Raw genomic sequence first — 144,179 nt, forward strand, 5'->3', positions numbered from 1 at the left:
ATATACGCTATCAGAGAAAACAACAAAGTTCGAGGGCGGTGCCAAAGAACAGATAAATTAGGAAAACTTGACGTTGGTGCTTTTATTGCATTTGTAGTAGACCCTGGTAGTTATTCCAGAATCCATCCGTTACTCCGTCGGTCCGGAGCCAGACACCACACACCCACACCTCATACATTTGAAGGCTAATTTTGGAGCCGTTTCTTCCAGTTTTCCGTAGAGGAAATAATCAAAAGCTGGTGTTCTGTAGATGTAGTGCTGTGTTTTCCGCATTGTTCAAGCCTGAGCAGTGTATCCTACTATTAAGTGTAGTCCTGATGCACGATCAATATACTGAGTTAAAAGCACTTTGAAGATTACATTTTCACTTGGAAGGAGTTTCGATCTTTTTCGGCTAAGAAAAGAGTGAGAGAGAGAGAGAGACCGGATCGTAAAATACTTTATCTTTCGTAAAATATATACTGTCTTATCCGTTATGGAGTTTCGCGAACTTGCGCGTGCGGTTATTCTATTGTACTCCACGTCACGTGAACCGCGCCACCGTTCGTAGACTGTGACTTATAGCCGTGTGGGTACCGACTAAACACATATTTTATCATTATCAAACCTGGCATTTGAATCGATCTCAAAGAATGCTGAAACTCTACGCTGGAAATCTTTACACTGTGTTCTGGTCTCTTTTATCAGGGAGCCTGTTCTATTTTGGAAACTAAATAACGCCCGATTAGCCGATCATCTAAAATACTTCCCAGGTTATGTCGTAATACAATACACGGGCATCATTTTTCATGCGCAGCAAATAACATTTGTCATTTAAGAGTAAGCCATATATGCATATGTGCGTCAAGGTTGTGATATTATAACTATGATGATATGAATTTAAATCGTCAAAACATTATACTGAAATGGAAGGTGTAAGGTAGTGTAGTTTGAAGGACGACCCTTTTTACACCTTCAGTGACTTTGAAGTTTTTTCTCCCTGAATTATATATAAACTGACACTTATGTTAACACTATAAAACAATAGAAATAGACTTGGCTGTTATGTTTTGGCAAACCTCACTGAGAACAACCCAATCACTGCATAGGACTATCAAACCACTCTGTTGGAAAGTGGATCACACGAAAACGGCGTGCCTGGATAAGGACTTTCAAACACTGCCCAGCCACATCAGGAGACAAAGAATTTTACATCGAAAACCAAGGCGAAGACTTGCACTTCAATCTATACAAAGTACTTAGATATGAATTATCGTTTTTTCTCTGGGAGAGATTTAGAGCGAGACTGTGTTAGATAGTTCCAACATGGAACTCTCCTCATGTCTATAACAAACAATGACTCACCTATTTCGTCGATGTCACCAGAGATCATAAAGGATATGCTGATAAGGACGATACAGAAGGCAAGAAGAAAAACTGAAATGGCGGCCACCACGCGCGATGCACGTTTCCGCTCTTTCTCTTTTCGAGCCTCACATTCCTTCTTCTTCTCCTCGGGAGTTTGAACAACTGGTCGGGGCAACGCCTCCAAGTATATAATCTGGCTTGAAAGAACTTCGATCTGATCGTGCTCGTCACCATCTTGTTCAGTCACGTGATTTTCATTTGGCATTACCTGATCATCTTGGAAACCGGAAATGTCTTTAAATTTTTCTTTACCACGCATCTCATCACATCTTCATCTCCTGAAAAAAGACAAAATTAACTTTAAGCAGAATTCGTCGCCATTCTACTTGGGCACTTACAATCAGCGGCATTTTGACGGGAAAGCTTGTATAATGACTGGTGGCTGCCTCATAGAATTAACAAAAAATACGCGAGATCTGTTGCATGCCATCCATAGCTATCGGTGGAAAATGTCAAAACCAATGATACATCTACGTCAACACAAAAGCAAGGATACATCTACGTCAACACAAAACCAAGGATACATCTACGTCAGCACAACACAACACCAAGGATACATCTACGTCAGCACAACACAACACCAAGGATACATCTACGTCAGCACAAAACCAAGGATACATCTACGTCAACACAACACAAAACCAAGGATACATCTACGTCAACACAAAAGCAAGGATACATCTACGTCAACACAACACAACACCAAGGATACATCTACGTCAGCACAAAACCAAGGATACATCTACGTCAACACAACACAAAACCAAGGATACATCTACGTCAGCACAAAACCAAGGATACATCTACGTCAACACAATACAAAACCAAGGATACATCTACGTCAACACAATACAAAAGCAAGGATACATCGACGTCAACACAAAAGCAAGGATACATCTACGTCAACACAATACAAAACCAAGGATACATCTACGTCAACACAATACAAAACCAAGGATACATCTACGTCAACACAATACAAAAGCAAGGATACATCTACGTCAACACAATACAAAACCAAGGTTACATCTACGTCAACACAATACAAAACCAAGGATACATCTACGTCAACACAACACAAAACCAAGGATACATCTACGTCAACACAATACAAAAGCAAGGATACATCTACGTCAACACAATACAAAACCAAGGATACATCTACGTCAACACAATACAAAACCAAGGATACATCTACGTCAGCACAAAACCAAGGTTACATCTACGTCAACACAATACAAAACCAAGGATACATCTACGTCAACACAACACAACACCAAGGATACATCTACGTCAGCACAAAACCAAGGATACATCTACGTCAACACAACACAACACCAAGGATACATCTACGTCAGCACAAAACCAAGGATACATCTACGTCAACACAAAACCAAGGATACATCTACGTCAATACAAAACCAAGGATACATCTACGTCAGCACAAAACCAAGGATACATCTACGTCAACACAATACAAAACCAAGGATACATCTACGTCAACACAATACAAAAGCAAGGATACATCTACGTAGGCACAAAACCAGGGATATATCTACGTCAACACAACACAAAACCAAGGATACATCTACGTCAACACAAAACCAAGGATACATCTACGTCAACACAACACAACACCAAGGATACATCTACGTCAACACAACACAACACCAAGGATACATCTACGTCAGCACAAAACCAAGGATACATCTACGTCAACACAACACCAAGGATACATCTACGTCAACACAAAACCAAGGATACATCTACGTCAACACAAAACCAAGGATACATCTACGTCAACACAATACAAAAGCAAGGATACATCTACGTCAACACAATACAAAACCAAGGATACATCTACGTCAACACAATACAAAACCAAGGATACATCTACGTCAACACAAAACCAAGGATACATCTACGTCAACACAAAACCAAGGTTACATCTACGTCAACACAATACAAAAGCAAGGATACATCTACGTCAGCACAAAACCAAGGTTACATCTACGTCAACACAATACAAAAGCAAGGATACATCTACGTCAGCACAAAACCAAGGTTACATCTACGTCAACACAATACAAAACCAAGGATACATCTACGTCAACACAATACAAAAGCAAGGTTACATCTACGTCAACACAAAACCAAGGATACATCTACGTCAACACAAAACCAAGAATACATCTACGTCAACACAAAACCAAGGATACATCTACGTCAACACAAAACCAAAGATACATCTACGTCAACACAATACAAAAGCAAGGATACATCTACGTCAACACAATACAAAACCAAGGATACATCTACGTCAACACAACACAAAACCAAGGATACATCTACGTCAACACAACATAAAACCAAGGATACATCTACGTCAACACAAAACCAAGGATACATCTACGTCAACACAAAACCAAGGATACATCTACGTCAACACAAAACCAAGGATACATCTATGTTAACACAAAACCAAGGATACATATACGTCAATACAAAAGCAAGGTTACATCTACGTCAGCACAAAACCAAGGATACATCTACGTCAGCACAAAAGCAAGGATACATCTATCTCAACACAAAACCATGAGAAACTCAACAGACGTCAAGACATGCTCGTTTCAAAAATTCTATATGAAATGCAAATCATTTAAGATACTATATGCATGCTACACCAAGTAAAGGATTTAGTTTTTCCCATTGTATCACACACAAATTGCCTCATACATGTACATATCTCTGGAACAGTGGCGAGTTCAACTGAACTATTGTACCGTAAGCAAATAGATGGCGCCATTTTAGTGTCGTTGACAACGTTATCAACGACAAAACGGTTCCAATAGCAAAAAAATTAATTAATTAGATTTGGTAAATAATTGCATTTTGCCAGAAGATATCTACGCGTCTCTTCATATTCTAAACTATGTTCATGTAATAATAAGGAATTTAAACTAACACCAATGACAGGGCCATATACTTTTGTGCAAGCCTAAATATTGACAAATGCAAACAATGAGCTAAGTTATCTTCTTTTAGAGACTATGTAACGCAGTGTATTTATAAACATATATTCGATGTATTTACATAGTACATCCAAACCAAGCCTTTGTGTTACACTGTATACGTCCATTAGACATCAAAAGTGGACGTTCTTGTCATATCTGTAGCGGTCTACAGATATTCTATACAATTCTATCCATTTTCTATCAGCAATTCCGACTACATTCGAAAGACAATTAATAATATACCCTGATGATTTATTTGGTCGGTACATGTATTGCCTTTATCAGGATCTCGTCATACATCACACAGTGGTCGCCTACATTGTCGTGCACGTACCGACTCCAAAATAGTTTTATGTATAAAAAAGATATTTCTGTGTAAAAAGATAGATGTTGGAATGACTCTATACTGTGGAATCGTATCCGTAAATAAAATAGGAGTTGTAGACGACATGGCAAGCTCATCTATAATGAATTTCCCGACACCATCAATTACACTAAGCAGCACCACTCGTAGTGTTTGCTAAGGCGTGGGGGATAAACCTGATCCTCGAGTATTGCAAGCTTTATCAATAAAAAAGGGAACTGTTTATAAAATGTTAGAGTTGTGTATTTTTTCATTGAGCTATAATCTTAATTGGAATGCTTTTCACGTTTACTTTATTTCGTTGTATTTGCTCTTAATGCAAAGCAACTGATACACACTAGGTTTTAGAAGTGCTTTCAATTGAAATCCTGGAACTTGTACCTCAAACAAGAAGAAAGCAAAGTGAGAAGCCGAAATCAATGTCTGTTTCAGTACAGGGCACCATATGTAACTTGATTTATTAGTTAAGACTAACAGGTCATACGTCACTCGGAACGCAGGTACTTAAACCGGAATTAGCAAAGTTTAATGTAAGCAGATGTCGTGATGTAACGTTCTAGACGTCAACACTTCCAGGTTAACCCAAATACTAATCTTATATACACCTACTGTCGCACCGTATCTATCGTCACACTATATACACCTACTGTCACACCGTATCTATCGTCACACTCTATACACCTACTGTCACACCGTATCTATCGTCACACTATATAAACCTACTGTCACACTGTATACACCTACTGTCACACCGTATCTATCGTCACACTGTATACACCTACCGTCACACCGTATCTATCGTCACACTCTATACACCTACTGTCACACTCTATACACCTACTGTCACATCGTCTCTATCGTCACACTCTATACACCTACTGTTTCACCGCATCTGTCGTCACACTATATACCACTACTGTCACACCGTATCTATCGTCACACTATATATACATACTGTCACACCGTATCTATCGTCACACTCTATACACCTACTGTCACACCGTATCTATCGTCACGCTATATACACCTACTCTCACAACGTATCTATCGTCACGCTCTATACACCTACTGTCACACCGTATCTATCGTCACACAATATACCACTACTGTCACACCGTATCTATCGTCACACTATATACGTATCTATCGTCACACTATATACCCCTACTGTCACAACGTATCTATGGTCACACTCTATACACCTACTGTCACACCGTATCTATCGTCACACTATATACACCTATCTCGTCATAAATATACACCGTATCTATCGTCACACTATATATAGTTATTGTCACATCGTATCTATCGTCACACTATATACACAACTGCTGTCACACCGTATCTATCGTCACACTATATACAGCTATTGTCACACCGTATCTATCGTCACACTATATACACACCTACTGTCACACCGTATCTATCGTCACGCTATATACACACAATATACTGTCACACCACCGTATCTATCGTCACACCGTATCTATCGTCACACAATGTACCACTACTGTCACACCGTATCTATCGTCACACTCTATACACCTACTGTCACACCGTATCTATCGTCACACAATATACCACTACTGTCACACCGTATCTATCGTCACACTCTATACACCTACTGTCGCACCGTATCTATCGTCCCACTATATACACATACTGTCACGCCGTATCTATCGTCACACTCTATACACCTACTGTCACACCGTATCTATCGTCACACAATATACCACTACTGTCACACCGTATCTATCGTCACACTCTATACACCTACTGTCACACCGTATCTATCGTCACACAATGTACCACTACTGTCACACCGTATCTATCGTCACACAATATACCACTACTGTCACACCGTATCTATCGTCACACTATATACAGCTACTCTCACATCGTATCTATCGTCACACTATATAAAGCTACTGTCACACCGTATCTATCGTCACACTCTATACACCCACTGTCACATCGCATCTATCGTCACACTATATAAACCTACTGTCACACTTTATACACCTACTGTCACACCGTATCTAACGTCACACTATATAATCTTCTGCCACCCTATATCTATCGTCACATAAATATACACCTACTGTCGCACTCTATACACTATCGTGACACTCTATACACCTACTGTCACATCGTATCTATCGTCACACTATATACACCTACTCTCACAACGTATCTATCGTCACACTCTATACACCTACTGTCACACCGTATCTATCGTCACACTATATAAAGCTACTGTCACACCGTATCTATCGTCACACTCTATACACCCACTGTCACATCGCATCTATCGTCACACTATATAAACCTACTGTCACACTTTATACACCTACTGTCACACCGTATCTAACGTCACACTATATACACCTACTCTCACAACGTATCTATCGTCAAACTATATACACATACTGTCACACCGTATCTATCGTCACACTATATACAGTATCTATCGTCAAACTCTACACCTACTGTCACACCGTATCTATCGTCACACTGTATACACCTACCGTCACACCGTATCTATCGTCACACTCTATACACCTACTGTCACACCGTATCTATCGTCACACTCTATACACCTACTGTCACACCGTATCTATCGTCACACAATATACCACTACTGTCACACCGTATCTATCGTCACACTATATACAGCTACTCTCACATCGTATCTATCGTCACACTCTATACACACCTACTGTCACACACACTATATACTATCGTCACACGTATCTATCGTCACACTATATAATAGTACTGTCACACCGTATCTATCTTCACACTATATACAGGTATTGTCACACCGTATCTATCGTCACACTATATACACACCTACTGTCACACCGTATCTATCGTCACGCTATATACTACTACTGTAACACCGTATCTATCGTCACACTATATACAGCTACTGTCACACCGTATCTATCGTCACACTATATAATAGTATTGTCACACCGTATCTATCGTCACACTATATACACACCTACTGTCACACCATATCTATCTTTACGCTATATACAACTACTGTCACACCGTATCTATCGTCACACTATATAATAGTACTGTCACACCATATCTATCGTCACACTATATACTACTACTGTCACACCGTATTTATCGTCACACTATATACTGCTACTGTCACACCGTATCTATCGTCACACTATATACACACCTACTGTCACACCATATCTATCTTTACGCTATATACAACTACTGTCACACCGTATCTATCGTCACACTATATAATAGTACTGTCACACCATATCTATCGTCACACTATATACTACTACTGTCACACCGTATTTATCGTCACACTATATACTGCTACTGTCACACCGTATCTATCGTCACACTATATACACACCTACTGTCACACCATATCTATCTTCACGCTATATACTACTACTGTCACACCGTATTTATCGTCACACTATATATATGTATTGTCACACCGTATCTATCGTCACACTATATACACACCTACTGTCACACCATATCTATCTTCACGCTATATACTACTACTGTCACACCGTATTTATCGTCACACTATATACAGCTATTGTCACACCGTATCTATCGTCACACTATATACACACCTACTGTCACACCATATCTATCTTCACGCTATATACTACTACTGTCACACCGTATCTATCGTCACACAATATACCACTACTGTCACCGTGCGCTTTGTGTTTCCAATAAAAGTGATATCAAGGACTGCCCCGAGTTGTTGTGTTTATATCATGCTTTGGGCCTCTCGCATGGTCATTAAGGTATCAAGTGGCTTTTTAAAGGTGATTCCAGCTCCCAACAAAGCGAAAGTTTGTATAGGTTTTCATGCGGTCTCAGTAAGTTTAACCTGTATAGGGCTTTATACTGTCCCTATAGGTTTAGTCATGTATGCTTTGTGGTGAATCTAAAATGTACATTGTGAGTTGATCGCGCAGATTTTCAACTCTAAATGATGCTATCAGTAGTTATGTGTATCTACCTGACTATTTATCATATGATAGTCTTACAACACGTATACAACTATTTAATTCGCGAGAAAAAACTCGCCATATGCAGGGTTCAGTTAGCTTTTTAATTTAACCCACAACGAAAACTGTTTTGAGATCCCCTATATGTACAGACAAGTAAGACAGAATTAAAGAGTAGTCTACACAATATATCAGTTATGAGTTATTGTCTACCAAATTGATTTTGAATAATTCTACACCCCGTGTGTTCCTGAGGGGAAGCTGGATGTTTTGGTGACTGTTGGACTACTAGCTACATAATAAACGTTATCTACTTTTAATCTTAATTTGTCCGGACATCAAGTATATCAATTTAAACATCTGCACGAGCATCTATATACTGTTCGTGGCTGGTGACGTCAGTGTGAGATAGATTTGGTATTATTCCAACGACGTTTTATTTCCGACCTGCACTTCGGTCCAAACACTACCTTTGTGAAAAGGTCAGCGCAGTTTTTTTATATATCAGACTGATTCGTATGCATTTTGCTCCTTTGGTTTTCAACAACAACATTTTCCTTAAGTTTTGGTTATTATTTGTAAACACTTGATGGCAGGAGTATATATAAAAACAAGTTATCTTTATATACGGCAGGTCAATTTCATCCTTATTCTTGCACAATTATCACAACAAATCACTTCCAGTACAAGCACACACGTCCATATATGTGTATGATAGAGACACAGGAATTTGACACGAACTCACGAATATCAAAAAGCATAATTCATAAAACTCATCTTCTTGAGAGTTTCAATCCTTGTCACTATAATACATATGTATGTACACATGTATATGGACCGTGGGCTAGGAATTCGCACCAAGTCTCTGTGATTTATTTCGCTTGGACAGTGTACAATAATGCTCAAAGACCCAAATCAAATGCTTTCCTAATTTAAATTTATATTCATATATGTGTATCATATTCAGTTACACGACTTTCGTTTGATCTTTAAAATGATGAGCAGGGTTCACCAAACACCAAGGATATCTGATGCGCAGGGCTCACCAAACACCAAGGATTTCTGATGCGCAGGGCTCACCAAACACCAAGGATTTCTGATGCGCAGGTTTCAGCAAACACCAAGGATTTCTGATACGCAGGTTTCAGCAAATACCAAGGATTTCTGATCGCAGGGTTCACCATACACAAAGGATTTCTGACGAGCAGAGCTCACCAAACACCAAGGATTTCTGATGAGCAGGGCTCACCAAACACCAAGGATTTCTGATGCGCAGAGATCACCAAACACCAGGGATTTCCGATGCGCAGGGTTCACAAAACACCAAGTATTTCTGATGCGCAGAGCTCACCAAACACCAAGGATTTCTGATGCGCAGGTTTCAGCAAACACCAAGGATTTCAGATGCGCAGGTTTCAGCAAACACCAAGGATTTCAGATGAGCAGGGTTCATCAAACACCAAGGATTTCTGATGCGCAGGGCTTACCAAACACCCAGGATTTCTGATGTACATGGCTCACCAAACACCAAGGATTTCTGATGTACATGGCTCACCAAACACCAAGTATTTCTGATGCGCAGGGTTCACCAAACACCAAGGATTTCTGATGCGCAGGGTTCACCAAACACCAAGTATTTCTGATGCGCAGGGCTCACCAAACACCAAGGATTTCTGATGCGCAGAGCTCACCAAACACCAAGGATTTCTGATGCGCAGGTTTCAGCAAACACCAAGGATTTCAGATGCGCAGGTTTCAGCAAACACCAAGGATTTCAGATGAGCAGGGTTCATCAAACACCAAGGATTTCTGATGCGCAGGGCTTACCAAACACCCAGGATTTCTGATGTACATGGCTCACCAAACACCAAGGATTTCTGATGTACATGGCTCACCAAACACCAAGTATTTCTGATGCGCAGGGTTCACCAAACACCAAGGATTTCTGATGCGCAGGGTTCACCAAACACCAAGGATTACTGATGCGCAGGTTTCAGCAAACACCAAGTATTTCTGATGCGCAGGGCTCACCAAACACCAAGTATTTCTGATGCGCAGGGCTCACCAAACACCAAGGATTTCTGATGCGCAGGGTTCACCAAACACCAAGGATTCCATTGGTTTATTTATTTCACTTCTCCTTTCACGGACAAAGTTCTTGAACGTGTTCTGACGACCGATTAACACCTGTAATACTTGGTGATGAATTATGTTTAGCGACTCGTGTACCTTACCAAAGTAATTGAAAAACAATTAATTTAACAGTTCTCACAAATATAACAAAGACAATACTGACATGGAAACAGAATCTTAATTCAAGCGAATTTCGACGAAACTAAGGTAAAAGAACAAAGAAAAAATACAAAACACAGAGACTTTTGAAAGAGAACAGGGAGAAAAGGACACGTGCTACGGGAAAGTAAGCGTCTTCTGTTTCGTCGACGACATCCGACATGTCAATATTGTTCAATCCAAGTAAGAAATGTCATGTTCCCTATTATAGACAAGGTATACAACAACGGAACCACAAAATCACAAAGAAATACTAACGAGTATCAAACATCTTCAGCTTCATATTGTACAAAGAAATGAAATACTTCCTGATGAGATCGTTACAACGACCGTAAAAATCCCTATAATCTTTACCAACCTTCATCACTCAAAACCCTGTGCCGAGGTCTTGCACAAAATTCGTGATACTGGGAACAGGCCCTTGGATATCGAACTAACTGCGACATGTAAACATCATACATTGAGAAGGCAGGGTGTTGCCATCCAGAAACGTATAACTCACAATAGGGAAACTGCAATTATCCCGTTCATCAAACAACTTGGTGGAAAGCTGTTAGTTACGTGTAGGAAAATATATATGTTGTTTTCAATACAAGAGAAGACTAGTCATTGTGATCACAGCACTACGTAATAAATTTTATTTTGTTTTCCATTTTCGATTGTGTTCATCCTATAAGCTTTGCGTTAGTGAGTTCAAGCTCAAGGAGGTCTGAACCACCAGTGGATCCACAAGTGATTTAACGACCAAGAATATTATCATATCAAATTCACGAAAAGTCATTAAACGACCAAGAATATTATCATATCAAATTCACAAAAAGTCATTTAACGACCAAGAATATTATATCAAATTCACAAAAAGTCATTTAACGACCAAGAATATTATATCAAATTCACAAAAAGTCATTTAACGACCAAGAATATTATCATATCAAATTCACAAAAAGTCATTTAACGACCAAGAATATTATCATATCAAATTCACAAAAAGTCATTTAACGACCAAGAATATTATCATATCAAATTCACAAAAAGTCATTTAACGACCAAAAATATTCTCATATCAAATTCATGGCTTTTCAATGATAGTGAAAAGGAGCCCAATTATTAAAGATGTTTTACTCCAAATATATCGTTCCTTCATTATAATAAAAAAAATAGTTTTCATACAAAATAGAAACAAAGACAAGCGAAATGAGATTTTAGTTGAGTTGTTGATGTAACGATATCTGTCAATTAGTACAATGTAGGTGTGGTCACTTTGGAGGATTTTTTTATGATTTCATGGCGCCATCAGACTGTAGAATAAACTATAACTTGTTACCAGATCATAAAGTGCAATACAACATACACAATACACATGAGTTATAGGAAGCGGACCTGAACCGATACGTCCCTGAGAGGTTGTTATAGGCAGATTTACATCCATGCCTGTCTTGATAACGCCAGGTTATGATCAGCAAATGTTTGTTTAACATCTGCCAGTATTTCCACATCTGTTTTGTAGGCAGTGTAGTCCTAGTTATGATACGTTTGATAATAGTAACTGGGTTTTGTTTGGGATACCCTCCCACGGTTAATACAGAGCAACAGTGTAACACTAACGTAATTTTTTCATCTTGTTTGATAACGTTTGAGCCATTACATTGAACTGCACTCAGCTGACAATTCTAGACAATCATAGCATAACATTAACAGAAATGAACAACGTAACAAATTAGGGAGACATTTATATAAATTCATATCAGCCGTGTCTTAGTGAAGTCTGACCATCTGAATCGCTAGCTCTCCACCTCTGGGTCTCGGGTTCGAAAACGTAATAGTGGTTTTTTCTCGGGGACTTGGCGAACACGGCAAGGTCTTTAAGGACTCTGATTGTTAATAGGACGTAAATAAATAATTAACCGAACAAACAAGCAAACCCTTGACATGGCCTTATTCTTTACCCTTAGCTTGTCGAGATATAGCAGAGTTTTTAAAAAACAAAATTCATCATTACGCTAGTGTAAAATGTGACCGGTTTGGGTGTCCTTCTGGGGTCTTCGGCAGAATACTTCAGTGAGACAACACTATAAATAGGGAGGCCGTCCTTCAATAACCATAAATGTTACCTGACAGCCTGCCTGTATTCAACAGGATGTTTCTAGAAATAAAATTTCTGATGGCAGTGAATTTGGTTGGGATATTCGCTTTGGAAAAAAAAACTTAGTACATGTTTGCAGTAAGTATTTACTTAACGTACATAGAAAAACGATAAGGTTCAGTAAATGTATTGACACATACAGTACGTTTTAAGTCTGCCATTATTTGAGAACGTTCCAGCGATTGGACAACATAGTATCAAATAAAACGGAGCGCTACCATTTCACTGAAGGACATTAGTCATTTGATCGATAGATAGGCTACAATTATCTTACACAACTTATTGTTGACCTTTGACCTGATGCTGGGGGTCAGAAAGGTACTCTGAAAAGATTCTTCAGTGGAATTCATATGAGGATAAAATTAAGTTGATGACTTAAAATACGATCTCTGATTTGTCATTAAAACAAAGTCTCGCGTTATTGGTGGTGACATGAAATACAGTCTCTAATTTGTCTATGATAGACACGTAGCTCCCTTATTGGCCCCTGAAATAAGGTACAGTATATTATTGGTAGATGATAGACACGTAGCCCCCTTATTGGCCCCTGATATAAGGTACAGTCTATTATTGGTAGATGATAGACACGTAGCCCCCTTATTGGCCCCTGATATAAGGTACAGTCTATTATTGGTAGATGATAGACACGTAGCCCCCTTATTGGCCCCTGTTATAAACTGATATAAATTGAGGTTACACAACGAGTGGATATTGTTGGTAGCGTTTCAGTCAATCAATTTGTTATCATTCTACAGTTACAAAACATCAGCTTTAGTGAGCGTTTGTTTTCATTTTTGAAAGAATTACTAGCGCCAGTGAAAGAAAAACAATATAAAATGTACCAACCACGAGTTTGTGTGACCAGTTTTATACCTCAATAAAACAATATACCGAGGATGAACTACTTTACGGCATTAGTTGGGATATAATGATATGATCTGTAGTGAAACGCTACCGATCGATATACAAAGCCGACAATTCCTGAGATATTAGGAAAGGTTTTAATTCATATTATGTTCATGTTATAAATTAATTTATCCTCAAAGGAATAAACTGATTTTACAAAACAATCACACACTATTTATTGTTCGTTTAAGTTCCCTGCGAATGGTGTAAGTGCCCTTTCGGTCAAGGTTAACTTCTCAACCAATCAAAAGACCTCAACGTCATAAGTCCCTTATTAGCTGATGATACTGTCTCTTTATTGGTCGGTGATTTTTCATGCTATTTTGCTTGATAGTATATAATTGAGTCGTTTGCTGGTCGAAACACAATCAATAAAAAAAATGATACATTTCTAAAATCATTTAATGAAAGCCGAACCATACACTGTATTACTTAACATGACGTAATGGACAAGTCAATCGCCAATGCTTGCTATCTACAGCGTCATTTATTTTCCTCGTACGTAATCTAGACTGTCCCATTGTTTGGCAGAAGCTAACTTAACGGCTCCCGAAGGTAGGGCGTAAAAATCACACCTGCCTCCCTCATCGTTAAGATCGCATGATGAAAATGCCACTATGTGTCCAATCTTTAAACTAACCATTTTCTTAATAGTCACTGCCTCACCTTTGGCCTTTGAGTTGAGCATCCGTCAAACTGAGAAAGACTGTGGGTATTGTCCGCAAGTCGTGAAATACCAGCCATTTAAATGGTAATGTCTACGCCTTGCTTGCCGCTCAGCATGGTGAGTGATGTACAAGAACTAGTTACCACATGGTAAGCATAATGAGACCACTTGTGGAATCATTCCATCATGTCCAGGGTGTTTGGCATTTCAGTGGGATGGCACTATAAATGGGTCATTTATTCATGAACGTCGTCTTTAAAATGTCCGGCTGTTGCGGATCAATACGGGTGTTACACAGTCCTTGCCACAGATAACTAACTCTCGTGGTTGTTTCGACATACAAGTAACTCAATATATAAACAAACTTACCTACAGTAGATATATAATTTGGTTTATGACCCAGTGAATCATCGTCTGTTCTTTATGCAATATGTACCCTCTGTAAATCTTCTTTCATTGACATGGTTGTATATTGCCAATAAATAAAATAGGTGTCACGGCTGGTCATGTGTCAAAATGGCAGTCTATTCAGAATATTCGTCAAGACTTGAAGAACTCATTTAAAAAGGTTTTCTTCGACATAACTAAAACACCCAAAATGATGAAACAATTTCCTTGAGGTGAAAATCTTGGAGATCCCTGATTTCACTGAAACAAAAAATAAAAACGTGCATACGTTGTTAAAAATATTGCTTCTTCCTGTTAAAACTGCTCCTTCTGTTTCATTAGTACGACCTTGGTTTTGATGTAATACGTCACTTCCTGCTTAACGGAGCCATCCATCAGTCACAAACCAAGCAGAAATGTAAATCGATTTTCAATGAAATTCCACGAATCAAGGGGTAAGTTAAAGGCAACTAAAATCAATTAAGCTACATTATGTCGACACCAGCAACATTAACATGTTGAAAGTGTAGTTGAGAGTGTTTTATTGGGAGAATCTTTTTAATCTATCCAATTTCTGGTGAATCTGCCTAATATAATTTGATTGTACCCAGTCCTTTCAGATGTTTGTCAAATCTGTTTTTTCCGCAACCCATGTTCAAACACAACTCTTAAACAATTAAATGATCTGTTTCCTACGATTCCGTATTCCATAATCTTTGCAATAATCGTAAAAATGCCGGAAATCTCTGTAATTTTAACTCTCTGGAAACTGAGGTTTAGACACTTTGCAAAACAATACGGGCATCGACGAGCAAACTAAAGACACGATTCAAACGGTGAAAAAAGTCCCAGCTTCATTTTTGTCTATCAATTACACACATTTAACGTGTGTATGTTTCAGCTTAATTCTAATCAAATACGTTCTGAGATTTTTTTTTTACATCATGAACAAAAAAAAAAAAAAAAAAAAGAAAGAAAAAGAAAAAAAATCGCTAACAACAACTGGACAAAGTTGATGGTAAACTCAGCAATTCATACTGTCGATTATTTATAGCATATAAGCCAAACAGTTCAAATTTTACCTGGATATTTTCCTATGTTATCAATACGGTGCTTGATTCCAGGCGAATCCCTGTTGGCCTCAGTATAGATACAGCAAATGTTAATAAACGTCAGCGCGTCCTCAAACTGGTACCACAATTTAAATCCAAATCTCCAGTTTCAGTTTCAAACTTATTTCGTAGAGTTAACCAAAACAAAAACAAAAAACAACTTAATGCACATCTGTATTGTCTTTCATTTTCAGCAAGCTATCTTTATGGCACCAATACATGTAGGCCACAGCAGTGTGCGCTAGGTCCCAAATTTAGTTTGTATAGTTTTCAGATAGATTGCTCCGCTCAGTCTCTAAGCTACCAGTAGAAGCAGATAGCACGCGGGCCTGTTCGATAGACGCGTCATCAGTATGAAGGATGGTGCTGATAGAGAAACAACTCTGCCGTTATGTGACCCCACGCCGAACTAAATTGACAGACCGAAAACTAGAATAAGTGGAGATCGATCAACACCTGACAGAAATAGCCCCCTGACACATGTCCGTGTTCACCTATCTCGGTAAAGAGACGACATATCTGATGCTGTAGATACCATACACAGTTTGGAACATTTAAGGCTGTCTTGTCAACACCATATCTCCATTCTGAAGAATTTTACATATGGAATCTATTAAATCTATCCACCACATATTTCTAACATTTCTAACCCTATGTCACTGGTTCAGGATGCTTTGTGACATCTTCAAGACCATTATTCGTCCCCAGTGCCGATGGTGCGTCCGAGATTCTCCCTGACTTTGTTTCGCGTCGACATCCCCTAGACGGGATCATTCTTCGGCGAGGAATATCCCACTTGACCTATCATCATCTGGGTATTTTTTCTGGTTGGAAGATTTGTCGATCTAAAGTATCCCCATTTAACTCAGACACTGCTCCTTATTCCGGCGTGGGATCTCACAGGATACAATTACAATGTAGAAACTTTCCCCACGGACGGCCGGTTTTATACCGGTCACCTTGATGGTAATCCTGTTAACAATAAATACGGTATGAAGACCTTTCAACAGCTGTATTTACATTGAAGATACTATTTTGAAATACTGTCGAATCGAATTCTTCTGTAATTTCCCCGAAAGCTTGTTTACTGAAAAAAGCTCCCTGAAAATCATAATCTTCTGAATAAATTAACTTAAATCTATAAAGTATGGTATCTGAGGGGAAGTGACGTAATATAGCGCTAGTAAAATAGCAAACTGCACATATGATCCACCTTGGACAGCTGGTTCACCGAAACTTTTTTCGTAGTACAGTCTGTGACCTCTCGATAGGTTAAGAAATAGTTCTAAAAAAAAATAGGAAAAAAAAAATATTAAACAAAAAACAAAACAAACAAAAAATGTCAATCATAATCATAATCCAAATTCAATAAAACTAAGAAAATGAACCAAAGACAGGTTTACATGGATACTTGTGAAAAAGTACAAGGAGAGTGTGACCAGGTGTTTTTGAAATCCAGGTCGATCCAAGAATGTTTATGTCACGTTCTCAAATGACCACAAGGTAAACAACATTGTGTATTCAAGCATACATTTGTAATCGCCGCAAGGCCAAAAACGTAGAGAAAATAGTGGACGGAACACATTCGTACTAAAATACGGAAGAAAGTGATACTGAGGTAGCCCACAGAAAGTCAACGCCAACCCCCGTGACAATTAATAACCATGTCTTTAGTTCAATATAGCATAAAATTGACAAATATCGACGTATCGATATTTTAATTAAAAAATACATAATTGTTTATTTTTACGACTGGTGGAGATTACGGAGATATCTGAAATACAGATAAGATGCATTGAGAAATCTTTTGTACCGATAAGATGTAATCTAACGAGATGGGCCCTTATTTTTGAGGTATACTGTTAATTTTCTTAATTTTCTTGGGGGTTTATTTTACGTGGGTACTCTCAATCCATGAATTTATATGTTCATGCAGGAAATGATAAGCAACTTATCTCAAAACTAAGGGACTTTTCCACCAAAATCTTACATAAATGAAAATATCTTTTTTATAGAAAACCACAAAAATAGAGTCCGACGAAAATATATGATTTTGTAGTAGATCCTATTGTGGGAATGATTTATAAACTTAAAGCAGCTAATCATTGTATGTGGAAAACGTCTGGCTGTCTCCAGTATCTTACGTAATATAAAAATATAAAATATTTGTACTCAGAAAAGCAGCAGGATTGTAATGCTGACTCATGTTTCAAATGGAGAGGTGAACAATATATTCTGTGTCTTGAATTAGAAATAATGACCCGCTATAACCGTATCTGATGCGTAGATTTAACCCATTTTGTGTTTTATGCAGCCTCCGTCACACAGTATGTACAGCAGATTTCCGTGCTAAAATAACATATATCATTTCGAAAGATGATTGTCTCCGGGAATTCTCCGCGAAATTGAGAAACTCCGAACTCAATTTCCTGTTGCTAGTGAAGCAAACCCAACACTGACGATTAAGTCTTTATCAATCAAATACTCCTATAAAGTTCGCCTGATTGACGGAAGATTATTTGAGAATAACTATGATATATTCATATAGAGCGAAACTGATATTCTTTTGAATTTTTAAACTTAACGATGCATTCTAACAAAATGTATGATAACCGATGTTTATTACTACTATACTATAAGTTAGAACGAAGATCGGAGTCAATTTAGCAGTAACATTATGTCAAATAAAATTGGGGAGGTTACATTAATAGCAAGTCCAGCTTACATCAATAAAGTGAGTTAATCGCGATGTTCAATATATCTGAGTGAGTTTAGAACGAATGAGTGAGTGTGAGTTCAAAAGGAAGACAAGACTGATAGTGAGCACAACTGAGTTGAACAGGATAACTGAGTTTTAAAGGGAAAGCAATTTAGACAAACGAGTTAGCAGGAAGCCTGATAATGATTGAACTTATAGAGCTACAGTATACACTAAGAGTTAGGCAGGAGATACAAAATTACACGAATGAGATTAAAAGGAGGGTTATTAAAATGAGCGAGTTAGCAGGAAGTCTAGTAATTATGATTAACTCATAGAGAGTCATACATCTTAACGAACAAGTTCAGATTTATCAACTTAACAAGTGTTGAACTAAGTTATCATGGGGTTAAATTTCTTTAACTACTGCATTTAGAAAAGTGTTTAAGTTACTGAACAATTGTTCTGTTTACAAATACACGAGAAACAATGTGTCAACTAAGAAACCACGAAGAAAACTTTAACTGATTAAGAAATCATGTTCAAATGTTCAACTGTCTAAGCATTCCGATGTTTCATTGTGACGTCATGCACACATATCTATGCCCTTACTGTGTGGTATACAGATAAATATAAAATCTCAGTTCCTTAATATGAAAACACTTTAATGATACATAGATGTATATGTTTTGTCGAATCCGTGAGGAATTAATGGTGTTTGTACTCCGAACTCGTGTTAATTTGATTAAAAACGTGGGCGAGATGATTTGTGTCTGCTGATTTGTTAATTGCCATGGAGGATTTTCCAGACATCATTCTGATATACCTTTACACATCCCTTTCTTTACTATATATCAGAACTGTCAGACACTGCTAAGCTCAGGCGTACATCTGTATGCTAGATTCATGTAAGTTCATGGGATCGTGATGGTTAATATTTGTATCGTAAATATTATGTTTGTATCGTGTATGTTATGTGTTTGTATCGTGTTTGATAGTGTTTGTATCGTGAATGTTATGTGTTTGCATCGTGTTCAAGTTGTTTGTATCGTGTATGTTATGTGTTTGTATCGTGTAAGTTATGTGTTTGTATCGGGTATGTTATGTGTTTGTATCGTGTAAGTTATGTGTTTGTATCGGGTATGCTATGTGTTTGTATCGTGTAAGTTATGTGTTTGCATCGTGTATGTTATGTGTTTGCATCGTGTATGTTATGTGTTTGTATCGTGTATGTTATGTGTTTGTATCGTGTAAGTTATGTGTTTGTATCGGGTATGTTATGTGTTTGTATCGTGTAAGTTATGTGTTTGTATCATGTATGTTATGTGTTTGCATCGTTTAAGTTATGTGTTTGTATCCTGTATGTTATGTGTTTGCATCGTGTATGTTATGTGTTTGTATCGTGTATGTTATGTGTTTGCATCGTGTATGTTATGTGTTTGTATCGTGTATGTTATGTGTTTGCATCGTGTATGTTATGTGTTTGTATCGTGTTAAAGTTGTTTGTATCGTGTATGTTATGTGTTTGTATCGTGTATGTTATGTATTTGTATCGTGTATTTTATGTGTTTGTATCGTGTATGTTATGTGTTTGCATCCTGTATGTTATGTGTTTGTATCCTGTATGTTTTGTGTTTGTATCCTGTATGTTATGTGTTTGTATCCTGTATGTTATGTGTTTGCATCGTGTATGTTTTGTGTTTGTATCGTGTATGTTATGTGTTTGTATCGTGTAAGTTATGTGTTTGTATCCTGTATGTTTTGTGTTTGTATCCTGTATGTTATGTGTTTGCATCGAATATATTATGTATTTGTATCGTGTATTTTATGTGTTTGTATCGTGTATGTTATGTCTTTGTATCGTGTATGTTATGTGTTTGTATCCTGTATGCTATGTTTGTATCGTGTATGTTATATGTTTGTATCGTGTATGATATATGTTTGTATCGTGTTAAAGTTGTTTGTATCGTGTATGTTATGTGTTTTTATCGTGTATGATATATGTTTGTATCGTGTATGTTAGTTGTTTGTGTCGTGTAAGTTATGTCTTTGTATAGTGTTAAGGTTGTTTGTGTCGTGTATGTTATATGTTTGTATGTGTTGATATATGTTTGTATCGTGTTAAAGTTGTTTGTGTCGTGTATGTTATGTGTTTTTATCGTGTATGATATATGTTTGTATCGTGTTAAAGTTGTTTGTGTCGTGTAAGTTATGTCTTTGTATAGTGTTAAGGTTGTTTGTGTCGTGTATGTATTGTGTTGAGTTTGTATGTGTACTGATAATATCCTATGTATATCATGCATGTGTCGGTAATATCGTGTATGTATCGTTAATATCATGCATGTATAGTATGTTTATTTTGTATGTACCGTATGTTTATCGTGTATGTATAGTATGTTTATTTTGTATGTACCGTATGTTTATCGTGTATGTATAGTATGTTTATTTTGTTGTATTGCGGTGGCGTCGTCGTCCGTACGAAAGCTTTCCGAACTTTTTTCGGTAATGCTCTGAGTTATCAAAATGAAATTTGGCATATGGCATATGTTGCATGGGTACAGATTAAGTTCGATTTCCGGCTGTCTGTGACCCTTTTTGGCAGAGTTATGCCCCTTTCAACTTAGAAAATTTCTCAGGAATATTGCTTTGCACTTTTTTCCCTTTATGCTTCAAGTTACAGAAATGAAATTTGGTATTACAACTTTATGGTTGATCGTTGCACATCCAGTTCAGTTTCTGGGTGACCGTGACACTTTATGCAGGCGACACATACAGTTCAGAGGAACTCTTGTATGTATCGTATGTTTTACTTGTATGTATCGTAGGTTTATCGTGTATGTATCGTAGGTTTATCGTGTATGTATCGTAGGTTTATCGTGTATGTCATTGATAAACACTATATTTTGAGGCCGTTAGAAAGATGTGCCAGATTCTCACTTGTCCAGATATGTTCTCTATTTCTGAGGTGAGTTATATATATTCTGACCTCGTCACTGCGCCGGAAGCTGTAGACTAGGCACAGTACTTTACACATAAATAAGTAATCGGCTGTATCTTAAGTTGTCGGCGCTGACAACAACGAGAAGAAAAGTAATAGGAGGGCTGTGAGCGATCAAATTTAATTATTGACATTTATCTCCAGGTCAAAACGAAATGTTTTGAAAAAAAGCTTATGGTGAATATCCATACAGTAGGATACAATATCGGTAGCATGCAGTTTGTTTCTTTGTCAAAAATCACACACACAAACACAAAAGATATTTATGCAGAGAAAATTCCAAAAATAAGTCAAAGTATCAATAATAAAAGAGCGAAAAACACCACGTTACACACAAGTTTATCATTTATCCAAATTTATACTACGAAGACTTACTCTGACGATATAGGAACAATGTAAATGACATACGCTGTTTAAATAATGAAAACACTTGTTTGTAATGATTATCGTTAGGAAAGAAATGTTTTACTGCAAATTGATGCAATCACACAAGAGAATGTGAACTTCACAATTAATCTAGAAGTACTGTATTGTATTTCATCATAGACGTAAAATCACATTCGCTTTTGAAGTACAATGATAACCCCATGCTATATATTTAGGAGCAGCAGGAAATGGTTTCGGCTGTATATGTGAAATCTTTATATCGCCAACATTTTGGCGTCATATCCCTTCAAAATTGTTTCAGATAATTTCGACAATATTAAATATGAAAATTGATTTTGAATTTTTTAAATCCTCATCACAAGTAAATAGGCATCATGTGATGCTAGCATTTTCACGGTTTCTACAGGTCATGGTATAGCCAATATTTGGTTAACATGAGGAACTTTAGTGAGTAGGTGATACAGAAGTCGATATAACAATCCAAAAATGTCGCTGATAACATTTCAAATTAGTTTTCCCAGTTCAGAAGCTGTTATGTAAAGCAAGGGAAAGTTCTCCCCTACACTTTGTTAGAGCAATGCTCGTTTGGCATTACATCACCAGCAATGAAACAGAAATAAAGACGATGCGAGGATTTTAGAGTGCCACGTTTCTAAACCGACTAATGCTTGTTACTATCTGTAGCGGAGTCTCACCTCATGCAAATTAATCTATACCACTCCCCGGTTAACCAGTGTTAATCTCGGCGTACCTTCTACAACTTAGATCTGTGCTCTACATGAGCTCGTGAGCACGCGAGATAGAATCGGTATTGAATGCTTTGTTTTTGCAGTAACTTTGTATTACACAATGTTTGGCATTAAGAATTCACTGTGTAAACGACAGTTCTTGTCTTTTTTTGTTAAGACGTATAACGTCACAGATTCCCGTCTGAAATAACTAAATTACTAGGACTAGTTCGTAATTAGCCTTGACATTGCAAATGTACGATGTAAAAATACCTTAGCTAGGTACCAGTCTAACCGTTTCCAGAATAAAAATGTCTGACAGATTCCTTCAAATCTAATTCGTATTATTGCTTATCTAAAGTCTCTTTTTTGACAATGCGAACATGACATATCAGCGACGGCTTTGTCATGTGTTGGCATATAACGATAAAATATAGAGAAGAACCCGTGTGTGTGGTGTGAGTGTGTGTGGTGTGAGTGTGTGTGGTATGAGTGGGTGTGGTGTGAGTGTGTGTGGTGTGAGTGTGTGTGGTGTGAGTGTGTGTGGTGTGAGTGTGTGTGGTGTGAGTGGGTGTGGTGTGAGTGTGTGTGGTGTGAGTGGGTGTGGTGGGTGTGAGTGTGTGTGGTGTGAGTGGGTGTGGTGTGAGTGGGTGTGGTGTGAGTGGGTGTGGTGTGAGTGGGTGTGGTGTGAGTGGGTGTGGTGTGAGTGTGTGTGGTGTGAGTGTGTGGTGTGAGTGTGTGTGGTGTGAGTGTGTGTGGTGTGAGTGGGTGTGGTGTGAGTGGGTGTGGTGTGAGTGGGTGTGGTGTGAGTGGGTGTGGTGTGAGTGTGTGTGGTGTGAGTGGGTGTGGTGTGAGTGGGTGTGGTGTGAGTGGGTGTGGTGTTAGTGGGTGAGGGATATTTAGAGTTGAGAACAAGAATATTTAGTGTTACGTAATAGCTACATGATATTTTTATACATATACATGAACAAAATATCAGCCTGTCTCATAAATAGATGATTTGATATGTAAATATTCAAATTTTCAAAACTCTTTCATTTCCACAAAACCGATTTATACTGATTGTTACAGTCATTGTTTATCCTACGATCACCGTGATATAGTGGCATAAACCAGTGGCATGAAAACAATTTATACTGATCGTTACAGTCATTGTTTGTCCTACGATCACCGTGATATAGCGGCATAAACCAGTGGCATAAAACCTGTGGCATAAAAATCATTTATACTGATCGTTACAGTCATTGTTTGTCCTACGATCACCGTGATATAGCGGCATAAACCAGTGGCATAAAACCTGTGGCATAAAAATCATTTATACTGATCGTTACAGTCATTGTTTGTCCTACGATCACCGTGATATAGCGGCATAAACCAGTGGCATAAAACCTGTGGCATAAAAATAATTTATACTGATCGTTACACTCATTGTTTGTCCTACGATCACCGTAATATAGCGGCATAAACCAGTGGCATAAAACCTGTGGCATAAAAATAATTTATACTGATCGTTACACTCATTGTTTGTCCTACGATCACCGTGATATAGCGGCATAAACCAGTGGCATAAAACCAGTGGCATGAAAACAATTTATACTGATCGTTACAGTCATTGTTTGTCCTACGATCACCGTGATATAGCGGCATAAACCAGTGGCATAAAACCTGTGGCATAAAAATAATTTATACTGATCGTTACACTCATTGTTTGTCCTACGATCACCGTGATATAGCGGCATAAACCAGTGGCATAAAACCTGTGGCATAAAAATCATTTGTACTGATCGTTACACTCATTGTTTGTCCTACGATCACCGTAATATAGTTTCATTTTTGTTTTTTACCATCGTAATTCTTTGTTGTAGTGTAACACCTTGATCACAGAGATACATATTTTACAGAGTGATATCCGCTGGTTTAGCTGACCACAGACTGGACATTGACGAACACCGACTGAGACCAATTTCCAGTTGGAGACCGTTAATTTGACAATTAATCGATGTTAAAATAATCACAGGTTTAAATATAGTCATTATTTCTATATTAAGCTATTCAATACGCAGCGCTATTTCGGATACTACGGAGCCGTTTCCGGAATGCCTTTATTCCATAACTTACCCTTTTCCAGTTACGGTACTTAAGGATCACGGTAAGTTTTAAATCCGTTTAACAGCATTGTGTCTAAATGTTTTATGAATGGTCCTTGTCCACGCTTGAGAAAATCGTTATCTTCTATTTGTCAAACCATGTCCATGAAACATGTCTCGTTTATCCAGGAGACCATCCTTTCGTCCATTTCCAAAATACATATAACTGACAAGTGCTTCTGGTTTAAATTACTCCACCAAGTATGAAAGATCAGTTATGATTTTGATAGTGGTTACTTTAAAGATCTGTATACGCCTGTTTTACACAGTATATGTTGAAGCACATTAAAAACATGTACTGGTTGGCGATAGTCCAGATCAGGCATGAACCCATTTGTTCGGCAGTTCCATTCCAGACAAAAATGTCGTGGCTTGTACATCTACTGGCGTACAGATGAAATGATTCCGCTGTGACAGACTGATAAACGGACTGAATGATTCGTTTAAGACAGACTGACATACGGACTGAATGATTCGTTTAAGACTGACTGACATACGGACTGAATGATTCGTTTAAGACTGACTGACATACGGACAGAATAATTTGTTTGTAACAGACCGACATACGGACAGAATGATTCAATAGTGACAAACCGACTGACGGACGGAATTATTTCACTGTGACAAAATGACATACGGGCGGAATGATTTTACTTCTACGGAGCGACAAACGGACGGAATTATTCCATTTGGACAGACCGATGAACGGAAGTTCTATTCTTTTCGTCTTTAATTTCAGATATCTGGAAAATGACCGCTACTAAAACGATATAGTACTCCGAAAATAAATTAAACTGTCGAGTGATAAAATACAATATTGGGTACTGAAGTACAGCTGACCTTAGTCGAATGTCACGAACAAGCTATCTGTTTATCAACCATGTGCGTGATGCATTTTCAGCGCCTTCACTAATACGATATTGGTTATATTGTCAGGTTTGCGTGAGTGACTTCACTAAAATGCTCACATGAAAGATAGCTTGAACAATATAACGTTATGTTAACACATAAACATCAGTAACTAAAAATTAAAAAATCTGTTTTTATTTTGGCTATCATACAGCAATGAATTCCGGTATAAAACAAACAACACCAAATATACTGTTCCTATATATATACTACATGTGAATATGTACTACAATATGAATTGACTCAGTCGAAAAATATGTGCAACATATCCGAAAACTGATTATATGAATTAAAATTGAAAACATTAGATGAAATAAATGGTTACCTTTTCACATCAAGTTCTAAAAACTATTAAGTTGGCCCCTTTGCTAGATTCTGCCAAAGCTTTCTAGTAATTACATTGTACATTTACTTGGCTTTGTTTTACAGCATTACTTGTCGTCATTGAAGGACAAAAGAGACCCTAGCTTCTCTATCTTTAGACCGAAGGGTTCTGACAATGTCTTGGTCAAGGTCGATAGTCAGACTTTCTACCTATATAAAACGCCCAATTTTACCGACCCCAACACGGGTCAGCATTCGCTCTGAATGGAATGTCAACAGTTTCCTTACAAGGGTTTTTTCCCATAGGGATCACATTACTATGTTATATCGTTTCCTTGTAGTGTCAGTTCCAACAGGTAGGTTTACCTGTAAAAATTTGTACTGATATTACTTATATAATTTATTTTATATTTTGAAAGTTGTGTCACTTTCCGTAAAATATGAATATTAAAAGATAAATTTTGTAAATATCATGTGATTATCAGATTTCAAATAATTGTTTGTTAATAATTTTCCATTTGGAATTAATATGGTAAGATTTTAACTATTTTACGTAGGTATCACAGGTATGCATAAAATATATCTTAAATCAATTCTATTCTTTTTGGATATATGAAATACAGAGAAACATATTACACCATTCACATATCATGTCATATATAAAATGTTGTCGCATATATCCTTATATACGTCATTTCACATTATATCATGGAGGACAGGTATTGTCAAAAATCAATAAATTAATAATTATTTTAAAGTTCTAATATGGTTGGAATTCTTTAAACTCATTGCATTTATATTTACATAACGATATCTGTATATTTGTTTTTAGGTGACTGGCATTAGTTTTAAACTTTCAACGTGATCCTTTTTTTAAATCTCTTTACAAAAGGTCCTTGTATAGAGAAAATATATTACATTAAACAAAAAATAGAATGTTTATAGACGATAAGTCGTGCATCTTGTTCTAATAAGACTTTGGTAAACTTACATAGATTCCTTAAAGTTTTGACTTTGTTAGAATTTATTACCTGTGCAATCTTAATCATGTTTACAACAGTAAATATTTGTAACTTTCAGAGGTAAAATGAACACTAGAACTTACTTGTATCACAATGAGGACAATTCTGTGCTACCGTTTGGGAAATGTTGGTGTTCAGAGAGAACATCTCCAGTATTCAGAGAACACTCCAGCATTCAAAGAACACCCCAGTATTCAGAGAACACCTCCAGTATTCAGAGAAAACTTTCAGTATTCAGAGAACACTCCAGTATTCAGAGAACACCTCCAGCATTCAGAGAACACTCCAGTATTCAGAGAACACCTTCAGCATTCAGAGAACACCTCCAGCATTCAGAGAACACCTCCAGTATTCAGAGAACACTCCAGCATTCAGAGAACACTTCAGCATTCAAAGAACACCTCAAGCATTCAGGGAACACCCCCAGTATTCAGAGAACACTCCAGTATTCAGAGAAAACTTTCAGTATTCAGAGAACACTCCAGTATTCAGAGAACACCTCCAGCATTCAGAGAACACTCCAGTATTCAATGAAAACTTTCAGTATTCAGAGAACACTCCAGCATTCAAAGAACACTCCAGTATTCAGAGAACACCTCCAGTATTCAGAGAACATCTACAGTATTCAGAGAACACTTCATCATTAAGAGAACACTCCAGTATCCAGAGAACACCTCCAGCATTCAGAAAACACCTCCAGTATTCAGAGAACACCTCCAGTATTCAGAGAACATCTCCAGTATTCAGAGAACACTCCAGCATTCAGAGAACACTCCAGTATTCAGAGAACACTCCAGCATTCAGAGAACACTCCAGCATTCAGAGAACACTCCAGCATTCAGAGAACATCTCCAGTATTCAGAGAACACCTCCAGCATTCAGAGAACACCTCCAGTATTCAGACAATGTTTTATATACAACATAGTTTACAATAGCGAGATAAAATATACATCGATGAAAAAATCAATATTGTTTCTACTAAGTTACATATGTCTAAAACAACCAAGTTTTTCCTTTTATTTTTCCAAACAACTTATTTCATATAAAATTTTACTAAATAAATCTTGGAAATTTTAATTTTTGAGATCCTCGGCCAATAAAGACTAAAACTTCGAGATAGGATTCATAAATCTTGCATAAAATAATAATAAAAAAGAAACGCTAGAAATTGTCATAGACCATGTTGACGGGTTCTTCACCTATTTTGGCCTGCTATTAAAGGCAATGCCTGCAGTACATTGACACTCTGTATGAAATCAAAGTACAAAAGAAAACATCATTAATATGAGATGAAAGCGCTGAGTATACTGTTGTTCATAATAATGTTGTATAACGTTGAGTTGAATTTTTGGAAAACATTACTTATTGTTATCAATAGTAAGCGTCCACAGAACCACAGTGGGTTTTTAAGGAAATTTCATAATTGTTTACCTCTAAAAATATTAAATTGAATTCTTAAGAATGTTTTACATGATTAACGCCTGTGACCTTGAAAGTGGGTAAAGGTCATTTATATTATCAAACTCGACTGACCATTATGTTAGCATGCTATAAATGTGAAATATCAGGCCCTCGGGCTTTACAGAACTCAAGAAGATTCTAAACGTTTGGTAGTTCAAATCGCACTTAACGAAAACTTTGACACCTCAAGGAAAACGGAATTTTAATTTCTCCAAAAAGTTTAAATAATAACAGACGATTGTAAGTGTCAAGAGAAGGAAAATGACCTAATTTTGTCACTGCTGTTTGGAAATGGCAAAATGTCATTTAATGACTTTAACATAATTGACCCCTGTGACTTTGAACCTTTTCAAGCCTTGTTAGGCCTTTTCCAAGGGACCTGTCAGTCATGCTGCAGACGCCAGACAACGGATGATGCGCAACAGCATTAGCTTATCATATATATCTTGGCCTTTCAATCCTTTTACTCAGTGAGTTATTTACCTTTTAAACATAGCGAGTCAATTTCTTATCATTTTGAATTTTAAATGAGTCATTTTCTATAAGTTCTATGTTGAAATTTAAGTCAACATATATGACCTTGCCTCTGCATGTCAGGACGGTTCTTATACTAATGGTTTACCAATTTATTGTGAAGTAATCAAAAGTACATTAACAAAGGGCCAAGTGAAATATTTATATTGAAGTATATGAATCAAGTACAAAACAAGAGGTCAATTTGCCTCAACGGTCATCTGACTGCCCAAGTCAAAAAGTTAGTGGTAGGACCTACTTGTGTCTTGATTAACTAAACTGTTTGACAAACTCACACAAATACAACACTTGCTCAGAACCATTTCATAATAAGAAGTTTCGTCTCAATCACACAAAAAACACTTTAGAAGTTCAACACTTGCTTTACAAGACGGCAGCCATCTCGGATTTACAATTGACCCGAAAAAATAACTGCACTTAACCAAATCAGGACCATATCAGGATCATTTGAAGCAAATTGCAGCTAAATCGCCCCAAACATAACTTTACAAGAAGTTTACAATATGTGTTTTCAAGATGGCCACCAGATTTTGGATTGATTACCGATATTGAAGCACTGTATATCAAACACACAAACAAAAATGGGTAAGAGAAACCGGGTGTTAAAAAATATGGCCCTGTCGCCGCAAGTCGGGCCTACAATTTATGAAGTACCAATATGTTGAAAAATATGAAAAGCACAAATATATTATGAAAAGTTCAAACAAAAAGGTTTAGTGAAATATTGATGAAAAGTCAGAATATGTATCTAAGGTTCCACACGTCAGGCCAACAAGCTTTGATTTACCAATATATTGAAATATATCAAAAAACAAATATGTCACGTGAAATACACATAGATAATTAAATATGTGGCCCCGCTGGCACAAGTCACACCTACAATCTATGATTTACCAATCTATATCTTGAAGCATATCAAAGTACAAACAGTAAGGTAAGTGAAATATTGATGAAAAGTTAAAATATTTAGCCCCGTCGCCGTAAGTCGGGCCTACAATTTATTATTTACCATGGTATATATTAAATTACATCAAAGTACCAACGGAAAGTGTAAGTTAAATATTGATGAAAAGATAACATTTCACACAAAAAACACTTGCTTTAAAATATGGCAGCCATCTTGGATTTGCAAATGACTCGAAAAATAACTGCACAACCAAATCAGGACCACATCAGGATCATTTGAAGCAAATTGCAGCTAAATCGCCCCAAACATAACTTGACAAGAAGTTTACAATATGTGTTTCCAAGATGATCACCAGATTTTGTATGATTACCGATATTAAAGTAGTGTATCAAATTACAAACAAAGATTGGTAAGAGAAGCCGGGTGTTAAAATATTTGACCCCCTCGCTGCAAGTCGGGCCTACAATTTATGAAGTACCAATATGTTGAAAAATATGAAAAGCACAAATATATGTATTGGAAAGTACAAACAAAAAGGTTTAGTGAAATATTGATGAAAAGTCAGAATATTTCCAAACTTGAGAAGAAGTTTCGTATATGTTGATACCCTACATTGAAGTTTTGACCTTTGACCCTTAACGAAAAGCGGAAGTTGGTCTTTTTTGGACGTTTTGCTTAAACCAATAAAAAAAGAAGTCTCTACAGAAATTTGTTAACCGAAACACGTAACTGTTTTCCTCTTACAACGTAAGAAAACACCATTTATTGACATTGATATAATTGATCCCTGTGACCTTTAAAGTGGGTCAAGGTCATCCATATTAACAAGAATTTATGGACAATTATATTAACTTAATATGTATCAGATATCAAGTCTATGGGTACTTCCATACTTGAGAAGAAGTTTCGTATACATTGGTACCCTGCATTGAAGTTTTAAATTTGACCCCTAAGGAAAACCAGAAGTTGGTCTTTATGAAAGTTTTGCTTGTATCCGCAGAAGGTTGTTGACCAAATCACGTAACTCTTAAAGAGTAAGAAAACGACACTTAATTATATTAATATAATTGACCAACCGTGACTTAGAAAGTGGGTGAAGGTCATTCATATTGATAAACTTTATAGACAATCACCTTAGCAATATATGTTAGAACTATCGAACCTCAAGGCCTTTCCAAACTTGAGAACAAGTTTCTTGTAGTTTGGTACCCTGAATTGTACTTTTGAACTTTGACCCCTACTAAAAACCGGGAGTAGACGTTTTACACAAAACATTCCCATAAAAAGTGCCATCTATTTTCAATTCTACATAACATATCCAAAGATGATTTAAACATGTCACGTCATTATTGAGATATTGACGCTAGGGTAAAAATCAAATATGGCGTTTGGCGGCCATTTTGTTTCTTTTACAAAGTTGAAAATCATGTCAGAATTTAGAGGGCATGTTACCAAACCTATTCCATTTAAATCAAACAAAATTTCATCGTAGGATCTTGGAGTAATTTAAGTTCAAACTTTTTGTCTGAACTTGCATTGAACTATGGGAATTTTAGAAAAATGAAGTAAAACGTCAAAGAAAGACATCACAGAAGAAATGTAGACACTAAAATGATCGGATTGACATTCTGCATTGAACTGTGGAAAAAATCGAAAATAATTAATAATAACATTTTTTTTTCTATTTTAGGTTACCTTGACATAGACATTGACATTCAACTTACACATGACACATATCATAAAAAAGAAAGGGCCAAAAAAAATGACCTTTCAAATAATTATAAACGCTTTTCTGGGTTAACAAACTCAAGTGTCTTTTTATTTGTGTTGTCCTCCTCGCAGCCATAGTATTTCAACGCGTTCATGTCTTCAGACAGTCACCTCCGGTGGTATGACATACTGACAAGAGGGACTGAAATACAATAATGTAAATTTCTTTATAACTTTTATAGCCACAAAGACAAAGCAGTAGAAAACAGAAGCATACACAATAAAACACCGACAACACATGTAAAGGCAGACAAAACGGCACAGAGCAAATCAGGACAAAGACATAGCAGCACTACAGTTGACAGTGTTTAGAGACACACACCCTCCCTCACACACCCTCTCGCATACAAATAGAGAGAAATTTCAAGACGGATAAATATAAACCAAAATTTATTGAGACAGGGAAGCAAACTGATACTAATTGTATTTTTTATTCGTAAACAGTCCCAGATAGTCCAACATCCTGTTTGGTTCCTCTGCCCCTCCGTAACAACCTAATAAGTTCCATCAAATACTCTTCTAAAAAGGACATGTTGACAACCGAAACAAAATATAAGATTGTAAGTGGAAGGAGATTAATTCTGATAACTGACCTGTGATGTCCAGCGACATGTTGGGTGGTGGTTGGTATATATACAGAACTGGAGGGATAGGCTGATGCTTCGATAGTCAAAATCCTATATCTCCTATTACCAAAAACTGCGTGTACAACATCTGCATATATCTCTGTAATAAAATCAAGATAAAACTTTGGTTTTATTTAGCGTCAATAGTTGCAATGTATCCCTTACTGTTAGTTTTATTCTCCTTGTAATTTTTTCAGGAGTCTTAAAATCTTTTATTCATATTTTGCACTAATTTTATTGAATATGGGTTTGGATATGGATTATGTTCACCTATTTTTTTCTGCTAGACTTACTCTTCGATAGCTATTTTTATAATCTAACAAACTATTTTGTTGTTTTTAGGAAAATTTTGCAAAGGGTAAATTTCGTTTATAAAAAATGTGAAACAATTAAATGATAGTACAGTAAGCAGATGAGGGGGAATAACTCCATCATCAGCTATTGTAGGAAAAGTCGAAAACACCAACAACTAAGTATAATCATAATCCAAACACAAATTCAATAAAACTAGGGGAAAATATGAACAAAAGAAAAAATGATAGAATAATAAGACCGTGTATTCCGGTAGAGTAAGCGTTTTCTGCTTCATTGGCGACACGGAACATGTAAATCTTAGTCAACCAAAGTAAGCAATGTCACATTCTCAAATGAGAATAAACATTGGAACCAACAAGCAAGTGAATGAGCATCAAACACGTCCTGCTCGATATTGCACAAAGAAAGTTGGAATTGTTAAATGTCGTTAATTGATTATTTAATATAAACCTTATATCATATACAAAGTTGCTGATGAAATACGAAATAAGATGACTCATTAGATAGTGATTTTTATACACAAGCCACATCCAAACTAATAAAATAGGTCAAAGTTACAGATATATTTAATAAATTGTCTTTTTCAAATCAAATACTTTTAAACCTTATAAACACTTCAATTAACCAACCCCAAAATATTCCAGCTTCTACTTGTGATCAGATATGGACCAGATATAGAACTATTATAACAATCTAGTAATATAACGAGCAAACTGGCGAGACGTTTTGGTCTCAGTGGTATTCGTTTGTCTTACGTTTGAGCTTTCGTCTCCTTTTCTCGATGGTCCTTTTTTTCACTGTCCAAGTTTGACCCTTAAATAAAAAGAATATAAGTAAACTGATGTAGCTGACACAGGATGTAGGTATTTTGTTTTGTATACATAAACATAAAGGCTAATAAATACTTATAAATACTACCAAGAAAGCAAGTTAGCAACAATAGCATAATCTATTAAAATCATAATAAAATGGCTTAAACTTGTTTTCCTTTTTTTGAGCGAAGTCTAACATTGAATTCCAAACTTGAAGACTATTTCCTAGTTATTTCGAGGCAAGTTGACCATTATACTGACCAATTAGTAAAGTTAAATATTTGTTTTTAGTTTATGGTTTTTCGTGAAGTATAATACGTGATGTTTTGATTATGGTATACCGACCTCCATATCTATGTGTTTAATATCCCTTGCGCTTTTCAGCCGACAGGCTATGGCAAGTCCTATTGCCACGATACACGCCATGATACATAGAGTAAGGTAAACAATGCTCTGGGCGCTTAATTCTATTCCATCACGCCTATAAAGGGAAAGATAACACACGTGAAATTGTAGGATTTTACAGGCAAATTTTTATCAATTTTAACTGACCTGGCCCCACTTGTATAAAACATCTCAAGTCGAGATTTTCCTCAGCTGATATCTCCTTGAAAATATCTTGTATGAAAATTCCTCAAGGAATTTCAGGACATCCTAGCCGATGACTTCCTCCTGTTCCTTGAGAATATTTTATACAAGCCGTTTTTGAGGAGATATCAGCTGAAGAAAATCTCGACTTGAGGAAATCTCAAGTTGAGATGTTTTATACAAGTGGGGCCTGGCATGTAAATGTAATAATGTAATGTCTATTGCGAGTTTTTATTAGTAGTAGCATGGTATCTGCTCCATTAAATTTTTCGAGTACCGGCGATTATGTTAGAAAAGCTCCAAATATAGCAAATCAAGGTCAGGAAACAACGAGAAAATGATACCCATGATTAAGAATTTCACGATAACTAACTGATTCGTTCAGTATCTCAAAATGTCGTACTCATCAAGAGAATTTTTAAAAATTGTATTGATAAACAGATTAAATCTTAAAGGTGTTTCATGATTTAATACATATATTTGATAAATGGGAGAAAAGGATAAAAGATAAACAATATTGACTTGAACTTACATAATAAAAAATGCATAAATACAGAATCCAGCCAGAAAGCACAACAATACAATAAGTATGGAATAGGATACTTCTCCTTGGTGACAGAAGTGACGGATTTCCTCACTTTTTCCAGCCTTCTGTGTGCATTGGTTTCCATGTCCTTTCACCATGACAGATGGTTTTTTGGATTGTTGAAAATCTCCTGTCATTTTTCACATTTATTAATAATCTTGGCTTAATTTGTATTGTATATAGATATATGTACACACATGTGTAGTCGATTTGATATCAACGCGCAACAAAGTCAACAGCCATGCACGGATTTATGTTCATAAACCATTTGCAAATACTTAATAAATTACAGTTTGAAGGGACGCTAGGGGTTGCTTACTCAAAGAACCAATTTGTAAGTACATCTCATAATAGTTAAACTTGCGTTTAAGTGTGTCTTAACAAATATACAGTAAATCTTAATCGAGGTCGAGTAGATATGATGTAACGGTCACGTTTTACTCTCCACTGTATGATGTAATCATGCTAGTTTGACCAAGAGGGATGAAAACTTCCTTAACATCATAACTTCATAAACAACAGACATTAAGAAGAAGCGTTCCCTTCATATAAGTGTAATGCGATAGGTAATGCACTCATATCCAGTAGAACGCAGATGTCTGTCGCTCTGGTAACGGATTATCGTCGAGATGACGATGTATAGGATTGGCACCCAACACAGACTATATGTTTTATAAATATGTCCCATTAATATCGTTCATCTGGTTAATATGGTGATTCACTGTTTCACACACATTGTTTCCGTTGACAAAATCTTGCATTTCGATATAGGCTTTGATAACACAAATTTCACGAATCATCCGAGAGTTGTATGATCAGGTCCTTCTGTCGAACTTAAGGTGCACACTCATGTCCGCTCAAACCTTTCTTATCTCGTTACGTGTATATATATATATATATATAGGACGTAAGCTTCCCTGAACCTGATTGGTTAGGAATTACTATCTAAATGTGAACACACGTCTTGCTGTTTCTAATGTGACTTTACGTATTTTTATCTAAGTAACGTTTTTAATGTTTTAAACCTAGCTGTATGCTTTAGGGATCTATGCCTTATTTATCTATTATTTATCATCCATCTTATTTTTGCGTCTTTCCCCCAGTCCTAGTAGGTACTCTGTCCTATTTTCACTTTTTCTTAGACTAGACAAACCTCGATTGATAAAAAGTAGAATAATATGTTAAGATGGTGTGCATAGTGGATGGATAATGAAGTCGCTAGATTAGGAGAAGATGAAAATACTAAATAATCCAGATTTATTTGTATATGTCCATCGACCTCTACGTTGTCAAAAGAATTTTCATTCTCTTTCTAAAACTATAGACGGACTAAACAACCAAGTCTGCAGTGTGTATGAACACAAACATGCGTATCAATCTTCTTTCGATTTACGCTTTATCAACACAATGCGTCATCGCCTAAACTTGGACACACACACGGGCTTAGCCATATTTATTTCTGTAACAAAATCTCTACACGTCAATCAAGAAATTTAAAACCACAGTGAAAAATGACTCAGCAGGTAGATAACAAGTCACAATATATGAGCCTATATATCTGTTCACGTCCTTTCCAGGAATCGCACCCTTTTAACGGTCGTTGTATGATCTTTTTCGTTGTGCGAAATGAAGGCGTGTTTGATGCTCGTTAGTTTGCCTGTTGGTTTCGTTTTATACGTTGTTCTCATTTGAAAACGTCACATAACTTACTTGAATGAGCAAGATTTACATAATGGTTGTCGTCGATGAAGCAGAAGATGCATTTCCTTTATCTTTGTACTTTTTATTGTATTTCCGTTTACATAGATCTTGTATTCGTACTTCCCCAGAGTAATAGAAATAGGGTTTGAATAATGAGAGATGTTTCGGGTGTATTGTTAGAAAATGATGTTTGTGGTAAACACTAAGAGCTAAGAAAACAATAGCTGTATTTTATTCTTAAAGGATAACTAAGATTCTCCAAGTATATGTCAAAATGTGTGAAAATTTTGTACGCCATTCTCGGTCTGGAGACCTAATACACCATGTCCCCAGACTACAAGAGACAGTTAATATGTCAGGATCGAAATTATTAATGAGCTTGAACTTTCCTTTAAAAATGTTTTACCAAATCATTTATTGAAATAAAAACAATGTTAAAAATACCAATCTTACTTCAACTATTTCAGTTTTTATTTTTCAATCAAACATTGAACACAAGTCTCATAATAACACTTTTTGATGCTTATTCTGTCAAAGGTATAAAATGGATGATATATTTACATATATGAATATCTGTACATATGTTTTAATATCAAAATTGTCACTACGGCACCTTTTAATTAACGACACGTGACCTGTTGTTTTACACACTGTGTCACAGTGCAATGACCTATATGAATAAATCCGTTTTGATGAGTACAGTGAAGAAATTTTGATTCTTTATAAAGGTACAGGTAATATCCCTATACACAGTTAGCCTATTTAAAGACGTTATTTCTCGGAAGGAACCAGTGATCAGTGATCGACAAATTCCGATTTATATCATTTTAAGAATTTCTATAGCCGTAAATTACAGATATTTTTTCACTTGTTTTGTCTTTGTATTGTATTGAAAAAAGAACAAAATTTTTTTTAAAATCCGGAAAGATGATTATTCAGATACTTTGTTCTGTAGAAATCTAATTATTACGTAGTCCCTAAAGAATTCCGGATTTGTTTTTGCGTTTGTGACAGAATGTTCAGAATCGTCTGCGTACTTGTTAACCTGTACCTTAGTTTCTGAAAAGAATGTTTCCTTAAGTAAAGAAGTCGACACTGATAGCTCGTGAGAAAATATTGAAAATGAAAGACTGTATAAAAGAATGAAAGAGTAATCGAAGTCTTTAAAAGATAAATAAAATACAAATTCTCAAAATTGTTATTTTATTACATTCTTATTAGCAAACATGTACAATGATATTATAAGATGGACGATAACGCAGTCATTGTAGTGATGAAAATATGTAACATTTTCTACTTGTCTGGATTTAGATAACGCATAAAAATACAAGCGTGATATATAATGTAGATACACATGTATCATCATGGGAAAATGACAATGTAAAATTTGACAATGGACGTTGACCTGGAAATGCTCACTCATCGATATTCACTACACTTCAGTCTGGTATAACACATTCGGTAGTTCATTACCGTGCTAAGATCTAAGTCAACAAACATGCAGTGGAATCTGGCAATGAAATTATTTTGTCCGTAATCATATGTTACAGTGAAAGTTGAGGTTATTTTTTCGATTTTTAATGGGCTGCGGTTGAAATCTACGGAACACATTTCTATCATTAATTTCATAAATACAATATTTCTTGATGTACAGAGACGATACTGAGTGATTCAAATAGAAAAAAAACTTCTAAATAACTTTCTGTATGGGCGTTATGACAATGAATTTGTCATATTTTAAAACAAATAAATAAAAACATACATACGTGCTCTTCGAATGCATGTCTAACTTTCTTTAATAACATTTATACCGTGTCACAAATTTGAAACTCTCCTATGATCTTACGATCGTTATTTTCTATTCAAGAGAAATAATAATTTAATGATGAGATAACATGGTTTTCACAACAACTGGAAAACGCTGGGAAATGGTTACTGGCAAAGAATTAAGGTTCAGTACCTTATATTGATAGTTTAATTTGAAAAAATGTTTACCATAATTCAATATTAACCATTGATTTATATAAACACAGTTAACCTTGGTTCAAATGTCTAATAAACCATTTTAAACAAAACTTAATACAGCATTCATATTAACCACACGGATTCATGTAACAGATGTTATTGAACAATCATTCTTTTAATTACATTGACAGACATGCAAGTCTGTTTTTTTTTTAATCTTTTTCTCTTTCCAATCTTTATTTCTGTGTATTTGTATTTTTTGATCGTGTGTATGTGTGTTGGTGTACATGTATGTGTGGTAAAAGTATGCGAGTGTGTATGAATGTATGTAAACAAAATGCATTTATAATTGATGATGATGATAATGATGATGATGATGATGATGATGATGATGATGATGATGATGATGATGATGATGACGATTAATGGATGATAATTATCATGATGATGATGATGATGATGATGATGATGATGATGATGATGATGATGATGATGATGATGATGATGATGATTAATGGATGATAATTATCATGATCATGGTAGTGATGATGATGATGATGATGATGATGATGATGATGATGATGATGATGATGATGATGATGATGATTAATGGATGATAATTATCATGATCATGGTAGTGATGATGATGATGATGATGATGATGATGATGATAGATTGATTGATGATGGTAATGATGATAATGGATTGATTGATTGATTCATGATGATGATGATGATGATGATGATGATGATGATGATGATGATGATGATGATGATGATGATGATGATGATGATGATGATGAATGGATGATAATTATCATGATCATGGTAGTGATGATGATGATGATGATGATGATGATGATGATGATGATGATGATTACTGTGGTGATGATGATGATGATGATGTGTGTAAAGAAGTGTGTATGGTTCTGTTTATTTGTCAATACATGTTGTAAAAAAAGTCTGCCTTCAGAAAAGAGTAATCAAAATAGGTTCCTCTCAAACAAGATACAGATATATGATGATGATGATGATTCAACATAATGATGATTTGATGATGATGATGATGACGTTTTATGTTTTAATCAAAAGGTCAAAACTATCAATGTTCCCAATGGTGGTAGAGAACGATGAAACATCCTTTATTTTCACATTTTGTTGATCGTTAATTAAGAACTGCGAGGCAGGTCCACAGGCATTGGCTTTAGCTGAACTGGAAGGGGTGTAACTACTACAATGAACTATATTTGGAAATTGAAAGATGATAATTTTCAAATACCACTCTTTGATAAATATCCCATTTGGACAAATAGACAGTGTAGCAGATAAAATGATAAAGTAACGTTTTAAATTTACCCATGTTGTGCCTCTGAATGATCTTCTTCGTGTCCACGTCGATATTTGCTTGTCTTATTCTCGAGTGCTCTGTGAGATCTAATCTTCACAATCTTCTGGATGATGGCGATGTGGCCTGTGGTTGAGGATGGTTCTAGTTGTTGTCGACAAAGTGGACACTTTGCTCTTCTATCGTTCGCTAGATGTGTACCGATACATTTCTGATGGAACGCTGTAAAATTTTTCATAGTGTATTGTAGTGTATCGTCAGAAACAACGAATTGTTCAACTTTTTTCAATTTCTGATATTTTTTGTGTCGAATTGTCTTAAACAGTTTAATGCAGATGTCCCATTCAAGAGTTTTTCGAATTACATACAAAGGAAATGAGACGGAACAGCACCTCAGTACAGTTCATTACAACTTACTGTGTTTACAAGGAAGTTCAACGATTAGCCTAGTTGGTGCATCTTTATCTTCTAAACAAATGACACACTCAGAACCTAGATTTAAACAAGAAAATAAGATAATTTGTTAACAGTTTCTATTACGGAAATTAACAACTAATCGCATATTGCTAAGATGATAGTTGTTCAAGTAATGATTTTACCAAATATAAATTCACTTTTATCACTACATAAATGATTATTCCACTATTTAAATATTACCCTATAAAGATTACACTAAAATCCATACCTGGTAATATACTATGTAGGATGTATAGAACATATCATAGCAAGTGTATATCGATATTCCTAAATAAATAAACAAGGTAACGAATTTTAATGTCAGATTTATTTGGTAAAAGTACTGTTCTATACTATGAAGGGAATAGTAACAAGTGTATATTACGTTATGCCTAAAGAGCCTTTAAATGCATTGAAAACCTAAACAAAACATACCCGTCGTTTGACATACAGCTCGAAATCGGCTGTCGATGTCGCTACAGCAAAACCCATAGTTCTGAAATATGAATAGCATTAGTTTTTATGCAAAACAGCTATAGAAAGTTTATCCTTGACACGCCTTCAAAAGTTTCCTGTAAATCGTTTTTGTATATGTTATTTCTTTATTCATATACTTTTATTTCATTAAACTTGTTTATTAAATTCCATGCACTTAACTATTGAATAAATAGTTGTGGCTGATTGTTAGTATGCTATTTCGTAACATTTTCGTCCATAGTGTACTACATAAAACATTTTAATGAAATCACCATATATATGGTTATAGATAGATATAAGATGGAAAACATGGAAAAGATGTTGTATGCTATGTTGTCAGTGCCGTATTTGTTTGTAATTACGGTGTTTGATCACCAATTCCGTTGAAGTTTGACGTCTTTGTTGCTCGTTCGGTATACCTAGTGGTTTGGTATTGCTCTTTGTTCTCATTTACGCACTTTATTCTCCATACGTGGACAGGCCAAGATTTACATGGCATGTATAGTCGATGATGCAGAAGACTCTTACCCTTCCGAAAAATCAACGACAGCACCAGACATATTATTGAGCATCGAGCACATCTAACTTCAAATCCAACAAGAAACAATATATTTTTCAATGCAATTTTGACAACGAACTTCTATTTATCCATGCACTCACCCTCTTTTTGCTGAATGTCCAGGTGCATAGATAAAAGATCGTAGTGATGATGATGACGACGATGAGAAAGCCACCGACGAAGGCAGCTATCCAGGTACCGTTGCCTTCCGAATTTATATTCGGTAATGTTTGATTCGTTTTGATCGGAATAATCATTGTAAAGTGAATGTAAACCGTCCGGAACAAAACACAGTGTTGTTGAGTTGTATTAATAGCTACCTATTATGGCTATTTATATAACAGTGAGTCATCCCTTTTTAGGTTTTTCAGTTGTAATTGTGCAAACGATCTAAAAATAGGCAATTGCACCCGTATCTAAATATAACCTTCAATCATTGCTCTTTGTAATGTGAACTGTAATTAGGTGGCACAGTTTACAAAATGGTGATTCATATTCAATTTAGAGATAAGACTTCCAAATTAGAAAATAACATAAAGCTGTTATTTTCTAAAATAACATCATTTCAAAAAAGTCATTTTCTGATTTGTCGTTTGCAGGAAGATACACAAGTAGACAGAACCTCAAATTGTGAACCTGATACATGTTATGGTTGCATATGGACTTGAAATCGCGCCAAATAAAATACACTAAAGTCAGATAATGAATTAATGTATCAACCAGCTGTTTCGTCCATCTTGGTGAAGCAAAATGCCTAGATTTCGAAATCTAAAAGGTGCCTTTTTAAACAACCAAACATGATCGAAAGAAATGTCAAAATCTAGACGGAAAGCTTAAAAACGCCTAATATTGCCAATAACGTCGCTCGGTGGTAAGATCTTCCAACAGACTACTGGCATGCTGATAGGAACAAACTGTCAATCTCTTGGCTGACTTGTTTGTTTGTTGTTTATTGCTTTGTTTCATTTTTTTGTTTTATTTCTTTTTCGGTTTTCCCCCTTTTTGTCTTTGTTTCGCTTTTTCAAATTTTCATTTACTCGAAGAACTTTTCTAAACAGTTCAAAGGATCTTGAGATGCCATTTTAAAATATATTATTTTATTTACATTACAAAAAAATTGTTGACCATGTCTATCGTGTTGTAAAGAACAATTGCCATCACGGACACGACACAGACTCCTGCACAACAGACCCTTATCACGATATTTTCTTATCATAAAATCCTTTAGAATAGCCTTTCTTCCAACTCTATGATAAACGTATCAGTTTAGTTATCCTTGCGAATTGTATATTTCTAGATGGTTCCCCAAAAACTTACAACAAACGATTTCGAGAGATGCAAGTTGATGGAAAAAGTTGATGTCACGTTTTGTTTAATGATGAAAACGGCAGAAGTTTCATTTATCAATTTAATATAGCTCGATACGTTGCTACTGAGAGAAAAAATAAACTCAAATTTTTTTTTATATAATTTTTATTTTTCTATGAACAAAAGGATAACGTAAAATGAAAATTGACTTCCTTCCTTTATAACAGATAAGCAATATTACAATTACTAAATTAAAAAAAAATGTTTCAAGAATTAAAACCAACTCTCAGGTCAATGAAAAATCTGAACAAAATGATAATATGAAAAATAAACAAAAATTCTTATGACATATATATTTCTACATAACCTATGGTGACAGAGTCAGCTATTCACAGGTAAACGGTATCACTATTTCATGGTTTAAAATGTACTTACATTTCGTAAGAAAAGTTAACAAATCCTCCCCGAACATTGAAAGTGATTTCCATTATCTTTCCCTCTATTGATTGTCCGATAAAAAACAATAAATGACAGAAACTCACGCCGTAACTATTTCTATTTTTATCAATGTCCCATTGCTTCAGAAATAATGTCCACCCAAAATGGATATTTTCACTTCTTTTCTTTGTTTCAGCTTTTTTCTTTTCTTTTTTTTTTTTTCTTTTCTTTTTCTTTCTTTTTTTGTTCTTGTCTTAATCATTTCTTGTATTGATAAGTGAATGAATCATATGGTGACATCATTTTACTCCAAATTGGAAAATTGAGATTGATACCACTGTTAATAGCTGAGCAAAATGTTGTTTAAGATTAATACCGGCTATATTGTTGTGCATCAGCATAACAACAGGAAACCTACATATGGTTTATTAGAACCCGGTTTTTTTTATGAGAAAAGGTGATGAAAACAAAAGTGAACAAAATCGAAAACAAGACGAACTTAAAATTCTGGAAAATATGCATTTCCACACTGTCAATGAAAATGAGTCTGATTTTCGAGTTTCGAGTTTTTAGGATATCATGCATGAAATAAAAATTAACACACATTTGATGGAAAGAAGCATTTAGTAATAAGTTTCGGACAAAGCATATCATTAAAATAACTTTGCTATTTAATCTTGTTCTTCAAATGTACAAATAAATGACCATTGGTGAAACAGCAGACTACATATTAGATATATTTATAAAAATTCTGTTTCAAGACAATGATATCAACTATTACATAGCGTAACAACTGTCTGTAATTGGATGGAAAAATGGTATTTCTCCTTAACGCATAGCATGTCACGTCACCATGGCAACACGCATGGTCCATGTAAATTGTCAGACATATACCAAGTAGAACTTTCTCCTGTCACCATAGCACCAGGAAGTCGAACACGTCTGAGAATTAATTCGTACGGTTATTAAGTATGGTATTCGCCTTGATGAACTACACCACCTCTGGGTTTCTCATTAATGTTCATCCTTGACCCTGACATTTATGTCCGTAGTAATCATGATGATGAATGCTTGCTTTCTTTTAATTCTTCAGCAATGATTACTTGTAATGAGTTCTGAAGCACCACCTAGTTAGTTTTTACCTCAGACAATCGATTCGACAAGAATTGTGCGACCACTACACTTGGGTATATCTGGAAATGAAGATAATTATGAGTATTATTCAAAGTTTTTTTACTCATGTAACCGTTTTGATATTATTACATTTATAATGGAGTTTTAAAACTATTTGTACTCTACAGCACTCAGAATTTTCGAGATTTTTCGAGAGCTTCACTTGGATATAGGAGACATTAATATGAAAGAGAGAAAGGAAATAAAGAGAATATACAAAGAAAAGGAAACCGAAAATACCTGGAGGATTTTCTTATTGGAATCAATAGATTACAAGTCTTTTATTCTTGCCGCAAATAAAACTTTAATTTGTGCTAGTCGCTTACCTGTGTATTCTGAAACCATTTTCCCTTTCTCCTCTGCTTGCTGATATTTGCTTGCTTTAGTTTCAATTGTTCTCTCGTTTCTCATCCTCACAACCGTCATGATGTTGGCGATGAATCGATCAGTAGTAGAGAATTGTCCTGGTTGTCGTCGACACTGTGGACATTTGGCCCTCTTGTCCATCTCGAGACATTTACTGATACAATCCTTATGATACACTACAATACCAAAATAAATAGCCTTTTGTGAATGACTCAACAGATATTCTGTTTAAGCTATCTCTTACTGTAACGATAAAAATGTTTGCCAGCAATGCTTTCTGTTGCAATATGCATACCGGTAATTATTTTATTGAAAGTCACTATACATAGGTGTTATTGTCGAACATGTTTAGTTGTCAAGAATTTGACAATTTGTCGATCTTGTTACAAAACCAGCAAAAAAGGGCCCCAGAATATAGAACAAAGTAACATAGTAAAATAATCAAATAGTTAATATCTTACATTGGTAACAAGTTATTTCGATGACAAAATAATCATATAGTTAATGTCCTACAGTGTTAACAAGTTATTTCGATGACAAAATAAGAAATCAATTAAAAACTTACCGTGTTTACAAGTTAATTCGACGACTGGCCTGATCATCATGTTATTCTCCTCTAAACAAATTGCACAATCAGAGCCTTACGGAAAATGAAACAAATACCAATTGATAATATTAATGCTATCTGTAATACACAATTAAACATGATAAGCATAAACTAGGGAAAGGATATCAGAAATAAGATTAACATTTGCAAAATTATGTAATTCAATCACAATGTTATTTGATATTCAACAGGTATATAACATCAGTATATTGATAACACGATACATGTTATCCGTTGTGTAGAGAAGAGGTCTTTGAAATCATCGGCGATGTATATTGCTCTGAAGAAGAAAATTAGCCCACTGAAGAATTTATTACTCTTCCGTGCTTACCCATCTTTTGACGGACAACTCTAAGTCGACTGTTAACCTTGTTATCATTATTCTGAAAAATAAATATATGCATTTTCTATATACATGTATTACAGTATTGTGTGTTCAAAACCCAAAACAATCAAGTTTGTCATTCACGTGTGAATATCTGAGGTATAACGTGTAAGAAACAATATCGCTGATCTAAAACACTTGACACGTTTATAACATGCATAAGATAAATTTATAATTTGTGATGTCCATAAAGTACATTTTGTGATTCACAGCAACCACAGCCATTTCACGACTACGTAAAATGCTTTTAGTCAGCACATTCAGCAAATTCGTAGACCAAGGCATATATTTTTACATTCATGAAAACCGGATGATCATTCTCTACGAACTATACTAAAATAATAATAGTTATAAAATCAAAAACAAAACTGACTTCTATTTTAGCAACAACAGATGGTCAGACTTTTGGCTTCTTTTGATGTGCCCATTTACACATGCTTCATGTGTATCAAATATAGACATGTGCAGCACATAAGAACATACATTATTGCATGGAAACTAAAGTAATTGTAAATCTATGTTTAGTAACACATCACATGATAATAGTATAGTCTCTTGCATGGAACCACTCCAACAAAAACAACATGGGTAACAAAATTGGGCAAAAATGTCACATATAATGACATAAGAAGTGACCGTAATTCTATTTTTAGTAAAATCATTAATGATTGTCAAATATGGTCACAATAGGCCAATACGAACAGAACTTTTGGACGGATACTAAAGTGTCACTGCTTCTAACCTGAAGAACAAGCACATGATTCCTTCCAAACAAGGATCATATGTACCAAGTTTCGTTTTCAAATTCCTCCGTTTACTTACCCCTTTATTTCTTCGTCTCCGACACTGTGAATGACAGGCTATGGTAACGATGATGATGACGACAAATATTCCAATGACAAGAAAAGTGAAAATTATATCGTTGCTAAAGAAGTTTGCCCCCTTTGACCTGGAAAGACAATGATTGATAATTGTACTACTTTAACGGATATTGACTTTTATGACGTCTACTCTAATGGTGGTCCACAACTGTGAAAAAGACGTTTCTGATATACTTAAACATTACATTTGAGAATATTAATAACTTTTTAAATAAGCTATTCTGTTTGATGTAATGAACAAATTTATCTACGAAAATTCACAGAAACGCTGTTATATCCTTTGAGGTTCGCAACTATATAGCTGCACATCAACTTCAAGTGAACAAAATGTCGATTCTCTAATTTTTTCAGTACATGCAAGAGTAAAGAATATATGGCGGGGTGAGGAAAGACAAAAGTGGTCATTTTTTCTTTACGTAGGTGACCTCTTTCATTTCTAATAATTGTAAATGCAACATATGTTTTGTCAATACTAAATTGTGTATAGAAAGGAATTCTGATTATAAATCGAGACAAAGGCGGAAATAGAATCGCGGATAAATAGTCAGAGCCCTTCAGAATAGAATGTTAAAAGTATCCAGATAAACGTTCCTATGCTCCTTGATTGTAAGCACGTGACGCCGTATCCTTCTGGTAAAATTCTATTTAAACATCATAGAAAATACACAGCATGTCTTCACCTACCGTCAACTTTTAAATACCCATATAATGTACATTACATGTTACATACATCTTGTGTATAATTATATAGTATCTCTCACATGCATGTGAATATTCGTAAAGGGTACGATTTTCATTATACAGGATATCTCAGTACAATTGAAACATCAAAAAAGATTAATTTCAATTTACTACAACACTGACTTAAGTCTGGTGAAAAGTAATACTTACAGTTTTACGATAGTACTTAAGATAAATAGAGCCAATACCATGGACTCCGTCAATATGCACATTCTAAAAGTAGTCAGGTATTTGCAGTGTAAAGAAAACATGTTTTCCCTTCAGGATCAATTCGATAAACTAGGAGTTTAATATATTCAACACATACACTTTTACGGAAAAACCCAACAGTGCTGGCAGTAAGCCATCTTTACTTTCGTTTTAAAATCTAAAATCTGAAAATAACTAACTGTCATCACATGTCAAGGAAACGATACTTTCAATAACAATGAGGGGTTTTATTTGAGAAAAGGCTATTTAAAGTGCTTATATAAAAGTAAGGAGGATTTCGGAAAAATACTGCGATAGGGCTATCTTAAACTGGTTATTTATATTTAACTTAAAATAAATGCAGGTAATATGCAATAAAGTGGGCTTGGGTACTACTTACACCAAAAATGATGAAAAGGATGGAGATTTGTAACACATGTGTACTTGACTTATGAAGAAAACGACGAGTTTGCACGATTTTCGTTTGCTTCATTTAAAACTACGAAACGATTTTCATACCGATCAGATATGAAATAAATGCCTCAATCTTTGGTGCTTACGGGATTGTATCCAAGGTTATCGAAAGATGCAGGTTGAATACGATTATGAGACAGATGCAGCAGAAAACGTTTGTCCTTCCGGGACACCAGGTCTTACTCTACATAAACATCTTTATTTTGTTCATACTTGTCTAAGTTATGTTAAACAGACAAACTTACGAGGCCTCCGCTACTTTATTATACTTCTAGATAATAGATTTGTTTATTTTGATAACAAATACTTTCTTCACATTTTCATTTGATTACTTTATTTTTGTTGTCATATTGAAAGATGTGCTTGGTTAAATTGAAGAAAAAAAAACAACACACAAACTCTTGTAACTTATATACCACTTTGAAAAAAAATAGATGTATTTAACAAACCAAACAAAAACAAAAAAAACCCAATTAATTGTATATTAAATTAGAAATTATGATGTGGCATGTCTGCTGACTATTACATATACTTATCTTTACAATCTTAATTCAGTTTATTAAACAGTTAACCCATGCCACATGGAATTTTGGTCCAAGTCTTCCAATATCTGACTATGATGGTGTACATATATGCTGTAATGTACTTGTACAAACTTGTGTGTTTGTTTAAATGTGTGTGACGTGTTTAAGTTGTTGTTACCATGATTTACTTTCCCTTAGCCTTTTTCATCCTTTTGATAAGAAGTTATAAAAGCTGTCTTTCATTCGATTCAACTGTCTATGTCTGTCGGCCATTTTTACTTTTTGATATTGAATTGCAATGTTTAATACACAAGTACAAAACAATGTCAACCTACACATGAAATTCGAGACCGTTTCAATCAATGCTTCTCTAGAAATATTAATAACAAACAAAGACGGAATCATAATGGGCCAAGGAATGTTTGAAAAACTCAACAGTTGATGCTTGAACGGAAAGTATTGGAGTGGTAAATTTAGATCTGTATTTAAATCAGATTGATGTTTGTCTCAATATATATTTTTAGTAATTTTTACCAGTTCCTATTAGAAAAAGTAAAGGAAATCGTTGTCAGTACATGCTTCAAACTCATTTTTGTTGTATTTGTGGGGAGAAAAACTATCTTATTTTTTACAAGTAAGTAAGTAAGTCGAACAAATTTGGCATTTCGTCATTTTTATTGATGTTAACCCAACCAAGATACACACAAACATTTTTGAAACGTATAAACTTTGTCTATTTTGTTACATTACTCAGACATTCGAGGTATAGAGGTATGGGCCATTTTATTCATGGCACACATATCTTGCACAACCCATTGTCTTTTATTGTATTAAAATGGTATATAACCAAGGTTTAAACATATCTTCAACCGACATCTTTCTTTTTAGTTGACTAATTACACAAATTATAAATAGCCTATATCATTTGAAAATAATAACAACACGCAGAATCTTATCTTAATTTCGATCGATATCCTGTTGTTACTGGACATAGATATGATAAAATCATTATTCTGTAATGGCAATTGTAAATTGAATAACATTTTCTCAACCTTTAAATTTTTATTTTTTAAAAAGATTAATTTAGTTCAACAAAAGTACTCATACTTTATCATATAAAAAGAGTAGCGGACATATTGAGCACATTTATACAAACTCTGTTTCACACAAACGATTTGACCAATGACATTACATCACAATATTACATAACGTAACGATTGTCTGTGATGTCCTTACTTTCGCCCACATCACATCAACAAGTCTGGCACCTGTAGATTGTAACAAGTTAACATATAGCAAGTTGATGATATTTTTTCTAATCTTCTTAACTTTCTCGCGTTGCTAAAACACAAGGAATTTAAACATGTCTAGAAATATTTGGTAGTCACCATGACGAAGAAGACCAGTGGTGTTCATATCATTTAAAGCCATGAACATCAAAATTATGTCAGTGAAAATCATCATTGACAAACGAAGATCAGGAAACTTTTTGTTTGAAGGCTTCAGCAAATAATATAAGTGGAAAATGTTCTCCAGTATTACGTAGGTTTAGCTTTACGCCCTCAAACAATCGCCTCGGGAGGAATCGTTGGAGGAGTGTAACCGCTGTACTCTGTTATATCTGAAAATAAAGACATCAATTATCAAATATTTATTTCTAATTAACAAAAAAATGTACTGACTTCATGCACATCTACACAGCACCCGCGTCGTTTCATCGAAGTTAAGGAGAAGTCTGGACAAGGTCCGTCTAACCACTGGTCTTATTTGATTTAGCATGACAATCAAATGGCGTGATATATTTTTTGAAAATAGTACAATTGTAATATAAGCATTCTTTAAATCATTGAAATATCGACATAATTGGACAAAATATTAATGTTGAGCAATCGCAAGCCTCCATTTACTTTCCATAGCAACCGTTCTGTAAAAATTTGATATGTCAAATATTGAATGTTTTGATAAGATACAACACTTGACCAAGTTTCATTGAAATTGATGAAAGGAATTATAAGATGTATACCATGATACAAACATCCGGTTACCATATAGCAACCATATTTTCTGCTGATAAACAAACCTGAATGCACATTTACAAATGTCCGTAACATTCCAGTGTAGTTTCATTGCAATAGGTTTAAAGATTATAAAACTATTTTCACTTTTTTGCCTCAGGTAACACAAAAATAGGATTTTAAGGGTTTTCGAGGATTTCAATTATTAGCTGTTGAATAGCCATATGTGAGTCAATACTTTAATATGCAATGCTTTTATTTTTGCTACAATCTAACCTGTGAATTCTGGAGCCATTTTTTCATCCTCCTTGGCTTGGTAATGTTTGCTTGCCTTAGCCTCCAGTGTTCTCTCCTTTCTCTTCGTCATAAGCGTCTGGATGATTGCGATGAATCGTTCAGTAGTTGAGAAATGTCCTGGCTGTCGTCGACACTGTGGACATTTGGCTCTCTTGTCCATCTCGAGACATTTACTGATACAAGCCTGATGATACGCTGTAATATCGCCATAAATAATATTTTGTTAATTATTGTTTCAGCAGATATATTTCTTAAAAGTCATCGATAGGCAACCCCTTGTTTCTGTTGTATGTTTAAGTGTATTGCAACGATAAAAATGTTTGCTAACCAAAATTAATAATTAATAATTAAAATTGCATATCAACAATGATTAAATAGAATATTTCTATACGTAACTTTTGTTTTTTGTAGAGCATCGATCTATCAATGATTTATTTCTTTACATGAATTATCTGTATCACTTAAGCTTATTGAATTAACGATGTGTAGACTATTTGACATACTGCGTGAAATTACACATATAAAATATACACTGTTATATGTAAGTCAATAACTGTAGAACAATGCTTACGAATCATTACACAAAACTTGTCAATCCTGTTAACCATACTTTTAATAATCAAGTGTAAGTACCCCGTACAGGATGAACAATAAAGTATTAACCTACATGTAAATAATCACATAATTCATATATCAATGTGGTTACAAGTCGATTCGACGACAAAATAATCGAATAATTAATATGTGACTGTGATAAGTTGTTTAAAAAACTAAATAATCAACTTATTAATATTTTACTGTGATTATAAGTTATTTCCACGACAAAATAATTAAATTATAACTTACTGTGTTTACATGTTATTTCGACAACTGGCTTAATCATCATATTTTTCTCCTCTAAACAAATTGCACAATCGGAGCCTGTTAAGACATAAACATAGAGTTATGTTAATATTGTTACCTATTATATACACAATGAACATAGATAAATCAATACGGAAAGGATGTCAGAAATAACATTTCACAACATGTCACATTTTGTTTAAAATGAATATTTGCGAAATAACATATTTCGATTACAAGATCATTTGATATTCAATAAGTTGATAAACATAAAAAAATTGATAACAATATATAAGTTATCCTTAATTTAAAACTTAAAAATCATCGGTAATGATTAAGGTCATGAACAGTGAAATGAGAAAAAGATTGAAGAAGTAAGTAGCCTGTCAAAGTTGTTTTTTCTTCCTGCTGCGCTTACCCATTTTTCTGCTGACAACTTTAAGTCGGCTGTTCACATTACAATCACAGCAAAAGCAGATGCTACGTAAGGTTGCTTTATTCTGAAAACAAAAACCTACAGATATCATGATACAGTATCGTGTGTTCAACAACCTAAACAAATGTCATTCACTTTAAACAAGTTCGAATTACATCATCGCAGTTTTAAAACACTTGACCTATTTATCACATGTGTAAAATAGATTTACTTCAAATATCTATGATGACCCTAAAACTAAATGATATAATGCCAGCAATCATAGTAATTCTTCATAATACATGTTTTTTATTCTATTTAAAATTTCAACAAGCATTTTTCAAATTCTCAGACTAACGCCAATATTTAAGCAAAGTTTCATCTGAATCTAATTAGCAGTCTCTGAGGGGATTTTCATCACCATCAGATCGTCTGATCTTTGACCCGTTTAGCAATCTGGTGTGCCCTCTATCTACTCATGCTACATGTCTATCAAAATGGACATTAATAGCACATATATTATTGCAAGGATAGTAAATCTAGCAAATAATGTAAATCAAGGTCTAGTGACATCTCACATGACTTCCGAAGTCTAGTATCATATGACCGCTTCAAATAATCATCATGTTAACAAATTTAGGAATGAGTGTCCCAAAAGACAAACTAAGCCATGGTTTTAATTCTGTTTTATTAGCAGAAAGCATGAACGTCAAAATGATCGAGTTTCTGGTTGACAACATTTTTATATGCAGGTTAATGAAAATTATGATGAAAAAAGTCATCAGTCACATTGCATGATTTCGTTGTGTGCTATAACCTGGTAGTTCCAATGTCGCTTACCTTTTTCTCACTTAGAGAGTGACAGTACTTACTTATCCTTCCGAAACACATAATATCCCTATCTTTTTGGAATCTCTGTGTAAATATTCTAGTTTTATAGAATTTTTGTTTAAATTATAATTCCAGTAACAGGTCGATACTTTTTGTTATCGCTCTCACATTCCCCCATGAACGTACCTCTTTATTACTTCGTATCTTCCGATAATGTAGATGACAGACAGTGGTGATGATGATGCCGACGATACATACTCCAATAACAATAGAAATGAAGAGAATATCTCCGTTTGAGAAGTCTGCCCCCTTGGACCTGGAAATAAAGCATAAGCGATATTTCTAAGACATCAATGGATACTGATTTTTTGTCATAATAATAAACTATCGATCCCACCGGCTTGAATGATTTATTTTTATTGTTCATGAATGCAAGCATACGGAAGCGTATTCCGGCCACGTTGTATTTTATTTTATCTCGAAATTTCGAGATAGCAACGTGAAATTTTGAGATAGCTGTTTTGCGAGTTCCGGCTTGAGCTACGACATGATTGCGCTTCATAACCAAATTTGGAATGGTTTGTGTTTAATATGTGCGTTTACTACTCTCGGAGTTAAAAATGTCGTTCTCCGTATTGTAAATGTCCCTTTTTCCGTAATTTCACCCAGTGAATGTGTTTCGCCACTTGAATATGTTTTCATCGTTTCCGCGTTTAAGTTCTGCATTTGAATTATACAGGCGAGTGTTGTTAATAGAAACTATTTCGTGTCTTTAATTTGATTCTCTGTTATTACTTCATGTTGGCTTTCGATGTCATCTGCCATGTTAATTATCAATGCTAAGTTATCATTACGTGTTTGTACCTGTATCGCTATCTGTATTACCAGAGCCAATGTCATGAGGCTCCTGTGGGATCGTTCCTTGAACACAAGAAAATGCGATGAAGTTGTCTTCTAGTAATGTGTCTTCTGCACTATAACAGCCCCTGTTTGTTTGTTTAATAAGATATCTTATACGCACTAAACCACCGTGTGACTTTCTGTAAATACTACTTACACTTTACCTTATCAAAGCTGCTTACTGTGTCAGTCAATGCAACATCGATCTCATTATTCGAGTTTTGTTTTGTTTGTTTGGTTGGTTTTTGAAGACTTCAATAAAATCTCACTTTCGTCTTCATTTCCATCTCCCCGCAAGCCTCTTTTGCTTGTTTGGCTATCGGTAACAACACATTGTTTTTATGAAATCTTGAAACACACCACACCAATCCTAATTTTACTGTATCTGAACACAGGGATCCCTCCCACATAGAAAATGTTACACTAAAAAGTCGTCAGTCATTAAAAAAGGTCATGTTGATCAGGGGTGTACAATCCTTCCTATTTGGTGATAACTCGTTGCATTCCGGTTTGATTACGGACTATCAACATGTGAAATATATTTGTCACTTGTTATTAGTGGATAATAGTACCTGATATCTGACATTCACTATCTAAAGTCAACACGTCCTCTTTATTATTCTCTTTATTTCCTCCTTTAAGAAGATTTCACAAAAAGAACAACATTAATTTAGTGAAAGAGAACGCTGAATTTGCATACAAATCAAAATTATTACCAAGATATTATAACATTAGGATTATTATAGTAATTAAGTCGTTCCAAAATCACATCGGAACATTGAAGTACATCATTTTTGCAATAGTGATTGTTATAACATAAGCATAATAATGATTAAATAGTTACAAAATACCAAAGTAACATATAAGATGTATCATAATTACATTACTCATATATATATATATTGCACTTAATGATAACCGTCAACTTGTTAACATCCATATTCTGTTTATAAGTCGTTGAAAGAGATTGTAGTCTAATATAAACTACCTAAACATTGTACATGATAATTGAACTGTCATACTACTGCAGTGTTTCTAATATGCATATAGTTCAAGGCGGCCTGCACCCCTTGTGTACGATTAACAACATATAAGATATTTCAATGTAAGTCAGTCACAAAAATAAATTTGATATAGACACTAGCACGACATTGCTAAAATGTTATACTTACAATTGTATTATAGTGTATAAGGTAAATACAGTGAACGTCATAGACTCAGTAAGTATCCACATCCTGAAAGCAGTCTGGTCTTCACATCGAAAGTAATGTATATCTTCTCTCCCGGTTGAATTCGCCATACTGTGAGTGTGATATACCCAATGTTTACACTTGAAATACCAGCAATTTATTACTACCTCCTAAGGAATAAAAGCATACTCATACGAACCAATTGATGTTTGTAGGGAAATCCTGTGTTGGCAGTGTGAGTCATCTTTTACTTTCGTTTCTCAATATGTTTGTATCACTGAAAATATTACTGAAATACCTTCATGTCATTGTACATTATTTATGAACGTAAGACAAACAAGGAATATGAAAAAATACTGTGTTAGGGATATTTTGGACAGGTTATTTATATTTAACTCAAATGGATTTTGTTAGTATGTCTGAAAATCTAAAAATAGCTTCATGTCATTATACTTATTTCAGAAAATGTTATTTAAATCACTGATGTAAGACCAACTGTGGAAAAATACTGTGATAGCGCTGTCTTGACAAGTTTATCGATATCTAACTCAAATAGATTTAGGTAATATGCGGTAAAGTGGATTTAATAATAATGATGAATTAATAGACGTACTTATTCTATTTATAGAACGTGAATCCGTCATTATATTTCCACGTATGTCTTTGCGTTTTATTTAAAAGTACGAAACAATATGGCACTTGCTTTTACATGATTTTTAAAACGTTATATCCCTACTTATAACTGATAAGATATCCAATAAAACAACTATCCTTAGGTGTTTATGGTTGATTCAATGTTAAAGGGTGTGTAACCAGTATCATATATATCGTGCAGGTTGTCTAGATTCACAACAAATGAATTTGAAAGAGGCTTGTTAATGAAGAGTATGGGGATTTTTTTAAGGTCGTCATAATGATTACATTTTTTAATATTCCACTTCCTGTCGTATGAAGTTGTAGGTGTTTGTTACTTTTTGCCTTTGGACTTTCGTGTATCATACTAAGTCCATCAAACCCTAGTGCATCGTGTCAAGTATACAAAACCCTATCGTTCTAAGTCCACCAAACCTTAGTGTATCATATGTCCATCAAACCTTAGTGTTTTATATATCCATCAAACCTTAGTGTATCATATGTCCACCAAACCTTAGTGTATCATATGTCCATCAAACCTTAGTGTTTTATATATCCATCAAACCTTAGTGTTTTATATATCCATCAAACCTTAGTGTTTTATATGTCCATCAAACCTTAGTGTTTTATATATCCATCAAACCTTAGTGTTTTATATATCCATCAAACCTTAGTGTATCATATATCCATCAAACCATAGTGTATCATATGTCCACCAAACCTTAGTGTATCATATGTCCATCAAACCTTAGTGTATCATATGTCCATCAAACCTTAGTGTATCATATGTCCATCAAACCTTAGTGTATCATATGTCCATCAAACCTTAGTGTATCATATGTCCATCAAACCTTAGTGTATCATATGTCCATCAAACCTTAGTGTATCATATATCCATCAAACCTTAGTGTTTTATATATCCATCAAACCTTAGTGTATCATATGTCCATCAAACCTTAGTGTATCATATGTCCATCAAACCTTATTGTATCATATGTCCATCAAACCTTAGTGTTTTATATAACCATCAAACCTTAGTGTTTTATATATCCATCAAACCTTAGTGTATCATATGTCCATCAAACCTTAGTGTATCATATGTCCATCAAACCTTAGTGTTTTATATATCCATCAAACCTTAGTGTTTTATATATCCATCAAACCTTAGTGTTTTATATATCCATCAAACCTTAGTGTATCATATATATCCATCAAACCTTAGTGTTTTATATATCCATCAAACCTTAGTGTTTTATATATCCATCAAACCTTAGTGTTTTATATATCCATCAAACCTTAGTGTATCATATATCCACCAAACCTTAGTGTATCATATGTCCATCAAACCTTAGTGTATCATATATCCATCAAATCTTAGTGTATCATATATCCACCAAACCTTAGTGTTTTATATATCCATCAAACCTTATTGTATCATATGTCCATCAAACCTTAGTGTATCATATGTCCATCAAACCTTAGTGTATCATATGTCCACCAAACCTTAGTGTATCATATGTCCATCAAACCTTAGTGTATCATATGTCCATCAAACCTTAGTGTATCATATGTCCATCAAACCTTAGTGTTTTATATATCCATCAAACCTTAGTGTTTCATATGTCCATCAAACCTTTGTGTATCATATGTCCATCAAACCTTAGTGTATCATATGTCCATCAAACCTTAGTGTTTTATATATCCATCAAACCTTAGTGTATCATATGTCCATCAAACCTTAGTGTATCATATGTCCATCAAACCTTATTGTATCATATGTCCATCAAACCTTAGTGTTTTATATATCCATCAAACCTTAGTGTATCATATGTCCATCAAACCTTAGTGTATCATATGTCCATCAAACCTTAGTGTATCATATGTCCACCAAACCTTAGTGTATCATATGTCCATCAAACCTTAGTGTATCATATATCCATCAAACCTTAGTGTACCATATGTCCATCAAACCTTAGTGTATCATATGTCCACCAAACCTTAGTGTTTTATATATCCATCAAACCTTAGTGTATCATATGTCCATCAAACCTTAGTGTATCATATGTCCATCAAACCTTAGTGTATCATATGTCCACCAAACCTTAATTGTATCATTTGTCTATCAAATCTTAGTGTATCATATGTCCACCAAACCTTAGTGTATCATATGTCCATCAAACCTTAGTGTATCATATGTCCATCAAACCTTAGTGTTTTATATATCCATCAGACCTTAGTGTATCATATGTCCATCAAACCTTAGTGTTTCATATGTCCATCAAACCTTAGTGTATCATATGTCCATCAAACCTTATTGTATCATATGTCCATCAAACCTTAGTGTATCATATGTCCATCAAACCTTAGTGTATCATATGTCCATCAAACCTTATTGTATCATATGTCCATCAAACCTTAGTGTTTTATATATCCATCAAACCTTAGTGTATCATATGTCCACCAAACCTTAGTGTATCATATGTCCATCAAACCTTAGTGTATCATATGTCCATCAAACCTTAGTGTTTTATATATCCATCAAACCTTAGTGTATCATATGTCCATCAAACCTTAGTGTATCATATGTCCATCAAACCTTAGTGTATCATATGTCCATCAAACCTTAGTGTATCATATGTCCATCAAACCTTAGTGTATCATATGTCCATCAAACCTTAGTGTATCATATGTCCATCAAACCTTAGTGTTTTATATATCCATCAAACCTTAGTGTATCATATGTCCATCAAACCTTAGTGTTTTATATATCCATCAAACCTTAGTGTATCATATGTCCACCAAACCTTAATTGTATCATTTGTCCATCAAACCTTATTGTATCATATGTCCATCAAACCTTATTGTATCATATGTCCATCAAACCTTAGTGTATCATATGTCCACCAAACCTTAGTGTATCATATGTCCACCAAACCTTAGTGTTTCATATGTTCACCAAACCCTTGTGACATATTTAAGTCTATCAAACCCTTTGTTAGTTATATGGAAAGTTCCTCACATATTTTTGTCTTTCCTCCAGTTCATCACGTCTTAATGTGTCTTGTCAACTCTCATGTTAACCCAAACTATAGGAAATAGGTAAAACTATACAGGAAATATTAGTGTCATTTGGTTCATCATACACTAATACCAAGTATACAGTTTTCCTGTTATTCTATGTTTCACGAAATCCTATGATCCCATTTATATTCCACGAAACCCAATGGTTTCAAGTCTAGCTCACCAATTCCTAATTCTTCATATCTTCAGTTTTTGTCTTGTATTAACAGTTCATCAAGACTTATTTTCTGAGAAGAATTAAAAAAAAACACAAGTACCGATGTTTCACCAAAGTTTCACCGAATTTGAGTCTTAAGGTTCTGTTGACATTTCGTTAATATTTTGTCGTAAGATGTTGCATTTTATGTTGCCAAAATTTAGTGTTGTCTTATTTGATGCCCGGACAGGAATTATTTCCGCTTTATAAACCACACAAAGTGTTAAACTTTACAACAGAAAGAAAACAGAAAAACATCAATGTTTGACATTGTTTTATTTATTTTCTGTGAACATACAACAGTAATATAAAATGGAACATGATTTATTAAAAAATAAGCAATATCACAATTATTACATTGTACAAAATTTATGAAACGATGAAAGATGAAAAACATTCAGGTCATAATGAAACGTGAATTAAATAGGAAATCTGTATACATTAAGACAACATTGAGGAAAATTGATAGGAAAAATAACACGAAAATAAACGTTCATGTTATATACATATATATAATACCTGTGGTAACGGGAATGCCTCCTTACAGATCAAGTAAACTCTAAGGAGTATTTCCTTACCTTACTATTTAAACTACTAATTACCTGGAAACAGAAATCGACTTTGAAACAGAAGGTAAGGCTGCCAAAACATAATATTTTGATTAAAAGTAATTTATCGTGCTGCAAAATCCCTCCTTACCAACAATTTCACTAATATGGCATTGTTTCGGATTTAAAGTCCCCACAGCAGCCAAGTATATTTGAAGACAGTGACGGTGGAACGGGGAGGAAAGGACCGAAATAGAAACAAAAAAACGTGTCCAGTGTTGAAATTTGGTTAGCAAGATATTGGCAATCTTTGTATGGAAGCAGTAGCGAGAGAAAATAAAACCTAAAGGAAAGAGGCTGATATTATTGCGGCGTTTGAAAAGTGGTACCGCGGTACCAACGCTGTCGCCTTTCGTATGGGTTACCTGTTCAACCGAAGTGGTTTTCCCAGGTACTCAGGTTACCTCCCTTTACGCGTTATATACTATCAGATATAGTTTGTTTTCGCAAATAACTGTGATATACACTTCGTCATTTTTTTAAATTATGAGCAGTAGCTGTGATTCGAGGACGAATCTCCCGTTATTATTTACAGCAAAATACATGATATCAACAAAATCCTTAAAAGAAATAAATAATACGTATTTTAATACGTTATTTGTTATAGTATTCCAGCACGCGAATATTAATTTAGAAAACGAAACAAAGGTAATCTCCTGTAGAATGTTTAAGTAACAGTGAACTTTAAAGGGTGACATAAAGGGTATTTTCATTGACATAAATATCAATGTATATACTTTATCCGTTCAGACTAAGGTTTAAGGCCACGTATTTCTATAATACCTTCATTTCTATTAACCACAAGACTTCCAAAACATACATATACATTAACAACACATACGTCTCTCATCACACAAGTTTACACAGAAAGACTGACGGGGAAGTGAAATTTTGGTTTAATCATCATTTAAATTGCGGACCAAACAATTTACCAAAGATATATGTTTTGCCATTTAGGATAAGACATCATTCCCAGAGAAATCTTGGCGTCACTTTATTATCGCTATTGGTTGGATCAGTGTCTCTTCATTCACTGTTAACAACCTGTTGTATTGACACGTGAGGTAAAGCATTCGGTGACACAATTTTGCAAGGGAAACTGATATACGGGGGACCTACATATGAACTTTCCGAACAATCCATAAACAACTTAGCAAGAAATAGAGATAACAAACTACAATCGATAGTAACAAAGAAAGCCCCCTGTCTTTTATTATTTAACTTATTTGTCCGTTTTCCTGGTCTGCCCGCATTAAATTTGAGATATTGAGGTATCCTGTAATGATAAATTTAGCAGGCATAATTATTGTACTGGAGAACTACGTATGGAATTTGAAAACGATACATTAAGTAATTCCAAATATAGTGATAACAATCTATAAATAGCCAAATTAAAGACGACCAATGTCGGCCATGTTGATTTCTATTTTGTTTAAATACGACCTTGCAAACTACGAGTGAATTTAAGAATGATTGGTCATGTTATTCTCATCAAATTGTAGTAAAAAAAAGGTCATAGTGCAAATTGGTCGCCTACAAAATGTAACATACAGAAGTTCATAACAGTGTCAAACTACACATGGAATTTGAGACTGATCCATTCAGTACTTATCAAGAAATAGTTACACCAATCATGGACGGGCGGACGACGGAGGAAGGACAATTGGAACAAATCACCATTTTATTATATTTGGCTTAAAATATATTGGCAGTAATTTTTATCTAATTTCTATTTTTATTTTTATGTTTAAAATTATAATGTAAATGTGGGGAGAAATGCAATTTCATCTTTTAAAATAGTGTAAAAAAAATAGCATTTTCGTTTCTTTAACTGATGACCATAAAACCAAAACTACACACAAGTATTTTTGGAATATATCAATTTCTTTCATACTTTAACAATTACACACGGGTAGACACATTCTCAAGACACAACTTTCATTCGAATTAAAGTAACAACTCACCTTTCGAAAATAAACATTTTAAATTACAAACGGATTGATATCTCAATACATTTATCTGAATGCATGTTAGCGAGTTCTTTGATTTCTCAATAAAAGTTCTCTTATATATGTTTCGATCAAAATGAATGAACGGTATCTACAAATCAACATCTCATTCTCATTTACCTATTCTCTTGACATCCACATATTGCACAACCCATTGTCTTGTATACAAAGGGTATATAACCCAGGTTCCAACATATCCGACATAAAATTGTTTTAAATCTATCAGAGATAGTGACAATATGAGACATTTCTTTCACTATCTTGATTTTTTCCCCACACTTGTTCGATGAATACCATTTTGAGTAAAATAACAACCATCTGATGCTTCTTCCTAATTTCGATGATATATATGTTGTTACAATATAAAGGCATGATTCTGAAATGGTAAGTTTCAAATGAGTATTAACATATTTTTAACTTGCAAAGTGATATGTGTATGACAAATGCATTTATATGTAATCAGAATATCTAACCGTTTAATCTAATACAGCAAAGAAACTTCACCATTGATGAAACAGCAGACTACATATTAAGCATATTTATACAAATTCTGTTCCAATCCAATGATTCCACTATTACATAGTGGATTAAACTGTCTGTGATCGGATGACTGTTCTTTATAACTCACGCTTACATCACGTGACCAGGGCAACACCACCGTATATTCCTGTATATTTGCAGACATGTAACACATAGATGTTTTTTTCAGATCTATTTACGGTTTCTCGTGCCGCTTTAACACCAGGAAGTCAAACACGTCTAGAAATTATAGGCAGTCACCATGAAGAACAAGACCATTTCTGTTATCATCAATAAAGGATATGAAAGTATGAAAAATAATTCCGTGATAATCAACGTTGGCCCTGGCAATGATGGGCAGGAAACCTCTTTGTTTTAAGTCCTCAGCGAATACTAGAAGTATAAATGTTCTCAAGCACCAGGTCGTTTAGCTTTACGCCCTCAAACAATCGCCTCGGGAGGAATCGGTGGAGGAGTGTAACCGCTGCATTCGGGTAAATCTGAAAATGAACATATCAATGAAATTTTGACATATTAATCTGTAAAGAAATACGTTGGATTTCTAAAACTGTTTTGACTCTACAACCTAGGGAATCATAAAGACAGAATTGGAGAATAATTTCGAAGGTTTCACTTACTACGTGTTATATATCCATTTGTGAAGCAATCGTTTATAATACATGCAGTTATATTTAACGCTAACCTGTGTATCCTGGAGCCATTTTTTCTTCTTCCTCTGCTTGCCGATATCTGCTTGCCTTAGCCTCGAGTGTTCTCTCCTTTCTCTTCGTCATAAGCGTCTGGATGATTGCGATGAATCGTTCAGTAGTTGAGAATTGTCCTGGCTGTCGTCGACACTGTGGACATTTGGCTCTCTTGTCCATTTCGAGACATTTACTGATACAAGCCTGATGATATGCTGCAACAACACCATAAACGTGTGTTTGTAAAAGACCGTTAAAGCAGAGGTTAACTTGTGAAAGCCATCCTGCATACTCGTCCTTAAAAATCAGATCACCCATTCAAGTAAAATAAACGGTTGTTATAATGTTGTTCAACATTTCTTTAGCTTGCAAAATTTACTCATCACGAGCTAAATTACACGTACAAGATATGAAATGACGATTGGAAAACAATTATATTAATATCATTGAAATACTATACATTTCTGTTTGCAATAGCAGATAAACATTTATATTACGTAGATATATTTTGTTGTTCAGGACTATTTTTTGTGTATAATCAATGAACAATTTTATGGTTTTCTTTTTCACAAATCTACTACTCAATCTAAAGCATTTTACCGTTTCCTCACAAGGATATAATAGTACTATATATCATTACATATCAAACTACAACGGCCAAGAATACAGTTAAAACAGAATAACCAAATGAATAATATATTGATGTTTTTACAAGTTATTTCGACGACAAAATAATTAAATAATAACTTACTGTGTTTACATGTTATTTCGACAACTGGCTTAATCATCATGTTTTTCTCCTCTAGGCAAATTGCACAATCGGAGCCTGTTGACAAATAAACAAAAATGTTATTGAAAAACTTTAGGATAGAGTTAAAATATATAGGAGAGACATCTGGACTTTTACGATTTTACAGTGCTTCTGCGAAAATACTAGAATAGTTTAGGACAAACAATGTATTTCGGTAGATAGGATTACTGGAAACAGGAGATATTTTGTTGTGCCTTAACACCGAGAGGCTATAGGAAATTCAACATCCGGGAATTCAGATACCTGGCATGTGTCACATATGTATTACATTAACCAGTTTGTTTATATCAAAGTGTATAACATTGTAAATGGATTACTCATGATAAGTCAACTCGTACCTGGTGAGATTCCCTTAACAAATCGATATATACCTTGTAAAAAGTTGTGAACAGCAAAGTATGAAGGCTTATTAGGGAAGTTATCAAGGAATGTACATGTTTTTCTCTCTATACATACCCATTTTTTGGCTGACAACTTTGAACCGACTGTTCACATTATTATCGTAGCAACAGCAGATGCCAAGCAGACTGGCTTGATTCTGAAAAAAAATAACCGCAAATTAGATTACAGAATGACAAGTGTAACAAAATGAAAGAATTAACTGTGTCATTCACTCTTTAATATCCGTTTAATATGAATGAATGACATTACTTTTACTGCTGGCCATACGATAAAATATTGTCAACATTTTAATCCGTATTGCCAACACTTCATATATCTTGTGATCTATATATTGAAAATATGGGATCGAAACGTTTTACCGAGTAATTTCCCTTCTTGTATATATTTATTTTAAAATACTTCTACACTTTGTACCTACCCCTTTGCTGCTTCGTCTCCGACACGCTAGATGGCAAACGATAGTGATGATAATGGCGACGACGCATGCTCCAATCACGACAGCTATGAAGATTATATCTCCTTTTGAGAATTCTGCTCCCTGGGACCTTCAAAGAGAAAAATATAATAATTGATTAGACAACTTTCACAAATATTTATCCCCCAGATCATTATTGAATGTGCATCCATGTAACTGGTTTCATGTTTACCAAAACTCTCCAACTGTCAACCGAGAGTAGAGCCGCGTGTTAAATAAGTTTTGCATTAACACAATCATGTGAGTAAATTCATTGGCGACATTATATGATTCTACATACACAATTCACTGTATAGGAATTTCTTTTCTTCAGTTTAATCTCTATGTACACTTAGATCATTTTACATCATCGTAATGTAGAAAATATCATTTTTTGTATTTTGAGAGAAAAAACTTTAAAATGGACACAATTTATATTTATCAACTCTTTTCTTGTCATTTCTTTCGACAAAAGTCGAAAACTAGTTTGAACCATCCACATCAGATTGCTTTTGTAGTTGTGTTTTCAAGACCAGTAGTAGTGCATGTTGTATTTCTTAGTTCATGTTCAAGGTTTTATGATATGTAAGCGATGACACTGTATGTGATCATACATAAGTGATGAAATTGTATGTGATGATATATAAATGATGAAATTGTATGTGATAATTGGAATTAGTTTTTACTAATATTCACATCTAATAATTTAATGTTGAACGGATTATTTAAATTTTTGATGAACGCTTAGGTTTTACAGTGTACACTGTTTATGTCTAAATGGAGTGGTCTTATAATTGTTCACTACTATATGATAACCATTAACGTCCCTTTGTAAACATAGAAAACCTTATCATTCAGTTTACATAAATTTTCCATTTCCCTTCAGTTCACACCATCAACATCCACACTCCTCATCAAAACTAAGCCATACTTGTTTGCAACATTTTCTAGGTTTTTAACATTTACACAAACTTAACGTGTAAGCTACATAACGCTATAATAGTATTCATACTTCCATAACAATATGATTCCATAGTTGAATGATTGCGGTCTGTGCTCGTTAATGAGAAATAATTTACATATAAAATATTAAGATGGCCGACATACATCATGAAACACTTTCGATAAAGTTGACTGATATTGCGGAAATGTTAAACTTACAACTGGATTATGAAGTACACAGTAAACACGGCCAATACCAAAGACTCGGTCAGTAGATTGTAATTCGGGTCTTCACAATGTAAACAAAACATAGCCTCACTTCACCTTGAAATCGACAAACTAAATGTGATATATCCAACACATAAACAGCCGAACAGCTGACAGCCTCAATAGGCATATATTATATATTGTTCGGGAAATTCAAGTTGGCTTCGGGCCATCGTTACTTTCGGTTCACAGCACATTTGTATTACACGCAGTCTAAAAATAACGCGTATGTCATTGCATAAGAATATGTAATTTCACATATGTTGATGTAGGTAAAATGAGGATCATTGAAGAAAAACTGGACTGATGTTGATGTAAATGCCAGCTTGAACATTGTTTCAGTAAATCAATCATGCTTACAGTGTTTTGTTTGTTGATCACGGCAAACATTGTAGAGGAATCATTCTACATGTAATGTTGGTTGTTATTTGATTTGATCAGAAGAATCAAATGCTTGACACTTGTAGCCATATATAAAAGTACATTCAATTAAGACTACGTCTATGACGAATAAATACGCTGGTGCGGTAAAACCTGATATTTCTTACAAATACAATTATATTTAAAAGTGTTCGACAAATCTCCGCAAAAAGTTTTTTTTTTAATCTGACATATCAGTCAAACAAATAGATATCATTATTGTATTTCACCCCAAAGAATGTCCTAGTTTTGTAACACCCCAACCATAAAAACTAGTTTTAAAATAGTTTATTCTATAGAAATAAAATCAACGTTCCTCAACGACAGATACTTGTATATTCTTATTAATACACTCAAAAGATCAAGACAAGAATTACGCTTCCGTAGAAAAGAAATATATTTTTACTACAGTTTGACCGAACGCACTGCCAAGCTTGCGCGTATACAAGGGCACAGTCCGTCAATGCTGCCATTTCACCTGTAGGAGTTACACCTACGGGGTAGGTGTCGAGTATCTGTTAATAAGCATAGCCATTCTATTATGTTAGATAATCAGTGTTGTGGTTGATGACTTTCAGGATGAAAGTCTATAGATCAGCTCATGTTACATCTTTACAAATACTGACATATATCTTCCAGATAATTCAAATTAAACCGAACTCACGTTTCTCTATCATGATAAATTCCAAGACTTAAATACATTAATTTGAAGTCATCTCCACATTGATAATAACTATGTCGTGTATGCCAGCTTTAAAGCATTTGGTATCTATATAAACTGACAGCAGAATTGAAGGGATACATACAAATTATTTGCATCGTGATAGCACACACATGTCAAATATCAATTTTCAAAATAAGGAATATTGAGACTTACAGGACAGAGCGGATAATGGTATGACACACAAGCAACACGAAGACGCAGCTTACAGTGTTAAAACCATATAACACTGACTTGGCATCCATCTGTCCGTCCGGACGGGAGAACCCTATACTACATGTAATTGAACTTGACATAAGTAACGTGGTCGACGACCTGAAGACTTTGGACATTTAAACACTGCATGAGCTCTTCACGTGTTCAAAATTGCCTGTAGTACTAATTTTGAGATTACCTGGCAGTTTAAATGTCATTTTGAATAGAAGGTTTGCTTGCTTGTATGTGTAATTATATTATAACTGTACTTTATGTGTATCAACAGGGCAATCACGCATTGTTTGACGACTTAATATCATTTAACAAAGAGTAAGACAAAGATCAAACCAATACCTGTTATAACTATTTCATGAGTTCGTGTCCGTACCACTCGTTATATCAAACAATCTCAATCAAACCGAGATAAAAGTCTCTCTAGCAGCATTGTATGTTGGTGTTCCATTTTTTCCATTTAAAATATATGAAAAAGACATATGGTTTTGTTTAGAACTTCAGTCGCTATTTTCAATTCCAAACTATAGAGAAACAAATACTCAAAACAGATAAACCTCGGATACTAGCCGTAAATACTCACAACAGATAAACCTCGGATACTAGCCGCAAATACTCACAACAGATAAACCTCGGATACTGGCCGTAAATAACGGTTGAACTACGGTAAAAAGGCGATGTTTTCCTTTCCAAGTTTGCATACATATCCTAAAAACTCTGAAATGAATTTTGCAACAACCAAAACTCCTTTGTGTTATCACAAGAGGTCCAAGGTTCTTAACGGTCACCTGAGTTATAATGCTTCTTGTAACACGTCATAGCAATGATTTTGTCATAAAAAGTAGGAACTTTAACTGCATTGATCACATAATGCATATGTAAACTGATGTCCTGGGCTAAAGCTTCTAACCAAGTTTGAATAAAAAAAAATTTACACTAAAAAATCTTCCATCTATGAAAAGTAGAACATCTTTGAAATTTCAGTCAATTTGACCCATATTTGGAATCGCCTATCTCCCTCTGGAGATAAAACTAGGTCAATATGTGCATCTCATCAAATTGATAAACTTAAACTGATAATTCTAGCCAAGTTTGAAGTATTTCTAAAAGAAAATAAACTAATGATGTTCAAAAATGTATTTTTCCTATGAAAACGATAGTAAACTTTATCCCCTCCCCATAGGAAAGTGTGAGACACCGGGGTCATGACATCTACAATTTTGGTTAGACACCTGAATGCCTTTCCGTCCATGAAGAGTATTTGATTCCATCATACCTGGGATTTGAGAAGAGGATTTTTGAAGTTTCAGTCAACTTGACACTTTTAGGTGCCGCCCCTCAGGCCCCTGGGGACTATATAATTTACAACTTGGTGCGCCTTTAGCCATGGAAAATATATGTAAAATTTCATTTCATGGTTCAGGTGTTGTCCAGAAGAAGTCGAAAATGTTAAAGTTTACGACGCACGACGAACAACGCACGACGCAGGACAAAAGAGCATCGCAATAGGTCACCCCGAGATTTTGTCTCAGGTGACCTAAATATTCAGGTAAATAAATGAAATAGGCGTATTCTATATCCAAGAATTCCTATCTCAACGTAGAGAAAAAATCTTTTCTGGGCTCTAGGATATGTAGGATGCCTCATCAAGATTTTGGCAGCTAGGTGGTTGTAAACATGCACAAAATACACGTGTATTGCTATCCTGTACCGTAACAAAAACAACAAAAATTTGATGTGTGCTCGTGATCTTAATAAAGTAAACCAATGAATATACAGAATTAATACAAAACATCAAAACCAATAACTATATGCTGAATATTTACAAAATTTCCTAAACGATTACCTAGAAGTGTATATCTCCCTCCAGATTCCTAAGAGTAGAAGACAAATAAAGCTAACCAGTAATATCAGTGCTGGTACCAACATGTTGAGGAGCAGTTAGGATCACCCCGGCATTACAATCTCTCTCTCTCAAACAATCACGTGCTATTATTTTCCAAATACAAAATTAATATTGGAATTCCAACAAGGAAGTTGAGTGGTTCCATAAATAGGAAACGTAAAGCTATTTCTGATGTCTTTCATATGCAGATCATTGAAACCGATACCCGTTGCCACTTCTACATACAGGTCAAAAACGAATGCATAAAAAATCACATTCCCTAAGTTTATGATAGTGAAATTGGCATAAAGACTAAAATTAACATTTTAAACGGCTACTAAGTAAAATCATTAAACATGGCAAATGTAAATACACAAGCGTACATCATTCATCAAGTTTGAACAAATATTTTCAAAAGTGAAATTTAAGCAGACCAAGAGAGCGAGACCAATTACTTACCACCTGAATATTGTATAGGCAACAGACAGGAGAAAAGATGTCGACAGGATAACTAAATGGAGTAAACAGTGGTCAGAGTACCTTTCTGTTGCCATTCTAGTCCAGTCTTAAAGTGCATTGACAAGGAAAATGAACAAATTGACATGTAATCCATGAATCCGAACTCCTTTGAATAATCTGACAACCCAGCTGTGCTGAGCTTGTGACGACACCTATCCAGACACACGTACCTCCGCCTGGAGTTGTTCGGATCTGCCGGCATACGCATAGCTCCACTTCTCAGCCAGCAGTTATATCCACCTACCAGCTATGTGTATGGAAAAAGCTAACATCTATCAGATTCATGTTACTCCATCAGGAATGATGAATTTGGATATTAACCAGGTATTATTAGAAATTTCTAACAAACGTTGCTATAGTTATAAATGGTTTCGTTTTATCACACCTATATATCTCGCTAACACCGTTTAATCAAATAACGTGTTGCTAACCAAACTTTGAATTCCATTGACATTCGACACGGTAACTAACGACCAACCATAACACAAGCCGGGATCCCTTGTTATTTAAATATCTGTTTTACATACGGGCAACGGTGACGTCATGTTAGGTCGTGGTCACCCGTGTGTGCAATAAAACAGCTGATATAAGGTTGGCTGTAGCAATGAGTTGTAATAAGGACACTAGGATTCAATAACACTGAAGTTGGCAGGGTTTTTTGTTTAATATATAAAGGAAATCACAAGAAAAGTAACCTGACAAAAGTACTCAACACAAAGGATGAAATATTCTTTGTAATATAGTTTTCACATGTCTGCAGATTATAGAAACCACTATACCGCCGGTAAACAAACTATGTGGTAACACACAAGTAACAGTCAACATATATCATACACTGCATAACTACATCGCATATGTCGATGATTAGTGCGCGTGTTCATCAATGTCGGCACCGAGGTCAGGTAAAGATATAAAGGATTTAGACAGGTTGATATAATTATTAGGAAATAACGAGTACTTCGAAAATACAGATTATACCAAATGATCACAGATTAGAAACGTCCCTCCCTCTCGTGTGATTTTCAAACTGGTTACCTGTGGTTAGAATTCAGTTGGGACAATGTTAGGCCACGGAGTCGAGCTTTACAGCATAAGGTCATAGGAACACCGGTACAGTCGACTCCATCTATACCACTATCAACTCTCACTCACCGCTTTTCCCTTTTTGTTCAGTTTCATATATCTGCCGTCAAATGAAAGACTGACAGGCAGTAAGTTAGCGATTGTTAAGTCTCTTAAGTAAATCAATAAATAAGTAAATGACGTCATCTGTACAATTGTTCTTGTCCAAACATAGGTATTCCTGTTTATATTGCATGCCATCAATAACCTTAATTTCAAGTTTAATGCTGAGTAACGAGTGTTGATCACGGGTGCGTGTATTAATGACCACGTGACCTCAGTATAATGATACAGATAAAGTATCACTTTGTTGTCTGAATCGATCACTTCTCCTTTTGGATCATTATGATAAAGTAGGTAGAGAAGATTATCACACTGTAACATCGTGTTTAGGTAAATCATAACACGGTTAGACCACTGTAACATCGTGTTTAGGTAAATAATAATGCGGTTAGACCACTGTAACATCGTGTTTAGGTAAATCATAACACGGTTAGACCACTGTAACATCGTGTTTAGGTAAATCATAACACGGTTAGACCACTGTAACATCGTGTTTAGGTAAATAATAATGCGGTTAGACCACTGTAACATCGTGTTTAGGTAAATCATAACACGGTTACACCACTGTATCGTCGTGTTTAGGTAAATAATAATGCGGTTAGACCACTGTATCGTCGTGTTTAGGTAAATCATAACACGGTTACACCATTAACCGTTTCTCGGCCTCGTCCACAGCTGTTTTAGCTCCTCAACAATATCTGTTTGGATCATTATCAGAATGCGTGGATCCTCCTTATTTTGGTAGGATCATTCATGTTTTATTTTAATGGTCAATTATATGTTTGAATCATTATACATATGTTCCATCAACGCCTTTTTTCTTGACGATTACGAATAATATCATCCGTATGCCTAACAAATAACAAATGTGATTATTCGAATCGCTGCAGAAGGATAGTTTTTAAATCGAAAGTAATACAACCCACGGATTACTCACCATTTCATAACACGATAGCCCACGATCATGCATGCCAGCATGCTCATCGTAAACACGAATAGAACTCCGTAGCGGAAGGACAGACTATGAGCCATATTGGTAAGACTACACAGGTTCCAACATTGAGATATATAATTACCTGAACGACTTTAGCAGCGACATTGTCAATACCTACTGACCGCCCCGGCAGTTAACAAATAGATTTGATTCACGAATTAGATCAGCAAACTGGTTCAAATTATTATAAATACAGAGTAAGCATGATCAGACTTGAACTGGCAAGTTACCATTAGTTAATGTCCAAGTGGATACTGTTGTGTTTGAAACGAGCACCTTATGTCATTAATTTACAGTATATACCCTTAGACAAAACGCTTTAGTCACTCGGAGGTCTTACAGAAGCAGTCTGTGATAACATGGTTAGTGGTGTGTATAGAAACCATAGTATATATACACACGGTGTAAATTTCCAGAAAGATGACAAAACACAGACAAATAGGGCCAAATATCTACCATACCATTGTCTCACAGCGTCAATAATCTGTTGATATTAACAGAAAAAAAATTACAATTAAAGAGAAATTAAAAGACTTCATTGTCTAATCAAGTTTCAAATCTGTAGTCTTCGTCATAAATATTTAAATTACTTTGTGTTAATAACATACCGGGTCGGCCACAATACATTAAGTCAAAGTAGAATATTAACATCTGTACATCAATGTGCATCAACGTCTACTAGTTTAAAAATGACGTCTGGATGTTTGTTTGCTGCGTGAACGATCAGTACATTTCTTCAAAAATACCGTTAAACTGTTGTTAAATCCCTATCACTGAAACAAGAGATCCCGGAGGGATCTCGGCACCCACCGTTGTTTTATCATTACTTGTTCTCTGAAAGTTGGATCTTCTCCCTTCTGTTCTCTTCTATGTTTTTACTCTTAATAAGACCTTTCAGCATTCCTTTACTGAAATAGCGATAACGAACTCTTAACGTTTGATCTCGGATCAACACCAACTGTATAGCTAACGAACTCTAACGTTTGATCTCGGATCAACGCCAACTGTATAGCTAACGAACTCTAACGTTTGATCTCGGATCAACACCAACTGTATAGATAACGAACCCTAACGTTTGATCTCGGATCAACGCCAACTGTATAGCTGACGAACTCTAACGTTTGATCTCGGATCAACGCCAACTGTATAGCTAACGAACCCTAACGTTTGATCTCGGATCAACGCCAACTGTATAGCTAACGAACTCTAACGTTTGATCTCGGATCAACGCCAACTGTATAGCTAACGAACTCTAACGTTTGATCTCGGATCAACGCCAACTGTATAGCTAACGAACTCTAACGTTTGATCTCGGATCAACGCCAACTGTATAGCTAACGAACTCTAACGTTTGATCTCGGATCAACGCCAACTGTATAGCTAACGAACTCTAACGTTTGATCTCGAATCAACACCAACTGTATAGCTAACGATCTCTAACGTTTGATCTCGGATCAACGCCAACTTTATAGCTAACGAACCCTGACGTTTGATCTCGGATCAACACCAACTGTATAGCTAACGAACTCTAACGTTTGATCTCGAATCAACACCAACTGTATAGCTAACGAACTCTAACGTTTGATCTCGAATCAACACCAACTGTATAGCTAACGAACCCTAACGTTTGATCTCGGATCAACACCAACTGTATAGCTAACGAACTCTAACGTTTGATCTCGGATCAACGCCAACTGTATAGCTAACGAACCCTAACGTTTGATCTCGGATCAACACCAACTGTATAGCTAACAAACTCTAACGTTTGATCTCGGATCAACACCAACTGTATAGCTAACGAACTCTAACGTTTGATCTCGGATCAACGCCAACTGTATAGCTAACGAACCCTAACGTTTGATCTCGGATCAACACCAACTGTATAGCTAACGAACTCTAACGTTTGATCTCGAATCAACACCAACTGTATAGCTAACGATCTCTAACGTTTGATCTCGGATAGCTAACGAACTCTAACGTTTGATCTCGGATCAACGCCAACTATATAGCTAACGAACCCTGACGTTTGATCTCGGATCAACACCAACTGTATAGCTAACGAACTCTGACGTTTGATCTCGGATCAACACCAACTGTATAGCTAACGAACCCTAACGTTTGATCTCGGATCAACACCAACTGTATAGCTAACGAACTCTAACGTTTGATCTCGGATCAACGCCAACTGTATAGCTAACGAACCCTAACGTTTGATCTCGGATCAACACCAACTGTATAGCTAACGAACTCTAACGTTTGATCTCGGATCAACGCCAACTATATAGTAATCATACTAAGCTAAGCTAAGCTAAAGTACCCTAACTTTGAACAATTATTTTCGGAAGTATATCACGAACTGGCGATGTCAGGTTTAGAATTTAAATTATTTCCGGGAATTAGCATAAAGTATATCCCAATGAACGTCGAATTCGGATTGCGGTACTCTACAATTAGATTAATTGGTGTAATGCGAAGTATAACTAACTTTATTGCCGCTAAATCTAGATATCAGCTGATGGTATTTAAGTACTTGTTTTCGTTTCATAGACAGCTAACTGTATATATTTCGATCTTAGACGTTTTCTACTTACACAGTATTTTTGTTTTACAGAACAATAACATATGTGTATGTCAAGCAACAACTCTTCAGATTGAAATGAAGAAAATATATGTATTAGTATACAAAATGTAGGTCTACCCATTGAAAACACGCGAAAAATCACGTACAACAAACAGCCGTGTGCTATAGCATCTATCATAGGTATTATATGCATAAAGACCGAGATCGTTGTTTGAATAATACATTTTCTCGTCTATAAAACAATCATAAAGATGTGAGATAACAGACAACAAAGACACTACAGAATACTGACAGTATACAAGGTAACCAGAATACCGACGGTATACAAGGTAACCAGAATACCGACGGTATACCATCTGACATCAATATTAACTTTACACGTTAAAGACGCCATATTGATGGTCTTTTTCTACACCGCATGTGCAAAGTACATTAAGATAAAGTTCGACGCCCCTCAGACATTCACAAATATGCGACCTACTGTACCTCGCGATCATTTGAATATGAATATGTCTCCCCTGATTCCCAGTGCAATGACAGCCGATCATGTCGTCATATTGAGTAGCACGGATATTGACGTGCTTAAATTCTTTGATTTTCCGAGAATATAAAACTGTAGACTGCAGCTTCAATTTACCTTATTATCAACTTCGAAACGTTTCATTCAGGGCAGTATAACCAAGATATCTTAGATACATTTTTGACTTCGAATTCAGCATTGTACTAAAATGTCCCCTTTGTTTTGATACTTGAACAAAAAGATAATTCATATTAACTATTCAATGTTTACAAATAGATAGCTGCTTAGAAAGACCTACATTTATAAAAGTTTACATATCAGTAAGTGCACAGCGGCCATTGCGGTATTATTGCATGATATGTGATTTATTTTTGTCGGTACTTTTCATCAATTACGACATAAAAGATACATTTTTTACAAATCATAGTGTGATGGTAAACTACAATATGATACATTTAATTTTGAAGTTTTTGTATCCTTTTTACACTTATCACACTTACTGCCGTGCGTCAATGATTTGTTAACGGTTGTTAACCGCTGGATATAATGTCTCTCTCATTGAGGCGTATGGTGTAAGTATTGCTACATAGAACTGAATCAGAAATATTAAATAAAATGCTTATCGTAATAAAAGAACACGAATCATTGCAGTAAATAACAGTATAAAACCTATGATCACGAGGTAACACCATAAAGGTCGACAGTAGTCCAGACCGATTTGTACGATACTCCGGGCAGACATTGATTGTATTGTCCTTTACCGCAATCCGATCTGAGGATTTCAAGAGCCGATGTCCAGTAGACGATATTTTAACTTTAGTATGCTACCTTATGATGGATACCTTCACTCATGATAGGTAAGTAGAAGATATTATATATAAGGTATGCCTTCAGTCGTGATTGTTCAATAGACGATATTCTGAATACAGTCGTGAATTGCGCTGATAAAAACTAAAATATGACCCGGAATTTATTTAGTATTACTCATATTTATATGGCAATATACATAAACGACCCGGTATTTAGCATTACTCATACTTATATGGCAATATACAGAAACGACCCGGCATTTAGTATTACTCATATTTATATGGCAATATACAGAAACGACCCGGCATTTAGTATTACTCATATTTATATGGCAACATACATAAACGACCCGGCATTTAGCATTACTCATACTTATATGGCAATATACAGAAACGACCCGGCATTTAGCATTACTCATACTTATATGGCAATATACAGGAACGACCCGGCATTTAGTATTACTCATATTTATATGGCAATATACATAAACGACCCGGCATTTAGCATTACTCATACTTATATGGCAATATACAGAAACGACCCGGTATTTAGCATTACTCATACTTATATGGCAATATACAGAAACGACCTGGTATTTAGTATTACTCATATTTATATGGCAATATACAGAAACGACCCGGCATTTAGCATTACTCATACTTATACACAATAACAGTTAAAGACATAATAATGCAATGTACATGTTATATATACGGCTGTTATAACACAAAGTATTCAGATATTATATAAAACTTAACTTACGTCGGAAAAAAACCTGGCGGACAGCTGATTACACTTAACACTACAAACGTATAATAGAAAGACAATCATTATTTGAATTGTGCCGGTTTTTGAGACGACAGAGGGTTCCGGAAAGGTATTTTAATACACTTTTACGTCCATTTACATACAGAGGACAGATTAAAACAAAAAGGAAATCGTCTTCTACTTAACATAATTTACAATGAATGCAAACCCTGTGTTTCCCTGGAATATTTCGTATCTACTTCCTTCTAAACGCAGCTAATGAGAAGATAATCAATGGCGAAATTTAGATAGAAGTCGAAGATAATTATCTGGAGTAGACTGGGTTAAATAGTGTTGTAAAGTAAACGAGTCTAACAAGATAACATCCTGTTGAGTTTTCATCATACTTATTCTGTAATTGAATAAATTTTCGGCAAAGCTTTGTTGGGAAAATGTAAAAAAAAAACAAACAATTTTTTCGATATCAATGATTTGACCAAACATCCCTAGAACCAGTTGACAGAAAGAAGTTTTTAAACTGTCATCACCAGTTAGTTTCTGTGATTACATTTAATAAAATCTTAATACACTGACGTCAATATACAATCATTAGTTTTCATTAAATTCAACTAATATTCATGTTTTCGACACAAATATGTAGAGGCAAACGACTTGGTTCAGAAGATATGAAATACAAGGTTTACCGTTTTCTACATTCAAGATTTCTTAGTATATTCTGTACATGTATCTAATGTGTTGGATATTTTCCTTTCCTTCTTTCTTATCTCACGATTTCAGTCACCAGTGGTAATATTTTTATTAAAAAAACATACTGTCAATCACTTGAGCTCTAAATGCCCTACCAGGAGAGTTCAGTGACTACATTACTGCATATACAATATAATATGACCCAATTAAATTAAAACTCCTGCCTGCAGACAGAAAATAAGTAGGTTATATTACAGCTGACATTAATTGTCAGGTAGGCGAAACTCAAGAAACTGTCACGCAGATATAAATATACCTGCCAAGTCAACCGAAACTGAAAGAGACTTGTACAAATCTCTTTTAGAAGATATTAACCTATTCGTGTTGTATGCACCTTTTACAAAGTTAATTATAGACTATAACTTAATGGATTGCTACATGTGTATATAATTCACATGCATTATAGTGAATTGACAGTGATGCAGAAAGATATAAACACCTCTACTAGGGGTGTAGTGTATACCACAGCTTGTAAACTCGTGTCGACGCTTACAATAATAAGTTCGGTGTCTGGATACTTGCCAAAGCCTGCAAGATTCTTCACTCAATGATATTAAACAATAACATCAAATGAAGTTCACGTTATCAGACGATCTACAGAACGAAAAAGAACGTAACGAAAAAACTGCTATCGCAAAAAGTGATTGTCTAATCTAAGGAGACGCGCATGGTTTCCTTGAAATCTTTTCTGTCATCAACATTTAAAACGTATCACAAGTTTCTCAAAGGTTTGTTGCAATCAAAACAAAACAATGTTTAACAGCGAAATATCGAACAAGTGCTATGAGCCTTGAACGAGATCTCATTAGCTTATGTATTTATATATCGATACTTACTTTCGGTACACACACAGCACGAGGACCATCAACAATAAGAAACTTTCAGTTGTTATTAAGTAACACTGAGTACATTCCCGGCCCCTGGACTCGTGCCCAAGCCTCTCCCCCGGGGACAGAGACACACTGTTCATTTCTGTTACCTGTATCTGCCCAGTCGCCGTCGCATTAACACGACAGTAACAAACATAGTTATAATGTATCGATGCGTGCAAAACTCCGTGTAACGGAGCATGCCCCTGCATTAAACGGATGTGATCATATGATTTGTAAATACGGCATCTGTTGTCAGGTTATTTGATATAGATCTTATGCAGACATTTATGTTCTATTTTATACTCCATTTTATTCCAATTTCAAAATATTCATGTTGTAAAAGACAGACACGTGACATGTAAATTATTACATGACTAGGCATGTTCCATTCACTGGTACTATACAAAGCAATCTGTAGATACCCTCAAAAGTTATCAGAAGTAAACTTGAATACAAAAGCCCTGTCATTACGACACGTACCCGTGAAAACTATACCCACATGTAAATATAAACGAAACTCAAAATCAACAACACTAGGGCAAATTATGAGTAAAATGAGAAAAACAAGACCGGATATTCCGCAAGAGTAAGCGCCTTTTGCTTCATCGACAACACCCGACATGCAAACCTTGGTCAATCCAAGTAAGGAATGTCATGTTTTCAAACGAGAACGAAGTATGAAACATCCAGCTTCATATTGCACAAAGAAATAGACTATTTCTGAATGGAATCACAAACGACAGTAAAATTCCCCAATAATTTTTATTGAGTTTGACCATCAGTTGATGATTTCTTGCACGAAAATCGTAAAAAAAAGGAACAGGTCCTTAAATATCGAATCAACTGCGATTTGTATTCACCATAAGTTAGAGATGCAGGGTTGATGCTGTCCAGAAATGGAAAAATTCAAAATAAGGAAATTACAATCATCACGCTTATACAGCTTGATAGAAAGCTGTCGATGTTGGTTTCGTTTTAGGAAAAGATCGAGATAAGCGGCTCATATAGAAGAGTCTGTCGTGTCCTGGATTTCCAGTTCTTGTAGGTATATGAAAAAGTAACGACGTATGTTGTCAATACATTTCTTGTTAGATCAAGACAATGACAGCATCAATATATCTGAACATGAAATCAAATGGCTCGGCAAGGTCTTTGTGACCTGTTTTGATAAGCTCTTCGAAAAATTCAGTCTCGTATGAAAAGCAAAGTCAGCCAAAGTGAGGCAGGCACAGTTTGTTCCGATAGGTATGTTTAAAGTCTGCTGGAAGGTCTTCCCACCAAATTCAAAGATGTTGTCAACCAGAAACTCGATCATTTAACTACAGCTGATTCTAAAGGTCTAAATTGTGAAGCCTAGGAGGTGATTGAGGAAAATCCATGGTGATCGAAAGGAAGTTAACTATATCATAGTGACGATTTCTGCAAAGGATTTCTTAAATCTAGTTAGAAAATAAGACGTTCTATATATATGTATGCTGATAAATAACAAAAGACTGTAGAGATTTTAGTTACATACACAATACCTATGTACAGCATGTGTAGTGACACCGATAGCCTATTATAAACATGAGTTCTCAAAGTTTTTGAGAATTACAAAAAACTTAACCAGTCACGCACAAGACAGTTCAGTAACACGCCTTCAATGACATATATACAATATTACCGTACATAGATAATACAACAGTCATACAAAAGTCACAAAAGGTCAAATAAAGGTCAAACAAAGATCATAAAAAGATAAAAAAAAGAATTCAAACAAATGTCGTGCAATGGTCACATAAATATCATACAAAATATTCAACAAAGGCCAAACGCGAGTTATAAAAGATAAAAAAAAAATGTTCTACAGGTAAAAAATCCTCAAGTACAAGTCATACAAAGGTCAAATGAAGGTCAAAATGAATAAAGATAAAAGTATTACATACAAAAGGAAGACACGTGTATGTGAATCTACATACATAATTGTAAATTCGTATTAAACCAATTATTAGAAATTAGATGTCTGGATCAAAACAGGCAGCACGCCAATACACACACGCTATGAATTTGTTAGATACCTAACAACAGTTTAAGGTCCTATACGGTCTAATTATCATGTTTGTTTGTCTACGTGCTGACGATGTAGCTACACTTGTCCATCACATTATTTCACCTTTTTGTGTTTTAATGTTACCACAAGTTATCACAGTAAAATCCTAAACCATTACAATAAGGCACAGATAACATACATAATGAATTTCACCCAAATATCTTGGCCGACCTAATGTATATAATAGGGAGTCATTGATACAAGTACTGTTGGTGATTTATATTTAAGTTGGTAAAAGGCTTGTTAACAGGGCAATCTGTTGCAATAAATATGTTTTATTGTTTTATAAATAGTCTAGAAAAAGCTAAAATATACAGCCAAGGTGTTCATCTACTTCAGAATTCTTTCTAATCGATTTCAAACACGACAGACATTAAATCCAATATTTCCATTAATACAGATAAAACATTTGGTAGCAAACATACTATTAATATTGTATCAATTATGTCACTGGATACAGCAAAATAAACTTTTTCATACAGAACACTTCTATCTAGGGACCATACCTCACCCTTCCACTTAATTACAAATGGTATCTAATCGCAAGGAGAAAAATAATGACATAACGATATCAGGTGAACAGAATAATTACCTTTGATTGCATTTGTAGTGATAACCTTGACTGATGATTTGACCTTACATTCAATAAACTATATCCAGAAAAAAACTTCTCACACACACACACGCACGCACGCACACGCACACGCACGCGCGCGCACACACACACACACACACACACACACACACACACACACACACACCACCACCACCACCACCACCACACACACACACACATATATATATATACCATTCTACAAGTTAAATAATATATTAATTACGTGTGGTGTGATGTATCTGTTCACCAAATTGATACAGGATCATCGTTTAGTGACATGTAACGTTATCTTATAATCACCACAAAATTATCGTGTCTGATCAATTATGTCATTACTTACAACCAAACCTGAAAAATTACAAATATGAAATTTTTCAAATGGTTATTTATAGATCCTAGTCAGAGTTCTGGTTTTCCCACTTCCTTTTCTGTTGTCACGTGGTATTTGTTTGTAAACATGGAAAATTCCACCCCAAAGTGTGTCTTGCGAGGTCACACTGTGACCTAGATAGACTGTGTCTAACAGTCAAGCATTAAACAATGGTCAGCTAGGCACGTAAGACGTATGACAAGCTTCAGAAATGTAAATCGCAGTCATGTTTATCAACATAATAGTCGATTATTGAAAATTATCTACAGTAACAGTCATACTAGCCTACAAATCAAAAATTGGCTCGGAGCCAACACTTGTTTTTGTAGGACAGGAAATTATTTTATAATGCATATCTTTCTTTCAACTTATAATTTAACGACAAAACTATGTACTCACACTTTTGCAGCAATGTACAAGATAAATACAGTCATGACAAGAAGCTCCATAAAACCCCAGAATGCAAACGTAAACCGATCCAAGCGATAGTCTTGGGATCTGTTCAGGTCCATTTTCGATCGTGTGGTTTGCATATTCGGGCAATGTTTACAAACAAACACAGTTGCAACCGGCTATTGCATCGGCCTCTTTTATGTGTTGGTGAGCATTCTGACAAAGTACGGTCTGGCAGATGTAATAAACTGCATTCTTAATTCCGAACACATTCCCGAATAAAAAGCAGGCGTCTGTTGTGTTAATTGCTCGTGATTGATTCGAAGTCGTGGAATATTACTACGCGATATTTATAGAAACACTTAACAAGGTGTCTTACTTCTATAATTAGTACATTTTTTTCAGTTTGGAATACACGAGTCTCACTTCTAGACTATACCCTGCTTGACACTATCTTCGATTAAAAGATATTAGAACTCGTTTTTATATTGTGTCACATAACAGTAAAATATCTACAGATATTGAACTTCGCGTAAAGTTGGTCACTTGCGTGCACGAGAAAGCAAATGATAGAATAACTTACAAATGTGTAGCAGTAGTAAGTTACAAAGTCAGCACATCTATAGTTTTCAGAATAGATCTGACCATATATTATCAACACATGAACACCTTGATGGAGTAAACACATAACACTTACATCTGCAAGTGAGCACTGTACACATACAATGTATGTGTAGCAAATCTATTAATAGCCTCTGCCTACAGGATTATCTACAATAACAAAAAAATTTCCGACATCTGAATCAACGCTATTCCTTTCTTACAACTATGCTGGTTATGCGTGCTTTATGCGGTATAACCGACGACTTAAATATTGAAAGGGACCTACCTTTTGGAACCAACGTAAAGGATCATGCCCCAAATTATAGCCACGATCAGGGAGTAGAACAGCCATCGCGCGGCCTGAGCCAGAAAAGGATTCATGTTGGTGTGACGTCACTGGCAAAGAGGTTGTATTGGTGCTCCATATACACCCTCATCATCCCGTCCTACTCTATACTCTGGTGTAAACGTTAGGACGGCATGTTTACATGGGCAGGACTTCCTTAGGCACAACACTAACGGGAAGGTTGTTAGGTATATGTATAATTTTGCCTTTGTGTGAATTAAGTTCTTTATATAATTATCATAGTGTCAATTCTGTAATTCTATCATAATAGGATGTTGAGTTATCAGTGCGAACATCCAAAGAACAAGAAATTCATGAACCTAAACGGCTACGAGTTCTATAAATAGCTGTTGTCATTGTTCTTATATCACAGAAACAATCTTGTTAACAAAACGGAACAACTTCAAGTACAATGCATATTGTAATGCAAATGGAAACTGACGATAATTCAATAAGCTTTAAAATCATGTTAAAAAATGTATTTTTTCTACGCAAATCTGTGATACATGACACCTTTGAATCATGAAATTCGCAATAGTGGTTATGCGCCTATAGATTCCACCATACCATTGGTTGAGAAGATTTCTGAAATTTTTGTCAATTAACCACTTTTTGTCCCGCCCTTCGTGTCCCTTGCGGGTGGGGAGGGGCATAAATTTACAATTTTTTATCCATCTTTGGCCGTGAAAGGTATCTACAAAATTTTATCGAAATTAATTCTGGAGTTTTTTTTATAAATGTCGATTGTTTACATACAGACGCATGACCTACAAATATACAAGGACGAACAGGTTACAGGGGACTTTCTCGGGTGACACAAAATAAATAAACCCTGTCACTTTCCGCATATACTTAGTTTGACTGTCCCAAGATAATTTGTCAGTTTAACTTACCTATCAGTTCCACAAGTTCTCGGACCAAAGGGACACATCTGTCTGTTAACGTCAACACTCGATTCTTATTTGGGGATCATTAGTTTCGGACAAGAAGTCATTTAGTTTCCCACCAAGCTTCTCAACACGAGACTAAACACAAAAATGATCCGGAAGTATGGCTGTCTTCCCATTGATGTAAGACAACATCCATAGTACACATAGTACAATCTCGATAAGGACGGAAGAGTGATATGATACTACTAAGGATGGGTTACAGGCAAGTGAGTGACGTCAGATGTTTCCAGTCGTCAGTTCAAATACATAAACGGATAATTTTTAACTTTCAATAAAACCTATGTTAAGAGTAGAACATATGGTACGTGACTATAACAGTACATGTCTGTAGACAAAGTAATGAACTGTAAACTATGGCCTCACAAGCTTCACTGTCTCGTGTGGGTTAACTGTTCTGTTTCATTGTGAGGTTAATGAGTTCGGTTCTATCATTGTAATTTTCCGTGTACACCTGTTCATACTAGAATATTTTTCTCTCTTTTTTTTTAAATCTCAACACGCCAATAGAAGGATTTGAGCTTTATCACAGCGTCTAAACTATGTGTTCGTAAAAGTTTCAAATCTGTCTTCCACTTCCATTCTCTCCCACTATTTATACTTTTTCCCCTCTACCCATTTTCGGGACTATTCTCGTTCGCTGAAAGGCCGAAAAGTCATAATTGTGAACGTTAATCCCGTTAAACAATTAAATAAATTAACCAAGATGTTATTATAACAAAAACTAGCCGAGCAAAAAATTCAAAGCAAAAACCTACAAACGGATTTCAGAAATAAGTCAAATATATGTTGTTTATCCTTCTCCATATATAGGTTAAATGGCATTAATGGTATATCTGGCACAATACAGAGCAACATATGTTGTGAAGAGAAGATTTAATCAATAATATATATGTTATAAGTAATACATAAGTTACAACCATATATGATCTCGTGTCGATATCAAGTTACATACCGTATTGTCTGTTTAAAGAGAACCCTTACTCATCTAGTAGCGTGTTTCACGGACATTTGATTTCTTGGTTAAATCATTGTTTAATTGGTTTCGTTCAAACAAAAGACGACTGTGACACCGTCAATACACAGTGAGCAATTCGGGACGTTCAGGTAACATTGATAGGAACGAGACTACCGAGGGTGATCCAAGTAAACTATGATAACTAAATTGACCCTGGTACAAGGGCTATTGTAGTCAATGTCTGCACCTAGCCAGACAAACGGGTGTTGAATATCACCACAGTGACTTTTATATAAAAGATTTATCATCACAATTTCCTTTTAAATCTCGTGTTACACGGAAACTTTGTTATCTCACTTACGAATTTTAAATACCTTGAAGCTTTATTCTATTGAAATTTTTATCCACTAAATATAGGCATTACGCAATAAATACGTATTTAGTAACAATTGTACAATGTATAACTATAGCTATATCTGACACAACCATATTAAGAAACATAACAAACATTGAGATCTACATCCACATATTCAGTCAATATAACGAAGTATGATGTGAATATAGCTACATATTAAGTAAACATAACCTTACACAGTACACTTACTTAATAAATGATTAAGACAACTTAGTATGACCACCTATACAACACAAGACACCTTATCAGGGATTATAACTGTATCACTTGGCACAAATCAATATAACAGTAAATATTTCATACAGTCAAATTAGCATAAACTATATTTACTTAATCACTCGATGAATAAAAGTAGATAACACTTATAATTTTCGTATTGCAAATATTGCTGTATCGGCGAGAGTCTATACTATACAAATTAGTTTTGAAGTGCCAGTCAGGAATACGTATCTATTTTCAAACAACTATTCCGAACCAGACAACCTTTCCTTTCATAAAATACAAGCAATTGCAACACCGGTGATATTTAAGTCACGTACTTACCATCTTAAGATTCCACCGACGAGAAGGACACATAAGATACACAATTCGGTAGCCAACCTTGAGGCAAACCGGCTCAACAGTTCCATATCCTAAATCACAATTCTACATTCACCAACGACGTTCTGAATTCTGTTCTACAAACGGATTTGTATCACTATTCTCACACAAATCTTCACACAGAATTCGTATTTCTTATCACTGAAACAAAATCTTTATTTGAAAACTACCAACTAATATATGTACGTTTACTTTTTAGTGTTTGATTCCTATAATTATGTATTTCAATATTTGACGGTCCAATCAGTGTTCAGTCAGCTAAAATGTCAATAACTATCAGTTTCTCTCAGTGTTCTGGGTATCGTTTGGGTACAGTGTGTATAGACAAGTTTGTGTCAATACGTAATGGAATACTACCAGCAGAGACGAAAGTAAAATCCCTGTGTCAAGGAAGGTTGCGTAGGTACACATGTCTATTTAAGGTACTTGATGTCAACTGTGCAATTATATACCATGTCTATTTGAGGTACCCGACATCACCTCTACAGTAATATTGGTACCCGTGTATATTACAGGTACCTTACTTCACCAGTACGGTTATATAGGTAGCCATGTCTATTAGAGGTACCCGTGTCTATTAGAGGTACCCGTGTCTATTTGAGGTACCCGACATCACCTATACGGTTATATAGGTACCCGTGTCTATTAGAGGTACCCGTGTCTATTAGAGGTACCCAACATCACCTGTATTTTCTATTTTTCTTGGTGTAATAATTTTTACTATACCATTTTAGACAGTGTTCATGAGTCATATGTCACGTGTCAACTTGTGTGACCATGAAGCATGGTTGTGCTGAATGCATGATTTAGTGTTAAAAGTTGATAAAATCATGTGAAGTTACGTTTTGTTACACTTGGTTCAGAGACGTCTTTCAATCATATAAAGCTTTCTTTTTCAACTGATTTTATTCAACATGTTCAGCATTCTAATCTAAAATGCAAACAGCCATTACAATACATGTTTACGTAAATCTTCAAAGTTAGCACATAACCTATTAAAAATAAGGGAATGAATGTTTCCTACACCAAGTCAGCTGTGTAACAATTAAATACAGACACCGCTAAGCGGTCAGCGCTAAGATGTGTCAAAAGGCTCGTGTTACCAATTAAGGACACGATGTAAAATGATGAATGGTTTTATGTTATTAAGTTAAATAACCTTGTGTATTGTCTACGTCAAGTTAAACATGTAGAAGTTTGTAAACTATGAAATTAACATTAATTTTGCATGCTTTAGGCCCAGGAATGTGACGTCAAATCTACGTAGATTGTGTTTGAGAATATGTGAAAAGAGACTGAATTAAAACAACTCAAAACAATTATATTTGAAAAAAGAGCATTACATACCGACAGGGAATCAGTCCCCATCCTTGTATATATCGTACAATTTATGTTAATGGGAAACGCCAAGCTTGGAATAAAAACTATAAACAAGGCTTGACGCAATTATCATATGTAAGTATCACAAACACTTCAGTTGAAATCTCTTTCTGTTTATGTTGTGTTTAGGGGAATGCTAATGCGTGTGGGCAATGTTGATGTCTGTGGGCAATGTTGATGTCTGTGGACAATGTTGATGTCTGTGTGCAATGTTTATGTTTTTTGGACAATGTTGATGTCTGTGTGCAATGTTTATGTTTGTGGACAATGTTGATGTCTGTGTGCAATGTTTATGTTTTTTTGGACAATGTTTATGTCTGTGTGCAATGTTTATGTTTATGGACAATGTTGATGTATGTGGGCAATGTTGATGTCTGTGTGCAATGTTTATGTTTGTGGGCAATGTTGATGTCTGTGGGCAATGTTGATGTCTGTGGACAATGTTTATGTTTATGGACAATGTTGATGTATGTGGGCAATGTTGATGTCTGTGTGCAATGTTTATGTTTGTGGGCAATGTTGATGTCTGCGGGCAATGTTGATGTCTGTGGGCAATGTTTATGTCTGTGTGCAATGTTTATATTTTTTTGGACAATGTTTATGTCTGTGTGCAATGTTTATGTTTATGGACAATGTTGATGTATGTGGGCAATGTTGATGTCTGTGTGCAATGTTTATGTTTGTGGGCAATGTTGATGTCTGTGGGCAATGTTGATGTCTGTGGACAATGTTTATGTCTGTGGACAATGTTTATGTCTGTGTGCAATGTTTATGTCTGTGTGCAATGTTTATGTTTGTGGACAATGTTGATGTATGTGGGCAATGTTTATGTTTGTGGGCAATGTTGATGTCTGCGGGCAATGTTGATGTCTGTGGGCAATGTTGATGTCTGTGTGCAATGTTTATGTTTTTTTGGACAATGTTTATGTCTGTGTGCAATGTTTATGTTTATGGACAATGTTGATGTCTGTGGACAATGTTGATGTCTGTGTGCAATGTTTATGTTTGTGTACAATGTTTATGTTTGTGGACAATGTTTATGTTTATGGACAATGTTGATGTATGTGGGCAATGTTGATGTCTGTGGGAAATGTTTATGTTTGTGGGCAATGTTTATGTCTGTGTGCAATGTTGATGTTTGTGGGCAATGTTGATGTCTGTGGGAAATGTTTATGTCTGTGTGCAATGTTTATGTCTGTGTGCAATGTTGATGTCTGTGGACAATGTTTATGTTTGTGGGCAATGTTGATGTCTGTGTGCAATGTTTATGTTTATGGGCAATGTTGATGTCTGTGGGCAATGTTGATGTCTGTGGGCAATGTTGATGTCTGTGTGCAATGTTTATGTTTGTGGGCAATGTTGATGTCTGTGGGCAATGTTATGTCCGTGTGCAATGTTTATGTTTGTGGACAATGTTTATGTCTTTGTGCAATGTTTATGGACAATGTTGACATCTTTGGGCAATGTTGATGTATGTGGGCAATGCTTATGTTTATGGACAATGTTGATGTCTGTGGGCAATGTTGATGTCTGTGGACAATGCTTATGTATGTGGACAATGTTGATGCCTGTGGGCAATGTTTATGTTTGTGGGCAATATTTATGTATGTGAGCAAAGTTATGTTGACTGGTGATACTGGTGTGTGTTTACAATGATCATCACTGTTTACAATGATACAGGTGTGTGTTTACAATGATACATATGTGTGTTTACAATGATACATATGTGTGTTTACAATGATACAGGTGTGTATGTGTGTTTACAATGATACAGGTGTGTACGTGTGTTTACAATGATACAGGTATGTACTTACAATGATACAGGTATGTGTTTACAATGACACAGGTGTGTGTTTACAATGATACAAGTGTGTACTTACAATGATACAGGTGTGTGTTTACAATGATACAGGTGTGTGCTTACAATGCTACTGGTGTGTGTTTACAATGATACATGTGTGTTTACAATGATAAAGGGGTGAGTTTACTATGATACATGTGTGTGTTTAGAGTGGTCATCATTGTTAACAGTGATACAGGTGTATGTTTTCAATGCTCATCACTGTTAACAATGATACAGTAGTGTTAACAATGATACAGGTGTGTATGTGTGTTAACAATGACACAGATGTGTGTTTAGAGTGGTCATCACTGTTTACAATGATACAGGGTGTATGTTTACAATGATACAGGTGTGTGTTTACAATGCTCATCACTATTAACAATGATACAGGTGTGTGTTTACAATGATACAGGTGTGTGTTTACAATGCTCATCACTGTTAACAATGATACAGGTGTGTGTTTACAATGATACGGGTATGTAGGTGTGTTTACAATGATACAGGTGTGTGTTTACAATGATACAGGTGTGATTATGTGTTTACAATGATACAGGTGTGTGTTTACAATGATACAGGTGTGTATGTGTGTTTACAATTATCCAGGTGTGTGTTTACAATGATACTGGTGTGTGTTTACAATGCTCATCACTGTTAACAATGATACAGGTGTGTGTTTACAATGATACAGGTGTGTGTTTACAATGATACATGTGTGTATTTACAGTGCTCATCACTGTTTGCAATGATACAGAAGTGTGTTTACAGTGTCCTTTCTTTGTTTACAATGAATCACCTGACGCGTTTATAACATTCGTGAATGCATTCATAGTAAGGCTTTAACGGTAAATAAAGGTACTCACAATTCCACCAATCTGATATATCAAACCTTATAACGGTAAATATTGATACTCACAATTCCACCAGTCTGACATATCAAAGCTGATAACGCTATGTACTCACATTTTCATCAACGTTCCTGTCAGACTGATCACGATAACAGCTACTTCCATTATCAACCATATTCCTAACATTTGTCGAGCCGATATATGGTTAGTTATCATGATGTCCATTACACAATGTTCTTCTACTTAACAATATGTCTCAGGGTTCTTCAAAACGTCACGCATAAAATAGCTAAAAACCCTTACTGCTATGTATAGCTGTACTAGTTCAACGCGAGTTTACAAATGTGTGCTGTCAAGTGGAACCTATATGCCATGGGGGAACCGACGGGAATACTCCCGATATGTAACAGCTTTACAGCAGTGACAGGACATGGCACACTTTTCTTTTCTCAATAATTGTGTGTCTGAATCAACCAGTTACAAACATTACGACATTAAGGTGTCCATAGGTTTGCCTTTATTTCTGATTGAGCTACATTTCACCCCAGACGCCCTGTTTTTCAGTTCCGCGCCGTCTTCTGGATCGGCTCCATGGATTTAACATATATTAAGCGGCAGTCATTCCGGCTTTAACCGGTATAGGGTGGTTTTCTCCGGATCGCTCTCCGATATGCTAATGATATCGGTATGTTTTTTGTTTGTTTTTTTTTTCTCCAAATAAATGATTTCTTTATTATTCAAATATCAACAATATTTTAATATCAAAGCGATTACTATACATTTTAAACTATATATTAACCAAGACCTTTGTTTGTTTACATTTTTCACGTTCACTGAACCTGAGTTGGATGTCATGTCATTTAATGTTGCTCCTCGACTGAGAAGAAAGATGACGAGGGTGGGGTTGTAAATATGTTTTCACTTCGTGTTGGGGGTTTCCACACACATTTGCTGAACGGCATATGTGTTTCCCTTTGATTGCAACATTAAAGAATATCTGCGTCACATGTGTCGTTATTTAAATTCTCATTCCTGTTCAAGCATGTGCTATACATATCCAATATCTTATTCTTACGCTAATATAAAACTTACGGAAAAGGAACCATATAAATATATTGATACATTTTTGTAAACGAGGTAACTGTCGTGTATATTGGTGACAGTTTACACTATATCCTCGTACGTATAAAACCAATTATCGATTAATCTACTTACATTCTAAAAGATGTATCCACCACTACTACAAAGAAGATTAAAAGCTCCATCACCACGCAAAGACCACACTGTAGCAGCTGCGATTTCGCCATTTTGGTCAAGGATACGGATTCTCTGGATATTCTGTGACAGCCAGCTGTGTTTGTTATGTTCTTAATAATTATGTCGTGCAATGGGGGAATCCCTGCTTACGTCATATTCTAATTTTAGATTTGGGTAAAAGATTTACAGAGGTTTCCTTAGATAGTTTTCAGACGTATTAAACATTTGCCATCGTGATGTTATATCCCCCGTATTATTAGGGTATTTCGATTTTGTTATAAACAACTTCTTGAGCATTTTTGTTTGAAAGAAAAGTGTCACACAAGAGTGATGTTTGGCAGAGAAATGCTTGCTTTAATGTACTTTGTGATATGAAATATAAACCTGCTGTGCCAGTCACCCCGTATTTGCTTCTCGTGAGGTCATTAATGAATACCAAAGTGTTCACCGGAAACGTCGTGTTAAAACAGGGACGCATAGTGCCTCATCTTATCATTGATCATGTTTATGATAAATTTAAATCAATTATACACGCACATGAATGTATCGTGGGAAAAGTTATTGGAAACGGCGACGAGGAAGAGGATAATGAAATTTCCAGAGGAGTAAAAGAAAATTTGGGTATTGTGAGGAGTTTAACATTTCCAAGAAGCAATATTTTTCCAATCTTTTTTTTTTTTTTTTGCGAATGAAACATGAAAAGCAAACAAATCACAATAAATATCACGGTTCAATGCACTTCAACATTTTTCATGTGCGCCATTAACAAATAGGAAGTCACTGTACGAAGTCACTTAGTGCTTAATGAAATATTTCAAGTCTTAATTACATGTATCTATTTCTAAAAAAAAATGCCGTAGTTACTGGGACATAAGTAATCATGATATAACCTAGTCATGGCTCAGTGGTTACTGCTATATATATGTCACAATTACATCACATTGAAACATAAATACATTGTATGACAATAAATGGACCATTTTCTTTTTCTATTCTTCCATCTGCCAACAAAAATCAAATACCCCTCCCCCTAAACAAGTTTCGTTTTTGAATATTCACGAAAATGTACAAAAATGGCAGTTTCCTGGAAGACATTTACTCGTCCACGTTTTCCAAGTGAAACGAACACGATGAACTGCGCTTTATGGTAGTATGAACGCCATGGAAAGCATGTTATCCATATATCACAACAGTAACAGCTATACACACGACATTACATCCACTGCACCATGTCAGTACATGTAATAAACACATTAGATACGAGATTACGTATGGCCACGGAGAAACTTAATCTACCACGCAACTGAATTACAATACAAAATAATCATGTTACTTCTCTGATTTGACTAAAGGCTCCCTACCCCCGGGAGTCAGGGACATGAAAGGCTGTCATAAATATACTTACCATTTCAAAATGTTTTCGAGGATAACAACACTGAGGACGAACCCCTCCACTCCTAAAAGTAACAAAATCTTTGACTTCTCGAAGATTTCATTCGCCGACCAAATCATCAACACCATTTTTCAGAAACGGGTGACATTTAAAGTTATCAAAATGATCCCACCCTTGTATCCTTAGATTGATTCCGTCATTGTCAGCTGAATGCTTGTACTGACAGAGTCTGCAGTACGACATGGAAACATCAATCTGACACAGATTAGACTAACTAGGTTAACTAGACTTGACTTTCTCCTTCCTACGATATACCTTGCAGTACTTCATAGGACACTATCCAATAGATAAACTCTTAGCCTTACTTTTAATTTCTGAAATATGAATCCGCTTTTTTTTTATTTATTTCACGTGACATTAGATTAACATCATCTAATATATCACATTGGCAGACAAAAAGTGACTTATTATTAGGTACACCCCGCCGAAAATACACCACGTATTGTTTCAAGATGTTCGGTGTATTGTCTGGCCGTCAGCTAAGTACGGAAGCCTGTAAGGTACAGAGTTCTGTTTTATAGTCATTGGGTAAGACTAAAGGTACATAATAGTCTCGGTGAGTTATAATTATCTCCGTTTAGATGTGTATATCATTTTGCAGATAAATGTTTGATATTCATTTAGAAAATCGACAAAATTTTAAGCGCAAACACTGCATTGTATATATTCTGGGGAAAACAAACGCAAGTTTATTTTCGATATTTATTATTTTACATGATTTATTCATTACTGAACACATTTTGATGATCTGTGTTGTCCTATCGTCCTACCCTATGTCGTTTCCTGGTCTAAATCAGGATCGTGTGTGCCCATCCCTGGCTTCAGTCGCTGCTCTTACTCTCCTTAACATTGACCCTATCAAGGTGTTTATTGTTCTTTGAGGGATATCATTTCGCTCCTGAATAAGGGCCTGTGTAAGTTGAGCGATGTTATATGGGACGCTGACGCGCTTCCTAGCCCTCCTGTCCAGCTCGTCCCACCAATGCTCGATTGGGGACAAGTCTGGACTGTATAGTAGCTAATCAGGAACTGGGACGTTGTTTTGAGCCAGAAAGTCACGACAAGCCCTCGCAACATTTGGCCTCGCGTTGTCATGCTTCAATGTAAGGTAACGTTGATGGATAAGATGAAGGACGTGTGGTCTCAAGACCTGATCACAATATGTTACTGCTGTAAGATTGTCATGGATAACCACAAGAGGTACTTCCACGCCTTGAGATATCCCTGCCCATACCATAACAGGCCTTCCCCTGAAACTGCCGCTTTCCGTTACGCAAACGTCAGAATATCGCTCACCATGACGTCGATAGCCACGCTGTCGTCCATCTGACCTGTAAAGCGTTAAGCGAGACACGTCAGTAAACAATACGCGTCTCCATGGATCAAGCGTATGTGCAAGCAGCCACTGCATTCGACGTCAGCGTCGCTTCTGCTTGGGTGGCGGACCAACATAGGGACGTCGTTGCCTTAAATGAAACTCACGAAACCGATTCCTAACCGTTCTTAGACACACTGACCGACCATGAGTGCCGACAACTTGGTGTCGCGTCTCCGTCGCCGTCTGATATCGGTTACGGAGTTGCGACAGACTATGGCTCTGAGATGTTGATAATCATGAGGTGACTGTGAGTATGTAGATAATCAGGAGTATGATATAATGAGGTGACTGTGAGTATGTAGATAATCAGGAGTATGATATAATCAGGTGACTGTGAGTATGTAGATAATCAGGAGTATGATAAATTGAGGTGACTGTGAGTATGTAGATAATCAGGAGTATGGTGTACTGAGGTGACTGTGAGTATGTAGATAATCAGGAGTATGATATACTGAGGTGACTGTGAGTATGTAGATAATCAGGAGTATGATATATTGAGGCGACTGTGAGTATGTAGATAATCAGGAGTATGGTGTACTGAGGTGACTGTGAGTATGTAGATAATCAGGAGTATGGTGTACTGAGGTGATTGTGAGTATGTAGATAATCAGGAGTATGGTGTACTGAGGTGACTGTGAGTATGTAGATAATCAGGAGTATGGTGTACTGAGGTGACTGTGAGTATGTAGATAATCAGGAGTATGATATATTGAGGCGACTGTGAGTATGTAGATAATCAGGAGTATGGTGTACTGAGGTGATTGTGAGTATGTAGATAATCAGGAGTATGATATACTGAGGTGATTGTGAGTATGTAGATAATCAGGAGTATGATATATTGAGGCGACTGTGAGTATGTAGATAATCAGGAGTATGATATACTGAGGTGACTGTGAGTATGTAGATAATTAGGAGTATAATATATTGAGGTGACTGTGAGTATGTAGATAATCAGGAGTATGATATAATCAGGAGTATGATATATTGAGGTGACTGTGAGTATGTAGATAATCAGGAGTATGATGTACTGAGGTGACTGTGAGTATGTAGATAATCAGGAGTATGATATAATCAGGTGACTGTGAGTATGTAGATAATCAGGAGTATGATATAATCAGGAGTATGATATATTGAGGTGACTGTGAGTATGTAGATAATCAGGAGTATGATATATTGAGGTGACTGTGAGTATGTAGATAATCAGGAGTATGATATAATCAGGTGACTGTGAGTATGTAGGTAATCAGGAGTATGATATACTGAGGTGACTGTGAGTATGTAGATAATCAGGAGTATGATATATTGAGGCGACTGTGAGTATGTAGATAATCAGGAGTATGATGTACTGAGGTGACTGTGAGTATGTAGATAATCAGGAGTATGATATAATGAGGTGACTGTGAGTATGTAGATAATCAGGAGTATGATATAATCAGGAGTATGATATATTGAGGTGACTGTGAGTATGTAGATAATCAGGAGTATGATATATTGAGGTGACTGTGAGTATGTAGATAATCAGGAGTATGATATAATCAGGTGACTGTGAGTATGTAGGTAATCAGGAGTATGATATAATCAGGTGACTGTGAGTATGTAGATAATCAGGAGTATGATATACTAAGGTGACTGTGAGTATGTAGATAATCAGGAGTATGATATACTGAGGTGACTGTGAGTATGTAGATAATCAGGAGTATGGTGTACTGAGGCGACTGTGAGTATGTAGATAATCAGTATGTAGATAATCAGGAGTATGATATACTGAGGTGACTGTGAGTATGTAGATAATCAGGAGTATGGTGTACTGAGGTGATTGTGAGTATGTAGATAATCAGGAGTATGATATACTGAGAAAGGGTCATCCGTGTATATCTTCCTAATGATAACTTTTGTACACAAATATCAGAATACATCAGAGGGATAGAAGTTTTTATATGGTGGTGTTTCCTTCCTTTATTACACATACTTAAAAGAGAAGAGACTTAGTTCCAACTCCTACTCCACCAAGGATGAAAAACAAACACGTCGCGTTAAATCCAAATACTGTGATTCCACCTGGTGAAAATATTGCTTCATAATCTGAGTGTTTAATTCACGTACAGGTAGATCATTATACGCTGTCCTAGTACTAGATAACGATAAGGTTGTGTTACTGTAAAACAATGTATTGATGGGGTAATGTATCAGCCAGTCCTGCGAGTTCCTTCCCTTTAAATGTGATGAAGGAATTCAAACATACAACCGGTCATAAAGACATCAAATGATGATATTTCCAGTACTTTCTGTCGACATTATTTAACCAAGAACTCCAAAAGTATCGCATACAGTAATGATATTATCGAGAGGGGGAGTACATGCGTACGTGCTGTTCGATATCCCTTTTCCAACATTAGGATAATCTTTGACCTTGAGCTAACCTACAAGTATATTTTTTTACGTTCATGAAGTATTTAGTACTAAAGGCGATGTTTTTGTTGAAACACTAGAATTGTCGTTTAACCGCGCAATCGAATGTAATCTGCACGTGTAATGAGAGGTTTGTGTGGGCTTCCGTACATACTGACCTTCAACTCACGTGCGTGTTGGTAAACAAACACGTGTGTACATGTTGTCCCTCACATATACATTTGTTATATCTATTAATAGATGACAACATCACTCTTAATTAACACGACGAGTCTTTTTCTTCTTCTTCTTTTTTAATACAAATTTACGCGCTTTGAGATATTTACATTTGCAGAATAAGAACGCAAAATACCGTTATTTTTTACAGTTGAGTGATTTTTGACATGGTGATGGATGTGTATGCTTTGTTACTCTCTAAGTAAGAAGTAAAACTTGTAGTTTTAAAATATTACCAGTAAGAGTAAAATTCCGTCCCGTGTAATTGTTCCAGTTAAATTTACACCTACTCACGTGATTTAGTAAATGTCATAATGTCATTTCATTTATATATTTTTTGTCGTTTGTTTCAACAGAATACTACTAAAGCTTTGTATTTCTATGACAGATATGGGGCTATCTCTCCAACACACAAAATAGTCAGAAGACCGTCAAATATACCGGTGTCTTGAAGACTCCAGCTACCCAGACGTGTCCCGAAATGAGAAACCCGTTACAAATTTTGGCACCTCAAACCTCCTCTAAGTACCTGGCACGCGTACTTATTGGCAGCAAAGAATAATACAGAAGAATACTATATGAAACAAACAATTGTCAATATAAAACAAAATCAAAGACAGGCTATACAATATGTAGTTTTGGTTAAATTTGATCAAATTAGATTTCATTTAACCGACTGGACGACAGATCCACGATGCATGCTTGAAGCAGTCAGAAATATACACGCAACTGTGCATGCGATTCTACTTACATCCAGGAGTCAGAATATCCGGAAATTACTCCGTGGATTTGAGCCATTTCTGTCTAACGCACGTACATTTCACAAGTGCATGTGTATTACTAATAGTCTGAGTCGGCCAGTAAGTCCATACTGTACACTATGTATACAGTAGGTATATATGTATATCTTATTATCAAAATATACGAGTACATGTACTTATACTCCGACAGGTTCTGGTAAAGCGATTACCAGTACTAAGACGTGTCGGTTCAGTGATTACCAGTACTAAGACGTGTCGGTTCAGTGATTACAAGTACTAAGACGTGTCGGTTCAGTGATTACAAGTACTAACACGTGTCGGTTCAGTGATTACAAGTACTCAGAGGTGTCAGTTCAGTGATTACAAGTACTACGACGTGTCGGTTCAGTGATTACAAGTACTGACATGTGTCAGACTCCATCTTCCATTAACTAAAAAATCGAAAGTAAAGTTTTGAAATCAAGCAAAGTAATTAGAGTGACAACATGATTGTAAGTGATTTCCTTACCGTGTTAAGCTTGCCATCACAAGAACAGTCACAGTAATTATTGTTCCGACTCCTAATATCAACACACACAGGTGATGTGTCTTCTCCATCACACTAGCATTAACACAGACGTATGTAACAAATCTATCCTCTTCTTTCTAGTTGATAAAGCGATAGATATATTTGTTCTTCAGATTAATACTTCTGTACAATAAAAGTTTTTCTCTCTGTCTGTCAATATGAGTCGAGGTCTACTCCACACTGGTCACTGATTCAATGCAAAAATAAGTAAGTCTAGTTGGTATCAAAACTCACATCAAAACAATTTATTTTTCCGGAGAGTATTCGTGGCACGTTAATGTTCATTCACGCAAACAAAACATATTGCCTGATCCATTTCCCAATGAACAGGTGAATTTTTATTACCTGTACAGGTCAAGGTGTTATTGACCGTCTAACTATATTAAATACAAGGGACTGTCCAGACGGCCACCGACATGTACATACATATACAAGGAAGGTTGGACGTTTCCCAACAAATGGATTCCGACGATTCCTTGTTGTTGCAGTGACCGAGCGGTCACTACACCCGTGTGTAAGGTGGTGTAACAAGCTCCAATATTGATCGGTATATTTGCATACGAAGCAACCGAACAAAACCTTTCATGTAAACAATATTCTGTCGAAATAGGACTGATCGGAGAGTGAACGCGCCTTGTGTATATAAAGCAACAACGAGGACCAACACTGACCGATAGGAAGGTTACCAGCATAAATAAAATCACACTCAGGAAGTTTTCTCCTACATAGAGTAATGTGAACTTGGATATTTTTTTTAAAAAAGCTTTTCACGAGAGTATATATATACCAGAAACTTTACACTGGACTATATTTGTAACGGAAACTTTCAATTGGTCTCTTCCTCAGTCGGTTAAAACCAAGTTCCTTATTAACAACTAGTGCAAGCATTTTCGTCTTTCTGGCTGTATAGTTTCTGACGTATAGTTCATTGAAAATTGATTAAATGATTGTGTTTGTAGACTGTTTATAAATGCTAAGGCAAGATACGAGTGGAAGTCATCATACATTTAGATGTCATAACTACTAGCTCAGGTGTTGAATTTAGGATACTTAACCAAATTGAATTATGAAAAGAATAAACTTAGGTTTGGAGAAAGACACAAGGAAAATTCCAACCATTGTACAGTTTTCGTAATCGTAATTTACACAAAGGGGACGAATAGTCCAAATGTAAAAACTATAAAATCTTGAGAGGGGACGAATAGTCCAAATGTAAAAACTGTAAAATCTTGAGAGGGGACGAATAGTCCAAATGTAAAAATCTACAAAACCTTGAGAGGGGACGAATAGTCCAAATGTAAAATCTACAAAATCTTGAGAGGGGACGAATAGTCCAAATGTAAAAACTATAAAATCTTGAGAGGGGACGAATAGTCCAAATGTAAAAACTGTAAAATCTTGAGAGGGGACGAATAGTCCAAATGTAAAAACTGTAAAATCTTGAGAGGGGACGAATAGTCCAAATGTAAAAACTGTAAAATCTTGAGAGGGGACGAATAGTCCAAATGTAAAAACTGTAAAATCTTGAGAGGGGACGAATAGTCCAAATGTAAAAACTGTAAAATCTTGAGAGGGGACGAATAGTCCAAATGTAAAAATCTACAAAACCTTGAGAGGGGACGAATAGTCCAAATGTAAAAACTATAAAATCTTGAGAGGGGACGAATAGTCCAAATGTAAAATCTACAAAATCTTGAGAGAGGACGAATAGTCCAAATGTTATAAACTACAAAAATCTTGAAATGGAACGAATCGTCCAAATGTTTAAAAAAAATACAAAAAAGCAACAGAACAAGACCGAAAATACCGACATGTCAACATAATCATAATCTAAACCAAAATGCAATAAAACCAGGTCAAAATATGAACAAAAGAAACATTTACATGAAGTGTGTTTCATCGACGACACCCGAAATGTAAATCTTGGCCAATCCATGTAAGTAACGTCACGACAACGGAACCAACAGGCAAATTAACGAGCATCAAACACGTCCAGCTTCATATCGCACTAAGAAACAAGGTATTTTCTTTATATGAGATCACAATGACAAGCGTAAAAATTCCCCATAATATTCAGCAGTATGCATGATTTGAAACTCTGTGATGTGAGTTTTTAAGTTGCCGACTTCTTGCACTAAAGTCGTGATATTGGGAACAGGCCGTTGAATATCGCATCAACTGCGACATGTGAACATCAAAGGCTGGGGATGCAAGGCTGTTGATATTCAGAAATGGAAAAAAATATAATTAGGAAATTGTAGTCATCACGCTATCATACAGCTTGATGGAAAGCTGTCCATGCTTGTGTTGTAGGGAAAGATCGAGGCAAGAGGCTAACATAGAAGAGTCCTTGATTTCGAATGGTGGTAGGTATATACGATGGGAATGGTCAATAGATTTATTGTTATTCAAATACAAGATGTCATCAATATATCAAAAGTGAAAAATGAAGGAATTTGTAGTCTGTTTTGAAAAGCTCTTCTACAAATTCGGTCTCGTATAAAAACAAGTCCGTGAATAAGGGACACATTGAGTTCCCATATGTAAGCCAATAGTTTGTTGGAAGATCTTACAACCAACTCGACGAATGTATCGCCAACCAGAAACTCTTATCATTTTTCAGTTCATCCTTCGTTTATTTCTTCTGTGACTTGGGCGCATTTTTAACGAAATACGTTTCACAATAGTTTACAACTAACTATTTTTACCGCCGTTCTCCTTTCATGTGAAAAAATCCCCATAACAAGAGAACAACGGCGTTCTTTCAGTTTAGGATAGGGTATGTTAGTTAGTGGAAAAAACAAACATTCTTACTGAAGAAAACGTCTTTAGAAGAGGTGTTGATGATTGGTCAAAAACTCTTTGGAGTTCCTTAAAATCCACATACCGTTAATGCCACGTCTTGAGGTAACAGTATCAAGATAAGACTGTAATCATGATATAAGTTGTTTTTTTCTAACACCGATTGTCTCAAAAAATCACATCTCTTTGTTCGCTCTGTCGTGATTATGTGTTTCCTGATCTGTCCTAGAATACGTGTAATAACAACAGAACAAACAGCGAATTCTAAATAAAACACCAGTAAACATGTATAGCTAAACTAAGTATACATACCTTTCTTCATCTTGTAAAACGCCGAGTGACATATTTCCAGATTCTGTACCATTAACACCGTTTTCGTGTCGGAGGCGACTCCTCTCCTCCATAGCTTTCGTGAACCTGTGGTATGCGAAGCAAGACATATTATTAAAATTTTGGCGCTGATTTCTGTTAAAAAAGCAATCAGTGATTTGATTACGTAAATCAAACATCGTAACTGCGGCAATGAAAATGTTACAGACTTAATTGGCGTATTTCTGAAAATGGTCGCAGTCATATCTCATGAGGTGACGACGATTTTTCAATCATGGTTGTCGCAGAAAGTGGAGGGATATATTCATATAGATTGGATTACTTTTGTGCATGGGAAGTTTAAGATAATATAGTATGTGTATTGTGAGAGATAGATGTTGATACAAGTTTACTGGTATATACAATGAAATACATACACATGCAAGTAAAGCAGTGAAATTCGTCTATATTATAAAGATGGTTACATCTAGTTTCATATGATATTCTGATCACACACACCAAGCGTTCATATCCTGTTTTACATAACTGTACTATACACATGATCTTTTTAAACGTTATTTGTGATTTGACATTTTCTGTTAGAGGGTGTCGTATGTCGCGTAAGATGTGTGTCGTCACAATACCTCGGTGTGTCTTGTCATAAATCGGGCGTTTTTTGACAAGTGATTATATTGAGAAATGGTGTACGTGTTTGATAATATCTCTTCTCAAAATGTCGATACCGACCATTCTGTAACATTTGTTTTAAACATGCAACTGGGGCGCCAAGCTATACAAAATCACGAGACAAACTTTACAGATTGGCGCTCGAAGTTAAGTTCGATAAAGTTAAATGCAAAATACATTAGTATTTTTCAATGGGTATTTTTACGTCACCAACCCATTACAACGTCATTTTGTAACTTCATGGTTGATTTGACAATGCTGAGATAATTAAGATAAATATTCACATATTTATAGTGATACAGTTTGGACATGAACAACATAAGTTTCTATAACATTAGTTATCCTGCGCGTCTGACATACTATCTCGAGCGCTCCAGAGAGTACAAAGATTGCTTTTGTAAGTCGAGCGCTCGACATACATAATATAGAAAATTATATTATTCATGTTCTAAATATACTACTGTACATAATAGATAGAGGTGTCTTTTTAAAAAACTTATACGTGTAGGTGCGTGAAACAACTTGTGAGATATAAAGGACATAGATATTACTATATAAGAAATCATGTGATGTTCCTTCAGCAGCAATGTTTTAGTTTTTGAAATGGATGCCTATTAATAGATAATTATTTTAAGTTCAAAACGTCAACTATAAATAAATGGTATGATACCACAGCATCTTTTCAGTGTTTTTCTTGGATGGAAATGTTCATCCCCGGTCTAGTACTAACATCTACATAGCACCATATATACATAGTAATGACATCTACACAGCACACAGCACCATATATACATAGTACTGACATCTACACAGCACCATATATACATAGTACTGACATCTACACAGCACCATATATACATGGTACTGACATCTACACAGCACCATATATACATGGTACTAACATCTACACAGCACCATATATACATAGTACTGACATCTACACAGCACCATATATACATGGTACTGACATCTACACTGCACCATATATACATGGTACTAACATCTACACAGCACCATATATACATAATACTGACATATACACAGCACCATATATACATAGTACTAACATCTACACAGCACCATATATACATGGTACTGACATCTACACAGCACCATATATACATAGTACTGACATCGACACAGCACCATATATACATAGTACTGACATCTACACAGCACACAGCACCATATATACATAGTACTAACATCTACACAGCACCATATATACATAGTACTGACATCGACACAGCACCATATATACATAGGATATTGACACAGCACACAGCACCATATATACATAGGATATTGACACAGCACCATATATACATAGGATATTGACACAGCACCATATATACATAGTACTAACATCTACACAGCACACAGCACCATATATACATAGTACTAACATCGACACAGCACCATATATACATAGTACTAACATTTACACAGCACCATATATACATAGTACTAACATTTACACAGCACCATATATACATAGTACTGACATCGACACAGCACCATATATACATAGGATATTGACACAGCACCATATATACATAGGATATTGACACAGCACCATATATACATAGGATATTGACACAGCACCATATATACATAGGATATTGACACAGCACCATATATACATAGGATATTGACACAGCACCATATATACATAGTACTAACATCTACACAGCACACAGCACCATATATACATAGTACTAACGTCTACACAGCACCATATATACATAGTACTGACATCGACACAGCACCATATATACATAGGATATTGACACAGCACCATATATACATAGGATATTGACACAGCACCATATATACATAGTACTAACATCTACACAGCACACAGCACCATATATACATAGTACTAACATCTACACAGCACCATATATACATAGTACTAACATCTACACAGCACCATATATACATAGTACTGACATCGACACAGCACCATATATACATAGGATATTGACACAGCACACAGCACCATATATACATAGGATATTGACACAGCACCATATATACATAGGATATTGACACAGCACCATATATACATAGTACTAACATCTACACAGCACACAGCACCATATATACATAGTACTAACATCTACACAGCACCATATATACATAGTACTAACATCTACACAGCACCATATATACATAGTACTGACATCGACACAGCACCATATATACATAGGATATTGACACAGCACACAGCACCATATATACATAGGATATTGACACAGCACCATATATACATAGGATATTGACACAGCACCATATATACATAGGATATTGACACAGCATCATATATACATAGGATATTGACACAGCACCATATATACATAGTACTAACATCTACACAGCACACAGCACCATATATACATAGTACTAACATCTACACAGCACCATATATACATAGTACTAACATCTACACAGCACCATATATACATAGTACTGACATCGACACAGCACCATATATACATAGGATATTGACACAGCACACAGCACCATATATACATAGGATATTGACACAGCACCATATATACATAGGATATTGACACAGCACCATATATACATAGGATATTGACACAGCATCATATATACATAGGATATTGACACAGCACCATATATACATAGTACTAACATCGACACAGCACCATATATACATAGGATATTGACACACATCTCGATAGACGCTTTGGAAACGATAGTTCTTTGCCTATAATGTAGAATGTTATATATATTTCAATGACGTTTTCACATAAGCCTTTAGTGTCTTAAGTCAGTCACCTAGGATCATCATAATCCTGGAAAAACCTCACCACTGAATGCTATTAAATTCTTTTTTTTTCAAAATTAAGTATTTTTGACTTGAATAAAATCTACTTGGGCTTCTTTATCAAGCATTCAAAATTTAACAAAATGGTCGATCCCACATTTACTCTAATTTTCACGTAGTTCGATTCGATCACAGACATTTTCTTCGGAAGTGCCAGGTTCGAATCAAAACGGAAACGCTGATAATATTATGTGTATGCATTTAAATGCGGTTTGGTTTTCAAAAAAGAAATAGCATTGTAATAATATGTCTGATTTTTAATTTATACCGGTATCATAGGGTTCCTTGTGTCAATGATATAACCGTAGATCTGAACTGTAACATTGAGTCTTCATTCTCCTGCCATCTTGTATTATACATACTATACCGTAACTGTTGGGTTCTTCATCTCGGTATTCTTCGTTCGCTTGATGATAATATTTCACCTTCGCCTTGTGGTGAACGTTCATACAAGCAAGGAAGGTGATAAGCCCTGACCTCTACAACCGAGCGAGAAAATCCAGTCTACATACAAAATACAATAGATGAGTAACCACTACAGTAAATCCATTGTCAGTATGTTGTGATTGGACGCAGTGCTACCTTGCATCTATCGTGTCCATGTGCTGGCCTTTTCAATAGCTGTCCCTTAACACTTTCTTCGTTTGTTTGCTTGTTTGTGTGTTGGGTTTATCGCCTCGTGAACAGCCATTGTCATACTGAGGCACGGTCTCCGTGAAGAAGCTGGTGACTACCTCACTGAACAGCATACGGGAGGCACGTCGCGTCTAATCCATAACAATTAGGATTAAATGTCCTGTCAAGGCCACAGCTACGACAACCCAGATCGGTCCATTTCCCAGCTTCCTGTGAATCACGAACCGCCATGGGTACGTAGGTGGAACATGAAACAATTCATCTGAGGTTAGCTAAGTTAACGCTCTATCCGACTGCGCTCTATCGGCCACCTTCTGGATTTTAAGTAATATTTTTTTCGCAATGGAGTTGAATATTTATCACAACAGGTATGTAATATTTGTAAATAGGCATTTGGTAAAAAAGGAAACCATTCTATAGTCATCATACCAAACAAACTAATATATAAGATATGATAGGATACATGATAAACCAACACTACAATTATGATGACATTGTTTTTTCTATCTGTTCCTCTACAACAACTCCAAGTACTTACGTCACAACTCTGACAAGTAGGATGATTGGAATAATTGTCACAAACGCTATGGCGAAAACCGTGATCAGCATTGCCCTTGTTTCGTTCATCTTGATGGCCAGTATCTGTTGCTTGATCTGATCTCGTTATGGCCGCTATCTTGAAAACAGTCACTCTCTGGATAGTTTGGACCTCCACTTGATCACTTGTCAATGGTCTCTGAGCACTGCTTCCTACTCAGTTTTATTGTCATCTGTTACGGGATTCCTGATCAGACCTCTGTAAATTCACACGACGTCCGAATTACAACTACGCTGTCAGTAATCGGGCCATCTCTGTCAGCGCTGATAAGAGTACAACTAAGAGAAGTTCACTTTATCGGTATACATGTCAACCAAACATAGCGGGCACAAACAATCACAGCTGATTAGGGGCCTCGTATACCAAAACAAATCACCAGAACGTACTCTCGTAAGCTTCACAATATAAACGTAAAACGAAAGTAGACGGAAGCTATAATTAAGATTTATTTATATCAGAGTGTCCCATTTTATCACGCAGTAAAGTCGTGGATGGAAGTTTCTTTCTTTTGTAGGTCAATGTAGTTTATGATTCAGAATTCGTTTATTCATACCCACGTTATACTTACTGGTGTGCTCTTTTATACTGACATATTGTTACATAATATTATAAATGATGATATTTCACCTGTTGGAAACAGATACAGTCTACTGTAGTACATATACAATAGGTAAGTTGTTCCTACATTTTATTTTCATGACATCACTGTAGTCTACGAATTCAAATTTCCCGTTGTCCCATCGTATTCCAGGTTCAAACTATTTCTAAGTACAAGGAAAATGCATTGGTAATTGGTATTCTCACCAGGAAACAGATGATTTATCTGGAAACTTGTTTATGGTGAAAATTCTACTACGTTGTTTCGGTGATGCACTGATATGTCGGTTTCAGATCATAAAGAAAGAAACTAAAACCATAATGATTGACCTGTTTCATCACAGGAAAAAACTTTGGAAAAACTGGAGATGATCGAAAAAAAAAGAGTTAGGAGTGAGAAATCGAAGATAGGGGGGAAAATCGTAAAATTTCACTGCAACATCTTGTAGGAACGACTGTTTTTTGGGTCACTTGATGTAATTCATAAATGTTTTTTGTTTTCTGCTTAATCAATAACAACCACCATTTTAAACGAAGTCAACAGGTAATGTGATGTTCTCAAAAAAGGAAATAGGATAGTAATATTGAACCAACAGCTATACAGAGGAGCATCAAGGACATAGGACTTAATATTCTATCAGACGATATCATTTTTTCAGTGAGATTATAGTCATCAAATTTCCCTCCTTTTCATCAATATGCATTTCTCGAAACCAATTGCCCGTTAGTAGTTGGAAATATTACATATATAGTGAAAATGGGAATGTGTTTTGAATACAGAATTAGATGTGCCCTGTGGAAAGATTAGGGGAGCTGGAGAGTTGTTATCGCGAAATTAATATTTCAAAGTAGGCATATTGAAATATCAAAGTTAGATTGTTGGTTAGCCGTCACTAACACTTTAACTAGATCGATAAACCTTCCGACTTAAATGTGCCAGTACAGGGCCTTGTCCAAAATGTAAACATTGATATGATTATCAGTAACGTATGGTTCAACTGATATCGGTCCGACATATTTTTATTTCCTGATCTCAATAAGTGAACACCCCTAAGATAAGAACAAGTATACACACAAACCAAAACATTAGGAGTCCATAAAACAAAATCAATTTAAAACAAATCAAGTTTTTTTTCACCTGTCGTCTCCGATTCGTAGAGAACTGAATAGAAAGATTCCAGGAATATATTTCAGGTTTTACGTACACTCAGATAGTCATCAGTTAGGGGGTGGGGTGGGGGTGGAGGTTGGGTGGTGGTGGGATGGGTTGGGGGGTTGGGGGTTGGGGGTTTGGTGGGGAGTGATTCTAAAATATGAATACCGAGTGAATCAGAGAATAGTTTTTTATCGATTCGGACTGACACCGTACTTCTCTTTAAACATCTAAAGCATTATTCTATGCACATATATACCTACCACCAATTAGTCATACATTCTTATTCCACGTAACAGGAAATACACTCCTTAGGTAATGCATATTGTCATTGTAATCACATTCTTTAAAAATGTCACGGATTTAGATTTTTTTATATGAGGAGCAGTCTAAACTCTATAGTGTTCATTTCTGATTATAGTTTTCGCCGAGTCGCGCGTCCTTAGACCAAATAAGGACTTTGTTTTTGTTCGATAAATATCCATGAATGACACAATTACCACTACAACACATTCGGAAAACACTATACCTTTGTTTACTAAGGGTGGAAAACCATCCTATACACATGTATGTACATGGATCACTATCTATTATCCCAATATCGCCTTGATATTATGAAAATTCAAGACAGCGATATGAAATAGGATGTACACTTAAAACTGACCTTTCTCGTTATTATTGCTACACCAAATTCTCTACAGAGAGAAAACTCTTCTTTGTACATCAAATCGATCATTTCTAGTGTGCGTGATCTGAGCAAACGGTCGAAGGGAGACTACTCTGAGTTAACAACATAAAACATTTATATCAATATACAAACACGTGGTTACAGACACAATACAAACACAATACAAACCCGTAAACAGAGCTATATATATCATATCTCATATCAGACAATTCATGTACAAAAGTAAAGTTCATGAAAACCATGTTAATACTGAATATCAAATAGATCGCTTGGAAATTAGCCAGTATTTTGATAACTTTATGTTAGATCAGTGAAAGACGAATGAATAAGATAATAATGGCCCTTAAATAGAGTATGGAATTGCTTTACAATGAACAATTTTATATTTATATAATATTCAATTACATTTAGAGTTATGAGTATTTGTTTTTATAACATTTTTCGGAGTAAAATACCATATTTATTCTGTCTTTTTTTCTTTTTTCAATATCTTCACAAGAATACGTGTACATTTTTCATGAGTCAGAAGCATTAGTGAAAAACACAGATATACATTTATGAATATATTTATTGCACTGTATCCATTTTCAATGTTTACTTATGATCATATACATGAAGTAATTCTAACGGAAGGAAAAACTACTGTGATGACATATAAATATATATGTTAACGATAATCAACGTCTTGTTAATAATTATACAACAGTTAATTTGTTAGGGTAAAAGTCTATAAATCTTGATATGCCGTATATCTGACATATCGTGGTATTAAGGTGGCCTCGGGATTCTGTTCTGAGTGAAATCAGTTGAAACTGGCCAGTTGTCACCATTCACTCCACTATGTCGACAGATACCAGTAACAATAGGATATCACCAGATTCAGTGTGATCTAGAGGACAGAGCTCTCAATGTTGACAGTACCGATACTATACCTCAGTAATTATGTTGAACTTGACGGTTATCTCCCTTGATGATGTCACCTTATGTAGAATTAATGATGCGCTTTAAAATAACTCATTATATAAAGTTAAGTTTGTTATCCTACAGATGGACATTATCTTTGGATAATCAAATCACTTTTCTGTGAGACCAATAAAAATACAGCTGTTTATTTATAATAGTGTTCATTTGAGGTATTTATAATTGACCTTACATGAGATTCAGATCTGCTGAAATTTCTCGAATTTCTCGTTATCGTTTTCTGAAAAAAAATCTGGATTTTCATTCAAATAAGTTCATATGCATGAAAATTGTTATTCATAAATAAATAAATAAATAATATCCAATATACATGTATATCATCACTGAAAAAGTTGTATCATCACTAGAGAGGAAATCAGATATCTTACATCAAATCGATATAGTCCTATATTTCACTGGCAAAAATGAAATACAAGGTTTATTGATTTTTCTTTGAGTACAATATGGTGTCCTTAAAGAACGACAACTCTGGATGAGTTGTTTAAACTATAGCTGTATATGATATTGGATATGACTTCACGGTACTGTATTGATCCCGGGCAATCCGAATTCTATTATTAGTGTTACACGTGCTGTATGATATAGTTATGTGGAGACTTGTGTCCTTGATGTGTGCTGTAGATCATCCGATAATCCAATTACGAAAACTGAGCAGGAAAATAGATTGCGACTTAAACTGGTATGACTTGATGAGAGTGAGAAAACATGTTGTGAACAGAACAGTCATTGTTTCTTAATGAAACAGGTACATTTGTATATTCATCGAGTGAAGTGAAAGCTTTTATATTTTTCACGAGTGCTAAAATCACCAAACATTCATCCCTAGTCGATGAAAGATAACTGGTAATTATCAAATATAACTGGTATTCATAAGAAAATAATCGTTATTCATCAAAGATAGCTGATTTTCATCAAAGATAGCTGATTTTCATCAAAGACAGCTGATTTTCATCAAAGATAGCAGACAGTCATCAAAGATAGCTTATTTTCATCAAAGATAGCTGACAGTCATCAAAGACAGCTGGTTTTCATTAAAGATAGCTGATTTTCATCAAAGACAGCTGGTTTTCATCAAAGATAGCTGACAGTCATCAAAGATAGCTGATTTTCATCAAAGATAGCTGACAGTCATCAAAGACAGCTGGTTTTCATTAAAGATAGCTGATTTTCATAAAAGACAGCTGGTTTTCATCAAAGATAGCTGACAGTCATCAAAGATAGCTGATTTCATCAAAGATAGCTGACAGTCATCAAAGATAGCTGACAGTCATCAAAGATAGCTGATTTTCATCAAAGATAGCTGACAGTCATCAAAGACAGCTGGTTTTCATTAAAGATAGCTGACAGTCATCAAAGATAGCTGATTTCATCAAAGATAGCTGACAGTCATCAAAGACAGCTGGTTTTCATCAAAGATAGCTGACAGTCATCAAAGATAGCTGATTTTCATCAAAGAGAGCTGACAGTCATCAAAGAGAGCTGACAGTCATCAAAGATAGCTGACAGTCATCAAAGATAGCTGATTTTCATCAAAGATAGCTGACAGTCATCAAAGACAGCTGATTTTCATCAAAACAGCTGGTTTTCATCAAAGATAGCTGACAGTCAGCAAAGATAGCTGACAGTCATCAAAGACAGCTGGTTTTCATTTTCATAAAAGACATAACTGGTTTTCATCAAAGATAGCTGACAGTCATCAAAGATAGCTGATTTCATCAAAGATAGCTGACAGTCATCAAAGATTGACATCATCAAAGATAGCTGATTTTTATCTGACAGTCATCAAAGACAGCTGGTTTTCATCAAAGATAGCTGACAGTCATCAAAGATAGCTGATTTCATCAAAGATAGCTGACAGTCATCAAAGATAGCTGATTTTCATCAAAGATAGCTGACAGTCATCAAAGATGCTGATTTTCATCAAGAGAGATAGTCATCAAAGAGAGTATTCAAAGATATCAGTCATCAAAGATAGCTGATTTTCATCAAAGATAGCTGACAGTCATCAAAGACAGCTGATTTTCATCAAAACAGCTGGTTTTCATCAAAGATAGCTGACAGTCAGCAAAGATAGCTGACAGTCATCAAAGATAGCTGATTTTCATTAAAGATAGCTGATTTTCATCAAATATAACTGGTTTTCATCAGAGATAACTGGTATTTATCAATGATAGCTGGTTTGCATCAAAGATAGCTGATTTTTATCACAGATAAGTGTTATTCATCAAAGAGAGCTGGAATTCATCAAAGAAAACCGTTATTCATCAAAGATAACTGGTTTTCATCAAAGATATCTTGTATTCATCAAAGATAGCTGGTATTCATCATATAAATTTGCTTTCAGTTTTTCAGTTTTTGAATATAAATGTTATCGGCTTGATGTAATTCACTGCTCGTCGTCAATCGGAATTAGATTTACCGTGAATCCGGAACGTGAAACTATGTGATACGGCTTATCGGTTCCCAGCCGTGAATCCGTAACGTGAAACTATGTGATACGGTTTATCGGTTCCCAGCCGTGAATCCGTAACGTGAAGCTATGTCATAAGGCTTTATATCGGTTCCCAGCCGTGAATCCGGAACGTGAAACTATGTGATTCGGCTTATCGGTTCCCAGCCGTGAATCCGTAACATGAAGCTATGTCATCAGGCTTATCGGTTTCCAGCCGTGAATCCGTAAAGTGAAACTATGTGATACGGCTTATCAGTCCCCAGCCGTGAATCCGGAACGTGAAACTATGTGATACGGCTTATCGGTTCCCAGCCGTGAATCCGTAACGTGAAACTATGTGATACGGCTTATCAGTTCCCAGCTGTGAATCCGGAACGTGAAACTATGTGATACGGCTTATCAGTTCCCAGCCGTGAATCCGGAACGTGAAACTATATCATACGACAGAGTGATGATAACAAAGCACGCAAATATACAATGTCATTAATGAAGGCAAATTGTTATAAAAATTCTTATTATTTTCTTGGTGAATAAACTTTATATAGCACAATTGAAACATATCAAAGTTTCCATCGTCATTGATAGATATATTATTCTAGCTTGAAGCATAGTTGGTAGCAATCAGCTAAACTATATATAATGTAAGAGTTATCTTTCTTGTGTTGTTAGTGTATTTTGTCACCATCGTCCAGTCATTTCATATCGGAAGTCGACAAAATTCTGCTCTGGTGATCATTTAAAGCAAAAAATACATTTAAAAATGATAAATGACAGAATTTTCACAATGATGATAATAAACTTAAAACAGTAGTGTATCTGTTGATAAAGGATTTACTTAAGGTACGTCAATAACAGTCATAACGTGTGAATCATGGGTGTTAATAGTGTATGTACTCCTTGCCTGGTGATACGAGTTTGTTTACTTAGACAGGTACTTCTCATCCCAGTATGTAACGACAACGACTCTATAAGAAGCATATTTACATTTTCCTTTCAAATATCAAGTTAGTACTCTATTTACGTAAGGATTGTACAGGTAACCCTCCTCTATACCCCAGGGGTTGCGATCACTTTCGCCCTAGAACCATTCAGATGTCTCAGAACATGTCATAGTAAAATTGAAGGTGTCATGCGCAACACCTTGTGGACAAGACGAAAAGACCAGTTTGATCATCGGATGTACATCAAACGCATCACGGTATACTGTGTAATGGCTTTGAAGTTGACTGTCCGTCCTTTGTAATCTTCTAAAAGGAGCGTATCAGCCTGTGACCAATAAGGTTTTTTTTTCTTCAGGAACCAAATAAGATCTCTTCACTTGTGCTTTCAATTCTGCCATGATATGTTCCAGGGGTGCAGAGAGCGAAAATGGTCGTAATTCATGGAGTATCGATGGTGATATGTAACATACACTGTATATGTTGCATTCTCGTTTTTGTTTTGTTTTGTTTTTTCGAAATTTAAAACTATACAGAGGCCTCATAAACTTTTTAAGTATGGAAGTAATGATAATGACAAATGAGATCTGATTTCTTAAGTCTGGATTTATTGTAAGTGATTATATATGCTGATAGGTTTTGATGTGTCCTTGTTGTGTTTTGTAGTTACTTTGATTGCATGAGGTTAACAGAATACGATTGTAGCTCCAAACTATGCATTGTTTAGTGACATTACACATTTATTTGATATGTTTATTTTATTTTTAATTTCAGTCAAAATAAAAGCAATAGATTTAATGCTAAGGCTAAGCTGTATTGTTTGCTTTTCATTAATTTCGAATATATTTCAACCTACACTTTGTTTTATTTCTTACATATAAAAACATGAATGTGTTCAAGATATTACTTACAAATACGGTTCCACTATTGTACTTTTCTATATAATGACAAGGTTTTATTTTGTAGTAAAATTGTCCTAACCTTTTTTTCTCAGTACCTTATTTCTACAGAGATGTGTATTGTGCAGCGGTGTCGTAAACAATCGAAACGAAGATGTTCAAATACAATCAAGGGGAGCTAACTCACGGTGGTGATTCGTCAATGCTAATTTTCGAAAATCATACATCAATACAAAGCACATTAAAAAGGCACCAAGTGACATTCCTCTAAATATACCCAAATAGACCTCTCACGAACTCAGCACCCCTTCCACTGTCACAGCTTTTTTCTTCATTGTCTGTTGTGTGCACAAATAGGAAAGTATCAGCGTTCTGTTTTTAAGGTGTATATGAGGACAGGTACTATGATTGAGCAGCAAATGTTCGGAAGCTTTCCTGACAGCAGTGAGTTACATAACCTGCAAGCTAAATTTATATAATGTAACAGGAAGGCGTAATGAAAATACCTTAAAACCGCCTGCGTTCGAACTAGCGACACTTCTGTCTCTAGCCTAAACATCTATAGTTTGAATAAAGGCCAATTTACTAGCAGTAGCAACGTATTAAGGCGACCTGTACACTCGAATTGGGTATAAGGAACGACAACTCTGAGATGGAACCTCCAGTAATGAACGGAAGGTTACTCTCACAGTAACCTTCTGTAGGTTTAATCCACATGTACTTGATCAAGTGATAGATGACTTTTGCAATGTACTGAACGGTTGTTTGTTATACCCATTACTATATCTAGCCTTACTTATTCAAAACATGTTTTTATACAATATAACGTACGGTATCACATATGAATTTTCAATCAAAAGTTTCCATCTGAGCACGTAAATTTTTTCATTTCCGTTAATTCTTTATTTATTGTGAATAGACGATTTCTGTAAATATAATGAAGCAGGATTGGGAAGCCTCATTGCATGGCGTGATTTCTGAAGGCGGCTGTAAAAAGAAGTGTGTGCATGCTATTATAATGGTGCTGCGGAATGTCATCACACGTCATTAATCGGTGTAGGTCGTCTGTTCGATGTACGGCCATACAAGTGATCTTCACGGACATATCCAAATAGAAATATTTAAATGTGAGAAGAAAGTGGGGCTTCTAGCAATATTACCACAGTCAGTGATATATAATTATAACGTTTCTCCTTTTGGATAACGCGATGTATATTGGATTTAAAAGTCTGAACACTAAGATGAAAGTGTTCTACAATACCACGTGTATGACAGCTGACCACTGCCTTGTTCGACAAATACATATAGGGATTGAAGAGAGTTTTGATGTTGTTAATTCTGGTATCATTAGGGCTTTTCACTAACTGGTGAAAAGACCTATTGTTTTTGTCATGTTTCTTCTTATTATTATTCTTCTTCCAATTTTGTGGGTTCGTAATCTTTTAAATTGTAAAAGCTAGATATACAGTCTATTCACCTATTTGTAGATACGTTGTCGATGCCGATTTTTAAAGTAGGTCAAAAATCCAACATGGCCACCATGACGTCATAAGTTAAAAAGTTAAAAACGGCAATATCTCGAAAACCATTGATTGTACAGAGTTTGTGCAATTATATTATTTGTAGTGAATTTCCATATCTAACTTTTTTCCATGCCATATTAATACAAAATATGTCAAATAAAAAAGCTCGCTCAGGGTAAAGTTTTCAAAATTTAACAATTTTTTTCTTTGTGTTTTTTTCAATTTTGAACTTTCTTGAAATTTTCTTCTTCAGATCGATGCAGAACGTCCTTCCGATGAATTTAATGTTTTGTTTTTCGGTGAGTCTGTCCGATATCCAAGATTGTGAAAGAAGTGAAAATACCGCAAAATTGTTAGCAACAATTTCTAGTTGTAATTGGATTCAAAGAGATTATATGTAACGTAACTTTATGGTCTAATTGGCTGATAAGACTGAAAGGGAAAAAATGAAAGGTTGAAATATATTTAAAATTAATGAAAAGCAAACAATAAAGCTTAGCTCTAGCATTAAATCTATTGCTTTCATTTTAACTAAAAATTAAAAATAAAAGAAACATATCAAATAAATGTTTGATGTCACTAAACAATTAATATTACTAAAATTTATCAGAACCCAAACGAAGGTAATATTTTGGTGTTACAATCGTATTTTGCTAACCCAATGTTATCAAAGTAACAACAAAATACAACAAAGTAACAACAACACACAACAAAGTAACAACAACATACAACAAAGTAACAACAAAATACAACAAAGTAACAACAAAATACAACAAAGTAACAACAACATACAACAAAGTACAAACTAAAACCGTTCAGCTTATAAAAATCACTTTCAATGAATTCGGATATAAGACTTATGATTAGTCAAACGTACACCCGGTACCTCATTTGTCATTATCATTACTTCCATACATTATAAGTTGATGAAGCCTCTGTTTTTAAATTTCGAAAAAAAAACAACAATAAAAAACAAATGAAAAATGCAACATATACAGTGTATGTTAAATATCACCATCGATACTCCATGAATTACGACTATTTTTACTCTCTGCATCCCCGGAACATGTCATGGCAGAACTGAACACACAAGTGAAGAGATCTTATTTGGTTCCTCGAGAAAAAAAATCTTATTGGTCACAGGCTGATACGCTCCTTTTGGAAGGTTACAAAGGAGGAACAGTCAACTTCAAAGCCATTACACTATACCGTGATGCGACCAGAGGATTCGTTTAATGTACATAAACAGGGTGTCAACCGAACCACACATAAACAGGGTGTCAACCGAACCACACACAAACAGGGTGTCAACCGAATCACAAACAGACAGGGTGTCAACTGAACCACAAACAGACAGGGTGTCAACTGAACCACAATCAGACAGGGTGTCAACTGAACCACAATCAGACAGGGTGTCAACTGAACCACAATCAGACAGGGTGTCAACCGAACCACACACATACAGGGTGTCAACTGAACCACACACAAACAGGGTGTCATCTGAACCACAAACAGGGTGTCAACCGAACCACACACAAACAGGGTGTCAACTGAACCACAAACAGACAGGGTGTCAACTGAACCACAATCAGACAGGGTGTCAACTGAACCACAATCAGACAGGGTGTCAACTGAATCACACACAGACAGGGTGTCAACCGAACCACACACAAACAGGGTGTCAACTGAACCACAAACAGACAGGGTGTCAACTGAACCACAATCAGACAGGGTGTCATCTGAACCATAAACAGGATGTCAACCGAACCACACACAAACAGGGTGTCAACCGAACCACAAACAGACAGGGTGTCAACTGAACCACAATCAGACAGGGTGTCATCTGAACCACAAACAGGGTGTCAACCGAACCACGCACAAACAGGGTGTCAACTGAATCACAATCAGACAGGGTGTCAACTGTATCACAGACAAACAGGGTGTCAACCGAACCACGCACAAACAGGGTGTCAACTGAACCACAAACAGACAGGGTGTCAACTGAACCACAATCAGACAGGGTGTCAACTGAACCACAATCAGATAGGATGTCAACTGAATCACACACAAACAGGGTGTCAACCGAACCACACACAAACAGGGTGTCAACTGAATCACACACAAACAGGGTGTCAACCGAACCACACACAAACAGGGTTTCAACCGAACCACAAACAGACAGGGTGTCAACTGAACCACAATCACACAGGGTATCAACTGAACCACAATCAGACAGGGTGTCAACTGAATTACACACAAACAGAGTGTTAACTGAACCACACACACACAGGGTGTCAACTGAACCACACACAAACAGGGTGTCATCTGAACCACAAACAGGGTGTCAACCGAACCACACACAAACAGGGTGTCAACTGAACCACAAACAGACAGGGTGTCAACTGAACCACAATCAGACAGGGTGTCAACTGAACCACAATCAGACAGGGTGTCAACTGAATCACACACAGACAGGGTGTCAACCGAACCACACACAAACAGGGTGTCAACTGAACCACAAACAGACAGGGTGTCAACTGAACCACAATCAGACAGGGTGTCATCTGAACCATAAACAGGATGTCAACCGAACCACACACAAACAGGGTGTCAACCGAACCACAAACAGACAGGGTGTCAAGGGTGGTCCGGTGGCGCAGTGTTAACGCACTCGCCTTTCACCAAGCCGACCGGGGTTCGATTCCCGGAACGGACGTGAAAAGGTAAGGGGCCACCTGCCGGACCACGTGGGTTTTCCCCGGGTACTCCGGTTTCCTCCCACAATATGACCCCTCGCGCGCTTACATCCGGGCCAACAAGAGTGATTAGTATAAGTTGACATAACTTGTTTCGCAATTGTTGTAAAATAAATAAAGTTTATATTTATAACCACAATCAGACAGGGTGTCATCTGAACCACAAACAGGGTGTCAACCGAACCACGCACAAACAGGGTGTCAACTGAATCACAATCAGACAGGGTGTCAACTGTATCACAGACAAAGAGGGTGTCAACCGAACCACGCACAAACAGGGTGTCAACTGAACCACAAACAGACAGGGTGTCAACTGAACCACAAACAGACAGGGTGTCAACTGAACCACAATCAGATAGGATGTCAACTGAATCACACACAAACAGGGTGTCAACCGAACCACACACAAACAGGGTGTCAACTGAACCACAAACAGACAGGGTGTCAACTGAATCACACACAAACAGGGTGTCAACCGAACCACACACAAACAGGGTTTCAACCGAACCACAAACAGACAGGGTGTCAACTGAACCACAATCAGACAGGGTATCAACTGAACCACAATCAGACAGGGTGTCAACTGAATTACACACAAACAGAGTGTTAACTGAACCACACACACACAGGGTGTCAACTGAACCACACACAAACAGGGTGTCAACTGAATCACACACAAACAGGGTGTCAACCGAACCACACACACACAGAGTGTCAGCTGAACCACAAACAGACAGGGTGTCAACCGAACCACACACAAACAGGGTGTCAATTGAACCACAATCAGACAGGGTGTCAACTGAATCACACACAAACAGGGTGTCAACTGAATCACACACAAACAGGGTGTAAACCGAATCACACACAAACAGGGTATCACCTGAACCACAGACTGGGTATCAACTGAACTACAAACAGGCAATTAGAAAACTAGGATTCAACAATTTTAAAAACAATAAAATGATAAGGTAACATGGATTTAATACTTGTATTGAAACAAACCTATAATATAAATATTATTTAGATAGAAAGTGTATGCGTTATGCCGCTATCGTTGTCTTAAGCAGCAAGTAGCGTCAGCCGGAACCAGACCAAAACATCAGTACAAAATATAGCAGGAACACTGACAGGGCACGTTAACATAAGACATCAACAGTAGCAGGGTACATCGACAAGGGTCAGACACAGAAGTATTATAAATACATCTGAGTCAGAGACATTATCAGAGCACACCATTTCGAGACAAAAGGTTGTAGGGCACACCAAGTGAAGTAGTTGGGCACATTTATTTTAGTCATAAGTGGTAGAAATGGCGCACCAAGTAGAGACAAAGACAATGGCAGGGCACATTAGCGAGAAAAGGAAACAATAGCAGAATAGATTATCTTGAGTTATAAACTGAAGAAAACTCGTCACTGTTAGACAGGGATACAGACAGTAGCTGAAAACATCAACTTGAGTCAGAAACAGTAGTAGGGCACATTAACTTGAGTTATCAATTGAACAAAGCTGACCACTGTTAGATAGGGATACAAACAGAGGTAGGGCATATCAACTGGAGTCAGAGACAGTAGCATGGCATATCAACTGGAGTCAGAGACAGTAGTATGGCATATCAACTGGAGTCAGAGACAGCAGTTGGGCACATTAACTTGAGTTGTAAACTGAAGAAAGCTGGTTTCTGTAAGACAGGGATACAGACAGCAGCTGGGCACATCAACTTGTGTACAAACAAGAGTGATATATCACATAGCCCGGAAACGAAAACAGCAATAGGACACATTAACTTCAGTCCAAATAGTAAATGGGCACACAAATTAGAGTTTGAAACAGTCACAAAGGACATCAAGTGTAGACAGGAACAGTAGTAAGACACAGTATAATTATGGAGTTAAAACAGTATAAAATGCACATCAACTGGAGTCAGAAACAGTAGCAAGGCATATCAACTGGAGTCAGAGACAGAAGTAAGGCATATCAACTGGAGTCAGAGACAGAAGTAAGGCATATCAACTGAAGTCAGAGAAAGTAGTAAGGCATATCAACTGGAGTCAGAAACAGTAGCAAGGCATATCAACTGGAGTCAGAGACAGAAGTAAGGCATATCAACTGGAGTCAGAGAAAGTAGTAAGGCATATCAACTGGAGTCAGAAACAGTAGCAAGGCATATCAACTGGAGTCAGAGACAGAAGTAAGGCATATCAAGTGGAGTCAGAGAAAGTAGTAAGGCATATCAACTGGAGTCAGAGACAGTAGTAGGGCATATCAGCTGGAGTCAGAGACAGTAGTAGGGCATATCAGCTGGAGTCAGAGACAGTAGTAGGGCATATCAGCTGGAGTCAGAGACAGTAGTAGGGCATATCAGCTGGAGTCAGAGACAGTAGTAGGGCATATCAACTGGAGTCAGAGACAGTAGTATGGTATATCAACTGAGTCAGAGACAGTTGGAGGGCATATCAACTGGAGTAAGAGACAGTAGTAGGGCATATCAACTGGAGTAAGAGACAGTAGTAGGGCATATCAAATGGAGTCAGAGACAGAAGTAGGGCATATCAACTGGAGTCAGAGACAGCAGTAGGGCATATCAACTGGAGTCAGAGACAGTAGTAGGGCATATCGACTGGATTCAAAATCAGAAGTAAAGTATAGTATTTGCATCCTGAAACAGTAGCAGGATACATCAGCTTGAAATAATAAGGAGACACATTAGCAGGAGACAAGCCTTATTGAATAGGAAAGAAGATTTTTTCTAGACAGTTCACATGACCGAGCACTGATTTCCATTACGGTAGTTTTACAATAAACATCCGTGCCAACTATTGAATTTTGATTGAAAAGGTTTGATATATTGATAATAAGACTCAAAACGTTAGATTTAGAATATCAAAATGTTATATAAATCCCCCGACCTTACTGGTAAAATTGGCCAATGTTTAACATGTCCTTGTCCTTTGTGGTAACAAAATGGTGGTAAACAGGCGATAGATTTCACTCAGGTCGTTACATTTAACTTAGAAAATCATTAATTGATTTTCAGTGTGGTGGTGAATGATTGAGAAGCTGCTCGGGATTATCAGTTGATTGCAAATAGTATATGGTTTGAATACGTCGACAAACAGTTGTGTACAATTGCGAAATAGAGATCATACAAAATGTGAACTACTTAAACAAATACTTTATGCTGCTGAACTTAATAAGGCGTTAACTGTTTTGATGTCAATAATTCCTTCTTTTGTATGTAACTAGGCCTAGATCCCTTTGAGATATTTCCGGAGTTCCCAGAGACAATCTGAGTCAAATACTGAAATATGTTGCGGAATGGCTATACAAGTTCATTTGACTGAAAATTCCATGCTTAACAACTCAGTCGCTTACATACAGACGAAAAAACTCGTAAATGGAATCTAAAATAGAGCGAAATTATAATAAAAATGTATGCAAAAATTTCTTTTTTCTGAATGACGTCAACAGATTTTTAAATATCCGGACCAGTGACCACTTAGATGTTAAAAAAGCTGTTTTATTGGTATGATGTAAAATATGAGGAGGAGACGGTGCTTAATATCCGTAAATAAACCCATTAAGCTCTGGGTGGATTAATATGTACAGAGATTCATTTTGATGTCGCGGAAGAACAAACGGGTTATCAGGCTAGAATGCTGAGAAGTGATACTCAAAATCCCAATCATATTTATCCGGAAACAGTAGCATCTGTCGCTGATATTAGTCGAATGAATATATTTTACTGACGTAAAAAGGACACGATAATAAAGCAAAACCCATGCAAGCCCTTGTTTGGTGTCAGGTAATCAAATGTGATAAATGATACACATAATGATATTAACACAATTACACATACCCAGATACACCTGAAATCATGTGACAACGGTGTTTAGTAATCAAGACTCCAAACAACGTGTGATGAGTCATGTGACAACGGTATCTATTGAGTTTGCAGCCAAAACATTACTGATGTCATTTGACAATTGTGTTCAGTGATTGTGAGCACAGGGGCATGTATCAATGTTTTTAGGAAATTATTATTATTATTATTATTATTATTATTATTATTATTATTATTATGACATTCTTAACGGCCTGTTAACACATAAAAGGTCATTATGCCCATCAGCCAGTGAAAGACACAGCAATCCAAAAGGAAATACCATCTAACGAACTAAAAGCTACATGTAAAAGACAAAAGCTAAAAATCTTAAAAAGGTTACATTATCACAAAAAATAAAAAAAAAAAGTGTAATAAAAAAAGTGTGTCATATCCTATAATATAGACCAACATCTTTCAGATGACTTAAGATTTTATAAGTCTGATCCGTTTCAAAAATGCTCTTTAGACATGTCACGTTATCTCGTTATATTGATTCCATTCCTCCTGGTACTGAGCTGTTAAAATTGTCTGATAAATGGTTTAGAATAAGTTAAATGAAGTTTAAAAACAACAGGTGGTAGCAATAAAGTTGCCTCTTCGGAACGATCTGCTTGTTCATTGCCTGGTATTCCCATGTGCCCAGGAACCCAGCAAAAACCAATACGAAAGTTTGATGCATGAAATAGTATCAATGTATTACGAATGAAAATATTGTCAATATTTCCATTGCTTAAACTTTGGAGTACAGAAAGAGAGTCTTAATAGCATCTCTCATTTCTTTCTTTGTTAGAATATGTTCAATAATGAGATAGATAGCTAAGAATAGCGAGTCGTGGTTGGGTAACAGGCATCCATAGGCTTCATCTTGTGTAACCATGGCTGCGACATCCTTATCGTTGTCTTTTGAACCATCAGTATATAGATGTAGATTTAAAAAAAATATTTTGACTGCAAGTTCGGGAAGGTTAACGGAAGGTGTATCTGTCAGTGTCTGAGTTAACCGTTTCGTGAAGTGATAAGTCAACTTCAGGTAAATTCAAGAAACGGTGTGGAATTTTTATCGTTTCGAAAGACTGACTTTGGTCAATATCAATATTTGCGTTTTCTAAAAGAGCGAAAATCCGAATACCAAAAGGTGGAATGGTATCTGGTTGCTTTTGAAACCATGTTTTATATTTTGGATCACACAAGCGAAAAGACAGTATTTGAAGCATTTGATTTTCGCTGAATCGTGTGTTGCAAGCCAATTGATTTAGGTGGCTATATAGTGATGGTTCGTTAGCCTCTACATAGAGACTTGCAATAGGTGTGATCTGAAAATCTCTGAGAACGAGTCTCAGTCCCTGGTGATCAACAATTTGAGATATGAACCGTTGTCTAATTTTGATCTAATAAAAGCTGTATAAACTGTTAGTAAAACTTTTCTATCAGCTACCCAACCAGTGTGGGATACTACCTTTGGAATGCTCAATTTTTAAGGCATTTGGCTTCAAGATATTTCATATGTTGAATGAACGATAATTTTCTGTCAAATATTACACCTAAGAGTTTGGTTCGTCATGTTCTTTCCGCAATAGACAAAAATGCATACAAACTGTTTTTGATTGTGGAAATTTAAATCCATTTTCATCTGCCCAAATTTCGAGTCGATTAAAACATTGTTATAGTTGTCCTTCAATGGTATTCATATGCTCAGATCGATAGCATATAATGAAGTCATCAACATAAAGAGCAACCTCCATGAAGGAGATAATGTTTTTGTAATGCTGTTAATTTTAAGTCCATAAAGTGTAACCCAGAGAATGCTGCCTCGTGGTAATGCTGCCTTGTGGTACACCCATTTCCTGCTGTTGAACATCGGAAAGGGTAATTCCATTCCGGACTTGAAATACTCTATCTGATAGAAAATCTGAAAGAAAATTTGGTAGATTACCTCTAATACCTATATCGTGCAGATGCTTCATTATGTCGTATTTCCATGTTGTTTCTAGGGGAGGAGAGCTTGTGTAGGATGTTATAAACTAGTAACGCGGACCAATATCAGAGAGAAATCACCAACCTCAAAAATGTCTCCGTATTCGGCTATATGCTGATCGTCTTTTTTATCTTTAGTACCAAAATGATCACAAATAAATTACCTTTTATAAATATTTTCAAGGCTACAAATAAATAAACTACAATGTACCTTGACATACTTTTCGTTCACTGTGAATACAAAACAAGACGATTTGTTAGTTATATCTTTGTCTGTTCGCTAAAATCCAGGTTAAATAAGGCCGGTGAAAATGGCTTGTGTTAAATGCACATTCAGGTGACAATATTAGGTAAAATATCTAAAACGTATACCAATCCAAATCTCCTGTCAAGTATCCAGTTTTAAAAAAATATATTTTAGTGTCGTACTTCATTCAAATTAAATCAACCGCCATTGTTGTTGGAGTTGCGGAAATAAGAACGGGGCAAATTTTCTTTTCAAATGAAGTGTTTGATTTAGATGTTTTTTTCTTCAAAGTACGTTGATACGTCAATTAAAAAGCATTCACAGAACTAAAATCGATGCATCTGTTGAGGATCATTTACCTGTAATCCACAAATAACACACACAAATGCAATTAATTACTCAGGCGTAATTGTGTTTTATCTGTCAAAAATATTATGTTTATATCTAGCGTATACCAATATATACTAACTGTTTATAGTTGAACAATGCTGATACAGCAAAGCGTGAAATCTGACCAAATACACGCTAACATAGTGTGTATTGAAAAGAGTATCGTCAGGAACTTCAGAAAGAGTGTATTCGATCCAAGCAAGACTAGTCGAAATCAGTGATAAAATACCAGTGCAAAACGCATACAGCACACTCAAAGCACATTTAAGAAATTAAAAGTTTATTGTTTTGGGAACAAAACAAATAAACAAATGCACATACATAACAATGTCCCAGAGAGACAAAATTAACATATACAAACTGGGTTCCCCCTATGTGTGCATTAATCTCCTGAATTCTTGAAGAAGACCTTCAGACACATCGAATTAGAAAGATTTCTGTCCGTACCTAACTCCCCTTCCAGCCTCTGAAATTGTAAGAAGACTATATCCTGTACATCTTTTGCAGAACTTTTGTTGTCAATCTTTTCAACATCACAAGCAATATCGTATAGTCGTTTTACATGTAAAAACTAATTTTTGGACAGTTTTGAAAAGATGAATAAAAGAGACATACAGTCCTGGAAAACGACTAAAACAGCACGTTCCTGAATCCGCTCCATTCTCTTAATACTTTCCATGCTTGTGAAGTGCCATACAAGAGGAGTATAGTCAATATTAGAGACAATAAATGAGCGATGAATGACAACAATTCCCTTCTTGATAAAACAAATAGACTTTGCGTTTCAAAATTGATAATTATTGTGATGTGTTCCTATAAATTTCAGAAATAAGAGAATCAAAATTCAGCATACTCTCAAAATGGACGCCAAGAATTTCACTAGGTTTTCAGGTTTGATAATAACGTCGACAATCAAAATCCAAATAAGTCTTAAGGGCTTGATGTTCTATATGTAAGTCATTAACTGTCATCATCATAGTTGTACAATTTCGACGAATTAAAAAAAAACATCATTTACAAAAAAAATGTATATTGAGAAGAAAGGGACGTATGGTTGATCCTTGAGGGAACCCATTCAGCTCTTATATCCAACGTGACCGCAGTGACCAAGTCTAAACTTCTGCCTCCTGCTGGTCAAGTACTTGGATAGCAGCTTCCTAGCGTCATTTCCCAGACAAATCCATCAGTATGGCGGTGACATACCCATAGTTGTCCAAGGCCTTGCGCCAATCCTCAACTAGTCTCAGCAGGAAAGTCAGACATCTAAATCACGGTCGAAAGACTGCTGGAAAAGAATTTTCAAAAGTTGTTAGAATACACTTAACGCTATCTTTGTTTAACTGTTTACATGTTAGGACACTTAACTAGCATATAATTCTGTTTGTCTAAAACGTCCTTTTTTATTAAAGGCTCTAATTACCACACAGATGGTTTCTGTCAGAGTTAACTCCCTTTAATCAATCTTCCATTTTATACACTTGTGATCCGGTAACTATGTTATACCAAAGGTATCCATTTGGCCACGATTCCCAATTTGTCTGGAATAATTTGTACAACATTGGGGATAAATTTGTTTCTCGAAGTACACTGTCCACAGCGCAAATCGCCGTCTAGTCGAATAATTAAGACTTCACTTAGCATAATCGAGTTACGTTTATGATGTCAAGCGATCTGCGTTCAAAACACACAATGAAACGGCATAAGCTTTTAATTTGAAGGAACACTTCTATAAAATATCATAGGGTGAGATTGAAAAACCTGCCATAAAGATCCCTCCCTAGGGCCATCGTTCTATATCGTAATAATCAGCACACGGTTGTATCACGTTGAATTGTAGACGTCAGCGGAATCAATGTATTGTCTATATATTATGAAGCTTTCTTCGTGAAATTTGATCTTGTAGACAGACCTGTTGTGACGTTAACTCCTATCTTTATTGATGAAGAGGGAGAATAAGCCACATGCTTTGTCTTTATTGGATGATATATGATACTTTTCAGATTCAACATGAAATAAGATATTTTTAACTATGATTGTCATATTATGTTTCTTCGTCGAGTGGCGCACTCGCCTTTCACCTAGTTCGATTCCCGGAATGGACGTGAAAAGGTAAAGGGTTACTTGCCCGACCACGTGGGTTTTCCCCGGGTACTCCGGTTTCTCGCTACAGTAACGAGCCCTCGCTCCATCAGGGCCAACAAGAGTAATTAGTATAAGATGGAAACACTTGTTTCACAATTGTTGTAAAATAAATTAAGTTAAATCCATATGATTATGTTTTATCAATATTTGTCAATATGTATCGATATGAATACATTAAATTTCTTTTTGACAACGACGACGACGACGACGACGTCAACAACAATGATCATAATAATGATTTATGACCAAATCAATATTATTTAAAACAAGTTTGATCGCGTGTCATTTCGAGATCAGGATTTATCTGATAAATGTCACCCTTGTCAGATATGTCTGTGCGGTATAGTAACAGAAACCCATGATGGCCGTAAATGGTTTTGACGTAGTCATGGGTACCAAAAAGACAACAGTACAGCATTGTTATTTGTGATATCGTATTGTCGTGTCACCGCACTGATGAGCTGGTGCTCCCGCAAACACAACACAATACTGGCAAACTAAACCACAATATTGCAAAATAAAAAAAAATACTAAAAAAATAATTAAAAAAAAAAAAAAAAACAGAAAAAAACCCCTGAACATTCATAGGTCGTATGTTGGTCGTTGGTTGTCCTACTAGTTTGGGATCACCACTGAGTAATGGTACTTAAAAAGATGATTGTAATAATTCTTAGGGGCACTTTGGATCTTGTTGGAAGAGCATACATGTACATGTATCAGCAGATAACATACGTATTTTGTTGACATGTATTTATGTTTCTGTTTGAACATGTCGTTGAATAAGACCTGAACTCGTATGTATACCGACAATGTTGCTGTGCACGAGGCGAACAATAATCTTCTTGGTAAGAGGAACATATCACTTCTGGTTTCCTGTTGGGACGACTACCTGGTAAATGTCACCGTCAGAGTCCATTTTCTCATTTCCGCTTCCGTTGCGACTTGCACCTAATCAGCTTTGTTGAGTGTCAGTTAACATAACAAGGTCGGCAGGGCGGTATGTGAAGAAGCCTTTGTGTCAACCTCGACATACTTGCTGTCATTTCCATTAGTTCAAAATCAGACGTTTTTGTGGTATCTGTTAAACAAAATTTAAAATATCAATAAAGAGTAAATATGTATTTGTTGTCATACTTCAAATAGGTTTTGTGTTTCAAAAGCAGCTTGTGTTTTTGCTTACGATGCCTTTTGAAATCATTCAATTTTATAATCTACTTATTAAAGTTGTCCAATGGTAGGATTCTAAGGTGGACCAGAACACAACACTGCGACACCGTATTCTGTACTGGACCAGGACAGAACAATCCCGACACAGTATTCTGTACTGGACCAGGACACAACAATGTCGACACTGTATTCTGTACTGGACCAGGCCACAACACCCTGACACCGTATTCTGTACTGGACCAGGACAGAACAATCCCGACACAGTATTCTGTACTGGACCAGGACGCAACACTCCGACACAGTATTCTGTACTGGACCAGAACACAACACCCTGACACTGTATTCTGTACTGGACCAGGACACAACACCTCGACACTGTATTCTGTACTGGACCAGGACACAACACTCCGACACAGTATTCTGTACTGGAACAGGACACAACACCCCGACACTGTATTCTGTGCTGGACCAGGACACAACAATGTCGACACCGTATTATGTACTGGACCAGGACACAACACTCCGACACAGTATTCTGTACTGGACCAGGACACAACACTCCGTCACTGTATTATATACTGGACCAGGACACAACACACCGACACTGTATTCTGTACTGGACCAGGACACAACACTCCGACACTGTATTCTGTACTGGACCAGGACACATCACTCTGACACTGTATTCTGTAGTGGACCAGTACACAACACTCCGACACTGTATTCTGTACTGGACCAGGACACAACACTCCGACACTGTATTCTGTACTGGACCAGGACACAACAATGTCGACACTGTATTCTGTACTGGACAAGGACACAACACTCCAACACTGTATTTTGTACTGGACCAGGACACAATACCCCGACACTGTATTCTGTACTGGACCAGGACACAACACCTCGACACTGTATATATTGTACAAGGACACTGACATGACACAACACTGTATTATATACTGGACCAGGACACTGACATGACAACTCCGACACTGTATTATATACTGGACCAGGACACTGACATGACAACTCCGGCACTGTATTATATACTGTACAAGGACACAGACAAGACAACACCGACACTGTCTTATATACTGGACAAGGACACTGACATGACAACTACTGGACCAGGACACACATGACACTCCGACACTGTGTATATACTGTACTGGACCATGACAACTCCGACACTGTATTATATACACAGGACACTGACATGACAACTCCGACACTGTATTGTACACTGGACCAGGACACTGACATGACAACTCCGACACTGTATTATATACTGGATCATGACACAGACATGACAACTCCGACACTGTATTATATACTGGACCAGGACACTGACATGACAACTCCGACACCGAATTATATACTGGACCAGGACACTGACATGACAACTCCGACACTGAATTATATACTGGACCAGGACACTGACATGACAACTCCGACACTGTATTATATACTGGACAAGGACACTGACATGACAACTCCGGCACTGTATTATATACTGGACAAGGACACTGACATGACAACTCCGGCACTGTATTATATACTGGACAAGGACACTGACATGACAACTCCGACACTGAATTATATACTGGACCAGGACACTGACCGACACTGAATTATATACTGGACCAGGACACTGACATGACAACTCAGACACTGTATTATATACTGGACAAGGACACTGACATGACAACTCAGACACTGTATTATATACTGGACCAGGACACTGACATGACAACTCAGACACTGTATTATATACTGGACAAGGACACTGACATGACAACTCCGACACTGTATTATATACTGGACAAGGACACTGACATGACAACTTCGACACTGTATTATATACTGGACCAGGACACTGACATGACAACTCCGGCACTGTATTATATACTGGACAAGGACACTGACATGACAACTCCGACACTGAATTATATACTGGACCAGGACACTGACATGACAACTCCGACACTGTATTATATACTGGACCAGGACACTGACATGACAACTCCGACACTGTATTATATACTGGACAAGGACACTGACATGACAACTCAGACACTGTATTATATACTGGACCAGGACACTGACATGACAACTCCGACACTGTATTATATACTGGACAAGGACACTGACATGACAACTCCGACACTGTATTATATACTGGACCAGGACACTGACATGACAACTCCGACACTGAATTATATACTGGACCAGGACACTGACATGACAACTCCGACACTGTATTATATACTGGACAAGGACACTGACATGACAACTCCGACACTGAATTATATACTGGACCAGGACACTGACATGACAACTCCGACACTGTATTATATACTGGACAGGACACTGACATGACACTGACACTGTATTATATACTGGACAACTCCGACACTGTATTATATACTGGACAAGGACACTGACATGACAACTCCGGCACTGTATACTGGACAAGGACACTGACATGACAACTCCGACACTGTATTATATACTGGACAAGGACACTGACATGACAACTCCGACACTGAATTATATACTGGACCAGGACACTGACATGACAACTCCGACACTGTATTATATACTGGACCAGGACACTGACATGACAACTCCGACACTGTATTATATACTGGACAAGGACACTGACATGACAACTCCGACACTGTATTATATACTGGACCAGGACACTGACTGTATTATATACTGGACCAGGACATGACACTCCGACACTGTATTATATAACAAGGACACTGACATGACAACTCCGACACTGTATTATATACTGGATCAGGACACTGACATGACAACTTCGACACTGTAATATATACTGGACCAGGACTGACTGACAACTGACAACTCCGGCACTGTATTATATACTGGACAAGGACACTGACATGACAACTCCGACACTGTATTATATACTGGACAAGGACACTGACATGGACTGTATTATATACTGGACAGGACACTGACAACTTACTGTATTATAGACATGACAACTCCGACACTGTATTATATACTGGACCAGGACACTGACATGACAACTCCGACACTGTATTATATACTGGATCATGACACTGACATGACAACTCCAACACTGTATTATATACTGGACCAGGACACTGACATGACAACTCCAACACTGTATTATATACTGGACCAGGACACTGACATGACAACTCCGACACTGTATTATATACTGGACCAGGACACTGACATGACAACTCCGACACTGTATTATATACTGGACAAGGACACTGACATGACAACTCCGACACTGTATTATATACTGGACCAGGACACTGACATGACAACTCCGACACTGTATTATATACTGGACAAGGACACTGACATGACAACTCCAACACTGTATTATATACTGGACCAGGACACTGACATGACAACTCCGACACTGTATTATATACTGGACAAGGACACTGACATGACAACTCCACACTCCACTGACATGGACACTGTATTATATACTGGACCAGGACACTGACATGACAACTCCGACACACTGACAACTACTGTTATATACTGGACAAGGACACTGACATGACACCTCCGACACTGTATTATATACTGGACCAGGACACTGACACTGTATTATATACTGGACAAGGACACTGACATGACAACTCCGACACTGTATTATATACTGGACCAGGACACTGACATGACAACTCCGCCACTGTATTATATACTGGTCAAGGACACTGACATGACAACTCCGACACTGAATTATATACTGGACCAGGACACTGACATGACAACTCCGACACTGTATCATATACTGGATCATGACACTGACATGACAACTCCGACACTGTATTATATACTGGACCAGGACACTGACATGACAACTCCGACACTGTATTATATATTCTTGACCAGGACAGACGTACACCTAGCAATCTTTTAATTGCCTTGGCGACCAGACAAATGTTCAAGAGGAGCTACTCTCGACAGGTTTAATTCGTGCGTGGTTCTTTAATTGAAATAAATTGCTTCGGTTGTGGTTATAAATTGTAGCAATTTCATTCGATGTATATATATATATAGATGCACTATATTCCGGCGTCAACTGGAAGTTTCAACAAACAAATTTAAATGTCAGGGGTTCACATCTGCTGCACGTGACTTTTGAGTTTGGTAATGAAAGAGAAAAAGGCTTGACCTTCATATATCTATATCATTGAATATCAAATATGTTTGTGTTTAGTTTTGCTTGTACTAGATATGATGGATATTTTGAAAAATATACAAATTGTTATTATCGTCGTCAATAAATGTCTTCCATTTAATTAACACGAACCAACACTTACCGTCCCCGTCCCGTCCTCCCCCTCCCCTTCCTCAATTCTTCCTCTACCACCACAATCCACCCAATCTTTCCCAGGTTAACACTGTACTCATCATCAATAACGAACAAAACGAGGCTAACCTTTAAGTACGCCTTCATATACACTGGCTATCTTTAGTAAAAAATACCGGTTAAAGTACAACCAAACTGTACTACATTAATGTCGTAAGTGTCTATGATTAAACATCAGCGTCTCACGATACCTACCTAACAGATGAATGTCACACAACGCTATCCGATACTTGGTTGGACACACTCCCTGTTTAAATACCACGGAAAAGGTTACCGGGACGGAAATATTGCAATAATGCTGTGAAATATGGCGGAATGATTGCGGGCAGAAATACAATAACTATTCCCTCGAAGTAGGAATTGAAATGTAATAATGACAGTTTTCCCGCCCTAATATACAATGGTTGTATCTGCGCACAGCCAAAGCCGTCAGGGGTATGTGACACTTTAATAGTGACAATGATAGGACAACGCTTGCAAATGACGACGACAACGATGACGACGACGAGCCAACCGTACTCGTGTGTATGGAGTATTTTACTGAAGAATTGGCCGGGGATGCGAATACGAAGATCAATTCCGCCGACGAGATAAAAATACAAGCATTTATAGTCCAGTCGTTGTAGATTACGAACACTAGGTTCAGTAATACATGGGGAAAATCACTCATGTCATTTGCATGTACCTGCATTGACATACGCTAGTCACAACTGGGTGTTATACACGTATCTGTATTTAGCGTGTGACATACGTTAGTCACAAGTGGGTGTTATACACGTACCTGTGTTTAGCGTGTGACAAACGTTAGTCACAACTGAATGTTATACACGTAAAATTCATATCGTGTGTTAATGGCAAATTAATGCCATGCCCTGATGTAGTGTCCTTTAAACCCCTCGATATTACATATACTCTACAAAATCCTTTTGTTCCACACATAGTATTGATTAGCAAATAATGACAGTGAGATGATCAAGCTGTTTCATTTTCACTTGTACTCCGCCAAGGAGAAACATGATATATTTATTGTATACCGAACGGATCAATTGCAAGTCAGGAAAACAATTATTTTATACGAACGAAATTAATTGTGATCTGATACCTTAAACCATTAAGGTGCATTCGTTTCATCTCATTATCATTGTTTACTTTCAGGTGCGTTCGACTGACGTTGTTGGCAGAGGATAATTGCTTTCATACTTGACCTAATCCAATGTCTGGGATTGTCGGAAATTGTTAAACTTTGCCATCTTACAGAGGTATTGGTTGCTGACGTCATGGACCTTGACAACCTACGCGCGTGTAAAAGAACAAATGCGAATGGATGAATATAACAGTCAATGACGATATGTTTAGGTTGGCTTACTAACAAAGAACTAACGTTTGTTGATATCAATATAATCAATAACGGGCACTGTGATTAATTACTCAATCGATATTGTTGAAATATCGAAACAGAAAACAGAAAAATCACACGATAAAAAAAAAAAAATTATATCAATAAATTAGGCAAGCAGACAAGATTGATATTATCAATAATATTCAAATGAGGAACTTGTCACACATTTATCAGGGTCGGACTCTTCTTCTGGAAATTGTTGTATTTGTCAATGAATGCAAAACTGTCTTCGATCTCTACGACCTCCAAACCCATCTCTCTCAAGAATGTTTTGCGACTGCTGCATCCATCACTCTGCAGTATCACCCGTCACTCTGTAGTATCACCCATCACTTTGTAGTATCACCCATCACTCTGTAGTATCACCCATCACTTTGTAGTATCACCCGTCACTATACAGTATCACCCATCACTCTGTAGTATCACCCATCACTCTGTAGTATTACCCATCACTCTGCAGTATCACCCATCACTCTGTAGTATTACCCATCACTTTGTAGTATCACCCGTCACTATACAGTATTACCCATCACTTTGTAGTATCACCCATCACTCTGTAGTATTACCCATCACTCTGTAGTATCACCCATCACTCTGTAGTATCACCCATCACTCTGTAGTATCACCCATCACTCTGTAGTATCACCCATCACTCTGTAGTATCACCCATCACTCTGTAGTATCACGTATCACTTTGCAGTATCACCCTCTGTAGTATTACCCATCACTTTGTAGTATCACCCATCACTCTGTAGTATCACCCATCACTCTGTAGTATCACCCATCACTCTGTAGTATCACCCATCACTCTGTAGTATCACCCATCACTTTGTAGTATCACCCATCACTCTGTAGTATCACCCATCACTTTGTAGTATCACCCATCACTCTGTAGTATCACCCATCACTCTGTAGTATCACCCATCACTCTGCAGTATCACCCATCACTCTGTAGTATCAACCATCACTGTGTAGTATCAACCATCACTGTGTAGTATCACCCATCACTCTGTAGTATCACCCATCACTGTGTAGTATCACTCATCACTCTGTAGTATCACCCATCACTCTGTAGTATCACCCATCACTCTGTAGTATCACCCATCACTGTGTAGTATAACCTGTAGTATCACCCATCACTCTGTAGTATCACCCATCACTGTAGTATCACCCATCACTCTGTAGTATCACCCATCACTCTGCAGTATCACCCATCACTCTGTAGTATCACCCATCACTCTGTAGTATCACCCATCACTCTGTAGTATCACCCATCACTCTGTAGTATTACCCATCACTTTGTAGTATCACCCATCACTCTGTAGTATCAACCATCACTGTGTAGTATCACCCATCACTCGGTAGTATCACCCATCACTCTGTAGTATCACCCATCACTCTGTAGTATCAACCATCACTGTGTAGTATCACCCATCACTCTGTAGTATCACCCATCACTCTGTAGTATCACCCATCACTGTGTAGTATCACCCATCACTCTGTAGTATCACCCATCACTTTGTAGTATCACCCATAACTATACAGTATCACCCATCACTTTGTAGTATCACCCATAACTATACAGTATCACCGTTCACTCTGCAGTATCACCCGTCACTCTGTAGTATCACCCATCACTTTGTAGTATCACCCATCACTCTGTAGTATCACCCATCACTTTGTAGTATCACCCTCTGTAGTATCACCCATCACTCTGTAGTATCAACCATCACTCTGTAGTATCACCCGTCACTCTGCAATATCACCCATCACTTTGTAGTATAACCCATCACCCTGTAGTATCACCCTTCATTCTGTAGTATCACCCATCACCCTGTAGTATCACCCTTCATTCTGTAGTATCACCCATCACTCTGTAGTATCACGTATCACTTTGCAGTATCACCCTCTGTAGTATTACCCATCACTCTGTAGTATCACCCATCACTCTGTAGTATCACCCATCACTCGGTAGTATCACCCATCACTCGGTAGTATCACCCATCACTTTGTAGTATCACCCTCTGTAGTATTACCCATCACTTTGTAGTATCACCCATCACTCTGTAGTATCACCCATCACTCTGTAGTATCACCCATCACTCTGTAGTATCACCCATCACTCTGTAGTATCACCCATCACTCTGTAGTATCACCCGTCACTCTGCAATATCACCCATCACTTTGTAGTATAACCCATCACCCTGTAGTATCACCCTTCATTCTGTAGTATCACCCATCATTCTGTAGTATCACGTATCACTTTGCAGTATCACCCTCTGTAGTATCACCCATCACTTTGTAGTATCACCCATCACTCTGTAGTATCACCCATCACTCTGTAGTATCACCCATCACTCTGTAGTATTACCCATCACTCTGTAGTATCACCCATCACTCTGTAGTATCAACCATCACTCTGTAGTATCACCCATCACTCGGTAGTATCACCCATCACTTTGTAGTATCACCCATCACTTTGTAGTATCACCCTCTGCAATATCACCCATCACTATACAGTGTAACCCCATCACTGTAAAGTATCACCCGTCATTGTATAATATCATCAAACACTGTAAAGTGTCACCAGACACTACTTTTGTAATATTTCATGTCATTTTTTGTTTCAACTGTCACTTTATATTATCAAGCGCCTTTGTATAGTAGCATATGTCAGTGTATAGCTGTCATGCACAATATTCCTAGTCACGTTTTAGCATAAATGTCTTTATTTGAGAATTGACACTTTCACAGTTGTATGATGTGACGATTATAGATGTTTAATTTCTGGAAATATAACATATTATTACACACTGTTTCATGTTTAAATCAGGTGACCACAGTATGTTTATCAGCTTAGAAATAGCTACGAAATTCCATGCGATTCCTCAACATGTATTTCATATCTTAAGACCTAGCCAGAGTTTTACGAGGCTTCCTTAACTTTTGGAAATCTTAAACATCATTGAAAACATTTAAGTAAGTTAAGTAAAAAATTAAATTGACAATTTGAAGTTACGGAAAGTTTCTTATATAAGGAAAGATTTATGAAACTGGGGTCAAATCTGTTTCATATACGAACTCCGCTCATTGTTTTATATATGCCGTGTTAAAAGCACTCGTAAAATCAGATAATAAACTTAGGGGTATAACGTCTGGGAAACATATCAAATCAGAAATAAAACCCTCCCACACAAATCTGTAACAGAAGATATTAAAGTACATCGTACATGAGAAAAAATGTCCAATATAATTCTTCATCCTAATAAAGACACTATGGATCTCAGTCCTATTGGTGACACAATATAGATCTCCATCGTACTGGTAACACAATATCTGTCTCCATCCTACTGCTAACACAATATAGGTCTCCATCCTATTGGTGACACAATATAGTTATCCATGCTACTGGTGACACAATATAGGTTTCCATCCTATTGGTGACACAATATAGGCCTCAATCCTACTTATCTCAAAATATAGGTGTCTCCATCCTATTGGTGACACAATATAGAACTCCATCCTACTGGTGTCACAATATAGGTCTCCATCCTATTGGTGTCACAATATAGATCTCCATCCTATTGGTGTCACAATATAGATGTCCGTCCTACTCGTGACACAATATAGGTCTTGATACTATAGGTGTAACTATATAGGTCTCCATACTACTTGTGATGTGATACATGACTTAGTCCAGCAAGTGACTCAAAATAGATCGATTGTTCCTTGTTTACATGCAATCTTAAGAAATAATTCTTGATCATACCGGAGCCGGTTAATTCGAGACTGTTTAGTTTGACATTTAACCACTACAATTATTTTCTACGCCGGCAATTATATGCAAAAATATTCCCAATGACAATGTCCATTTCTGCAAACAAGAACACGCACACACTGATTAGATTTTAATTCTACAATGACATTATAATCCTTTATTTATGTTGACTGTGCTACAGGCAACACGGAAAGAGTTAATTGACACAAGGCACAATCTGTGTTACCTGCGGTGTAAGTCGATGACTCTTCAGACCGCCAATTTTAAATGCTCCTTTCTGTATAAAGGTTGTTCCATCCGAATAGTCAGTGTTTGATATTACACCCAAATCATCAACTTTCTACTGGGTATGTGTTTTTGTCAATGTCATAAACAACATGTACATATGTACAATAATATGTACACCACCGAAATGATCCCGCGCTGTTCAGTGTATATTCATTTCCAGTAACATAGAATGGTGATGTGGTTGTAGATTCATTTCCAATGACATAGAATGGTATTGAGGTTGTAGATTCATTTCCAGTAACATAGAATGGTGATGTCGTTGTAGATTAATTTCCAGTAACATAGAATGGTGATGTCGTTGTAGATTCATTTCCAGTAACATAGAATGGTGATGCGGTTGTAGATTAATTTCCAGTAACATAGAATGGTATTGAGGTTGTAGATTCATTTCCAGTAACATAGAATGGTGATGCGGTTGTAGATTAATTTCCAGTAACATAGAATGGTGATGTGGTTGTAGATTAATTTCCAGTAACATAGAATGGTGATGCGGTTGTATATTCATTTCCAGTAACATAGAATGGTGATGTGGTTGTAGATTAATTTCCAGTAACATAGAATGGTGATGTGGTTGTAGATTAATTTCCAGTAACATAGAATGGTATTGAGGTTGTATATTCATTTCCAGTTACATAGAATGGTGATGTGGTTGTATATTCATTTCCAGTAACATAGAATGGTATTGAGGTTGTAGATTCATTTCCAGTAACATAGAATGGTGATGTGGTTGTAGATTCATTTCCAGTAACATAGAATGGTGATGCGGTTGTAGATTCATTTTCAGTAACATAGAATGGTGATATGGTTGTAGATTCATTTTCAGTAATAGGGAATGGTGATATGGTTGTAGATTAATTTCCAGTAACATAGAATGGTGATATGGTTGTAGATTCATTTCCAGTAACATAGAATGGTGATGTGGTTGTAGATTCATTTCCAGTAACATAGAATGGTGATATGGTTGTAGATTCATTTCCAGTAATAGGGAATGGTGATATGGTTGTAGATTCATTTCCAGTAACATAGAATGGTGATGTGGTTGTAGATTAATTTCCAGTAACATAGAATGGTGATGCGGTTGTAGATTCATTTTCAGTAACATAGAATGGTGATGTGGTTGTAGATTCATTTTCAGTAATAGGGAATGGTGATATGGTTGTAGATTCATTTTCAGTAATAGGGAATGGTGATATGGTTGTAGATTAATTTCCAGTAACATAGAATGGTGATATGGTTGTAGATTCATTTCCAGTAACATAGAATGGTGATGTGGTTGTAGATTCATTTCCAGTAACATAGAATGGTGATGCGGTTGTAGATTCATTTTCAGTAACATAGAATGGTGATGTGGTTGTAGATTCATTTTCAGTAATAGGGAATGGTGATATGGTTGTAGATTAATTTCCAGTAACATAGAATGGTGATATGGTTGTAGATTCATTTCCAGTAACATAGAATGGTGATGTGGTTGTAGATTCATTTCCAGTAACATAGAATGGTGATGCGGTTGTAGATTCATTTTCAGTAACATAGAATGGTGATGTGGTTGTAGATTCATTTTCAGTAACATAGAATGGTGATGTGTTTGGTATGTTAATATACATATTGTTACATTCCTATCACAACTACCGGTACAAATCACGGCGCACGATGCAGACATTACATTGCAATCGTACAAATGTTAATTTCCCGACATGTCACTGTATCTTTATTGATTTTTTTTCATTTTTAAACAACGCGATGCAATTGGACAGATGCCAGTATCAAAACCGAGACAATGAAAATGAAGCCATATTGAAAATGTTTCATAAAGTACCCCAAAATCGCGCTAATTATGATTTTTAAATGCTTTGAATAAAATAATGATGGTGATCTTTAACTTAACCAACAGCACGCAAATCCATTCAAAACGGCATGGCACTCAAAATAACTTAAAATAAAGTGACATTAATTACTGTATAAAGACTCCGACAGTATCGTAGACGATACATGGTAGGCACTTAATGTGTACATTGTGATGTATCTCTCATAGAAAATAATGTACGAATGTCTCGAGTGGTTAGTAAATTTTAAACTGGATGTGGCGTGTACAAGGTCCACGTGTCTTTGTTGGAAACCATTAAAACGTTAATGACGTAGTCATTACTTGTCTATTACGTCATCAAATGTGCACAATGTTTACATCAAGTGATATTTTCAGAAAAAAATATTATTGCTGTTAATCACAATAAGTTTGAATTTTTTCGTATATTAGCCGGTTTGTTGCCTTTTTTAAACGAAACAAGTATTAGAAAGGGTTAATTCTTTAAATCATTGTAGGGTGTCACCCTGTATGTAGATCAGAGACAGTGTGCTACTATCGTCATAAACAACCTGATATTTTGTATTTTAAAGCAGAATGAATTTTATGTATAAGTCCTTAGCATACGAAGGAGTTATGTGATATTATGGAGAATGACCCCTAGAGTTTGTTAAGGACTTGTTACATTGACAGAAAGACGGATCACAGACCCTTCCCTCTGACAGCCAGATCACTATTCAGTGAAGTTGTAGCTATTTATATACGGCAGCACTGAATCAACTCTGTGTTAAAGCCACATGAGAGCCTTGTTAGTGTCTTTCGAGGCGCATTGTCCTTCTTCTTTATGATACTTGCTTTCATCGGTTATGGAGATAAACCGAAATGGTGACCAAACCGTACGCTCCACACTCGCGGAATACACCTCTGTGTTATAGCTACAAAACATTAAAGGAATATTTTACACATATATTTACATTTGATCTACATTGTAACATTGTATCACCGTTTTAGATATATTACGTGCTAGTCAGTAAAGAGAAATGTTATAAACGTTGACGTCATGCTAGAAGTTATTGTATCACAAAAGTTAAGTCAATAGACATGATCAGATATATTGCACTAAATGTGAAGAGATGTGGAATTTTTTAACGATCCAGTGAACAACATTAAATTGTCTCTTTATCTTGATTGTCATGATTCAATTACTCTCTTGTGCTTTGGACTCACTTTTCAACGCTAAAAGTGTAGCAGATGGCCATTGTACCAAATTTATTAACTGATACACATTTTTTTATCTCCAATTTTGCTTGCTTTTGTTTTGGCGCCGATACCAATGAGGCAGCTGTACTTGTCGAGTACTGTCTAGTGTTATCCAATCTTAACTTCACAGGGAAATGACAATACCCGACATTGGCGACACAAGATGTACTCTGTCTGTTTATAGGGTACTAAAGTTTCACGTTTCTTATGATTTATTTTTTAATTTTCCTCACTCGCCTCAGAGGTTCGAAATCTAGGCTCCTAGCATTATTGACAGATCCTAAAAGGACGAAACAGCTGTATAATGTACCATTACTGACAGGTCCTAGCAGGACGAAACAGATGCATGATGTACCATCATTGACAGGTCATAGCAGGACGAAACAGATGTATGATGTGCTATCATTGACAGGTCCTAGCAGGACTAAACAGATGTATGATGTACCATTACTGACAGGTCCTAGCAGGACGAAACATATGTATGATGTACCATCACTGACAGATCCAAGCAGGACGAAACAGATGCATGATGTAACATCATTGACAGGTCCTAGCAGGATGAAACAGATGTATGATGTAACTCATTGACAGGTCCTAGCAGGACGAAACAGATGCATGATGTACCATTACTGACAGGTCCTAGTAGGACGAAACAGCTGTATGATGTACCATCACTGACAGATCCTAGCAGGATGAAACAGATGTATGATGTACCATCACTGACAGATCCAAGCAGGACGAAACAGATGTATGATACACCATCATTGACAGGTCCTAGCAGGACGAAACAGATGTATGATGAAGTCAAACTAATTTTCTCCAAATACTCTTCCATATAGGGCCTTACCTATACAAACCAGAACATGGCATTTCTTTGTTCAACAGGTAGTCGAAGTATTGTTGCGAAGTATTCTTTGAAGACAGGTGGTAAATTTGTCCAGTGATTAGAAGTAATAATCAACCGGATACATTCAATGTAAGTGGAAACACGACAGCCTTAACTTGCTCCTTATTGAATTTTTAGAACTATATTCAGACCTGAGCCTGCAGCTTATCGGCAATATAAAGGTTACAGACTGCAATAATGCAAATGATTACATCACAATAAAGCTTCTCGTCGTACATGTTGTATATATATTTACAATTACAACTAGTAATATTTTGCTACGAAATAAGTACTGTTTCGATCATTTGGGAAATATCAGGGTCATAATCCGAGGGCAAAATTCTTTACATGACGAACACGAGGTCGAATAATTGACAACGTGGTGATCTTTCTAAAGGGTTTTAATCGCTTTATCTAATCCTGTAGCGAGCGAATTTTTGTATTTTTTCTGTTTTCGCTTTCCTTTTAGACTCCTATGAATTCATTGTTGTTGTTATCGCTTTGCTTGACGAGGTTGACATGATGTTATTAAATTGTTAATGCGACGCCATTGAAGTGTTGCTATGAAGTCATAATATTGTCCTAACAGGGGATTCTCGCTCAGATACAGGTAATAGTGTTTTTTCTCGCACCTACCACTCTGAAAATTATTCAATATTTCATCAGAGTTTGGCGTGTCCCGTGGGCGCCTCAAACTACCCACACAACCTATTCACTTTTACACAACGTTTGGATAGTGCGCGTAAACAATTCAGACCGCAAATAAAAAAATACTGTATTACCATTCATGAGTGCGGGGTCGTATTTTCTATTTCGTTTTAAGTATGATTTATTAAATAGAACATCATTTAATTGTTTACAACGTTTTTGTTGAAATACACGGATGTAGGTGCCACCTACGCCTACACGCGGGTGAAAACACCAATGCGTAAAAATATCCGCGAAAACGCACGTAAGAATACTTAACAGATCGGGCGAGAAAGAAAAATCTATGATTGAGTATTACGTGGCATATCCCTGTCTGAGGTGCGAGAGAACGAAATATTATTTCAGTAACAGTGTGGATACACCTGTAAGTCTGTTTATTTGTACCAGTTGAGGTGTATGCTAGTAAATTTTGAAAAACGAAATCGTAATAAAAACCGCCCACAAAATCACAAAATTCTTACTTATCATACATAAGAAAATTTCAATAGTGCCTAGTAAACTTTGGTATAATTCACATCGTACTTATGCGGTAACCAGGCATGAATAATTTAGTTTTTATCATTATCAATGTAAAAGTATATCGATGTCTATTATACAGTTGTGGTAGCGCAAAAAACTTCGTCCGCACATATCTTCCATACACACGATCCATACATTAGCTAGCACACAACCGTTCAGTGGGATCGAACATTTTATGCGATTCGGTATATATACTCAACAAAAAAAGAAAAGTGTACATGTTTCCTTGGTGAATACCTGTAAATGAGTGAAAACAAAATGACGTTTGTGCAATATTAGAAAATGGTAATGTTTTACATTACAAAATCCAAGGGGGTTACCAAAATCATTCAAGCGTGAAAGTCTGTATTAGAGCTGCACGAGGTTTTCTGCGACTTACTTTTATCTTCGCTTGAATTTCATAAACATTCAAACTGACAACTGTTCCTTAGATCCTTAGGACTTAGAAATCACCGAATCTTGCTATCTGTCAACTTTATCATTATGCCCTGGCTGTCACAAGTGCAGAGAGAAAGGGCTGTAGGCATGATCCCGTAAAACGACCGCCAGGGATGACCGTCGTATACGATTGATACACATGCGCAATCGATTCGTAACCGCAGTAGAGACTACAAGGACATTGTTTGGGCGTCGTGTGTCTTCCCAATGAGTCCGCAGCAGTTTGAGGGCCTACCAATTGAAAGCGTGGCGTCCCTACACTGGACCCAATTTGTTGCGATGTCACCGTAATAATCGGCGTAACTGGACCCGTGTTCACCGTCGTTGGGCCTTACGACAATGGAACAATGTTCTGTTTTCAGATGAGTCCAGGTTTTGTCTGCAACATGGTGACGGAAGGCGCATAGTGTGGAGGCGACGAGGGGAGCGTTTTGCGAACTGCTGCGTCGCAGAACGGGACCGCTTTGGCGGCGGAAGTGTAATGGTTTGGGGTGGTATTTGTGGTGGGACTCGTACCAAATGGCAAATTAACCGGCATTCGATATCGGGACAAAATTTTAAGACCAGTGGTTCTGCCATTCTTAAGACGCCATGGCGTTGGCGCCATTTTTCAACAGGATAACGCACCAGCGCACACCAGTCGCGTCAGCAGAACTTTCTTGCAGCAGAATAACGTACAGGTGTTAGATAGGCCATCTAAATCACCTGATTTGTCACCGATTGAGCATGTCTGGGACGTTCTTGGGCGACGCGTGAGAGAACGTCAAAATCAGCCGTCAAACTTGCAGGAGCTGGCCCAAGCCTTGATCGCTGAATGGAACAACATCTCTCCTCGAATTAACCACCGGTTTACGAGTTCCATGCGATGACGTTGCAATGCTGTTTACTTCGCAAATGGTGGCCATAGCCGTTACTAATGGTGTTACCTTTGAAATTGACCCCAACGTCCTTTACAGTCGAATAAAATCAACTGAACACAAAGTTTTATAATGAACCATGACTGCAGTTTTATCAGAATTGATCAATTACTTTATTCGTACATGATTGGTAAGGATTTATGAAGGGGTTAATTAATTAATCACAGAATAAAGTAGTGTTACCTTTCTTTTTTTGTTTAGTATATGGTTGACTAATATTACGGATTGAAAATTAAACGGAAAATTCGTAGACGTGTTAGATTTTGATTGATAATTATTAAAGTCAATTTTAATTGACAGTTCTCTAAATAACACAGGACTCTATGTTTATTAGTGTTTCTTACGTATAGTTTCACATTTCAGAGAGTGATAATTGGTGTTCTTCGTGCGACAAAAATTACCTGTATACGGGTATACTATACATGTACTTCACAGATCTAGATACGTGCCGGCTAAGTCTCCATTGTAATTAACAAAAACGGCACTTAAAATGTACACACATATTTATAACGTCAGTGGATACACCATTAAACTTTAGAGTAAACACCATCACAAACATCCTTAACTTTAGTGTAAAGGCCATCACATTTATCCACACTTTCTGAGTAAACA

General features: G+C 36.2%; 3 protein-coding genes across 10 annotated transcripts; all 3 read right to left on the reverse strand.

Annotated features, from left to right (window-relative positions):
• Positions 1 to 44,505: 44,505 nt before the first annotated feature.
• Positions 44,506 to 48,910, reverse strand: LOC132548212 (uncharacterized). The gene is made up of 7 exons (XM_060212033.1): positions 48,891 to 48,910; positions 46,712 to 46,842; positions 46,276 to 46,305; positions 45,840 to 45,887; positions 45,467 to 45,541; positions 44,862 to 45,077; positions 44,506 to 44,555 (listed from the first exon to the last, which is right to left on the reverse strand). The coding sequence occupies exons 1-7, from the start codon at positions 48,908 to 48,910 to the stop codon at positions 44,506 to 44,508; spliced, it is 570 nt and encodes a 189-aa protein (XP_060068016.1).
• A 1,354-nt stretch (positions 48,911 to 50,264) lies between these two features.
• Positions 50,265 to 53,903, reverse strand: LOC132548213 (uncharacterized). Its single transcript, XM_060212034.1, has 6 exons — positions 53,899 to 53,903; positions 53,290 to 53,419; positions 52,276 to 52,357; positions 51,861 to 51,935; positions 50,994 to 51,209; positions 50,265 to 50,323 (listed from the first exon to the last, which is right to left on the reverse strand). The coding sequence occupies exons 1-6, from the start codon at positions 53,901 to 53,903 to the stop codon at positions 50,265 to 50,267; spliced, it is 567 nt and encodes a 188-aa protein (XP_060068017.1).
• A 5,459-nt stretch (positions 53,904 to 59,362) lies between these two features.
• On the reverse strand, positions 59,363 to 100,656 carry LOC132548283 (uncharacterized). Of its 8 annotated transcripts, none has more exons than XM_060212142.1 (6): positions 100,610 to 100,656; positions 64,575 to 64,701; positions 64,211 to 64,292; positions 63,695 to 63,769; positions 62,943 to 63,158; positions 59,363 to 62,739 (listed from the first exon to the last, which is right to left on the reverse strand). In XM_060212142.1, the coding sequence occupies exons 1-6, from the start codon at positions 100,639 to 100,641 to the stop codon at positions 62,681 to 62,683; spliced, it is 591 nt and encodes a 196-aa protein (XP_060068125.1). In that variant the 5' UTR covers positions 100,642 to 100,656; the 3' UTR covers positions 59,363 to 62,680. The 8 variants fall into 8 exon arrangements, with proteins under 8 accessions (XP_060068125.1, XP_060068122.1, XP_060068123.1 ...); XM_060212139.1 differs by lacking the exon at positions 100,610 to 100,656 and adding an exon at positions 97,436 to 97,467; XM_060212140.1 differs by lacking the exon at positions 100,610 to 100,656 and adding an exon at positions 96,918 to 97,085.
• Positions 100,657 to 144,179: the final 43,523 nt, after the last annotated feature.

Source organism: Ylistrum balloti, unplaced genomic scaffold (assembly GCF_031769215.1).
Source record: "Ylistrum balloti isolate Yb309-2 unplaced genomic scaffold, AGI_CSIRO_Ybal_v1 Utg370006, whole genome shotgun sequence".
NCBI classification, from domain to species: Eukaryota; Metazoa; Mollusca; class Bivalvia; order Pectinida; family Pectinidae; genus Ylistrum; species Ylistrum balloti.

What these genes read in the sequence shown, in the direction of transcription:
- LOC132548213 (XM_060212034.1), bottom strand. An exon ending in AGATACGAAGTAATAAAGAG is followed by an intron (nt 52,358 to 53,289) that starts GTACGTTCATGG and finishes TTTTGTTTTCAG; the next exon opens with AATAAAGCAACCTTACGTAG. An exon ending in AGTTGTCAGCAGAAAAATGG is followed by an intron (nt 51,936 to 52,275) that starts GTAAGCGCAGCA and finishes ATGTCTTAACAG; the next exon opens with GCTCCGATTGTGCAATTTGT.
- LOC132548283 (XM_060212136.1), bottom strand. Translation starts at nt 81,656, where the DNA reads ATGCAAACCACACGATCGAAAATGGACCTGAACAGATCCCAAGACTAT. An exon ending in TTGTACATTGCTGCAAAAGT is followed by an intron (nt 64,702 to 81,522) that starts GTGAGTACATAG and finishes TTCTCTTTGAAG; the next exon opens with GTCCCAGGGAGCAGAATTCT. An exon ending in AATGGCTCCAGGATACACAG is followed by an intron (nt 62,740 to 62,942) that starts GTTAGCGTTAAA and finishes GTTCATTTTCAG; the next exon opens with ATTTACCCGAATGCAGCGGT.
- LOC132548212 (XM_060212033.1), bottom strand. Translation starts at nt 48,910, where the DNA reads ATGAAAAAGGCTAAGGGAAA. An exon ending in ATGAAAAAGGCTAAGGGAAA is followed by an intron (nt 46,843 to 48,890) that starts GTAAATCATGGT and finishes TTGTCTTTCCAG; the next exon opens with GTCAAAGGGGGCAAACTTCT. An exon ending in CGAATTAACTTGTAAACACG is followed by an intron (nt 45,078 to 45,466) that starts GTAAGTTTTTAA and finishes TTGGTATTGTAG; the next exon opens with TGTATCATAAGGATTGTATC.